The sequence below is a fragment of the Platichthys flesus genome, chromosome 2, assembly GCF_949316205.1.
Source record: "Platichthys flesus chromosome 2, fPlaFle2.1, whole genome shotgun sequence".
NCBI classification, from domain to species: domain Eukaryota; kingdom Metazoa; phylum Chordata; class Actinopteri; order Pleuronectiformes; family Pleuronectidae; genus Platichthys; species Platichthys flesus.
This window is the reverse complement of record NC_084946.1, coordinates 20,561,357-20,688,508: the sequence shown is the minus strand read 5'-3', so window position 1 is coordinate 20,688,508 and position 127,152 is coordinate 20,561,357. Positions and strand designations below refer to the sequence as shown.

The 127,152-nt window shown below is 42.5% G+C and overlaps 5 protein-coding genes across 11 annotated transcripts; 2 read left to right on the top strand and 3 right to left on the bottom strand.

The window, feature by feature from the left end:
- Positions 1–5,560: 5,560 nt before the first annotated feature.
- On the top strand, positions 5,561–33,515 carry LOC133969183 (zinc finger E-box-binding homeobox 2-like). The gene is made up of 8 exons (XM_062405484.1): positions 5,561–5,840; positions 25,260–25,547; positions 27,063–27,272; positions 27,928–28,121; positions 28,597–28,708; positions 28,925–30,459; positions 30,722–30,905; positions 31,210–33,515. The coding sequence occupies exons 1-8, from the start codon at positions 5,783–5,785 to the stop codon at positions 31,824–31,826; spliced, it is 3,198 nt and encodes a 1,065-aa protein (XP_062261468.1). The 5' UTR covers positions 5,561–5,782; the 3' UTR covers positions 31,827–33,515.
- Positions 33,516–37,212: 3,697 nt separating this feature from the next.
- On the bottom strand, positions 37,213–77,120 carry arhgap9 (Rho GTPase activating protein 9). 4 transcript variants are annotated; one of them, XM_062405448.1, is made up of 22 exons: positions 76,911–77,120; positions 68,339–68,411; positions 63,557–63,898; positions 63,023–63,221; positions 62,502–62,890; positions 58,392–58,646; positions 57,000–57,089; positions 53,733–53,798; positions 51,420–51,566; positions 51,217–51,315; positions 50,776–50,837; positions 50,600–50,687; positions 50,044–50,139; positions 49,555–49,653; positions 47,735–47,840; positions 47,194–47,313; positions 46,042–46,140; positions 44,784–44,861; positions 44,412–44,465; positions 43,336–43,470; positions 40,855–40,960; positions 37,213–37,860 (listed from the first exon to the last, which is right to left on the bottom strand). In XM_062405448.1, the coding sequence occupies exons 3-22, from the start codon at positions 63,776–63,778 to the stop codon at positions 37,674–37,676; spliced, it is 2,697 nt and encodes an 898-aa protein (XP_062261432.1). In that variant the 5' UTR covers positions 63,779–63,898; positions 68,339–68,411; positions 76,911–77,120; the 3' UTR covers positions 37,213–37,673. The 4 variants fall into 4 exon arrangements, with proteins under 4 accessions (XP_062261432.1, XP_062261447.1, XP_062261455.1 ...); XM_062405463.1 differs by lacking the exon at positions 44,412–44,465; XM_062405471.1 differs by lacking the exon at positions 51,420–51,566.
- Positions 77,121–77,470: 350 nt separating this feature from the next.
- On the top strand, positions 77,471–91,934 carry mars1 (methionyl-tRNA synthetase 1). 3 transcript variants are annotated; one of them, XM_062405403.1, is made up of 22 exons: positions 77,475–77,690; positions 79,093–79,183; positions 79,544–79,622; positions 79,922–80,053; positions 80,766–80,841; positions 81,120–81,304; positions 81,975–82,084; positions 82,193–82,309; positions 82,534–82,737; positions 84,198–84,399; positions 84,830–84,904; positions 84,997–85,167; positions 85,636–85,731; positions 86,376–86,493; positions 86,709–86,922; positions 88,100–88,231; positions 88,553–88,657; positions 88,935–89,130; positions 89,757–89,828; positions 90,120–90,146; positions 90,422–90,577; positions 91,150–91,934. In XM_062405403.1, the coding sequence occupies exons 1-22, from the start codon at positions 77,588–77,590 to the stop codon at positions 91,297–91,299; spliced, it is 2,811 nt and encodes a 936-aa protein (XP_062261387.1). In that variant the 5' UTR covers positions 77,475–77,587; the 3' UTR covers positions 91,300–91,934. The 3 variants fall into 3 exon arrangements, with proteins under 3 accessions (XP_062261404.1, XP_062261387.1, XP_062261395.1); XM_062405411.1 differs by lacking the exon at positions 90,120–90,146 and having other exon boundaries at positions 77,476–77,690; XM_062405420.1 differs by lacking the exons at positions 89,757–89,828; positions 90,120–90,146; positions 90,422–90,577; positions 91,150–91,934 and adding an exon at positions 89,359–89,539 and having other exon boundaries at positions 77,471–77,690.
- On the bottom strand, positions 91,855–96,149 carry ddit3 (DNA-damage-inducible transcript 3). Of its 2 annotated transcripts, none has more exons than XM_062405430.1 (4): positions 95,989–96,149; positions 94,501–94,562; positions 93,757–94,010; positions 91,855–93,622 (listed from the first exon to the last, which is right to left on the bottom strand). In XM_062405430.1, the coding sequence occupies exons 3-4, from the start codon at positions 93,955–93,957 to the stop codon at positions 92,837–92,839; spliced, it is 987 nt and encodes a 328-aa protein (XP_062261414.1). In that variant the 5' UTR covers positions 93,958–94,010; positions 94,501–94,562; positions 95,989–96,149; the 3' UTR covers positions 91,855–92,836. The 2 variants fall into 2 exon arrangements, with proteins under 2 accessions (XP_062261414.1, XP_062261422.1); XM_062405438.1 differs by having other exon boundaries at positions 93,802–94,010; positions 95,989–96,145.
- Positions 96,150–102,309: 6,160 nt separating this feature from the next.
- dctn2 (dynactin 2 (p50)) lies at positions 102,310–114,623 on the bottom strand. The gene is made up of 14 exons (XM_062405391.1): positions 114,420–114,623; positions 114,062–114,130; positions 110,591–110,687; positions 109,892–109,953; positions 109,665–109,763; positions 109,198–109,358; positions 108,381–108,534; positions 108,117–108,182; positions 107,785–107,823; positions 107,529–107,606; positions 106,905–106,976; positions 106,279–106,381; positions 105,177–105,268; positions 102,310–103,139 (listed from the first exon to the last, which is right to left on the bottom strand). Exons 1-14 carry the CDS (start codon positions 114,453–114,455, stop codon positions 103,053–103,055), a joined length of 1,215 nt encoding a protein of 404 aa, XP_062261375.1. The 5' UTR covers positions 114,456–114,623; the 3' UTR covers positions 102,310–103,052.
- Positions 114,624–127,152: the final 12,529 nt, after the last annotated feature.

Here is a 127,152-nt window from a genome sequence, read left to right as displayed (position 1 = left end):
TGTAAAAAGACGAGAGAGAATAGAAAGAGCAGAGGAGCAGTTAACTGGAACTGCCATATTTAAGCTTATTAATAATAATAATAATATAAATGATTGAGTATTGTCAGATCTGGATCCTGTAGCTCTCAGTCTCAGATGATGTTATTGTAATTTCAGGATGATGTTTATTTTTTAAACAAGTTTCCAGGTGAGTACAAGTGTCTGCTCTTCTCCTCTCTACGTTCTGTAATCATCAAACAGGAGCTGTAAACAAAATGCAAAGTATTATGTCATGTGAGGTTCAATTATTTTGTTATTGTGCTGTAATTTGTGGCTGTTTCCATACGGACATGATGTTTTTTTTTATGAAAATGCATATGGGAGACATTTGTTTCTGTGCCTGTTAGATTAATGCAGTGACTCCTTCCCTCCAATAGAGGGCAGCACTGCCTGAGAACAAGCACATGTTGCTCACTATTACTGCTTCATTCACTTCAAATGGAGGACCATGGCATAAATGCAGACCTTCCCAGATATCAACCCCTAAGCAGTGTATTCCACTATAATTCAAACTATATAACCTAAGAGAGGGTATAAATCCAAAATGATCACACGATTTCCCACGGGACTGATTGGAAAGCCCCTGGTTATGGGCATGATGTAGACCTGCCTGTTATGAATCTGCTGAGCTGCTGCAGAAAGTGAATGGACGAGTGTTAAATATGGCCGCTGATGGTGACGTCAGCGCCTGGACGGGCTCTCTGTGGTCAGCGGGCACTGGCACCGTGGGCTGCCCAATGCTGCAAGAAAAAAAAAAAGAAGACAAATCTCGCTTGTAAAATCATATCAACATCACGTGTACTCTTTTAAAAACACAATCGCAGAAGAGTCCGGTGGGAAAACGGGGAGAAAAAACACGAGTGAAAAAGTTCATACCAATGATTTCTCTTTCATACGATACTTTACACCAGTAGTTCCCAATCGTTCGGGCCTGTGACTCCTTCAAAATGAAGTCATGTCTATTTGTGACACCACATCAGGACATGGTGGTGTGGAAGCGAGTTATGAGTAATGTAACCGAAGAGTGATTTTCCTTCCGTTTGAAGGCGAATAAGAGGAACAGCAGAAGAAACATAAACACAAATGGAATTCTGATCCCTGTCAGCATCGCTCAGATTTATCTTTCGATTAACTGATGAGTGGAAATGATTAGTAAACAAAGAGTAATTAGCACGAACAGCGGGAAACATTGGGTTCAAACGTGTCCGCCGCAAAACACAAAATTCAGGGGTCGTTATGAAGATTAAAACATCTTTTCAAGCTGTAATATTATTCCTGCGATTAAGACAGGCCATTAAAAGATTCCACATGTGAGGGAACAAAATGTTTCCTCCCTCCTTCCGCCATTCAAGTGCAATCAAGTGGGGATTTTCCAAAGTTAGAGTTATTATTAGGACACATTTATCTCTTTTAGAATGAATCTCGGCCTGTTTGACTGCTCATGTGAGAGAAACCGCACAGTAACTTCATATGAACTTTGGAATACACTTATTACATTAAAAGAGCATTAAGAGGAGACTTTGTGATGTTCAGTAACAGTCGGAATTGTTGAATCAGGCAAAGCTTCAGCTTTCACATGTGTTTTTTTTTTTTTTTTTAAAAGACAGACTTGATCATTGTCAGTGACCACACAGTTCACTTTAAACAGACACAACTAAGTTAAAATCCCTACATACAAACTTTAAAACTTTATGATTATTCAAACACACATGATGAGATGAACAACACAACACACAGAATTCTCCACCTTGTCAATTTTCGCTAATTTTGTATGTTTTTTGTAACCGTCATGTAATCTGATGTGTTTGGTGAAAGCGGATTTGCAGTAACTTTTGTAACATGGCACGACCACCATTACTTTTTACAGTGTTGGCTCATAGTTCAGTTCAGGGGCCCCAGTACGCTTAGTCTATATTGGCATTTTGGTGCTGTGGCATGGCACAGTGGACTCACGGCAGCCACTGCAGCCTGGCGCCGATGTTAAAGGTGACTAATCTGCTCCGAGGCATACAGGGACGTTCTCCTGACGGACTATTGATTTGCAATCTGGTGGAAGCAGATTTTTGATTTTTAAAGAACATTTGAATCTCCATGAGAAATGGTCAACGAGAAGAAGGTTTGGAATTTACAGACAGGCCAGCTGATAAAACAAAGACAATCCCTACATGCTGAAAACAAAACTCCAGCAACAGTTGTGGTATAAAGATCAACTTTATTATTTGTTCTATATGCTGCAAATATATCTGGAGTTTTTACCTCTTTATAATTATTTTTACTCTTCTCCATGGATCTTGGCAGAAGATAAAGCTGAGCCACAAACCTCGGATGTTGAATACACACATTTAGGGGAATATAAGTGCAAGAAACAACAAAAGACAAAGCTACTTCAGATTCATAAACTAAGGATACACCAACTTGTTACACAAAGTATAAACAAATATTAAATGTTGTTGTTTCAAACCCGTAAAATGTCACCTTTGCAATGAGGTGCACAAACTAGAAGAAATCAGAGGTTGGACACATTGTAGAAGAATTGATTGTTGAATATAATTGAAGCTCACTGTGCTTGACTCTGACTTATTTGACACAATGATATAAATCTCAGAGTAAAAGCACAGTGACCTTCGCCGGTTGTTTTCCTCAAACCCATTTGGAAACATTGTCTTCTTCTCTTCTGCCTCGGGCCAAACGTGATTGTGATGCAAGGTGACCGTGGTTTCTTTTCACACAGCTAGAGAGTGAGTGTGTATTTTTCTAAACTACGTTCTTGAACGGGTTCAAAGTGAAAAAGTTACACAGCACCGAGGCGATGATATTGTTGTCGACGCTCCACAATGTGATCCCCGCTCCTCTGCAGAGTTACAAATGGAAATGCCAAAATCAGAGCGGAGTTTTTCAAATGCAAAGAAGTGGGCAGCATAATGACTTTTCTCTTTTCTTGTCTTGCCATTCACAGGGAGGCTTTTCTTTTTCCTTTGTCACTAAGGTTGGCATATAATTAACTCCTGCTTAATATGCCGTTTAAGGGCTCTCCCCCCCCCATGCAAGAAGCTTTGAACCCATAGACCACAGACAGGGACAAAACCCCAGTGGGACTGCTTCCTCTGCGCTCCTCCGTGTGTGTGTGTGCGTGTGTGTGTGTGTCTAAGTGTTATTGTGAGAAAGAGACAGAATGAGTTGTTATTTCAACAGGACAGTAGAAAACAATCTACAAAGCTGCAGCATTGCTGTGTCCTTGATTCTCTGCACAACTTTTTGACCAAAACAAGTATCTTCATGAACATTCAGCGTACCGATCTTTTTAAAGGAAGTGCATCATATGGTGATTAAAGGAATACACTGGGAATGGTTGGTTTATTTTATCAGTGTCTCGTTGAGCCCAAAATGCAATATGACAGTTAGACGACAACAAAAGCTACAGGTCTAAACTTCATGTGTAAACAAGCCACAATTTACCCATAACAAAATCTGGCCTCAGTCATATATGAACAATTTGATTAAAATCGATAAAAAATAATGAAAACATCTGCTTCATCATCTAAATTGCTGCCGTCTTACAGTGGCCTATATACCAACATGACTCTTTCTTTAAAAGCCCAGCAGCTCCCAGGACCTTTGCCGAACCCCTGCACCCATGTGACCCTCGTCTGCTGCTAACTTTTATTGCACCCCCCTCATCCTCACCCACCTCCTCCCCTCCCTCTCTCTTTCTCTCCTCCCTCTTCCATCCATCCCACCACAAAGGGCTGTGATGACCCTTCTGTCCCTCTGCTCCCTCCCCACCTTCAGGATGCTTTCTCTTCCACAATCCAATGAAGAGACAAAATACCCCCCCCCCCCCCCCCCCCCCCCCCGCCCAAAAAAAAAAACCACCTAGCAGTCAGGATGGGTTAAGAGATGATTTGGGCGGGGGTGTTGTGTTTATCACCACAAGCCGTTAATGTAGGGGGAATATATCTTAGGCTATATGACATGTAAAGTCATGAAAGTGGATAAGGTGGAGGTGGATGGGGTTGAAAATGATATATCTTCATAATAAGAGAATGAAAATAATGAAATATAATGAAGAATATTTGTATCTTATGTGACAAGTCGTATATCTGTAGCATGTATATAACAGGGACTATGCAATAGTGACTATAGTGACCTTGTTATAGGCCTTTATATCTGTGTTAGTGTTGCATGATCACTGTAATTTACAGTTTTTTTATTTCTCTAATCTTCCCCCCTGGGTCAGATCCCTGCTTGTTTGTCCGTTTGCAGGACACGTGATTATCTCACACAGTTGCTAAAGAGGTGTGGAGTGGGGGGTGTTCCACTGTCGAGCCAAGGTGGGGGTCCTGAGCGCTGCGTTAGAGGTCTATTTCGGATGTTTTTTTCAGTTGCAAAACAGATTAAGGTCCAGGTTGCAACACAAAGGGAGGCTGCCAATGCACCACTTCCTACAGCCATCCAGCGGTGAATGGCGCGCAGGACGGGGTCTCTCCACAGGGGCGGCCGAGCGCAGGTGCGACGCGCATAAAACAGTCGAAAGGCCATAAAACCCACAGGAGGAGGTGGAGGAGGAGGAGGAGGGGGGGGGGGGGGGGTCGCGAATACCTGCTACCGTTAATTAACCTGCAGTTGGCACAATGATCCTCCTCATTTGCACCGAGAGTTTAAAGGTTTCAGACGCTGCTGTTCCTGAGTCAGTGCGAGGAGCCGATCCAGAGACGTTAGAATAGACAGTGTCTGACTTGCTGGCATCACAATTACACGAGCGATGATGAAAAGTGAAAAAGAAGGACATGACTCCAGAGTAAACGAATCACCATGCGTCCAACAAGTCCTCGTTCTTTAAGTGAAGAGTAAACTAAATGATGGAGGCTCAAGTTGTGACACTTCAGAAAAGTTGGACAAAGAGACTTTTCTGGTTTGTTATTGCCTCTAATTACACCTCTAATAAAGGGGATTCAATGAGTCTCAAACAATCCAGAAGTTGTCATATTTTGTATAAATAAGATTCGAGAGTAAATTCAGGGAGCCAACTTTAGCTGGTGTCAGTGTGAAGAGTGACAGAGATGCAGAGATATGGAAATGCAAGTCTCTTATCTGATTGTATCAAAACTACACAAATAATAAGAGGAAGTACAGACAGGGCAGGATTCCAAAGTGGACTTATCACTAAGCGTCAAAAATAAAGTTTTAAGAGAAAACGAATGAGTCAGGAACTCCTCGTCTCCGTGCATGTCATCACTCGACAAATGGAGAAAAAGTCGAAAGGAGCGTTTAGAAGTCCAACAAGAACACGCAGTCTCTCCCCGGTCCCGAGAAGAGGAGGCGCAGTGCAGCGAACAATAATAAGTGTGTGCAACATGTCGAGGCTGTGCGTGTGTGTGTGTGTGCGTGCGTGTGTGTGTGTGTGTGTGTGTGTGTGTGTGTGTGTGTGTGTGTGTGTGTGTGTGCGAGCGCGCGCAGGTCTCACCAGCACTTCTCAGCAGTAAATGAGGAAGGTGCGGGTCTGCGATGCCAAGGCTGACCTCAGGGCCAACCTCTGCTGCTGACATCACTCCTCCTCAGCGCGGCTCGTCGCCTCTCGCCTCGGAGGAGTCCCACCACAGGGCTGACTCGAGTCTCTCCCGCTGCGAGCGACGGCGATGCCTCCTCGACACCATTCATTCTCCAGGCAGGCGCGCAGGACGAACGCACAGCCACGCACCGCCGCCGCCCCGGACAACTCCCCGCCGCCGAGCCGAGCCTGACCATGACGGAGGAGAGCAGAGGCAAGCGGAGGAAACAGGCGAACCCCAGGAGGAACCGAGGTGAGAGAACCGAGGCGCTGGGGAAGGGGTGGCGGGGGGGGGGGAGACAGAAGAAAGTTCGAACAAGTCGGGGACTCCACGGTGCAGCAGATGTCGCGCGCAGGAGCCCATCACCGGGGGGACATTTCCTCGGGAGCTCTCTGGGAAACAAATACAACGTGTGTTTCATTGTGCCACTTTTGCAGTCGTGTTTCTGCATTCGTGAGCCTGCAGTACGAATAGCTGAGGATGAGCAGGCAGGGTGGCAGCTGGGACTGTTACAGCCGGAGTAGAGACGTGCGTTAAGAGGCGGAGGCGCAGAAAACATCCCTGAACCCCGTGCACGCGTTCAGTGGAATCTCCAGAACCTTGTTTGTTTTATTATCTTTATCCGAAAAGAAACTTTCACAAACTTTTTTGGAAAGTTTGGAAGCTCCACAGTGTTTAAAACGTCCTGACGCAGAGCATGGCGTGGTTCTATTTTGATTGTTTTATCCAAGAGAGGATTTCGTCAAATTAAAACGTTTCTTGAGAAAAACGTTTCTTTAAAAGTTTCTTAAAAAAAACAAAAACTTTTTCTTTCGTTCTCTCATGTCGGCCTGAGTAAAAAAAAAAAGGTTGAACCTGTTCATGAGGTTTCTTTCTAGGATCATGTTCCCTTGTAGTTTTTATTTTTCTACTGCAGATTCGTTTTTGTTTTACTTTAAGCTACTTGACTCAACACACAGTCAACATTTTCTTACTACAAAGTGTATTGTACCAGAAACAACATTAAGAAAAGGGCTTGTTTTAAATGTATCTTCTAAATAGAAGTTTTTTCTTGAACCAGTGTAAATAACAATTTTTTTTGTTGTCAAATCTCTAAATCACTTGCATTTTAGGTAAAAGTGACAAATCGAATTGCTAAAATAATTTGCTTTACCTTAAACATGTGTAAACACTCGTCATTTTAGTTTTAGAGTTTTCTGCCCAATACAAAGGCTTTAAAATATCCCCCCCGCCCCATGGTCTCCATTAAGCCTGCTCCACTGAGTCATATCGATCTTTGTGTAATTCTGACCATCAGGGGTCTTATCACAGTGTAAAGATGTTATCAGTTATCAGTCTGTGTGAGTGCACTTCCTACAGCAGGGCTGCATGAGAGGAACTTGTTGACAGTGTGCCTAATTTAGGGACTTTGTTGAGACCATGCATGCAACACACACTGTGCGCTGTTTGCAAGTGTGTGTGTGTCTTTGCCTCTGAACTCCCTGACTGTTGTGCAGGATAAACACACTCGCACATGGACACCCACGTAAACATTCGGTCTCCTATTCTTCTGATGAGGACTGGAAATTTATGTTAGAATCAAACGCTGCCTCCCAAAACCCCGAAGCCGCAAAAACTCTAAAATTATCCTCAACATTGAACATTTCTCTGGGCCCTAAATTTAACTGCAGGCAACAACCGTTTAATGAGCTCAAATCTATAAAACTAACCTTAAATCCTTATAAGCTCAGTCTAAAGCCCTCTAACGCTGTTGAAGTGTGTGTGTGTGATGCTGTGTCTTGCTGTTGACTTTGTATTGGATGCAGGGAAAACCATAGGATCACTTTTTTTTAATCACATAACCTAAAGTCAAAGTGCAAACACAACCTTTAACTGAATCACCTTTCGGTCCCTGAGAGGATATTTTGTCCCCGGGAATCGAACGTGAGCTCACAAACACACAACTCGTCTCGATTCTTAACTCTTGAGGTTCACAAACCAGGCCCCGTGCTCCTTTGTCCCCTGAAGTGACAACTAACCGTCGTGTGCTGTCAGGACTCCATTAGAGTTTGCTGAAAGTGTTTCCTCATTTTCATTCGGAGAGGTGTGACGCCCCGGCAGAGTGTGTCACCAGGGTGAGATCCCTCTGTGGCTGCTCGGCGCTAACGGGTGCCGTGCGTACACACATGCACGCTCTCACCTTTGACCGGCCGCACGAATCAACAGCATCGCAGTGCTGTGAAAGCAGAAAAAAAGAAATAACCCCCAAAGCACATTTACTCACTGACAGGGACATGTCGCGTATCAGACTGTAGCAGCAACAAAATGAAGAGCACAGTTCCTTTAATTCCTGCTGTGACCTCGGAGCAAAGTTTAACCATCGCTTCTGGTCAGTTTCAAACGGTGGTGGAGTTTCAAGACCTGAGGGCGTCCGAGGAGGGAAATTGGAGGAGGGAAAAAAAACAACAGAAAAAGACACTGATTACAAATTGAGACGCGGCCGAGAATCTAAAAAGTGTCCTAAAAGTCAGAAATGTTGAGGATCTGTTATATAATATATTCTGTGTCGCTTCTGTTCGGGCTGCTCCCTTTCTCCTGTATTTATTGATTCTTGCTCCGCGAGTGGAAGTCAACCTGGCGTGCATGTCTGTGCAGATTGCACGCTCATCGGTGTCCTGTGTCACACACACGCACCGGCGCCTGTGGAGAATGTGCGCGTGCCCTCCTCGCTGCACGTATGCCAGGCGCAGATACGCGTGTGTGTTAAAGCCGTGTTTAGGATCTGGAATGCGAGCAGGGAGTTAAAGGTCCTTGATAAACCCAAATGAATCTGGCAGGGCCTGACTCATAAGACAGCGATTTTGCGGATCTTGTCCAAACCAGAAGAAAGAGGTGGAAAAAAAAACACCATACGCTGACTTTTCTTCTCTCCCCAAGGCGCCTATTGATTATGTCTCTGTCTCCCCCAATAAAAGTGTCAATGTTCACCAATATCAAGCAACGTGAGGAAATTACTACTCTTCATTCCTGGCAGAGTGGAACCAGTCCTGGGACCGAGGAAGGAAACACATCCATTTGAGATGATGACCTTTGTTCTGGCTGTGAGAGAGAGATTTTGGTTTCAGAAGAGTGTGAATTAATTAGCAGAGCAAGCCCCCCCCCCCCCCCCCCGCCCATTTCAGGCCTCCATACAAACTCACATTTGACTCCATAACGCGTATTTGATAGTTTGATGCTCCATTTGTCATATTGATGGAGCAAATGGTCAAATTTCTCGCAAAGTTTTTTAATTATCAGGGTTTTATGAGACTTACACTTTCACTTTCTTTGCTTTTGAGGCAAACGTCAATAACATTACTGCATCATTTTGGAATAACGGTGGAGACATCATCTATTTTCCTCGTTGAAACTTCTTTATTTCAGTTTCGGGACAACTTTAATGAGGCCGCCATTTAGTCTCTAGAGCGGATTCAAAGAAGCCAGCTAATTGGTGCAGTAACTGGTCTCTGCCCGCTGTTTAGATTCCAGTGTTTTCATTTATTTAAAGGCCGCTGACTGGATTATACCCGGGCTTTCCCCTCTAACGTAGCGGGCGCCTCCACCAGAGAGACGTCCACCCATCCGATCACGCTCATCCGGGCCCCGACTCTCGAATCAGACGCAGGGCTGCATTTCACGAGCGTCCTCAGAAACATCTTTAGCCCTGTTGCCTTGTGCTTCAGGTTTTGTCAGTCCATGAAAAACCTCGCTCTGTTGTTGAGTTGATGTGCCTATTTAAGAAAGAGGGAGAGAGAGAGAGAGAGAGAGCTTTCTCTCCCTGTTTCCCTCACTCCCTCGTTCTCGTTTTTCTCCTTTTTTCAAGTGCCAATTTATTTCAACTCCTTTCCCCTTTTCTTCTTTCTCCTTCATTGATTTCCAAACCCCAGTCTTTGTATGCAGCTGGGGCCCAGCTGTGTGTCTGTGACTGTGTATGTGTGTGCATACATGTACGGGTGTGTGTGTGTGTGTGTGAATGCGTGTGTGTTTGTGTGGGTTTTTCTGGCACAGTGCTGCCACAGTGAGCATAGCACACTGTACACAAAGGACTCAAGCAGCAGAAAAGAGGGGGAAAAGGAGAAAAGAGAGAGAATAGAGGGGGAAACACAGCAATGAAAGACTGTCGCGCTTGTACTGTACAAAGCACATGGGCTGGGCCTGTTGGACCGGGCCTGCTGTAAGATGTATCGGCGCTCAGGGATGAGGGGAGGGGGTGGGGGGGAGAGAGAGAGCGAGACAGCAGTGAAGAGCTCAGGCACCACAGTCTATTACCGGGACTCTTCAAGGGGCTCAGCTCAGGCGTCAGAACCAGCGGGTGGGTGGGACAGAGGAGGAAGAAAGAAGAAGAGGAGGATGACAGAGGTGGGGAACCGATGGGACGGAGGGGGCTCCGAGGGGCACGATGGGTAGATGCAGAAGAGACGGGACGGGGCGACAGAAAGTGGGATGATCTTAAGTGTTTCCTTATTTGCTCCCCGACATTCCCATAGCTCCAAGTGGCACATATTTTTCCCATCCCAGCTCTGCTGCGTTTGATGCCAGATCAACGCAGCGGTGATGGGGAATCCCTTGATTGAGTCCCTCTGGTATTTTTCACATGTTCATTCGATTATTGCTTGGATGCGGCCCAAACAGTCCCATGTCGTACTGTACATTCCTGCTGTGCGGCTGCCACGCTGATGATCCACTCCCGGAGGAATTATTATCTGGAAAGTTCTGTGGTGCCATTGTAGGATGAATACTCGCGCGGGGGCTTTCCGCCGTATCGGCTCCCGCTCGTGATCGTTTGGGAGATGTAGACGTCTTTTGTTGAGAGATTTCAACGACTTTCAATCATCGGAAATATTGCAACAAAATGTAGAATCAATCTTTTTTGAATCCAACTGATCTGCGCCGAGAAACGTAACGTCTGCTCAGACGGTGGCTTCGTCGCTGAAAGTCAAATCCAGGAAGAGCAGATAAGAGCTAATTAGAAACTTAAGAGTTGACTGTTTGAGAATCACACCATTTCAAACTGTAAGACAACATGAATAGCCACAGAGGCCGCGAGGTGTGTGTCTCTCTGTGTGTGTGTGTGAGTCTCAAGGTGCCTCACGCTGCACTTTTCACAAGTTTAACACCAACAATGCTTCTTGCGGCCTCTCACTCAAATGCGTGCGATTCTATTTTCACATCAAGGCGTTTTATCTGACAGAAAAAGGGTTAACGTACTTTAACGTTATGATGTTGCAAACTCTCTTTTCATTCTTGACAGATTCCATTTCCCCGTTTTATTATTACATCCGTCGTCATTGCTTTGGCAACATGCCTCACCTTTGAGTCTACTTGCAGATCTTCCCCTTTGTGCGCAGACAGGCCGGGGTATTGTGCGTTTGATATGTGCTGCACGTGTTTGACAGGGGAGAGGGGTTAAAGCGCTCCAGATATAGGCAGGATCTCTGCGCACAATTTATAGATATGTGCCGTTTTATCACACCTCAAATTAAATTTGGAACCGCGCTTCAGCTGTCATGTATTACAAGGCCCAGATGGGTGGCAGAGCGAGAGAGGGATGGCGGGGGGAAAGAAAAGAGACAGGGAGAGAGGGGAGAGCGGCCTGGCAGACAGACACAGAGTGTGTCAGGGTTCTGGAAGCAGCTTTAACAGGGCAGCACGTTGATACGTGGTAAACGACAGGAGAGCGGTGGCGTTTGTGGAGAATCTGCTCTGATCACCTCAGAGGACTGATTCGAGAAACGGAGTGGTTGACAGTTTGACACCTTTCTTTTTAATCACTTCCCATTTCTGTTCTGCCTTGCTCTCTTATTTCCTTCTTTTAAACAAAATGTTTCTCTCGTTTTTACTTTTCTTCTCGTGTGGATCTTTTTTGTCTACTTGGCACCACACGGGCAACCATGGCAGCACTTTGACAAAAAAAGGTATCGCAGGACTGTGTTAGTTTGTGTAAAAAAAGATTTTTCTGTTCCTTCCTTCTTTTTCTAACATAAAGTTGCTGTCTTGGTCAGTGCTCAGTTATGAAATCCTAAGCCGCACCCCGGTGGGTGTCTCCCCTGCCGGGCTGCTGACTGCGCTGTCAGCTGATGGTAAATCAGCACAACATCAGTAGTTTCCTCTTTAGCTGACCACGTTCCCCGTGATGGACATGCAGTTCATGGCAGGTAACAGAACTCAGTACAAACCTGACCAGCACTTGAGAGTATCAGAGCGACTTTGATTAACCAGCCCGACCAATCATGAGTTAATTCTCAGCTGTCAGTCAATGAATTGAAGTTGAACTTATATTTGAAAATACACAAGCGTAATATAATTACCTAAAATGACAGAAACCTTCTTAGAGGAATGAATTTGAGGTGTTTTTAGTTTGGTCCATGTCCCATCTGCTAACATGGAGAGGGTGGAGTTAATGACCTGGACTGCAGCCAATCACCAGAGGACCAAAGTAAAGTTTTGTCTTCACTTTTTGAGATGTGGGATCTTTATTATTGTTCGCATCCGCTGGGATTTGGAGAATTAATCAATAATCAAACATTTTGATGTATTATCTGTCAACAAATTAATCAGCTTATAATTTCAGTTTGAATCAAGATGTGACAGTTTGTTTTGACTAATCTAGAAAATGAAACAAGTGATTAAGCAGCTACGTGATCACATAAAGGCCTGAACGAGGTTTCACCACAGACGATGCAGCCATAAATAATTGAGATAAGATAACATTTACTGATCCCAGGCTGAGGAAATACCCTTGTTACAGCAGCCTCGTCAAAATAAGGTCAAAAAAGGATGTGAAAGTATAACAAAATAAAATAGGCAATAAATGAAAATGAAAAATAGAAATACAGAGAACATATATATATATTCTCACAGTACATATGCTAACATCCTATTGGCAGTACGACTTTCTAACAGTCATGATCTCTGTAGTGCACCAACATAAACTCTATCTGCAGCTTGTCCTGGATCAGCTGAGGTGTGAGAACTTGGACCAGCAACTGAAAAGGCATGGGTCAGTCAGTCAGCCAACTCCTCCTCCTCCTCCTCCTCCTCCTCCTCCTCCTCCTCCTCCTCCTCCTCCTCCTCCTCCCTCGCTCCATCTCCCTGTACCTGTGATCACCTGGTACCACCTCCGTCTGACCTGCACATCCCACTCCCTCCCTCTCTCGCTCACACATTCAGATAATGTACGTACTCAGTTACCTGGAAGGGAGTAAACACATTCCTCTGGGGAGAGAACACTCTCCGCTGACTTCTGGGCCCACCAGCGAATGCATCATCTCGGTAGAAATTTCCATCAGCAGGGTTTGGAAAAAAAATGCATTCATTCCTCCAGGGAGACATGCAATGCAAACATATTAGTTGTGTTACACGAGAGTATCTGTGAAAACGTGGCCGGCAGCATCACAAAGCAACAATGGAGAGGTTTCGGACTATTTTTGTAATAAATCATGCCTCTATATTTAGTCCCTTTTAAGCCCCATCAATAACAAACTCACAAAAAGAAAATGATGTTGATGTTTCTAACCAGCATGACATATTTTAAAGGTTGAAAATGAGTCTTTAGCTCAGGTAAGAAGAGGATCCAGCACAGGCAGCATCACATATGGTCACTCTTCACTGCTCTAATCTCACTGCTACGTATCATGTTCCTGTTGCAAATTTGACAAACTGGCGCATCGGTTTGAAACGAAACAGGTCAGCCGCTAATAAAAAGAAAATGAATAGGCACGGAGAACAAAAACAAAAACTTTCTGAAGTCGTACATTTCTTTTTTCCCTCTCTGCCGATGCGGTCGAGCCGGGGCACCTCGGGGAAGCAGTGCAGCTATGATTATATGGTGCGTGTGTCCAGCTTTGCAGGAGGGATGGAAAGGGAAGTTAAGTTATAAGGCAGCCTGGCTTCATTTCAGAGCGAGGTAACGTCATCTGAATGATACGAGTCATAGGAAGGTGTGAATGCGTCCGGGCCTCGTATTGGGACGCGCCCCTGAAGGTCTGACACAAATCGGATTTTCTTTCTTCCCTCTCTCTCTCTCTCTCTCTCTCTTTCTCTCTCTCTCTTTCTCTCTCTCAAACTTGCACTTTATTCCAGCAGTCATCTGTTGCTTTTCCTTCTTCGCTCGCTCTTCTTCTGTGATCTTTTTGTTTCTTGCCACTCCGTCTCCTTTCTTCCCTTTGATTCCTCTTTATCTCTCTCTTTCCTGTATCGACCCCCCCCCCCCACCTCCTCTATCCCTTTCACTCAATTCCATTTTTATCCACTCCCTCTCCTGCTTTCTTCCCCTCTCCTTCCATCTATCCATCCTCTGCCCCCCCCCCCTTCCCTTCTCCCAGATCCCTGAACGGTTGCCATCATGCTCCCCCCCCCCACCCACACCACCTACCCCCCCTCCCCCTGAGTGCCTCCCCTGTCCCACTGACACCACACGCTGCTCCCATCCCCCGAAAAACCACTTCAAACAGCCAACGCCATCAAAGCTTGCAGTCAGTCAGCCAGGCAGTCAGCCAGGCAGCCAGCAAGGCAGCCAGTCAGCCAGCCGGCCTTCTGCTTCGACTTAAAATTACTGTCGTCCCAGTCGCGAGGCTGCTTTCCTCTTCTGATACACATCAAAGATCCTCTTAAACTCCCCAAGTTTGCGTTCTAAACCTTTCTTCTTGTTCAGTCTTTTTTTATATACATTATTCTCGACGGTTGAGGTTTTACTCTCCCTCCCTTTCTCTCTCTCTCTCTCTCTTTCTCCCTCTCTCTTCTTGCCATCACTTCTTTTTTTTCTCCAACATGGGCCAGGTCAGTAATGACATGCACACACTCTCTCGTGCAGTTCTGCTGCCTTTGCATTTTTCTCTATGACTTTAATTAGTTTCTTTTACAAAGCGCGGGCTCTGGCATCACATTCACACACACACACACACATCAAGTTGAAACAAAAGCACGTACGAGTGTGTGTAAATTAATATGCAATATGACTCATACATCTTCCCAATCAAAACTCCATAACCACAAAAAGAACAGTGTGTGAACAATGTGTGTGTGTGTGTGTGTTCTTTTTTTCCTCCCCTGTATGTCTTTATGTGTGCTTGCAGAAAAAGTGATGAAAGAAGGGAGAGCGCACTCAGAGGCCGAGACAGAGAGAGTGTGTGTGTGTGTGTGTGTGTGTGTGTCTTTGTGTGTGTGTGTGTGTGTGTGTGCAGGCGCGTGGGGAACAACTGAGAGAAAGACAAAGACCACGAGCAGAGCGCCACATTAGAGAGGCGTCTTTTCTATGTTTCAAAGCCTCCAAGGTCACTTGTGGTCACTGGAAACACTCTGGTGTGTTATCATCTCATTTGAGGGATGTAATGTCTGCATGGGCCAGAGGATGGCGCCCCGTCTGTGCGTTACAAACAGGATCTGACTGTTAGGTCTCAATCGACAGGCGGACACACATTTATCATTGTAAAGAAACATACTATTATTATATTGATTCTTCTGCATTTTATAGTTTCTTACTTTACTTATTGATTCCTGAATGCAGCAGCAGAAGATACATGTCTTGTGTTGTCATGTTCTTTAATGACTAGTTGTGGTGTTTGTTTTTTACTTTTAATTGGCCAAAGTGCAGAGAAATAACAAGGCAGTTTTATTTATTTGCAGTAGCTGTAACGAGTTGATTTGGGTTTTTTTAACTACTGGTGTCGTGAATACCTTCACATGTGCGCTCTGATCTTTTATATCTCATTGTGGGTTCCTCCGAGTTCTTGTATCTTGTGTTTTAAATCGTCTTTGAGTGGCTATATTAAAACATTTTAGGGCTTCAATGCAGAAAACACCTCAGAGAGATCGTATATATAAAAGACGTTTGAAGCCGCCAGAAGTCCGTGGGATACCAGGCATATTTGTTTCGCCCTCAAAACAAATCTCCTGTCGTGGGCATAGCTGTAAGTTGCAGCTCGAGTCGAACTAACCAAATCCCACATTGTGTAGCCGTTAAACTCGAAAGAGAAGTTTTATTTAGCGTGCACCCCTATTAAAAAACTTCAGAACCTTTGTGCTCCGTCAGAGAATGTTTTAATATTCAAAAGGAGCCACTATTGTGTGGTTTCTTGCGCCAACGTACAAAATAAAGAGCCACATCAGACAGCTGGAACGGTCCCCGAGCATTTTCATGTGTCAAGAAAAGGAAGAGGGAAAACAAATTTGGCGTGGGGGGGGAAAGAGACGGGGGTATTTATAGAGTGGTGTGAGAGTCTCTGCAATGACAGGAGTCTAATGAAGTGGAGTTTGGCTTTTGATTCACAGTGTGGTGAGTGCGTGGGTCCTTCTGTGACCGTCGCTGCATTCCAGCACCGGCTCCTCGCTACACGGAAACCAGCGAGGGCCACAGGAGGAGGCGGAGGGCCAACTCCAAAATAACGTGCTCCTCAAACCGAGCTAACCTTTTCCCAGTGCACGGTGGCAGTGGCACTCGGCTCAAACATGGCGGGGGTGAAAGCTCGAGTGCACACACACACACACACACACACACACACAATAGCTGAATTGGTTTGTCACTGCTGGTGAGTCACTGACATGGTGAATTACCCAATATACACGATTCAGCAGCAGGATGATGTGAGCGGTGTTTCCTGTGTTAACTTTCAGTGTGGTGGGTCAGTGGAAATTGTTTTCTGTGACAGAGCTTATGACAGATGTGTGATGAGGAAAAGCAAGAAAGAGACAGTGCATTTAAAGCCGAGGCTGTAAGTCATTAGGGTTGTTATAGGTTCTGGATGTTAAATCGCTTGACAGAACAACTCTATAAAATCCCTTTAAATTCTCAAAAGACTTGTAAATTTCTTTGGGTTAGAGAATCCAGTTGGGAAAAACAAAAAAAAAAATCGATTTACTTGCTGTATCATTGCATCTAGTGTGTTACTGCTTTATGCAGCACGCAGGCTTTGGAAACTGTGCTGTCGCTTTGAAGGTGAGAAAACGAGGTGACTCTTCATTTGATAAATGTCGCTGTGGTGGTCTGGAGGACAGGTAAACATGGTGGCAAACACGCAAGCAGCAGCAGCACACAGGAAACCTCCGGAGGAAGAACACACGACCACAAAGCCTCGCTGCGCACCTCTCCACTCACACCTTGAGCCTCTTGAATGCAAAGAGAAAAACTGATTGCTGCATTTTTCCCCCTTGTTTCGCTTTCATCTCAGTTGCACCCGGAGATGAATATTCAAACCTAAGTGATCTCAGTTATTTTAAACTTTCCTTCCTGCTCTTATCAGTTTTCGACAAATGATATAAAAACAGAAAAGGGGATGGACTCATAGATAACGAGACTGTGCTGCTTTAACCCAACTGTGGTTTGTTTGCACTTCGAAACTCTGAACGCAACATCCCCTACATATACAAGGAGGCTGTTACTGTGATGACACACTGAATGACAAGCTCTACCTGTGAAAAATGGGAACCTATTCATTTCGACCTCGCTGTGAAAGTTACCATCATTGTAGGTTTGCAAAAATAAACCGTGGATTTCTATAGATGACTCACCACCTGATCTAAGAATATACATAGCTGGGCCGGGAATCTACAGGACGGGCAAAAAGTACACGCTGTGAGTGTGTTTCTCCTTCACACCACCTCCCCTCACAGCTCTGTCAACACCTTTGTGGTGTGATCACCGTTTAGGCCTGAAGCTATTTGGGACCCTCTTCCTGTCTCACTGCTCTATTGTTTCTCACACAGGCACGGTAGCTCAGAGAATGATGTCTTAAGGAGGCTACAGGTTTAGCATAAGACTGAATCCATCATGGCAACACAGTGGGGGAAAAAAGGGCCCTAATCAGAATCATTTTGATCTCTCGTTATATGAAATAATTTATAATACACGTGGTTGCAATCACCCAATGTCCCAAATACAAAAAATGTAAAGGTTGTCCTGCAATTTCATTAAGTGACCTCACACATGTTGTGCAGTATATATAGTGTAACCTTCTTTTCTTGGTTGATAGCGTGCTCCAGTTTTTCTAAGCTCTGGGCAATAAGCAGTCTACAAGTTATCTTAAAAGCACCGGCAAAACCGAACATAACTCTCTGACTTCCCAACGGGCCTATGCCACTGTTACACCAGTCCCACGTGAAACAACAGCGGGTAGGAACCAATGAGCTCCTTGGGAAGGGGGCATAAAGCAGCAGCTTAAATGTTACACGTGAAATATAAATTTATTTAAAGACCTTTGAGTGATACTGAAACAATGACAATAAAAATAAGAAACACAAAATTGGCACTTAAGTGTTTAAAATAGCCCAAAACATAATATGTACCATATTGGCAGTCACAATAGAACGACTATAACTGCACTTTCTCGGATTGTTAAAGAAAGTTAAAATAAATTCCTGGATTATCCCAAAACCAAAATGTAATAGCTTCTTGCCCGACCCGTACCGCATCCTTCCACAAAGTCGCATAGAAATCCATTTAGTTGTTTTTGGGCAATGCTGCTCACAGACAAACGAACAGGGGTGAAAACATAACTTCCTTTGGGGATGTTACAAAGCCTAGTTAAGTGTGCATCATGGTAAACAGGAAGAGAGTCACTAAGTCTATCAGACGTGAAGAAAGTGTTCCTTTGAAGGTGAAGGGTGATGACAGACATTTTATCTTGATGTAGATTGATCTTGCTCTGCAGCACATGTACACGAGGGTACAGTAACTTACGGCTTTCGTAACTATATTTAACTTTTAGCAACTTGTTTGCCGTTAGTCAAATGTCCCGGTCTGTTTGAAGCCACATAAGAACAGGTTTTCCACTGCGCACATGTGGTTCACTGTCGGGTGCAGCGCAGTGATGTGACGTGTAGATAGAGAATAACAGATCAGTAATACTGTGAAATCAATCGATTTTCAGATGCCAGGGCCCTTTCCAGAGCGGGGGCCATGGCAGCAGTACACAACACCACAGAGCGGCACAGTCTCTGTCTCGGGGCTGTGCTTTGATTCGCCCGAGCATGCAGGCTCCTCTGAAATCGCACTGAGCGCTCATATGTGAATAATGAAACTAACACCAGCGCACACTCACACCGAGTGCACAGCTCGTTGACGAATCAACCCTGTGTGTGGTATCGGCGAATGGCTCGGCGGCTTTGAAGCCAATAAAATGCCCAAAAAGGAGATTCTGTTTTTGTGTCACCAGGGCCCTAATTGAAGAGCATCATTAAAAGCCACAGTGAACAAAGGGCGAAATAGTTTCAATACGGTTTTGGTTGTCAAGCTAAAGTGTGCAGAATCGCACTGCTGTTGTCCACACTTCTGTTTTCTTCGCAGGGCTTCAATCAATACAAGGAAATTAGCTGGGTGTTTATTTCTCGAGCTGATTGCCGCGCTGCATCTTTCAAAGTGCAGATGTTGCCCCTGGGCTGCGGTGCTGCTGTAAATACTCTGACAGGGTGGTGTCTCCTAATGAGGGGCACATCTAACGGCACAGAGCTGTGACCCGGCTGCTGCGGCGCCGCTTGGTCCTCAATTCTGCTATCTGCGACTGAAGTACAGATAATGTTGGAGGACGTGCAGCCACACACACACAAACACACACACACAGTCATGTCTCATATCTAAGTCTAACCTTAAACTAAACCTTACTAACCCTCACACAAATTAAATCATTTAACGTTACGGGGACGTGTTTTGTCCACATAAAGAAGACAAGTCGACATAATGTGACAAAAGATTTAGGTCCCCACAACATGAGTTATAACTGGACCACACACAAACACAGACACACACATACAGATTATTGTTTGTTTGATGAGTCTTGTTCTCCTCCGCATCACATTGGTCTAGTTCTCCATTCTTTCCACCGCATCAGTTTTATTTGTATGTTTTTCTGTATTACTCCATATCCTATTTACTGTAGGTGTGTGTGTGTATGTGTGTGTGCGTTCAGGGAATTTCCCTCTGTTGTGTGTTTTTCACAGTTCATCATCAGTCAGAGGATTTGTGCCCGGGACGGTTTGACGCTGTTGCTTTCAGTCTTTTTGTGGACCTTTCTTCTCTGATCCTCTGTGCCGTTGCTCTTCTCTTATCTCTCTTTCTCCATCACTTCTCGGTGTAGTTTTGTCACTCTCTTTCTCAAACACTCACACACACTAATGTTTGTACTTCTCTCTTAGTGAGCACACTCACTGACATAATACATTGCCCAGCTCACCCTAACCATCCAAACCTAATGCCTAACCCTAAAACCAAGTCTTAACCCTTAAACAGCCCCTTTGAAACAGTGTGGACTGTTCAAAATGTCCTCACCCTGTAGGGTCTATCTATGCTTAAAATGGTCCTCACAAAGATGCCGTTACAGGAACAAACAAACACACACACACACACACACACTTCAGTGCAAGAGCTCACAATCACACTCTGCAACACGCTGCACATTTTAGCATCTCTTCCTCAACACCAATATGACCTTTACAATCTCCATCTCAGTCTCAGCAGCCATTTGCAGACTTTGTAGAAGCGGCGCCCAATCGATTGAGCTCAAACTCGACCATGTGACTTTGGTATCGGTGCGTTTGCGGTTTTATTTTCACCATCATTAGACAAGAATGTTTGCACCTCCTCTTCACTGGCCACAAAAATGCAATAAACACGCTGCAAAACATCCCATTACCACCATTCCTATTGGTTACCGTGTCATTTAGAGCACTTAATCCTCAATTTGCTGTCAGCGTATAATCTGAGAAAAGCATTCGGATGAATCGAAATCAAAAGCTGCATTCCGGACTGAGGAGAGGAAATTACAGTGCAAGGTTTTCCGTGAATTAAAGTCTCTCACTTTGGAAAATTATAAAAATCATACACTCCTGTGAGCTTATGAATTGGAGGGTGATATATAAGATTTTGTCTTTATTCTGCTAAACAAATCATTAATAACCGGTTGTCAGGATTGATCTCTGATAGAGAGTGTGTGGGTGAGTGAGTGCGAGTTGTTGCTGACATGAGGAGGATCGGGGGGGAGGCGTCTGCTGCTGGTTGTGGTCCTCCCCTGACTCATTGTGCGAATGTGACACAGCAGGTATGAACAAGAGAGCAGCCACAGTGACAAATGACCTGTTTGAATCCTGCGATATGCTCTGGAGATGAATGTGGATCCCTGGTGTCTCTGAACTGCTCTCATAGGTATAGTAAAATGACAATAAACACACATCTTCCTGTGCTCGGTTGTTTGTTTGGCACGTGGGCGTCCATGCACCTCCATGTGGTAATTTATCTAGTTCAAAATAGCAAGTGCTTAGTTTCTTTCGACGCGAGTGAAACTGTCGTGGAAGAAGCACTGTCTCACTCCTGAGAAGCAAATAATGATAGAAAGGTGATGAAAATGTCTTGAAGTGAAATCTACAGGAGCTCTGTTGGAAATATGGGGAATCAGTGAGTTTTTATTCATGGCGTGTGATCATTTCAATGGTTTGACAGTTTTACCGCCTACATTATGTACTTCATGAAATCTAGCAGATGTTACAGCTTTGTGATATTTGCACCACATGATTGTCATATTTACACTCATGCATCAGCTGATATGAAGAGCAACGTGGATCTCATCTCTTACAGGTAGCTAGATAATTTTTGATTAATATAAAACTTTTAAAATCTCAAGACGATAAACACTGTTGAAGAGTTGGTGGCCAAAAAAACACATTAACAGCGAAACTCAGATCTTGTAAAATATGTATTTGATTTTTATTTCCAATTAATACGTAATTTAACTAGTAGGCATATCTTGTGTGTGTGTAATCCTTTTTTGTATATAACAAAGACTTTCTATATATTTTATCATTTATTTTTTGTTTGGTGTTTGTCAATTTTATATCTAACCGCGGCCAAAATATCTCAAACTAATTTGTACAAAAGATTTTTTATTTTATTTGGTTGTTATTAGAATGTGTAAGATACAATAATATATTCATTTGCATTGATAATATTGTATTACTGTTATTTTGGCTTAGTTTTAACATTGAGTGTAAAGTGCGTAAAAATCCACAAAGAATGGTAATAAATTCATTGTGTGGTAAATTGGGCCTGCCCCTGTTTGTTGCCATTTAAAACCAAGAGAAACAAACAAGGTAATTTTTAGGTAATTACTGCGTGCTTACCATTTAGCCACATAATTACTAAGTCAATACCAGATCACATATGTGAATTGTAAAATAAACTGCAGCTGAGTGTCTGTACAGTCGATGCCCTCAGGGATATAAACAGAGGAGGGTTCGCGTGGACGGGATTGAAACTATCTCTGTGCTGAGCCAGTGCAAGACAAACGCAGACTTTTTAACTGTGGTTTTGGAAAAATTCTGTCTCACAAAAATATGTCCTTATGAATTTATAATTATTATTCATGTGTGTCCGACCCAATGATGTAAATACGCAAATTAATATTGTAGTTCAGAGTTTCCCAAATATTTTAGTTTGTGACCCACAAAATAAGGCTCTTACTTTGGGACCCACATTACCCATGAGGATATTGATTTGAACTAATGTTGTAATGTTTCATTTGGTGCGAATAATTAATCTGCTGCAGCTGATGCTGTGACTATTCTTTGATAAACACCTCAGGGATCATGTGGGGACAAAGAAAATTATAAGGTTGATGAAATATTTATCAATATTAAACATTTGATATAATTATTTATCTTAAATTTAGCAATTTTATTTTTGTGTCTTTTCTTGTATTGCATTAATGGTTAAATTATGGTTTATTTAATTGGTTTGAATTTAATTCGATCAATGACGACATCTTGTCTGTGCCTCGTAACCTCCCAAGGGGTCCCGACAACTACTTTTGGAACCACGAATGTAGGTGATTATTTTTTAGGCTGCAGAGGAAACTCAATATGGATTAATAAACACAATCGAAAAGAGCAGAAATTTGTTTTCTCTGAGTGCAATTCTGCGTTTCTAGCGATACGTGTCCAAGCTGGAGAACGTGACCATCTTTCTGACAGGCAGAGACCGCCAATCTTTCACTTCAGCCTCCGTCAGCGAGGGAGAGGCAGCAACAGACAGATTAAAATAGCTTTGCAGTGTGTGATCCGAACACAAGTGTTGTTGTCAAGCCATCAGAAACAGTCCCCAGACGACCGAGTGATCAACATTGTCAGGCATGATGCAGCACAGTTCGGTTAGCACTCTCTGGATATGAGTCACATTCTTCCCACGCACGATAATGTGCATGCACAACAGCAGTGTACTGGTGGGTGCTAGTTTGTGTAACTCTTAAATTCATTTTGTACCTTGACACATAATCCGTTCATGGAGGCGATCCCATGCCTCCTGCAGTGTTCAAATATTGTGTTGCTCCAACAAACACACACACACACGCAAAACAAATCTATTTGACGCAGTCTCTATCCAAGTAAATAAATCAACGGGCCTGATAATGAAAGCCATCCCTGTGCGGTGCCGCTTTAATGACAGGACATATAGACTCAGTGTCACTCACTGTCATGGGAGAGAAAATTAGAGCCAATTTGATGCTAATCAGGACCAGACTCTCTCCCCCCACCCTTTTTTGGGCCCTGGCGGTGTATGTCCTATCATCCCAAGGAAACTCCTGCATCACCGATAGAGCAACCTCATCAACTTCACAACTACCCGCTGTAGTGGAGCATGTTTGATGAAGAACTTCACCCTCCTAAAGATCAACTCCACCTCCCCATGTTAGTTGATCAGCTCTGTAGGAGGCACGTAATCTGAGTTTCTGACTGAGCACAGGTTTGAACTGGGGTGCAGTGAAGCCGGGGAAGGAAGTACAACATGCTGATACAAACAGATACACGTGTAGGAGTTACATCTTAATACACTCATCTGAAGAATGTGTGTAAATTGTGCGAGTGACTTAGATGTGATTGTGGGTCGCCCCCTTCGTCTCTTTCAGTAGCAGAGTGACTGTGCATGTGTGTTATCAGTGCAAGCTCATGTCTCTTTCGGTTGTGAAGGTGTCATGGCTACCAGGTTATAAAGTTCCTCCGAGCGTAAGGTCACAGCCGTGGGATCGTTTGACATGATCAAGGGAGCCGAAGGCAAACTGTACGGCGGGCACTGTCCACAGGCGGGTGAGCGAGGTTGCAGTCACAGTGATTCAATAAAGAAAAATGAAAATCTTTCAGAGGGAGAGAGTGCGAGTGTGTTTTGACAGCGTAATGAATAATCCTTGTTTGTGTTTTGTGACATTTAACGAGCTGTGAAACTCTACGTTTCTCTCTGATCTCTCTTGGAGCCAAAAAGGAAAATTCCTTTGAGGCTATAGGATGCATGACAACATTGCGGCCGTCATCGACTACTGATCAGAAACATTATTTTTCACAACACAGTGGGGGGGGGGGGCGCTCTCCCCTCGACAACGGCTTGGCTTTCTCTGATGCTGCATTTCAAACGCACTGGCAAGGAGTCCACTTTGTGTTCTTAAATGGTCATTACTTGGTTGTGATTAGATATTGCCAATCAGCGAGAGGAAAACAGAGAGTCCTCAAAGAAAGCCTTGGAAATAAGAGCCTACAGCTGAAATCCCAGGCATGTGTTTGTAATTGTCATTTATTGTCTTCGCCATGGGAAAAACTAACGCGCCCTTCCACTCCTCTCTGCAGCCTGGGCACCGAGGGTACACTTTTAAAATGACAATATGTTATTTGTCTTCTCTTCTTACTTCTCCACTGCCTCACGGTCATGTACTGTGCACATCACGGATCACGATGAAAATAAAGAGTGAAACATATAATGTGTACGCTATTCTACAGTCACGAATTGTTCTTTAAAAACAGTTACACATGAACTCAAAGTAACAGAGAAGTACATGTTGTCAGTAACTGGAATTTAAAGTGACATTAAAATAAGCTGCATGTTCTTGGCGTGAAGTTTAAACAACAACATGACACATTAACAGCAGACTCAGTTAAATACATACATACTCTTTAGTTATATATATCTATTGTCTTTTTTTGGTTAAATTTGTATCCAACTTAAAGCCTCGTACTGATCTTCCCTTTAAAATGGATCAGAAATTAGTAATATAATATATTATTATATTTTATGTTTCTGTCTGAAGTGTTGAGAATTGTACATCTTTCCTCAGTTATGCATGTTGCATGCTGAGCTTGTCCGTTTGCATTGATCATTATCCACACATCCACAACGCCGTGTGAAATATCTCTTGATCAAAACCACATTGAACAACATGAAAGAAACCTCATCCTCTTGCTTGCAGAGGAATATTGAAAAATATAGAAAAATTTGATTTGCATTTAGAAAATATATTTTTGAATTCCTGATTATGTTTTTCCTCAGTTTGGTTCCTTACATATTTGTTTGAACCCATGCGTTATTGTGTCTGGTTTCCAGTGGTCACAACCTACAGCTCAAATAACTAAACACCATCTGATATAACAAGAGACATGTCCATTTCATTATGAACCATGTTTTTAAAAAGTAATTTTAGGTTTGGACACCACAACAAAATAATTGGTGTGTTATTTAGCCCAGATTAAAGACATGTGTTTGTGTTATTTGACTTTTAACGTACTGAAAACACAATATAGCATTGCAAAAATCAAACATCCTCTAATGAGCTCACTGAACATTTGATCCATGGCATTTAAATATAACTCAGAGCCCCCCACTAAAACTTCCCTTCGTTACTTTCCCTCTCACAGTGGATGCTGAGCAAGCGACTTCACTGGGATCCGAGGGGGAGGATGAGGTGGGCCTGTGGAGCCTGGAGCCGCAGGACTGCCAGGAGAGCCTGGACAAGACGAGCCTGACGCCCAGCGAGGGGACGGAGGAGCCCGGCAGCCCCGCTCGCTCCACGCGCCCGCAAAGCCTCAGCCCCGGCGCCAGGAACTACTGGGCGCAGGTGGAGCCGGATGCCGAAGCGGCTGAGGACGGCATCACTGCATCCACCACTGACCAGGATGGAGACCATGAAACATTGAGGATGTACTGTAAGTGATAAACTGAAGTGTGGTGTTCTCGTGTAGGAAAAGTCTGAATTAATCCCCTATTAACTCCGCCAAGGAGGTTGGGTTGCATCTGTGTTAGAATCAGGCATATTTAGCGGACTGATATTTATGAGTGTGTGCAATTTGGTGCTGATTCAGATTAAGATCCAGATCTAGCGATTAGTTAACTGGCTCTGTGAAGAAAGTACGATTGTAAAAACTGTAAGGTATACTGTATGAGACTAGTGTGGACTCTACAGTAAGTGTAAACAAGTTTTCCAGTAGGGTTTCTTTTTCTGATGCAAGACACTGCCAGCCTCACGCTGCTGCTCAAAGCCCCGTAGATACACCTTGGTATCAGCTCCTTGTGTAACCATGCCTTCCCTGAAAGCTGTTTCTTCTTTTCACTGTTCTCTTTGAAAAGGCAGCCTTCTGAAAGCATGACAAAAGAACTCATCCCACACAATGTCACAATATTTCCATGCATCAAAGAGGTGACGTTACGGTACTGAAATCAGCACTGTGCGACGTGAGGCTTTCCCTTTTACTTAGCGGAGATCAAAGGCTTGCGCGGCTCGCCTACTAACAATCACTTAGCTGCCTCGCCTCGTGTGATTCGGCCTCGCCTGATGAAGGCAGAGCTGAGTTTTTACAACACGCCACCGCACAGGCTCTTCCCTTCACCACATAAAAAAACAGCTCAAAATATGCCAACATCTGCAAACATTTGAAAAATCTTCCTCAAAGTCGCTGTGAGCAGAGTTGACTGGCCTGAGATAGGAGACACCCTCTCCACTTCACATTGAGTACATCTGTGGCTGTCACTGCACTCGAAGACACAAATGAGAAAGAATTCTTAAAATCGCATGTGTCGCTTCTGGCCGATCCCGGGATTTTTATTGTTTTATCTTTCAGACTTTTTGAGTAAACAGTTTAATCCTATTAGATTCAGTTGCACGGTGTCACAAAGACTGAGAAAACATCTTTGAAAAGGTTTTTCAATATAACAGAGTGCCTGCGATAATAATTATGACTGTAAAGTACGTGTGGATGAAATTACCTTAAAAGGATTTGACAAAGAAATGTGATTTCTTGGAAAAGAGATGATTATGTAATATCTTTAATCATTGATTATATCTTTTGTCTGACCTGTTCTCACTCAAACAAAATAAATTGGGTAAAAAACAAAAGAGATTCCAATAACCCAGGTCTAGTATAAGTCTCTAATTACTACAAAAATATTAGAATCTTGCTTTGCTCAAAAAAGCAAAAAAAAAATATGATAGTCTCTTTTGTATAATAAGGATAACTGTAAAATGTAAGTAAGGAAAACTTTTCTTTAACCTTAAACAGGTTTGTTTAAAAAGGTTTCTCCTTGAAACTTATAGTAGAATCTGTAGTAACACTAATAAACCTAGGTGTCTGCACGTCTCATAGTTATGTTTCCCTTAACTGCTGCTTCAAATTGAGCATATTTCTAGTTGTACATATTTCAGTGTCTTTTTATCTGTTCCCCAGGTAAGAGCTCAGACTCCCAGAACGCCTTTGAGGACCTGGCTCACTATGAGTTCTTGGCCCAGTTGAAGAGGGCCTCTACCTCCGCCAGTCTCTTGGACCATCTGGGCCACAATGGCACGGCTGCCGCGTACCACCAGGGCAGCAGGCACGACGACCTGCCGCCCGCTATCTGGTCACCAGGAGCTCAGCACAGTTCACCTGAGGGAGCAGGTACGTGAATGACAGAACGGCTGCAATGATAAATAAATAGAAAATGTACACATGTGAAATGACTGTTATTAGTTTTAATAACCATCTCAACTGCAGGATGTCGTTAAAGAATGAGAAGCGTGTATAATGATGTACGTACTATATTCATTCTGGGAAAATAGGAAGATAAGGCAGAATTGTAATTTTTTTATGTCACCATGCAAATATGTTAAGTAATTTCACTTGACAAAATAAAAACATTAGGGAGACATGTTGGTATGTGATTAAGATATTCTAGTATCTATCCATAAATATTAGTGAACAATATAAAATCATCATGTTCAGATCTGTGAGAACACATTTCATTCTGTAGCTTATACCACAGACACACAAGAAAAGGTGTCGTAAGATTCCATCTTCCTATTTCTACATTAAACCTGTGTGACGACACACACAACGTAAAAAAACTCTCAAATTGACATATATTTTATTTCAAACTAAGTTCAAAATAGAACTATTTGAATAATTTCCTTTACTTTGGCTAAATGTATGTATAAGACAGGTTGGTGACCTATACCAGGACAGGCTTCAGCCCCCAAACCTGAAAACAGTATATGTGATAAATGCATGACAGTTTTCACGCTCTGTTAAATCGTCTCTTCTCTCTCGGCTTCAGATGCAGCGCGGAACCAGCAGGTTTGTCCGTTCTGCCACAGGATGTATCAGCGAGGAGCCACTTTGAGGGAACATATCAAGTACTGTCAGGAGAGGGAGGGGGGGCACATGGTCTGTCCACTCTGTGGATACACTGCCCCCCATAGGGCACAGATGGAGCAGCACCTGGCACTTCACAATCAAATGCAGGACAAGGTGAGACTCAGAGTAGCCTAAACCTTCCTGCAATTAGAGCAAATGCCACAGCATGGTTCTTTATAGTTTTAATTATTTAGTAGTGATGTATTTTTAACTTTGTGTTATACACAAATAACCTTTGGGTGGCTGTGGCTAAGGAGGTGGAGCGGGTTGTCCGCTAACCACAAGGTTTGATCTCCAGCTCTTCCAGTCTGCATGGAAAGACACTGAACCCAAATTGCCCCTGACTGTGTCTGAATGATGTGCGATGGGGAAAGTGCTGCACAAAGATTATAGCACATACCAATGTGTGAATGTGTGTGTGAATGTGTGAATGGCAAAACTGTAGTGTCAAGTGCTTCGAGTGGTCATCAAGTGTGTATCTATGCATATAAATACAGACCATTTACCATAATCATACTTCTACCAACCCTGAAATTGCTCCCTTCACGTCTTCCAGTGTAAAACTAATAACAGCATTCCGTCTTCCTAGAGTCCCATCATGCTTGATCAAGGCATGGAGACCAGGAAGTTCAAATGTATGCAGTGTGGCAAAGCGTTCAAGTACAAACACCACCTCAAAGAGCATCTCCGCATCCACAGTGGTGAGACCAAATAACATCAAAACACTTGTACTCACCCGTTAATTTGCTATTGTTTCCTCTGTTACACTAACCCTTACTTATGTCACTTGTGAAATTACACACCAAGTTCATGCGTTGACAGAAAAAGACGATTACGAAAAAACCCTGGTAAAAAGGTATTTTCAGCCCACTCAACATCTTTTGACAATTGCGTTCTTTCTGTGTTGTGTCCCTTAGGTGAGAAACCTTACGAGTGCTCCAACTGCAAGAAACGTTTCTCTCATTCGGGCTCATACAGCTCCCACTTAAGCAGCAAAAAGTGCCACAGCGGTGGAGGGAATGGAGGGGGACATACAGGAGGAGCCAGCGGGGCTTTTAATGGACACAACCAAAGCCCTTACCACCCCTCATATCTCCAGTCTCCCTCTGCAGGCAGGGGGAGAAACAGCAGCGACAACGGCTCTCCTTTGTCTTCACCGAGCCAAGACAATTCCAGGCCCCTTGGCCGAGTACCAGAAGATCTTCATCAGCTTTTGCTGCAAGACCTTAACCAGAACCCTGCAGCCTTCGCCAAAGCTTTGGATCTGGCTCGGTCCTGGGACCCCTCGGCAGAGCTGTCCCTGAGGGCCAGCATCCTAAAAGGGACCACTCTATTGCCTTATCCTTACTCTGGGACCAAATTTGAGGAGATGCTGCAGGAGGTGCTTCACAGAGAGGTGAAGAAAAATGAGAAGACAGAAAGAGAAGGAGGCGCTGCAGCAGAGGAAAGGAGGGTGACTCACAATGGAGGAGGGATTGAAAGTCAGATGTCCCCTGACAGAAGGAGGGAGTCAGGTGAAGGGGATAGATGCGTGCTTGGGGTGACGTGTCGCTGGTGCTCCCAGCTTTTCCCCAATGTGGCAGTGCTCCTGCAGCACGAGCGCTACCTCTGCAAGATGAATCCTGAGGCAATGGAGGTGCCCGAGGGGCTTCGCAGCAAAGAGCACTCCTCGCCACCTTTGTTTTTCCCCAGATCTGCTCTCCAACTGGAGAACAGCAAACCAGGAGAGGTCCCCAATGGTCTCTGTGGAAACAAGTCACCATTGCACAAGCCCAGCTGGCACTCTGTACCGCAGCAGCTTTTGGTCGCAATGCACTCTCCCACATCATCCCACCATGATACCCTGTCCGCACGGGCGTTTTGGTCCAGCCAGGAAAAGGGAAGCCCGAGCCAACAAATCAACCACTCCCCAGATCTGTCTTCACCAAGAGCAAGAAGAAGAGTTTCCTCATCAGGATTCAGTTCTCCTGTCTGCCTCGACCTCAACAACTTCCCTCCTGAAAACTCCTCACCTCAGAACCAGTCTGGAAGCCCCTGGTCCGCACAGAATGAACCTCTGGACCTCTCCCTGCCCAAGCAGCTCTCAGGCCAAGAGGGGAGAAACAAAACCGTTAACGGCAGCTCAGCCAGAGGCGAGAAGAGAGAGCTTGGGGCCCAGCAGCAGCTGAAGAGACTTATGTCCAACTTAAGTCCGACTTCACATCTACCCTTACACTACCACCACCCGGTTTACAGTGGGGCCAGAACTCCTGTGTTTCCAGGGTCCTTATACAATGGTTTTCCTCTCATCAACCAGTCTGGTTTGGGACTCTCAGGACATGATGCCATTACACAGATTCCATTCAGTCAGCCAGCTAATAGCGCTGGGTTCCTCTCTCCTATGGCCTACATGATGGAGGCTGATGCGGAGGCAACGCTGAAAAAGATCCACCAGGAGAGGCAAGCTCTGATGGTGAGTAAGGCTTCTCTTTAAGTTTAGATGAAGTGCATTGTGGGGCACCAAACTCACCTGGATGAGTAGGAGCCTCATGTGAGTCTTCCTACAATGATCGCAGGTTCAGTTTGGACCCGATGTCTTCCCCACTTTCTCTGGCTCTACTAAATGTGTAAATCTTTAACGCACAAATTAGGTAATTACCTTAAAAAGTGCATAGAATTAAAGTAATACCCATGCAAACTACTGCATAGTCATAACTTTCATAATTTCTGTACAGGGTGAGGTGTTAAGCCGCGGAGCACTGGACTATCTCTCTCTTATGGATGAAAGTATGGAGGGAGAAGGTGGACCCGGGAGGAAGAGGCTAAAGAAGACAGAGGAGGGGATGTATGCTTGTGACATTTGTGATAAAACCTTCCAGAAGAGCAGCTCGCTGCTTCGACACAAATATGAGCACACAGGTCAGTAGCTTGTGCACAGTCTGCAAGAACATTTGATATATAATTTTGTTTATTGGCTGCCATCGTTCAAAATTGTTAATTATGAACATTAGAGATGCTGGTCGGCATATTTTTTTAACTACGTATAGGTTTTTACCTCTTTGTTACCTTTTAGTAAGTTAAGGTAACCATCTGCTTTAGTTACAATGCACCATGTCAAAATATCTTTAAAAAATCTTGACAAAATTAACATAAAAAACAATTTAAAGCGATTTCAGTACATTTTCTAAATATTTGTTTAATAATGTATCTGTCGTCATAACAGGCAAACGTCCTCATGAGTGCAAGATCTGCAACAAGGCCTTCAAGCACAAGCACCATCTGATCGAGCACAGCCGGCTGCACTCTGGAGAGAAACCATACCAATGTGACAAATGCGGCAAGCGCTTCTCTCACTCCGGCTCTTACTCCCAGCACATGAACCACCGCTACGCTTACTGCAGCAAAGACCAGGATCCAGACCAAGACCCCGAGGAGATGCCTTTCGGCCCGGGGGCAGGCGGCATGCTCTCGGGTCGGCTGGCTGACGGCAACCCTATGTCCCTGGGGGACACTCAAACCCCGCACTCTTTCCTCAGCGATTCCAGTCTGGACGGGGCTCCAGAGGGACTCAAAGAGGAGGAGGAAGAGAGAGAGGCAGGGGTTAGTGATGGTCGTGTGGAAGAGGCACATGAGAGTGTGTCAGGAGAGCATTTGGAAGGTCGACCCGTCCAGGATTCACCACCGAGGGAGCACGGAGAGCAACATGAGAGAAGCGGCTGCGACGTGGGAGACATTACAGACAGTCACGCGTGGGAACGGGGCACTGAAGACCAGAGTGGAGAATTGGACAAATATGAACTAAACCTGGATATAACAGATTTACCCAGGATAAAGACTTAAGGTGACTTCAACAAGCCAAAACAATGCATATACTGTATATATAAAATACTTTTGATAATTTTTTTATCTATCATATAAATATATATAACAGCTCCTCTGATTTTCTTTAATTTCACATAATGATAAAATGCACAAACCTGCCAATGCGTACGTGGCCTTAAGGGGGATCAAGCCATACAAACAAAATACATGTGCCAATATTTTAACATGTAAAACAGACTTGAGGTACCTTGTTGTATTTTATACTTTTATTTTATTGTATTTTTCCAGGACAGCAACATTTTTTATTTAGCGGCGGTTGTGTCACATATCCAGATGTGGCTTTGCAGATTTCTAACTTTTTCATTTGCTTGCTGCTGCTGCTGCTGAATGCTGCACAACCCCTAAACCAGAAGCTTTTGTTTTTAACTTTGTTCGAAATATTCCAACTGTTCACATTGTAGATGCATACCAGTGAGTGGGGCCCTGAAGGAATTGTCTGTGTGATTGATTGCACGATGGAGGGACATCTATTATCATGTTAAAATGCCATGGAGGCAAGAGGTCAAAGGTTACAGATGCAGTCAAATCAACACAATCACCTTATGCCTAGTTAGTATATTTATTCCTCCTCATAAGTCCAAAAAGAAGATCACCTTTGATTATCCTTTGATGCATTTCATTATAAATCTTAACCTGTATTTTAAGAAATAGCAATAACAGTAATGCTTTTATTTTTGTCCTAAAACCAGTGAGCGCTTTACAGTTTACAATTTACCATTATTGTTGCAAGGACTTATGACATTAATGCTGTGAAATCAAAAAAAGGTAAAACCAACTCATCTCTTCAGGGTAACTATGGATTCTCAGTGGCTTTAATTAACCAGCAATATATTAAGTGTTTAGAGTGAGCAGTAAAAACAGGAACAACTGGAAGGCAGCATGTTTTTAAATTTGTATTTTAAGAAGAAACGTGGACTGCACCTCTTTAATGGCGGGCCTTTGTAAGAAAAGTAATTTCAGTCTGAGGTTATAGCGGGGGGGAGGTCTTCTGGATTTTTATTGTAAGGGAGTAAATTAAACTTTGTACTTTTCTCAGTGTTTGTGTAATAACCACACAGAGCTGCTTTATTTTATCTAAAGATACAAAGTCTTCATCTTATTCGCAATGATCTACACGTGCCGCAGCCTGTCAGGAACTCGAAGGTGTCACACGTTCAGGGTGTCCGTTGAGATGTGGCAAGAGGGTCAAGACTCAGGACTCATGCACACGTCGGGTTTTTTTACTTGCCACTTCCTCTTTCTGACTGCAGTGTAGTCAACGTGAAAAGTGCCTCGGATGCACTCAGTCTCAGTGAGTGATCCTACAGAGCCTTGGTATGACAAGATAAGACGGTGGTGCATGAGGTGTGACTAAGCTTGTGGCATTCATGCATCAGAGCATCAGTGTGTGTGTGTGTGTTTTTGTGTTTCTCACCACAGATATGCATAAGTGCCACGTCAACTGTCACCTTGTATTGCCTTACCTGTTACTTCTGTGTCTTAAATAGGCATATATATAAAAAAAAAGTGTTGCCTGGTTTCACTCAGTATCTGCAGACTTTTAATGTTGAGCAGTATTTTTTAATTTTTTACTTGCACAGATGCAACTTTTGTATTAACTTTTTATACTTATTTGTTTTTGCATGTTTGTGGATATCTGTAATAAAATTGTACATGTTTTACACCCGAATCTTTGATTTCATTGATATTAAATTGAGGTTTCTAATGTGGTATAGGTTTTAAAAATCAATATAAAAGTAATCCAACTTAAATTTCTTTCAGTGGCTATGAAATATATTGGGTTACATAAAATCAGACGGGGCCTTAAATTATATACTGATCAAATGCCATAATCTCTGTATGCTTGCTGCTCAGTTTCCCATCGCAGAAGCGGTTCCCATCAGCGCTCATGATCGATTTGCATGATGATTCATCGGAGGTGGCAGCTCGGTGTGTGCGGGGGGGAAACTGTGGGGTTGAGCAGCTCCGCGGATACCTGATACACTGAACTTTAAACATTAGGTTGAGTAAACAATCAGCTAACCATAACATTAACAAACACCATGCTGTGACGTAGGTCAGATCATTTAGCAACATTAAGGGGATGTTATGACATTTGTCTTGGACTCATGAGTAAGAGGACGTCTAACGGAGAGCTGCCTCGACTTACTCAGACAGAAGAGACAGGCCGACCCCCTGAGCAACTGGATGTCACCTTTGCTTCTGAACTTTTTTTAAGTCTCAATCCGCAGGAACAACAGTCGAAAAGCAAACAGACCTCAGAATGAACACAGCTACAGATTAATTAAGTAGAGATACTGTTCATCCATCAGAGCAACCTGGCACCTGTGTGTCTTCACAGGACGTCTCTTCATTCATTCCACCTTTATTTATACGGGGTGGGTCCAATTCACTCTCGTTTGCTTGTAAAAAGACGTTTGTAAGCGTAAGCCTGATGAGTTTGGAAGAACCAAACAAGCTGAAGCCTGACTCGACAAAAAATCAGCACAAAACTTCAGGTCTGTAGCCTCTGCATCCAAAATGGAGCCTCATTTTACATTACATTACATTACTCATTGTGAGGGTGGCTACTTTCATGGCATTTGCATTTCTCAGCGAGATGTTTTAGGTCAAACAGGTGAAGCAGTAAAAGACTTTAGTCAAACCACATCCAGTTAGTCACCTCTGTTTCTCAGAAGTAGAGCAGGAAGAGGGGGTGAGCTGCTCGTCACCTGATACTGTAAATCAAGCTCCTTTACCATCTTTTTGTCTTGTTGAGGTGTTTTTGTAAACAACTCACCAGATGTACCGCAGCTCCCCCTGACGCCGGTCAGCTCGCACCGGAAGTAAGTCATTGACGTCGGACGTACCTGACACGGCGTCGACCAATCACAAGGGGTTAAAAAAATTAAATAAATCAATACCTGTTGGCTGTGAATAAAAGTGGGAGTGTCCTAGTTGCACAGCGCTGCGCTCCGCGGGAAATCAGGGAACAACCAATTAAAGAGCAGCCTCAGGTCATGTGGTTGCCAAAACATTCAGGACCCACATTCACCTCCATTTGGCCGGCACTCCACACCCGGAAGTATTATGTATTGAGACAGAAATTGACCAAATACAATTTGAAAAGTACGAATATTAGATGCTCACAGGGGCTTATGTCAACCAGCAGCATTGTACCAGTGAAATATTATTATATACTTTTACATTACATTACATTTAGCTGACGCTTTTATCCAAAGCAACTTACAATAAGTGCATTCTTCCCCGAGGGTACAAACCCAGAACAACAAGAATCAAGAAAGTACAACTTCTTCAAAAATAGAGCAAAACTACAAAGGGCTATACGTAAGTGCCATTTAAATGCCACTAAATTGTTAGTTTCAAAATGTTATTCAAGGTATAGTCCGAGGTATGTTTTTAGTTTGCGGCGGAAGATATGTAAACTTTTTGATGTCCTGATATCGATGGGGAGCTCATTCCACCATTTAAGAGTCACTTATATTATGTTCAACAATTTTTGTACAGTCTTTTTTGCCTCAGGATGTTGGAGCACATTAACTGTATATTCCTGCCTATAGGACATTGTTACGGCAGCACAGCTTAAACTGCAGAATATCTGCTCTTTGTTAGAGAGTAGAGTTAAAGTCACCCGTCGTGGGCCCCAGGCAGCATTGCTCCAGCACAGTATTGTAGATGACACTTAGAAAAAGTGATTGATTTTAAATCTGAATGAAAAAACAAACATGTGACGGATAAAAACATTACACATATTTATTTTTCTTTTATTTACAGGTAATCATTTTTGTTTCAGTTGTGCAGATATCAAAATGAAAAGCTAATGTTGGCCCACATATTGTCATCAGTCCACGGCTCAGTAACCTGTAGCTGGGAGAACATTTATTTAAAAAAGTGAAGTAGAAGAGCAGCAGAGTCTGACTTTCACGGCTGCTGATCAGAAGGGCGGGTGTTTGATTGTGTCTCTTTACGGACTGACTCTAATTTGAGGGAGTGATTAGCGGCATCACACAAAGTGAAAGAAAACGCACATCACAGAGCGCGACGGCAGTTCTTTGTTCCACTGGGTTTTTATTGAAGGAATATCCCTTCAGTTTGGAGAACAAAACATACAATAAACTACTTTAAGAAACGTTGAATCAATTAATGCTTTCACGATGCTGTACTCTCTTTGCATAGTTTAATATGAAGCTCTGGGACACAAAGAAGGAATCACAGACAGTGCAGTAATGACTGCAGGAGATACGGTTAATGTGACGACTCTCTAAACAAAAATAAACAAGTGCAATTGTCTGATTGAGTAGAAATTAAGAAGAAAACGTTTCGAACCTTGCACACAATGATCACTTTCATTTAGCCCCTCCTCGCAAACTCACATGACTTGAAATAAAACAAGCATTAAAATGAATAAATACATCTAATAAAACTCTGCAGAGTCTAGGAGACCCCCGCCCTCCACCCCTGTGCCTCTTCTCTGCTCCTTTTCGTCTTTTGCCAAACCCACAGTCAATATAAAATTACCAAAGCCACAGAGCCAGAGAGAGAGTGAGAGGGTTTTTTGGGGGGAGAATCCACATTTTTTAAACATATGCATTTCCAGTTCCTCTTTTGTTCTGTTATTAAAAGCAGCATTTGCACCAATCACAGGGGAGGCCTCCAACCGCCAAGTCGTGAGACGCCCACATACCTCCACACACTTTATCTCTCATGCAACCCATCCCTCGGCACAAACAACCTTATAGACGCATACAGGCCAAGTACAACAAAAACAGATCCAATCACTTTATTCATATTGTTTTTGTGTTTATTGCAGGAGAGTTAACAATCAGGTCCAAGTAACATTTGTTCAACAGCACATCGCTCCTTTCAAAGGAAACGTATCAGTCTGAAAGTGGCCAATATATAATTTTTTAGGCTACATACTGTATCCAAAGTGCTACAAGTTGACAAACACACTATGTCACATATTTACAACTTAATATCTTTGACCTAATCTGAGGAGTTTGCGCTAATAGGAGACAGGTCTGAAATTGTACTATAAAAGAAACTCTGAGGATCCAAACACAACAAAGTTGGTACAAAGGAACATTTGCTGCCCTGTTGGCACAATCTCCCCATCACTGAACTTATGCTCATATCTGTGAAGAGTTCCTTCAAATGAAAATTCTGAACACTGTTTAACTTCAGTGGAGATGCCGACACATCTGCACGCCCAGCTTGCCTTCTGCTTCTCTGCATAATTTACAGTTTACCTACTCTTACGCTGCAGGTCGGCTCTGTCGAACCTTCCTGCAAGAGGTGCTGCTGTTTCACAGTGAGATGGTTTTTGCTTTTTGTCAAACCCCCCCCCCCCCCCCCCCCCCCCCACCACCACCTTTCATCTCATACTTTGAAAAATAACTGGTTAAAACAAAGCTGGCTGAGGAGGCTGGAGGAGATTCATCACTTTGTATGGCTTTTTTTTTGTCATGATCAAGTCTGAAACATGAAGGAAAAGTGACAAGGAGGCGTCTGTTCACGCAGTAAAGAACTGCGGGGCTGGGCTCCACATTTGCAGGCAAAGGCACAAGTATTGCAGCTAAAAAGTTGGCTTGTTTTACTATTATTGTTTTCACATGGCTTTATATGGAGGCCAGATGTCATGATTAGCAGCTTTCTGTCCTGGTTCTTTTTACCCCATAATTATCTTTTGATGTGAAATCCATTTTACACCATATGAGTCAACAGGCGAAGAGGACAAACGCTGCACTACTTGTGCTTTCGTCTGATCTGCAGGAGCCTCCCCCCCAAAGCGCTGTCCGAAAAAGATCAAGGGGGGCCTCTCCTTCCAAAGATGTGGTCGAATTCGCTGAGGATGAGCTCCACCGCCTGGTTCTGGTAAACCATATTCACCGCCATGTTGCCGTTGTCCCTCTCCGGGCGCATCAGCGTCGGCCCAAACACAATGCCGATGTTCTGTGTGGTCATTCTGTTGGAATCTGACGTTTCCAGCACTCTGCAATGAATGAAAGAGAGAAAAATACTTTTCTTAATTTAACCTAAAACACCAAAAAACTACTGGATGGATTGTCATGACATTTCAAACAGAAACGAATAGATGATGAATGCTGGTGATTCAGTAAAACTTCTTCAGGAGACACCAGGCGGGTTACTTTTGTGGTTCAGAATGAAATATCACAGCAGAAAGTAAATGGACCAGTATACATTTTGGTTAAAACATTAATTCCCCATCATTCACTTGCAAACACAGTGTGGTTTGCAAATACAAACACCATTAACAAACTAATGCATTCCATTTTGCAAACACAAAACACATCTGACAAACTAATGCGCGACTTGTTTCTGATAAATTATACTTAAGAAACAAAAGCCCTTCAACATTTCATACATGAACAAAAAGTATATATTCTGCAAGTTCAAAAAATATATACCATTAGGACAAAACAAAATATCCTGTGACTTTTGTTACAAAGACCACACTGTTGGTCATGCAGAGGATTTTCTCACAAATATCCTCCCTTCACCACAACTGCAGGTGGCGCTGTGAGCCAAGTTGCAGGCACCATGAAGTCAAGAATCAAGAGATTGAATCCAACAGCGACTAACACACAGCATCACAATCAGACTGATAATCTGGGCAAGAGAATGACTAAAAACACAATCTCCTTCAATACTAACACACCTGAAAACACACATCATACACACTGGTCATGCACGTGACCTTTTATCTGCAGTTGGTTGCTTAGATGCAGTCGTCACATGCCGAGCTGGAGGTGCAGCTCAGTCCTCGCTCTCGTCTTGGTTGCCCCAGAGCTCAGGACACCACCTCCTTGGGTCTAATCATCTCAATGCATGGCTTCTCATATCACTGCTCCAGATGATACCAAACTATAGCTGTCGTCCCTGCCAGAAGACCCCCGCTAGATCTCGGCTTGTATGTCAGACAATTATTTTTACATGGATAGAAAAATGTATTTATGTCTAACCTAGCCAAAGTTGTGTGAAACGTGTGTGTATGATGACCAGTTATGCTTATCTGACCTTTTTGCATCTGCATCCTGGTTGGGCCGCCTTTGCAAACCATGGTTCTTTGCCCTCGACCAATGCAAAGGCCTTCTGGCAGGACTCCTATACATATACAGGAAAACTCAGATAGTCCAGAATGTGACGCCGCAACTTTGATCAGCCCATAAAGGCACATGTCACTCTGGTGCAAATTGATGTCCACTGGCCACCCATGGCCACCTAGATCATAATCCAATGGCTTTGGGCTCTGCACCCCACTACTTAAAACTCAATTATACAACCTTGTGCTTAGCCACTGCATTCCTCCAAGGAACGTGGTCTGGCATTGCCATCGTTGAACACAAGGACATCTCAGTATCGTTTATGGTTTTCCGACGGTGCTCCGAGCTTCCAAATGCTATCAAAGCTAATCCTCTCTTGTCCTCTTGAAGATCTCCGACTCCTCTCCTTCAGGTTTCCTGCTGTACTGAAGCTCTCAGCCACTTTGGATTAAAGTACCAAAGCTGGTCAAAATCTAAAATGGTCCAATAACAGCTTTATGCAAGAAACCTATGAAGCTGATGATATTTCAATTAGTCTCAACTGTACTTTGTTTTAAGTGCTAAAAATGTTAGCATGCTAACAGATGATAGGCTACTAAGGTCTTGACCATGATATACATTGTTAAGATATTAGCATTTAGGTACTAACTGTTACTGCTGTAGACATTAGTCTTGTTAAAGTTGATCTTTGGCATTACACGTGTATATACATGGTCAACGTGTGACATAAATCTTGCAAACTCAGGACTGAACCTTTTCAGTTTTTGCATGCATGTTCATGCGTTTGTGCATTTTTATAAAGTGGATACATGCATGTAAGTGTCCCGAGCCTGTATCGACCTATCCTGGTGTCTTTGAGTGTGTGTGTGTGATCTGGGGAGACTCAGGAATGGGTTAAAGCCACAGCATGAGGCATTCTTCTAAAAATGCCATTCCCACCAAGCCACAAAAGCAGCCAGCAATTGCTCAAAACTTCCACATTAAAAAGAGAGGAGGAAAAAAGAGAGAGAGAGAGGAGAGGAGAGAAAAGGGAAGAGAAAAAAAAACGTAGCGAACGAGGGAGAGGGCGAAGAGAGAGAAAAGAGAGAGGTTCCAGTGGTGGCGGCGGTGGTGTCGGTATGCCTTCCAGCAGACGAACCACAAGGCTCCCATGGGACCTTCGAGGCAAGGAGGAGAGCGGAGGGAAGGCACAGGGGGGGAGGGGGGGGAGGATGGAAGAGAAAGGGGAGGAAGAAGGGAGGAAGAGGAAGAGGAGAGTGAAAAGAGAGGGAAGAGGATAAAGAGGACTTGAGGAAACAATGGTGGAAAGCCAGCAAGAGAGGAGGCGACAGAGGTTGATTGAACAGGAAGATGATAAATGACAAACAGAAGGGGGGGGGGGGTGACAGCGGAGAGAAAATTAGAGAAAGACACAGAGTTGACAAATCCATGGGGCCCACCACACCCTGGCACAAACATCGGCCTCAGAACACGAACACTCACCCCTGGAGTGGAAGGAAAAACCCTAAGCGGTATAAAAACACACATTTTATGTACTGTAAAAGGAACTGGCTCACAAAACATTGTGCACCATTCATCTTCCTCCAGCCTTTTCATCTTCAGACGACCCAAACTTAACAACAGTGTGATCCTGGAGCGGAGCTGGCATGCTCCGAACAATCCCCGACAGAAAATCCCTGACATCCACAAGGGAACTACACCATCTTGTGGTCAGTATTAAAGGAAAGTTAGAAGCAGGAGATTTGATTTCCCCTTCGAGGGCATGTGGTTCATTCTTTCACCACCGAAATATGCCAGGGGGATATTCGGCCTCATGAAATAACCCTGGAACCATCAGGGCTGCGTGGAAAACAGAGCGGAGATGAGGACAGACACAACAGCAGATATATTTACTGCACATGGTTCCAATCCCGCCCTCTCACCGTCTGAGATGGCGGCACATGAACAGCAGTGTGTCGTGGTTCGGGGGGGGCAGGTTGAGCAGCAGACACTTCAGACGATCCACTTTGTCCATGTGGTCCGACATCTCTGCGACACAGAGCAACACACAGGTCAGATCGCAACGCATTACTATCCTTTGCATGATATCACATTCCTGTAATAGCATCCAAAAAGTGGATTTACATCCGTTAACTGGCATCACATCTTCTTTACGAGCCTTCAACATCTAATTCGATACAGCAGCTCGCAATTATCCACTATCACCACCGTGGTTTGATGAAGAGTGCAGACACATGAATACATTTACATTTTTACACTACTTTTTTTTTTCTTGATATGCAAAATGTCTTACTGAATGTAATCTATATTAAAATGCAGATTATTTCCTGTTATAGGGTTAGTCAAAAGATATCATGATTCACCATAGTATCAAAGAGGTCACGGCCAATTTGCTACTATTTGCTATCTAATTGAAGCACATAGATAAAGAGTTTGGAGATATTTTGCAATTTTCTTCATGTCAACGAATCCCATGAAAAGATCAGAACCTTGATAAGTGAGTGTTGTGTGTGAGCGTGATTTGGTTTATCCACTAATTCAACAGATTTAAATGGAGGCGCACTTAATAAAATCTCTTGTGGAGGAAAATCTTGTTTTCAAGTTTTCTTGAGACTTCAAGAGTCTTTAAGTGAAGCATGTATTGACTGCAGGAGAAAAGAGATGAGCACAAAATCAGGGCTGGTGTTGGTTACAGAGTTCACTTCGCCGTACTTTGGTGCGGCTCCTCCATTCCACGTTCCGAAGTGCCCCCGGGCGAGATACTGAACCACAAATTGGCCCTAACGGCTGTGCCAGAAGTGCGTGAATGATGTATGATAGAGAAAGTGCTGCACAAACTGGAGAAACACTGCATGAAAATGTGTGTGAATAGGAAATCTGTACTGTTACATGCTTTGAGTGGTCATTTAGAAAAACAGTATATAAATACATACCATTAACTATTTAACAATTAACTAGACAACAAATCCCCAGCGTTTACAGGTCAAACATAAGAATGTGAAAAAATCCAATTGGGTAAAACTCCTCACATCCAATCCTTTATATACATATTTATTAATATTCTACTGGAGATTCAATTTAATCCTAAAGAGTAACTCATGCTGTTTATTCCAACGACCCTGAGACTCGCAGTCACTGGGTGTTTGGGTGTTTCCCTTCCCAGTCTCTGTCTGTCTTATGTATGAGAGCCTCCTCTCTAACTTTGGTTGCTATGGTCACTGCAGATGGGAATGGACCAGATGTGTCTTGGGAGATAAACTCTGAGCTATGGTCTTCAGTAAATGAAATGTGAATGACCTCTTACGACCTCACTCACTGAAAACAGACAATAAAAGGGAAGTTATCCCACAGACACATTGCTGCCGCACACAATATGAATTGATAAATGAAACTAACTTAAATCTGAGGAGGATTTGTTATACAGAGCCTAAACTATATTTTTTAAGGCGAATACAGAATCTTTGTTAAGACATTTGTGGCACATATTTAAGATTTATGTCGTCAGTACGAGTGAATGGGTTGAGCCTTAGTGCCACAGGCAGGGTGGAGAAGCCTTAAAGTAATGAAAACCAACAAAAACAACACATTGCCACTTTTCTTCATTCATGGAATCCGCTGACAATAAAAAAAAAATATAAATAGAACAACACCAGCCTCATCCTTTAAATAAAGGTGTCAAAGTGTATTTACAATATGAATATGTGAAGATCTGTAATTTAAGTTTTCCTTTTTTTGCAGAGAAACCATCGCTTCATTTTAATTTGATGCAGCTCAATAAATTCCCGCTGTGTCAGGATGTAATTACTCTTTCCTCGCCTCAGAATTCATTTACGTTTCATCTCAGGAAAGCTTCATTTTCTTTTACACATCTTTGTCTTTATACTATAAAGCGGCTATAAAAATGTCTTTTTGTATCTTTAAAAATATATACTTATGTGTACGGCTTTGGAAAACATTTCAACCAGCAGTGTTGTGACTATTCCAAATAATACAGCGTCAGGGGAAATATAATGAGGTGAGATTAAAGTCCCCTGTGTGTGGTTTTTTGTGTGTTTGTATGTGTGTGTGTGTCGGTGGCCTCGATGTTTGAGATGCTGATCATGTCATTGCAGGAAATTGTTTTCATCTATAATCGTCCTCTCAGTCAAATTGAAGACGAGAAATATTTGGAATTGGAAAGAAGAACCATCTCACCTCATGTATAAATGATGTATACATAACTATTGCTGGTATTTAGTTCTAATTTCATACAAGCTTTGTACACCGTGATGAGATCAACCGACAAAGTTCTTTAATCTCTTTCTCAGACGGATCAAAGACGAGCGTCTCTGACTGATGCTCAGTTCAGGGGGAGGGAGTAAAAGAGAAGTGGAGCCTGATTGGGGCTGACGGTGGTCACTCACTGACTGTCTCCACGATGTCTGTGAAGAAGCCGTAGGGCACCAGAGGCTCGGGAAGCTCGCGGAAGAAAAGTTTCAAAGCCCCTGTGATGACATGGATGTCCTCCCACTCACTCGCGTCCAAATTCAGCTTCTCCTCTGAGAGACGGGGAGGGAGGGAGGGAGGGAGGGGGAGAGAGGATGAGGGGAACGGCGAGAAATTCAGACAGACAGGGTCAGAGGAAGTGAAGGAAAAGTGGGGCAACACGTGAAGGAAAGACAAAAGAGTTGAATTCAGAGAGAGAGAGAGAGAGAGAGAGACAAATAAGTGGAGTTACAGTCACGGCGTCGTGTAAACGGAGGAACGTAAACAGAGCGAGAATTCACGTCGGGGGCTGAGGCGGAACATGAAGGCTTGTAGCTGCAGGAGGGAGATAGAGATGCTCTGTGAGAGGAAGAGGAGACACGTGCACAAATCACACAAACACACACACAAGCACGCACACACACACACACACACACACACACACACACTATAAAAATCCAGGCCTGACTAGTGCTTCTCCAAATGGATCCAAAGAAAACAAGAGCTTTAATTTGACCTCGGTGTCAATTAGATAAATGGTTCAAATATATATAAAATATATATAAAAAACATGTGCATCACGTTTATGAAGAGAAGCGTTAGTCAGTGAGATGTTATGTGGGACTGGAGCGCCGCCGAGCACACACTGCACTCTCCGTTTCCTCCACTTGGTGGCAGCCATGCACCGTGCGGCGGCTCTCTGTACAACCTGCTCCCTGTTATTACATCAGAAAACTTAAAGCAGAAGAGCCTGAGGGACACACACACACACACACACACACACACACACACATTAAGCAAATGGTAGCACAAGCACCAAACTTTCAACGTTCAGTGCACATCGGCCCTACACAGCTCAGCTCGGCATGTTAGTCTGTATGTGTGTGTGTGTGTGTGTGTGTGTGTGTTTGACGGAGATCTGTTCGCATTATGCAACAAAATAATGCACAAGAAACAAGCAGGGGCCAGCACTTATACATGAAAGCCACTGTTCTCCTCGTCCGTCTGAATCTACCTTGTACCAACTCCACTGGGAACATGTATCGGCCGTCAGTAGTCACCGCTCGCTCTGCGGAAAACAGTTACTCAGTCAGCTTTTCCTCACTTCATCAAAAGGATGTGGTGCACTGGCAGTGAGAGAGGTATGGATTCCACACAGAGATAAAGAGGTGTGTGTGTGTGGAATGACTCATATTTAATCGTTGTGTACAATCAGAATAAAAACAGAGAGCATCAGGGAGGATTGTCTTGAATTGAAGTTTAAAAGAAAGAAGATGAATGGGATAACAATGTAATGATTTTTTCCACCTGCCAGAAAATATCAGCATTAATCATCACAAAGTGTTCAGTGTGACCCCCCCCCCCTCCTCCTCCCTGTCCTCCTCACCGTGGTTCACCAGGAAGCGGAGCTTCTGAATCACTGCCAGGTTTCCTGAGACTCTGTAGATACCATCGGTGTCCAGTCCTGCAATATGAGACACAAGGATGTAGGTACACAGACACGCAAACACACACAAACACACACCTACTAAATTTGTTCACTACTTTTGAATAACGTAAAGGCCCATTTTGGTCAAAACTAAACTTCCTCTAACACGACACGTGTGATGAGTTTCTGCTTTTCCCACGATAACGTATAATGACATAAAGGGAAGAACAAGTGAGCCTTTGTGAAACACTGATTGTTTCACTCTTGCAGTGAGCTTAGACTACACAGCTTCACAGTCACAAGGAGCCACTGAGTGACAGTTCATGCATCATGATAGGGTTATAAAGTACACAGCCTCACTCCAGCTTATTAGAAGATGTGTTAATATGCACCAGAACCGTGAATATAGTTTGTTATTTCCATGTTGTTGTGATTCTAACACATTTTCATTGGTCCAGGTTGTACGGTCCGTTTTCAATTTGACAGAAAGGAAAATATTTTGATATGATGGATTAGCTGTTTAAAACTCTTTGCTGTTTTTCTACTGTGATAATTTTTGAACATCTAGGGTTTTTCCTGTTAGCCAGACACAATTCCACCATTTTATGGCATGTTACATACTTTAAATTATGAATTGATCAATGAGATAAATACCAGATTGATTGATGATGAAAATAATTTTGAGCTGCCCCTCGATATTAGAAACCCTTTAAACTTTGACTCTAAGTAAAGATTCACTTTAATTGGGAGTGGGAGAAACATCTCTCCTCTATAGAGAGATACTTGTTAGTATTGAGCTGAAGAGAAATACTTCCTTTTCTACCACAGTCATTTGATACTATAGCTATGAGAACCATCAGGTCATCAGGTCGGTCACACCTTGACCGCAAATGTCTCAATCTGCAACTGCTCCCTAGAAATATTCAAATCATCAAAACTAAGTTTATAAAGCTCTTGTGATCAAAACCCCATTGAACAGATGTGAAGTAAATATTTACTTGCAGAACTGTTTCTAAACAAGACTCAATTTTCTCCAATATCACTTCTGTCTGGCAACTGTCATGATCTGTGCAGATTGAGTCGACTTTCTTTCTTGAAATGAAAAGAAGTTTTCCTGTGAATTTCAGTTTGATGATTTGCTCTGAACAGCAGGTGCAGAGACTGATGCTCCTTCAGATCCCATCAGCCGGAGCCCTCCCTCTGCAGTGACTCTTACCTCTCCTCTCCACGGCCTCGGTGCAAAGTCTGACGAAGCGAGGGACGTTGCTCTTCTCCCGCTCGCAGAGCATCTCCAGACGACAGCCGAACACCTGATCTGGAGAGTGGACACACGCACAGTTTTTGTGTTACTGTGAACTTTTCTTTTCTCACATAACAGACGTGATGTAAGCGCTAAAAGCTCACACGTTAATCTTAAGACAAGATGGTTCGCTGAGGCAGGAAAACCTATACGTTGGACTTTGCTCCCAGAGATGAAGGCTCACACTTGATGATGCAACTCAACCCCTGCACTGTATATATTCTATAGGGTGAAACAAATCATATGCAAGCCTTGAGTCCAGACTGGCTCTCTGATGAGGGCTCTAATGAACCTGGTTAGTCAATGAGCTCACTGTGCCCACCCATTCGATTATATCAGACTTTCCAAAATAGCAGCTGGAAAAGTCAGATATTTAGAAATCACCTGCAAATGAAAATACCCCCAAACAGCAGCTTTTTGCATTTAAGCTCAATTTAAGCTTAGAATATGGATAAAAACCTATAATTCAACATATTTAAGCTTTTCAAAAAGCTGCTTAAAAGGCCTATAAAAGGTTTCATCTACAGAGATGAAAAACCCAAACAACCTTCTATTTAGAGGCCAGAGAATATGATTCACATCCTTTTCACACTAACATTCCCCAGGCTTGTCCTGACCTGCACTCAAGGGGCTTTCCGGTCCACTTATATATTATTTGTTACTTTCAGATGACAGCCTGGACATAAAAATGGACTTCACTTCTTCTGACTCATTAAAAAAAACATGGAAAGCCCAGGGATTGCTCCAGCTTTTGAGAAAGACACATAACAGATGTCCTGACAGTGTTATCGACAGACAAGCTGTGTGAAAAACTTTTTACTGGACGAGAAGGAGAGCGCTTCACATCCTCGATTGATGAGGCATCACCACAGGATAAACACAGAACTGTGACGACAGCCGGCTTAAAGGAAGAATATCTACAACTTCACAACAAAAGTCCACTGGATAGATTTAGCTGTGAAATTCATGAGCGAGAAAAAGAGAACTTGTAAGTCCATTATTCACCGCCACTAAATAAAGGATACGAACGCTTTCAAATAGACTGAAGGCTTCAAAAAGAAATCTCACCTTTAATGAGGCCTTTCTCCTGCAGAGTCTGCAGTGGAGGTCTCTTCAGGATCAGCTTCTTCAGTCGCGACTTCACTCGCTTCCTCTCCGTGTTTTCCAGGTTGGACGACGAGCGAGGGACTGCGGAGGGAGGAAGGGAGAGGGTGGAGCAGAAGGAAGAGAAGGAGGAAGAAGAGGAGGAAGGGGTCAGTGTGGGGCGTTCGGCCGCGAGGCAGGAGAGCAGGTGAGAGGGGATGGTGGTGAGGATGAAGAGCGGCAGGGCAGGGCGCCGGCGGAGGTGAGACAGGACTGACGGGGGGATTATCTGCCAGGGGGGCCGTGTGAAAATATAAGTGGGCTGAATGGAGGAGAGGATGGAGGAGAGGATGGAGGGATGTAAAAAGCCTGTGTGGAAGTTTGAAGAAAACAAAAAGTGGCGATGATGATGGAGTGAGAGGTTGATGTGTGGAGTTGAGGACAGGGACAGGGTTCCGTGTGATGCTCGTGTGAAGGAGGGACGTCTGATTGGACCGATGAGCGGCGGCACGTGGTGAGAACTTACGTGCCGTTCTCCTGTCGTCCTCATCTCCGCTGTGGTCCAGCATCTCCACGCTGCCGGCTCGCCTCAGAGAGTACAGGAGGACATTGTCCAGCGGGTTTTCACGGTCCTGGGAGGACAAGAGCAGAACATATAAACATTATGCTACTCGGTGTCTATCTTGGATTAAAACTGGTCTACCGCTTCTCCTCTGCACACAGTAGCAGAGACGTATTTACATATTGCAGAAGTGGTGGTTTGACCAGAAAACCAAATGTTACTCTTAATTAGGGCTGTGAAATGATTAACATTTTTAATCAAATTAATCACAGGTTTCTATGGATTAATCATGATTAATCCCATTACCGATTTTCTCGGCATATTTTTGTGAAAATAAAAATGTTATGACGAAAGACAGATATATACATTTAACATGTTTTCTTTTTATATTCATAAATAAACAAAACAATGGTGCTGCAACTCAGCAGTTCTTTAGCAGTTGTCTTTGCTATTCCATATGGAACATTAATACAATCTTCATCCTAAACAGAAATCGGGCTTCTTAGCCATTGTATGGTTGAATAAAACTTTTTTATTTTCTTTTTAAATGTAACATAAATGACTTGAGCTTCTTAGCCATTCTTTTTATAGGATGGTTGATTAGGATGGATATTTTTTGTTAAACATCCATTAACCACACCATGACACAATCTAATGCCTCTCAAGGTCCTCTTAGCTAGTCATTATTTAGCCAGTTGGTGAGGCAAACTAACTTGTTCACATTCTATGACAGTAAAGCTGACCGCTTCTTTTGCCCAATGTGTCCTGCGAGTGAAGCTGGTTTGGCGCATTGCACTTGAACGCCCCTAGCCGACCAACGAATGCTTTGCGTTGCGGTGGTACTTTAGGCTGGTATTACTACTGTGAAACGATAACGTCTTCCCACAGAGTGTTCATATCACCTTGGTTTAGTTGAATGTTCGATCTTTGTTATTTTGGAACACGATCTTCTTGTCCAGAATGTCGTCAGGTTCATCAGAATTATCCATGTTGTTTGTTTGTTTGAATGACAGCTGCCGTCTGACTGGATTAGAGCGGCGACTAGTGCAGAGTGGGCGGAATTGTGGGTAGATTGGAAGGTCCTTGTGCGCATGCATTAATGCATTAAAAAAAAAAAAAAATCCTGTAATTTAATCATACGCGTTATGATTAATGTGTTAACGCTTTATTTTTCACAGCCCTACTTTTAATATAGAGCTACTAAGATATTTTGACCTATATTAGGTTTTTCTTTAAACAGAATTTAGTCTTTTGGTTAAATGGGGATAATCCAACAACCTGTAAACATTATTTTGTTAAGTGGAACAAAAACAGCAAAAAATCTTTAAACTCCGTTTTTGGCCTCCACCTACCTCGCTGAGTGGTAAACTGTGGTTTAACATGAGCCTTTTTCTTTTTAATTGGAAACAGGAACCAGGAGAACAACACTGATGAGTGCAGCAGTGACAAAGTGAAACTACTTTGTTTGTTCAACATTTATGACCAACATATGTGTGATTGGGACATTTTACAGTTTTCAGATGTTCAAAGGTTTTTTCGTCATCCTTTCACAATAAAATGAATTTACACGTCCCCTAAAGTGAGGCCGTTTATTTATATTGCATTGACATAAAAGACGATGAATAGAACATAAGACATTCAAATTGGAAAGAAAAGACGACGGAAAGGTGCGTAACAGTTTGCGTGTTTAAAATTCAGTAAAAGAGAGAAGGTTTGTGAGTCGACCAAACGGTAAAATACTTCTTTACCAAGTAGAACTCAGTGTGTGTGTGTTTGTGTCTCACCAGTCTGTCGATGACGCTCTGGATGGTTTTGTACCACTCTCTGATCAGAGAGTCCGTCTCCGACTGTAGGAGGAACTCATTTCCTGTCACTGTCCTCAGCTGAAACATCAACATTTCTAAATTTAGATATTAAACAATGAATTACTGTCCCCAAAGTTCCTCATTCAGGATTTTAATGTGTATTTTCCCGCTTCTATGGAATTTTCTATGATTCTGACGAAATTTTAACTCTGCCACATTTAACTGGAAGACTTTTTTCAGTGCTTCCTCTATGTCATCGTTGACAAGTGACCGGATGAAAGTACGCTTCCCACGTCCACTTCTCTCCTACATAAGGAATCTTCACTGACAGATATAATCAGACTGTGTTTTTCTACTCACTCCAACCATGTTCCCTCATATGTCGGTTCACATAAATGTTTTAAATAAAAAAAAAAGAAAGTTTGTCTCTAACCTGATTTTCTGTTCGTTATCCTACTTGTCTCTTACCTTGAAGACGTTCTTCTTGCTGGACAGCTCGTTGGCCCACTGCAGTTGTGCACCTCTTAAATCGACACTGCTCTCAGGGCGACTGTTTCCTGGTTTCTGTTTTTCAATAAACATGTAAAAGGTCCATATTTGTAACATTTTCTCAACATTCAGTTTAGAGGATTGATTTAAAAAATTTGATGTTATTTTTTTCGTATTTCCCCCTTTTTGATCAAATCATTCTTTCATAGACCAACGACAGGTTTGCATGATCACAAAAGCTGATGTCTTATAATTTGTCCTGCATTGACCCGTGAGGAGAAAGAAACTCCGACAAGAATTAGCTGATTGGATAAGTTGCCATTTATATTTTCAAAAGGGAACCTCATTTAGCAACATCGGCAATTCTGACATGACTCACACTTAGGGAGGGGATTTTGTAATCAACACATCATTGGCCTTATGCAATTATTTCCTAGTTGTCGAAAAAAAACATACTACAGCAAAAGTCAACTCTGTGACCGTAACCCTAACAATGACTTAAACCATCAAACAGGAGGTTTCTCTGAGCTCTTACCCAGCTGGACGGTGTCTGTGATTTAGGATCTTTGAAGAAAACCAGACTGTTCCCAACCAACACAACCCAGGACGGACTCCAGTTTTTCCTGCAACCCAACAGACAGGTGTGTGTTGCTCGGTCAGTATTTAGCCCCAAAAAAACATACTCCTTGTTTTTGATCCCTGTCTCCTCACCTCAGTTTCCGGCCTCCTTCTGCAATCTTTGTCTTGTTCAAGAGGCCGGCTTTCTCCAACTCCTGAGAGGAAGAGAAGCCCGACTATTCATTATCTCTCAATAATAATAAGAGTATGTGAGGACATGTTCAAATGTTAACAGTAAAGTGCAGTAGAGGGCTTTTCCTCTGTGAAATGCACTGCATCCTGAGCGAGCCCATTTAACTTGACTGTTGCATCATTCAAAGAATAGCGGGAGGGGAGCTGCTGTACAGTCTCCCACTGCGGAATGGCCCCGTTTAATGTGCAGGAGAATAGAATTAATACAACCAATGAAGTTGGATGCGTTGAGTATAATATATAAATACAGACAAACTCTCAGTCCATTATATCAAATTAATCAAGATATTGCACATGTACAGGTATATTCATTTGTGAAGTGAAGAGGCAGTGTGGTCTCACCGGTGTGCAGCCGTCGCTGTCTGGAGAGCTCTCAGGGGACGGAGGCTCCACCACGATGTTGGTCACGTTACAGGTGTAATCTCTGCACTGCTGGGCCAGCTGAAAAACAGTATATGGTCATTGCACCGGACCAGTGTTTCCATCCGCTCTCCACTTGTCTCACGGCTTACGAGCTTGTGTGTATGTGCTCCGGAGGCGAGTACCTTGCCATTCTCAGGCAGGATCATAGATTGGGAGTGGTTGAGCTGCTGCTTGGCATCATGCATGGAGGCAGAATTACAGCACTTGGCACCCGCATTGCTGAATGCCGTCATGCTGAGGGTTTCGGAGGAGGCTGCACGCTGCATGCTCTTTACAGGGGTTAAAAGGTCAGGGTCACAGGTTTGGGCCAGAGGTGGAACGGACAGACAAGGGAGAAGCATTGATTTATTATACTGTATGCCAACAGAGAGAAAAATTCAACCTACTCCCATTTGACTAGTTTTCCACATAATAACTTTAAGCAGATGTTCAAAGATATATATATATATATATATATATATATATATAGTATATTTATATTATATTAACCAAACATTTTCGTATTTAATTGAGTTTCTTGCCTTAAGTAAACAGAATACAACAGAACAATGAGCCTAATTTCCTAAACAATTGAAATTAGAAGTAAACAACAGCAAGGAGCAGCACAAAGGTCAAACTCATCATGCAGTTTCTCCCCCGATTTCTTCTGAGAGCTTCTGAGATCAGTGAGCTTTGCAGTCTTAATACAAACAATGCATGAAAAGCCTGGAACATAAGACGGGAATAAAGGATATTCAATCTTCAGTCTGCACGGAACTTTCCGTTTCTAATCCGCACTATGAAAAAGTACCATACATTGTGGTTGCCTTAACAGTATATAATTCAATAGAATACTGTAAGTACTGACTCCACATAAAAGTATTTTGTGTCCGTTGCTATATTGTTCCGATCCATTCATTGAACTTTTCACTCTATGTTACGACTAAGATAAAGACCTTCTGACTTTAAGTCCTCAAGGTCATGTTTTGCTGTAGTGGATGTGGATGATAAGGAAATGCACTTTGATGCTGTGTCTCTGACAGGCTTAAATGTATCAATTGGGGTCACTAAATGCCGGTTTGAAACTCATTCACCTTTAGATTTTTATGTTTACGTTTTGAAGAATCGGTCACCATTTGCTTCAATTGAATCTAATTTGGCTGCAACGCTGTTCACAAGTGAAACTCCAGGAGTGCTTTGTGGACTCAGACATTTCACCCACCCCTCCTTTATAGTGGTGAGTAGATAATGAGTGAATATACATTTTTCGGTAAACTACACCTTTAAGCTGCAAGTTCACTGAGGGTGAACAATGCAGCAGCCCTTCATTAGAACAAACAGTAATTGATGAGCTGCAAATGAAGCATGAGAAACGTCAATGACCTCAAGCATCGGTGCTCATCATGAGAATTCTGCCCATTAGCAGATGGAGACAAAATAGTTTCCTTAAAAAGTTCCACTAGTTTTGCTTGAGTTCCCGGGAACAGATGAGAGACAGATTGTCACAGAAACAATGATGCATACATGCACACGTTTGACATTACATGCAAAACGTCTACGCTTACAATCCCATGCATATGTAGAATGAATCATCTCACATAAATTCACATATTCACACAAATAACATTTTTGCAGCAACAGCCATAATTTAGTACCTTTGTGATTCCCTGTAACCCAGTTTCAACAATCAGACTAAATATCCCTCCTAATGTTTGCCATCTCTTCATGCAAGGCGGATTAGCACTGAGAGCCAAATCTGCTCCTTTGCTAAGATGAGGCCTTTAAAAGGGCTTTAAACCAAGCGCACCCACACCCCACTGTGATGCAACATGTTGCAGTAAGGGGTGCTTGGATAACAGCCTTTCTTTTTACACCATGAGTTGCTATTTCACCACCTTCATATACATAAACGCTGATCTCTGGGAATCTAAAGAGCATAGCTGGCAGTATTATAACGTATTTTGCAGTAATACAGTGGAAATGCAGTTTTTGCAAATCTAAGGACTCAAGTTCATTGATTTTCATGAGGAAAATACCCTCCATCAAAAGCCCTTTAAGCGCTGACAAAACACTTAGGATTACCTTACCACAGCCGACATGCAAACAATAGCAGGAGTTGCCATTTAAGTATTTTTTTTTAAGCGCAATAAGCAAAGCAACCTAAAGATATCCACGTCCAAGTTCTCGTGTTGTATGAGAGCAGAACATGAAGCAGGATTTTCTCTAATGCTGTGACAGAGGCAGGATGGCACATAAAGCCAGCAGAGATCTCTGGTGTCCTGATTTGTAAAACAAATGCATGATGCTGTGTAGACAGAATATGTATAGCTGGTGCAGGGTTTTCTCTGTTACTTTAATTTTTTGACTATTGTTTTTTTTTTTTACAAGGTTAGAGTCAAGGTGAATGAGACGGCCTCTGGCTATGAAAGAGTGCAGCAGGTGGAGGAGAGTTTCACCTGTTTCATCTGCCAGCCACAGTCATTTTTCCTCTGGTGGCTCCCGAAAAGCACATCGGATGACAGCTGGTGAGAGAGAGACAGACATGAAGAAGAGTGATGCAGGGAGATAAACACAGGAAACACACATGAACAGACACCATTTATATTTAATGCAAATCTAAAACACAAGTCGTCTCAATTTTCGGAGTAATCGACCGGCAGAAAAGATCTGAGAATGTTTTAACTTGGGGGAAACGAGAGTCGTCTCTATTTGTGCAGCAATAAGTCTGAGGCAGAAGGACAGCAATTTGGGTAAATTACACACCCACATGAGCAACAGGATGCTGACAGATTATCTGTTACTTCAGGCAATGAGGCCCCGGCTAACTGTCACACCATCAGTGAAACCTCTCATCACCCCCTCCCCCCCACACCATCCTGCCAGGCCAAAATGCTCTTTCATTCGCCGTGACACACACACTTGCAAGTTTTCAACTGAAGCTAATGAGAGGCAGTTGCTGAGTAAAAGTGAGACATTCAAAATGATTCCCTGGTTCCAGCCTTTCAAATGGCATGGGGACTTTTAGTTGTTGAACCGGGCCACACATCACAAACACCCACATTAGAACTGTCACATCAGCTCCATCTGAGAATGTCAAAGTCGGTACTAACACCTCTGAGAATAAAAAAAAAGCCAGTTTAAGACACGTGCTGCCAAAATAAAAGAAGCCATCAGAATAACATAATAATATTGTTTAGGAATATAAAAATCAACTTACGTTATAGATGCTCATTATCACAAATCACCCAGTTAAACAATCGAGAACAACCTTCGTCTCTTGACTGCTTCCCATGTGTCGAGTTTAAGTCCTCAACTCATGCCGCGTGTGAAAATGTAGAAACCACTCATCTCTCCCTCTCGTCTCGGCCCGTGTCTACTTCCCCATTCTAGAGAGAAGCTGGTTTATCAGCTCGACTGGGTGTCATGCACAGGCGCTCAACCAGGAAGGTGAGCTCAGCTGAATCACCACAGCAGAATGACACGTTAACCGCTGTCCAACACCCTCGGTTTGTAAGCTGTGAAGTAAAGGGCTGCAGAGGGATTTCAATGTTCTACTTCTAATACTTTTAATTAAATGAATTATTAACACTATTTAAGCACATTATTACCAATGTGTTTGTATGAAAGCAGCAAAAACAACTAATCCAAATGTTTGTAATACAGAGGAGAGTTAATGCACACGTGTAGGTGCAAATTGATGAAGTTACTCGCTGATTTTACAATGCAACCTATTTTATAAAGGGGAGATATATTTGTTATAACAAATATATTTCATATGATAACTATTTGCATTATGGATTAATCAATATCAAATATATTCCATTTACAATTAAATGAAATGGAGAAAAGCAGGGAATGCTGTCATATGAAAGGCTGGAACCAGAAAATCCTTCTGTTAAAGATTAACCATTTGATGAAACTTCATCATCAACAAATCAAGATGAACCATTTGTTGACTATCAGCCATTTTTTGGGTGGCCAAGCCAGGAATTGTCAACTTGTTACAGCTCATATAGAAGATATGTTAAAGGGGTAAAAAGTACACAGGTTCTCCCCCCTATGTGTATCAGTGTGTAAAATCAAATTGAAATAAATCAAACTTTTTGGACTAATGCACCCGAGAGTCAGCATGATAAGGATAACAAACATTTGAATCCAGAGTAGAGAACAACTTGTGCTGGCTCTTACACCTGCTTCATTTACATGTGGCACACACATGCATTATATATCATTGGTAAGGTTCCTGTTTTCTAACACATGTTCCGCTGTATGAGAACTGACACATATAGGTCAACAGAATGCACCTCAAACCGACTTGATGGGATATCACTGCTTTGATCATGTGCGTATGATTTTGATGAGCTACATTAAATTTGAAACACTGACGCAACATTGAGGCAACGCAACCTTGAGATGCAAAATGCTTATCCCTGACAATCTGGATCACGCAGCTCGTGTCACTTTATCTCGTGGATGTCGTCACTGAATCGGTGGACGGGTCCATTTCAATGAGAGTTGCTTAAATTCCTTCAACCTTCATGCCTGAAACAATAGATGAACTTCCTCAATCAAAGTGATTTACAAAAGTTTACAACAAACAGGAGAAACCAAAGAAAAAGTGGAAGTTCTACTTTTTTTCTGCACTATATTACAACATCTGCGAGGTCAGGGTTGGGTTTACAGCTGATGAGCAGTTTTAGCGAGTGGTTTTAAATTTAGCAATGTTCTGTAACGTGTTGTGTGTCTCCCTGTGTGCAGCCCTAATGGCTTCTGCTCATCTACATCAGCTCAAGAGGCATTACCTCGTTTTCCCTTCAGGGATTAGCCTGACAAAAACACCATTCCAGAGGAGGAGGCGTGTGTCACAGGACCGTTAATAAATAAATAAGGCAGCAGGTTTGTCAGTAAACGATGTGACGACCGGGATGATGTAACCCCGGTTTCCCTTTGACCTCGCTCAGCCTATCTGGTCCTGACACCATGTCCAGTCTGGGTGACCGAGGCTCACAACAGATTCCTCTGCAGAGAGAGACGGGCAGATGGGCGGATGTTGTTGTTTTGCTGCGGTCAGTTCTGTACGTCTGTGTTTACAGATTCCAACGCTCAGTGGTTACATAAGCACATGTGGCTGAGAGGTAGAGCGGTCGTCCTCCAATCAGAGGGTGGGCAGTTCTGAAGTGTAAAGCGCTTTGAGTGGTCATCAAGACTAGAAAAGCGCTATATAAACACAAACCATTTAACATAAGATTTGATTAATATTTACATGTAAGAGACAGAGCAATAGGTTAAGAGCATAACATACACCCATCAATTTAAAGCTAGGGTAGGTAATCTTGAAAAAGTGACCAAATAAATGCAACTGATAAAATCCGCCCACTCCCATCATGACTGACGACTGTTGGAAGGGACATTTTCCGTGACTTGTTCAATGACATCTGGCCATTGTCTCCACAGCTGAAGACTCATTCATATGCAGTGACAGAATGGACAGGGTGCACACAGGCCGGCCACAGAAATCTTCACCAGCCAATCACTTCATTCCGTCCAAAGGAAATTTGATGTGCTGACTTTTTCTCTTTTTTTGTCAGACAACTTCGTTCATCGATGGCTATCGAGGATTTCAACAAGTATAACACAAAAGTGTTTCAGAAACATTTTGCCAACCCTAAACTTCATGCTCTATTTCATTCATCTCATTTACCATCTTTGTTCAACAGACTTACTCTGCGCATAGTTCCATTGCCAGTTTCAGAAAGTGGCAATGAAAGGTGGCTGGTGTCCCTGGGTAAAGTCTGAGGTTGTGCTGGACTCGTCTGTCATGGAAACAGAAGAAAACAGTGATTGTTACTGAGGAAATCTTTGACTCCTTTTATCTGAAATTACTCTGTCAATACAGAAACATTAAATCAACATACATAATCACCCCATATTGTTAAACATGCACAATTAATCAAATGCCTTTCACAGAGGTTAGATTGTTTTCACTGTTATTGTTGGAGCAATATGCTGTGGGGTATTTGTGTCCAACCTTCATTGCTTTAATTAACTGCTCTCATAATCCCAGATTTAAACCTGTCTGTGTCAGTAATTTAATCCACTTATTGAACAATATTCTGTACAAGGAACGTTTGAATATTTTAGGATAAGAAGATTGACCCAATCCTCCTGTTTGCACAGTCAAATACAGCCAGTCTGGTTAGTTTAGATGAAATTGCTCAATGTGGTTTTTATCCTGTGTCTTTACGCTAAGCTAACTTTCTCTTGATTAGCTTCATAACTGACAAACACATAGAGGGACAGGGAATTATTCCTTGTAAGCTATCTCGCCCTATTGCAGACTGTCAATAAATGCAGATACACGCATTCGACCAATCACAAGTCTCAGTTGTCAATCATAGTGTTTCACCCAATTTTTATAGCACCAAATAACTAGCTTAAACCAAACACTTAAAAATGAAACATCCTTGTTATAAGAACTACCCACAAAGACAGAAACCTAAGAAAACCGTATTTGTCATAGTAGTTTGACCTTTTAGTTAGGTTCATGTCCAATCTGCTTTAAAAGTCAGAATTTATGACCTATACTGCAGTTAGCCACCAGGTGGTGATCAAGACCCTTTGGCTTCACATTCGGGTAGCCGTTATGTCGTCCATCTTTAAAAACAGTCTATGATCCCTATCGTTGACCTCAGTTACAGTGTTACCCTTCAGCAGCTTTCCTGGTGTTAAGTTCAATGTGACTCTTTGACAAAGTGAGAATACAGAGAGTAACTCCCACTCATAGAGGAGTCTCCCCACGTGCATTAGACTTGAGCTTCCAGCTGTGGAAACCTGAGCTGTGATCATCACCTCGTGTCGGAGTCAAATAAGTGAGGCAGGTGGATTTCCTTTAGGTTCTTTGCTTGAAAAAGGTCCTTGTTAGTGCTGATACAGTCAAACTATGTGAGCATATAAATGAGATTTCTGTTTCATTCGACACTCTGACCCTTTTCTTCACTCTCCTCTGAGACGAGGGCTTTCATGCAGCTCTGAAAATGCCCAGCTTTTCAATTATTATGGTAATTTCAGTGAAATTAATAAAATGGATTCAGCAGGAGTGTGGTTGTGCGTTGTACCTTGCTATTGGTGCGTCCGCGAGCCCGCCGAGGGGGTTTCCAGGACCTCTCCTTGGTGATGGTGTTGAAATAGTAGAGTCTACCTGAAGCTGGGTCCGAGTACTGCTCCCAGAGGTCCTTGATCTGAAGAGGCTGTTGACCCGGGGCAGGGCAGGGCGGCTCGGGCTGCGACGGCTGTTTGTCTGGCTGCACGCCTTCAGAGTAAAGAGGAGAGTCTTGCCAGGACAGCTGTGACAGATACGACTCTGTTGGGACCTTGTGGGCAGAAATAGAGAACGAAGACATAAAGTAAATCTTCAAAAACAGGTCGGAAGTACAAAGTTTCCTTTTTTAAAAACGTCTTAATAATTTCTGAGTTTTTGGGGAAAATGTTCAATAATTCAGCAGTGCATTTGTTGCAGATTAATGCACATTTGGTCAACTGGTGAGTATTTTTGGAAGCAGGATGGTGTCTGTGGGATTGACTCAAAATAGACCACCATGACCATGAAAACTTTAATATCATCATTTTATTCACTTCTTGTGTGTCGCATATGAGATTCCAAATATTTCTTGTAGAGAGATTTAGGTAGAGGATGTACAGAAGATGACAGTGGACCTGATCAGATCCACTTCCACATGTAACACTGCAGGAGAATCCTTTATGAAATAAATATTTTTACCCTCTCCCCTATGAATCAAATACTACTCAGATAGACAACAAAAATGACCCTGGTGTTTTTCTATGACGCCTTCCCTCTAGGAAATAACATATCCCAGAAGTTTCTTTAAATTGTTCGAAATTGCGGAATAAGGTACTTCTGGGGGTTGTATTGATCGGAATTGTTGAATCATTGTCGTGGGATAAGAGTCTATTGAATATCACCAAAGATGGAGAGAACGACCCATATTAGTATAGTAGGTGTGCATTGTGTACTTTGTGCGTTAGGGTGGGACCATTAATATGTGTATATAGTATCTAATTGGGTTGTCCAACATTATATTCCTTCTTAAGGATTTCTTTACATCTACACTGTGTAAACAAAGGGGTTAGCGATAGCATGGTTAGCATGTTCATAAGAGCACTATGGATAGCGGTGCCTTGAACAGGAGCACTCATGTCAGTGTGCAAAGAGGAGACAGTTACTCTCACAGAAAACACAAAGAGAAACAAATAGATTCCACCGCCTCTTACTGCAGAATAACCTGTCAGACTTCGGATTAAGACGGAGCTTATAGAAATGCATGTTCTCGCTCAGATAGCGAGGACTAAACAACGGCTATAAGAAATTTACAAATCCAATGAAATTAATTGAGAGGATGTGCATGGAAGATCATCTTTCCACGAATCATAGCTGAGACATAATTCACTAACCGATTGACTGACTGGCTGGTTGATCCCTGTTACGTAACACACACAACACAAAGTCATTTCAGATAATGACAGAGGGGACGTGTGTGTGTGTGTGTGGATGTGTGTGTGTGTGTGGTCTGTGTTATTGATGCAGAGTATGTGTAATCTAATGTAAGTGACGTAAACTGTATGTATGGCAGTTTACTCTAGGGGGCAGCACTGAGTCATCAGCTCGTCTGCACTTCCTAACGTTTCTTTCTGTTCACGTCAGGGCTCAAATCACTGGCATATTTCAAACTTGCATTAACTCACATTGACTTGCTTGACAACACCAACATGTTGTGCGAAGACAAATGTTAATATATAGAAAATAGAGCCCTGCACGACGGAAGGTAAACAGACTCTTTTTATGTGAATGTCTATATTTGTGCAAAATATGTGCAGTAGTATATTAGTGTCAAACAAAACTTATTTCCACTAAAGATAATTTATCATTTATATTCTAGCTGTAGTGTGAATGGCATTCTTAATAAAATAGAATTGGAAGATTTGGAAATGTGTATTATTGAGATATTTGTTGAACACCTCCTGCACACTCACACAGGTTATTCAAGTGTATCTTTCCAAAATATCTGCTGCAACACAAGTCCATATTCTCAAATTGTGTTTCTAAGATTGATTAATGATTTGGTCAATATGCATTAAGCTCAGTAGACAACTAAGAAAGCAAAACATAAGATGTGTGACACATAAATGACATGAAACAATTTAATAGTTACTTCCTAAACTATGATCCATGGAACTTCTATACGAGAGAGAACACACTGCATGTCTAGTTAGGTCATCACAAACATTATTAACTGTATCGGTTTGTTGTTTCCAGAACATCGAACACAATCATTTTGCCGTGTGTGTGAGTGTGTGTGTGTGTGTGTGTGTGTGTGTGTGTGATTTGTACACGGGTAAGATAAGTGTTTACAGTGGCAACAGACTTTTCTTTGGTTCTTTCCCCAAAATACAGTCATCGACTCCTGTAGGTTATTCAATATTATCTCTGCCAAGGATTTTTGATGCAAAAACTACACAACCAATTGGAGGTGGATGCAGGAATTGTTTTGTGAGATCCATTTTTCAACATTTCTGTTGAATTCTCAGAGAATACTTCCGCTATCAGACATATTTAGGGGACTCGTATTCAAGTGGTGCTGATCCAAATAAAAATCTGAATCTGGTGAATTTAAATGTGGTTTCATAAGGAGACTGAAAGGCCCTGGTGAATTATGTCCCCTGCTGAGTGTCATTCTAGTTCTGGTTGCACTTTGGTACTTTTTGTTATACTTTTTATTTTAGAACACAAGATGTAGAATATCCCTTGTATATATGTTATCATCGATTTCCTGTACATATTTCTCAAACCTCCTTTTACAGAGTGTTTTCTTCCACCTCCCATATCCAGCCATATATGCAAGAGTTCATATACTGTATAGTATTTCTACGTTGAAATTAAGCCAATAAATAAATCTGTAAAAAGAGAAAGGCCGAAAAATGCATGGTGAGAGGGAGCCAGTGTGTTTTCTGGATGACAAATGTGAAGTCATGTCCTGAATGTGGCTGCAATACTCCTGCTCACTGGTGTTTAAGGCTTGAACAAAGACGATCGTGAGGAAGAGAGAGAGAGAGACGCAGACAGAGGCCGACAGGGAAGAGGAGAATGAGAGAGATGGGAAAAGACCACTGTCATCTCCACTGACATCACAGCTATACAGAGTCCACTCGTGGCTGCACAGCTCGGCAGAAACAAAGCCCCCATTGGGACGGACAGTGCGCATCCTCGGCGGAGGGAGCTTCCCCCAGATGACGGACAGAGAACTCGGAGAGCTCCTGTCTTGTGTAATCCTCTCTGATGTAAGACAGGGAAGCACTGACGTCATGACAGTGTGAACTTGATTGCTGCTCCGGGAGGATTATTGAGGTCAACTACAGACGTAAATTGAAAGCAACCTGCGCTGACATGTCCAAGTCTGACGTCTGGTGGGATCTTAACAAGCAGCTCTATTTTTACATTTTGATCTGTTTGGTACAAAACAAACAACTATAGTTCGTTGTCTCTAACCCGGAAAGCTTGTCTGATTATAGAAGGTTTAAAAATTTAACTATTTTAAAGAGTTGAAGTTTGAAAGCCAATAATTTAGCACATTTCCAATGTAATTCAATTTTAAGTGGAAAAAAAAACATTACATACGGATCAGTTTTCTATGCGTAGGATTTCATATATCTGGAACCACGCCTACAACCTGCTCTGTGGCAGAGTTAGTAAAAAACACCAACTGGTTTTTGACCGTTTTGAATTTACATGACCTGTACATCCATCAGATTAGAGATTTTGCCAATGAGACATGGGAAAATTAATCTGACCCCATAAATCCTTCAACCCACACCTGCAGACGTGTTTCAACTTTTTATCATTTCATTCAGGAGAGTAACCTCTTGCCTATGACTTGAAAATATCCATTGTACTCAGTGGTCATAGGTTTGACTGATTGATATATTGTCTGATTTCATGTGTTAACATGCTGTACTACTAGTTATTGTCATTTTTCCTAGTGCATAGTGGCGATTTGTTATGTCTTTAAGGAAATCAAAATAGACAAAAACAGGAGGATAATTAGCTGGTTAGCAAATAGCAGGATTTCCCTTTCAGTCACATCATGGCTCTGCAGTGTGACACATTTGATTGAACGCCTGTGTGAGGTTTTGCAGGCCTCCTCTCTTCCTACCTGCAGATGGTTGTTCTTGCCCGACGCCCCCACCATGTCCCACTGGCTGCAGGACTTCTTCGGGGCCCTGTGGCTGACGCGGCTGGGAAAGCCTCCGCCCACCTCATCGTACGGGTTCTCCGTCAGGTTTTCAGGCAGGTTGCTGGAGCTCTGGCTCCGTGTGATCATGGGGACCACCCTGGGGTTGGGTGGTGCTGTCTGAGGCCTGGAGGCCGCAGGCGCCATGAGGTGGCCCGACAGGGAGGTGGGACAGTTGGGGGTGAAGGTGAATCCAGAGAGGGGCAGGGTGGGGAAGTGCCGTCCACCTGTGCTACCGGTGTTTTTGTCCGGCCTCTGGAAGGCACTATTGGAGTTGAGGTTTTCCATGGAGCGGTAGATGGGTCTGTTCACTGGAGGAGCAGAATATAAAATTGTCAATTCTGACCTTATTTTCCTGCTGTACTCAAGAGACACATTGATGATACAGAATTAAACAATCATTTGAACCGAAAGCCCACACCAGATGTTTTCTCAGACTTTACCTTGATGCTGTCCAGGGTAGTTAGTCTCTGAAGGGCTGGGAGAGAGTGACACCCGAGGCAATATCCTGAGGTTGGAGCTCAGCGAGGCCGACGCTACCAGGCGCTGTGGCGACGCCATGGGAGCAATAGGCACCTCCGTCACATATGTAGCAGGAACATACAGTGGCTTTGCTTTACTGGCTGCCCCAATCCTCCGTACCTGCCACAGAGCACACAGATTGTCACAATCAGGGCGGAAAGGTTTAGGGCTACAAGTCCTACGAGTGCACCAGAGGAAATTATCAAACCCACAACTTCTCTTTGGAAACACAAAGTCAGTATTTTGTCCACAGACAACTTTGTGGACTAATGTCACTTCCTCCAGTGTGTTTATTTGAGGTAGTTCGATGATATAAAGCATGTGTTCCACGAGTGAATAAAACAATTAAAATGAAATAATTAAGGCTTTTAAGGAGGGACTTTAAAAATGGCCCTGACACTGCCCCACTAACTTCCTCCGGCTCAACAGAAACAAAAGATGACCTGTTCTCTGACCTGCCACCAATCAGTGTTGGTCTTCTTCAGGAGAACAAACCGTTCTCCTTCCCTTATGCAGACCTGCCGTCCATCGGCACCACGGTAGTTGTAGTCGTACTGGGCCTCGAGGACCACCGTGCCGCTGGGGACCCCACACACCGTCATCCCCCTGGTGGTCACCACAGGCGTGGCAGAAGGCTGCTGATGCCCCACAGAGCGCCGCCATGTCCCTGACAGCATGGCTCACGTGTGCAGTCCCGTTCAGCAGGCTTTACCGGAGGCGTGCTGCTGTGTGACGGTGGAGATGCTGGTCGGGTTAGCATGGGGCAGGTGAGACAGGGGCCAGGCCGGTGCCATATTCTGAAACAAGCACACACAGAACCAGAGAAAGACAGAGAGAGAGAGAGAGAGAGAGAGAGAGAGAGAGAGAGAGAGAGAGAGAGAGAGAGAGATATTACTGGAGCTGACAGAGAACAATGAAACACGTCATGGTTCTGAGCAGGTTCAAAAGACAACCTGGATGATTTTAGTGCTAAAAATGGAAGGGTGGATTAATGTGGGGGAAATCACTGACCTGTATGATAACGATAGACATTACTTCTCTCCATTTTCTAGCAAAATAAACTAAACATAAGCTGATTTCAGCTCCTCAAGTGTGAGGGTTTAATAATTGTTCTGTTTTGTATAATTGAAAACTGAATATCTCTGTGTTTTTGATTGCTGGTCTTTTATTTTTTCATTTTTACTATGCTCTGACTCTATAAATAATACGTTTTTAAAGAATAGTCCTTCATCTTGATACTCGGCGATTTCAGACCCGGCATCTTGGGGTGTATCACAGGCATTTCTGATGCTTGTTGGAGCATCGCTTTCATATCAATCACTTATCAACATACTAAGGTGGAATTAAATTATCTGCAAATCAAATAAGCAATTAATCCTTTCAGCACCAGAGAGAGGTGAGTGACTGCTACTGTAAATGTATGAAATCAACATTTTCACTCGCAGAAATGTCAATGCAGAACTTTGCAAAACCTCACTGCTTTTCAATTGTCCTTTCATCGTGGCAGAACCAGGAGACACGTGAGTAAATGACTCATACGTTCAGAGGCTGTAAGTGCAGCACAACCAAAATAGCCTCCGTCTGCGTCTCTCCACCTGAGCCAGCATCCCCGGCCCTACCCAGCCAAGACCCACTTACATAAGAGAGCATCCGACTTTCTGCCACTCACCCACACACGCATGCTCTGGCAAATACAGAGAAGCTTTCACAGAATGGAGAACATCAAAACCATAGTCAGTTTCGGGCACACTGTTAGACAGAGGAGTGCCAGCAAACGAGAGAGATCCCAGATAATGGACATGAAAATGCATGTCGTTACAGAGACAGAGAGAGATAACATACTGGTCAGGGGAAAGAAGACAAGTGTGAACAACAGGAGCAAACCAAACCGTGCAAAAAGAGCACAGTCGATTAGAAAATAAGTAAAACAGTCAGCATGAGCTACAGGGGAATAGACGAAACTGTGAGCTAATGGCAATGGAAGCTGGAGGGCGGGGTTAGCTGGCTGGACCTTGATAATCCCACTGTTATTAAAGCAAAGGAGTCAATCTGTGACCCCACAGCAACAGAGAATTACAATAAAACCCCTCTGCACCAGCATATGGGCTGAAGGACAGGAAGACTGACACTGTCAGGAGGATCACTGCAAGACACACAGGAGTATCTCCAGTGTTTGATAACATTTACTCTTCAACATAAGCTTGTGGTCACACCAGACGAAGTAAGACCCCTGCAGCGTGAACTGAAATGAGCAAGATTGCATTTGATTTCTCATAAATTCAACTTTCATCACTCGAATGTGTGTTTTCATTGTTTTTCATTACAAAGACAGCATCATCTGGCTTTAAGGCCAGTGGCACATATGCAAGTTGTTTCCCCTTTTACGCGCATGCAAAATGTGTTACGAGCGTTTGCACTTGGAGAGTTCCTGAAAGCCCCTGCATACATGCACAGCGTAAACCTCTGTGCCCCTCTGTAGAGCCTTTAAATAAATAACAAGAAGTTTTAAGGTTCATTTGATGGAAGTCATCAATCCCCGAAAAAACTCTCAGTTCTTCAACATCAAATATTTTAAAGGGGACATAGTATGAAAATTCCACTTTTGTAGTGCTTCTACACGTTCATTTGGGTATCTGGCATGTCTACTGTCCCAAAAAACTCTGGAAAAAAAAACTCCCACGATTTGTTGTGGTTCCTTTATGTCAGAAACGATACGCTAGAGTGCAACGAATGGGTTTACGACCGAAATAAACGTCATAGTCACAACATGCCCATGTAGGGAGTCTCGCTACATGGCCTTGGACGAGCGAGCTAACGCTAGCCGGGGAGGGGGGCGGGGCACTCAAAACAAGTCAATCTGTAAAAAGGTGCTGTTTTAAATGATCCTTGTGGTATTTTGACCAAAATATTTTACAGACATTTCTGTAAAACAAGTGTTTTTTTCCATTCTTGGCTTTAACATGACTTGGATGTAACTCTACCCCATTACCTAATTTAGAATGTGTGTGTTTATAAAAATGCAAACTAGCACCGCCTCTACCTCCACCCACCCCCTCAGCTGCTGTCCTGTAGCTCTGACCTGCTAAAACAAAACAAACCACAAGGTGGCAGCTAGTTAAGAATCAAAAGTCAGCAACTCATCTCCAGCAACATCTTCTAGATCCAGAAGCTTTGTTTGATTGAACTTGGCCCCATCACCAGCTCTGATTTACCTCTGTATGCAGGAATTAAACTGCTGGAGCCATCTGTATCTGCAATATTGTGCTGCTCTTAAATATAGTCATGCTTGTCTTTCCTGAAACACGGAATGATTGTACTCTGGTCTAATATTATCTTATCTAAAATAACTGACCACTGGAATTTATTTAAAGACAAAATTTAAGTTCTAAAAATCGTTCAGAAACACTCCTCTAAGATTTGCAGTTGTTCTCAGGGAGGACAAAGGCAGAAGTTAGAGGCAGAAGGGGAGCAGGTAAACAGGAAACCGCTCATATCGAGGTTCTACCACAGACAGTTTAGGTCATATCCTCTGGATCTTACCATTTGCCTAAATACTGTGAGAAAGCTTTGGTAGTTTAGTTTCAGTCTGTAACAGATAACTGCCAGTTATGATGATGATGACAATAATGATGATGAACTACTTGAGTTGTAGTTTCAACTACTGAACATCGTTACTACATGGCTTTAGTGAGAGTTACAACAGACCCTGGGTTACACAGCAAGGTCTTCTTCACAGACAGGAAGAGCTCTTCTGATGCTGCTGCACCTGTTTCTTTTCCTGTCTCTCCTTTCTGCTCAAGAAAAAACCTAGATGGAAATATAGCATGAATGCAGACTGAACAAGAATGATACTCATTAGAGCTCATGCCTCCTCCAAGGTCAACCAGTCCACCCTGTGAAACCTCAGTTAAATTCACTAGATCCAGATCCGGAGACTCATAAATATCAGTCGCCTAAATACGTCAGATTGTTGTCTTTATGATCCATAAATCATTCTCTGAGAAATGAATGAAACTCTTGCAAAATGTACTATATTGCAATGTTAAAAAAAGTGAGGCAGATTAGCACCAAAATAACAAATCTGTCCTGTATTTCCTATGTCTTTATTGCTTTCATCAAATAAACAAATAAACCCACCAGTAAACAAATGACACGGGTGAATCAATAACTTCTGTGCCAGTAATAGGTATCATCAGTTCACGCATCAGCACAGGCCTTAAATCCTACGGCCAGACACAGGAAGCTGCTTCATGTTATATGCAAATGAGGCTGTAAACGCTGGGTTAAAGTCCCTGGATGTTTTATTTGGTATTGGACACTTTAATGACATTCCTAAAGGGCAGCATCTCAGACTACTTACTAAGAAAAGACAGAAACCAAATGATGGGACAAATTCAGTAAATCTGTAAAAAACAAACAAATTATGCTTTGGTAGAGAGAGGCCAGGCCGTGTCTGTATTTGCCGGTCAGATGGCCGCGGAGAGGAAACTAGCGTCACACACCCAAACACACAGAGAGGGCCATATGGTGTCAGCCACAGCCACAGGCATCCTGCCACGGCTGTTGAGCGATAGATTTGTGCCAGGAGCTGAGGGGACGGGGGCTTATGATGCTGCATCAACAACACAATTGGAAAGACAGAGGCACAGACAGAACTAGAATGGCAACCAGCTGAGTGAATACCTCCACTAACGCCCAACAGTGCCCTTAAATTAAATCCAGTCACACCAAATGACATACTCTTATTGATACCATTCCACTTAATATGCCTGATTTCCTTTCATCCGGACATTCATTCATTTCATCCACCCTCGGATTCCGGATCTGCACCAAAGTGTAAAGGTTTCTCTCCTGACCCTTACTACATCCTTCCACCACGTTTTGTTAAATTCCCGCCCATAGTTTTTGTGTAATCCCGCAAAAAAAAAACTAACAAACGCAGATGAAAACATAACCTCAATGGTGGAGGTATAGTAAACAGATGAGGAAGAATGAAAAGATGGAAAATGAGAGCAAACTTTCAGAAGACAAAAGACTAGAAGGGAGTGCTACACGTGAAATGCCTGTCTGCCTTTGCTTGACTGATTTCACTCAAACTCAGACTGTGTGTGTACGTGTGTGTGTGTGTGTGTGTGTGTGTGTGCGTGTGAGTCAGACCGAGCTGAAGGAACGGAGAGGATGTGATTTGTGCATGCATGCAAGAAAGAGAGCGACAGACCGAGAGCAGTTCGACTCACCATAGTCCTGAAGTGAGAGAGTATATCTACGTCAGCAGGGTCGCCAGCTCACTCTACGTACAGATCCATGCATCTGAAAAGGTAGAAAACCAGAAAAATGGACACAAGCTCCCTTCTGCAGAATATCACACACAATCTCCCTCTGTCTGTTTCCCTCTCTCTCTCTCTCTCTCTCTCTCTCTCGTGGTCACACGGTAAATCCTATGCCCCAAATGATTCTGCCTCCACTCTCTGAACCCCTGCTGACCCTACCTACCAGCATTTTGCCTGAGAGATAAAAAAAAAACGGAATGCGGGCGAGAGACAGAGGGAGCATCAGCTGGCTGCTGTCCGTTCATGCAAATAAACTATATTTGCACTTTAGAGGAGAGGAGCATATGGAGAAGCGGAGCTAGAGAGGTCCTGGGTACTGACGAAAACAAAGGCGACCAGTGGATTGATCGAGCTATCGATCCATGCACAGAGCTGGCTGGTCAACAGTGCACGCTGGACATCAGAGCTCCACCCGGACGGTTAGTTAGAGAAGCCACAACATGGGGGGTGTTAGCCGCAGAGCAGAGTACGCCCGGTTCATCCAAATCATCTTAGGGTTGATATACCATCAGCATTTTACATTTTCAGGATAATCAACCCTCCCCAAAGACCTTTGGATTAAATACGTCAGGGATTACAGGCCCTCCTGGTGGCTCCACATGTTGGTCAAACATTTTCTAAAGCATACATCAAATTGTAGATTAATTTTGTGGATTTTAACAGTGGAAAGAAAGTCCACTTAAAGCCTGTTTGCCATTGATAAATTAAAATACATTTTTTAAATGTTAGTCAGTTAAAGATACACTCGAGTCATATATTTGTATAGATAGATATAGAGCATGTAGACCTCAGGCCAAACCACCTGACTGATTCATCCATACGAGCCTTTGACAGACGTATTGGTATCTGCGTTAATGTTGAAGATATGCACCAACATTTTTATTTCACAGATTAAACTAGGCAAAACGATAAAAGAAGTAAAGTAAGCTAATCAATTCAAGTTAAATATATTTGGTTGTACTTTTTTTTTTAATAGGTATTTATAGTAAAATGAATGGTTAAACTGTAAAAGGTTTTCTATATACATATCCGGCCTTAATTACATTTCTTTGTAATAAAGGTTTGATAACGACATTTTGAGTATCATGAGTATCAATTTGTGGGAAAGTGATTCAAATTCGAGAATCTGCCCCTTTAGGGTGGATCCCCTGCAAACTGGAGAGGATTCTTCCCCGGCCTATGTCCCATCCCTCCAGCCAGTGTGGTGCCAACAACACTTTCTTGTAATTGTGCTGACAAACACACAAACACAGAGACAAACTAAACACAAACTCCCTGGTGGATGTTGTAAAGCCTCATTTCTATGACCAGCCACTGAGGGACCATGCAGCTTAGCTCCCACATAGAGCGTTTCAGACGACTGGTGCCAGTCAAAGTTCACCACACAGGCGGACGAGAGCGCAGTGAAGGGAGATGGTGGCAAAGTTTTCTGTCATATCATATCCATATTCATTCCATATGTTTGAAGTGGAAAGAGGGCGGCTTTAAAAACCATAGCTACATGGTCTTCAAAGAGAGAGGAGACATGGGGAAGAGGAGTATAGAGTGAATGAGGAACTTCAAAGGGTTTGAGTGCACTCCCACATCCGCATACACATAGAAACACACACACACACACACACACTCCCTCACACACATACTCCCTCACACACACGGTCTGTATTTACATATGTATGTCTATTACCAAAGAGTTCACAGGAAGCTGAGAGGAGGCAAGTTTCTCCACGTGATGCACACTGTTCAGAAATTTTAATCTTCACAAAAACAAGTTAGAAAATGATATTCAAAGCCTTGACAGCTGTTTAAATAACTTTTATCAGCCAAACAACTGCTGGTATCTTAGTCCCTCACTGTGACACCAGCCTTGCCATCTGTGCGTGATCTCTACGTGCAAACAAGCATCCTGGTTTGTCTGCTCAACCGGCTGCTTCAGTCCCAACTCATGGTGCAGTCTGTGTGAGATGAGGTGTTGCATCACATCATACAGTCCTGGGTTATGGGGGAAAAAAAAGTTGGAACACAGCAAAGTGTAGTATTCAGACTGGATTGATCTGTCCAAAAATCCAACAGGATTCTCCCTACCCTGTCTAGTGCCCCTGAGCAAGGTACCTTACTCCCCCAACATCTGCTCCCCGGGCGCCGTACATGGTCGCTCACTTCTCTGTGTGTCCTGCACCAGATGGGTCAAAAGCAGAGGACACATTTCCCTACCTGCATGTGTGTGCCTGTGCATGTCTGTGCATGTGTTTGGGACTAATAAATGCATCTTAATCTTAATCTTTTACATTTAACCCTTTTGGCATTTGGGGATCAGATGGCTTGTGGTATCCGTTTCTAGCTTGACCAATCACATTTGAGCATATATTGGCTATTGGCGTTTTAACTCTTCTGCACTCACATGCAGAAAGCTTTAAATAGAGAAGAAGATGTGGTCTGGACCACAAACACCTTCAAAAAGTGTCACTGTTTGTGTTTTGTGAGGAGAAACGCTCGACTCGGACTGTAAACTGTGTTCAGGAAACAAACATGGATGCTTGGCCTGAATCTTCGTTGTCTACCGGACGCCCTAAAATATTAGCCGTTGCCCACAGAGGTTAACTCGTCATTAATCATCAGAAGTTAGTCGATGGACTCTGTGATTAGCGATAACCAACCTCAACATGAATGAAGCTGAAACAAAAGACCTCAATTTTTTCTGCAAAGCCCTCAAAACCATCTTTATCTCTGACCACGTGCTTTCAACACACACAAGATAATAGACCACTCCTTAGATCTTCATTTCTGACAACAACAACCCTCAATACTTGTGACACTAGATGGTGATGTACTGTACATAAAGGCCTAGTATTCTCTTACATGATTTGCAGTGTTCGCTTCTATGGAATGGAATATATCAGAGTTTTATATCATGACAAAGGTAAAATTGCATAACCACAAAATGTATTTTTGTAATATTATATGATCATTATTTGTATTTATTTTCACTTTTGATATTTGTAATGTAACGTATGTTTTAAATGTTTGATATTGATATTTAATGTTTGTTTTAAATGTTTGATATCTGAATGTATGTTTTAAATGTGGACCCTGCACTAAAAGCAGCTCTGGCTTAGGGTAGAGCTAATGGGGATCCTTCTAAATAAACAAATAAACAAATAAATACAGATTCTAATTACTTTCCCTGTCACCAATTAATCTGTCAATTTAGTCCTCGAGCCTGGAATCAGTCCACCCCACGGCCTGATGAGCAGTTGTGCTGAGGACAGCCATGTGAAGGAACACTCACTCTGTCTGTGGATGTACAGTTAGAACTACGAGCGCTGATGTCTCTCTCTCCATATGAGACACATGCCTCAAGCCAAAACAGCCTTTCATCCTCCCAACGCCATGCATTATTGATGATTAGACCAGAGAGAGACACTGAAACACAGTGTGATGGCTGCCTGGCTGCCAGTGTGTGTGTGTGTGTGTGTGTGTGTGTGTGTATGTGTGTGTGTGTGTGTGTGTGTGTGTGTGTGTGTGTGTGTGTGTGTGTGTGTGTGAGACTTAACAGGTGGGTTGGATTCTCTCTCAGTGATTAGCTGTGTAAATTGTCAGCGGGCCAATCAAAAAGCAGATGATGACAGAACAGCAGCCATTGGCTCATTCTTGCTACTATCATTATGACAACAATCTCCGTGACCAACTACCATCTCCAGTGTCTCCAGTATGTGTGTTTCTTGTTGCATATAACAACATTTCGTATGTGTGTGATGCCATCATTTCAAGTATTTGCTGATGCAATACTTGTGTTTACAATGAACCCTGCAGCCTCCATCGACACACCGCAAACTTCCTCAGAGAGAAAGAGAGAGAGAAAGAGAGGGAGCTCACTATTTCAGACCAATGTTTGCCAGTTAGGCAAAGTAGTGCAGGATTGCTCAGGGGCCATTTAAAACACTTGAAAGAATGAATTCAAGCATCACATTTTTTAATTAGCTTGTGCATTTTATATGAAAAAAAGTTGAGGGTGGAAAACATGCAGCCAGCTTACTTTGAGTTAAAGAATAATAAGCTTATTTTAGTAAGAGAAAAAAGCTCAAGAGAGAAGCTTCTTGTTTTAGTAAACTGCTTTTCGTATCTAATCTATCTCACGTTACAATTTTGCAAATAAAATAATAGGAATAAATGAGAAAATGTTAAAAAAGACATTTAAGAAATAGTGGCAATTAGTAATATTATCACAGCAGTTTCCCATCTATATAGGTATAGATTATTAATGAAAGAAAATACATTAAAACAAGATAACTTAATAACTCAAAATGACTTTTTAAATAATCGATGAATCATTTCTAGACAACAGATATAAATTATTCATTTTCTCAAAGAAGTAAAGAAACTATACTTTCACAAGTCAACCTTACTGATTTATTTTCTTGCTAAAGACTGTTTTAAGATTGAGTATAAGAACACGGCTGCCAAGTTATGGATTTTGCAGAGCATTGATTTTTGTCTGGAGCAGCCAGACAGAATACGATGAGTTGCAATTATTTGTTATTCTATGTGATACAAACCGAAATAAAAAATAAAAAAAACATATTCACACGGAAGGTGACGTTTGACCAATGTTGCGCACATCATTGTTAATATATTGCGTATACGTTAATGCAGACAAACAAGATCACTGTATCCCTGCATTAGCCTTCCAATTGAAGAAACTAAAATATCCCACAGAAGTCAGGAATGATCTTCTCCAGGATAAAAAATTAAATAAATCCCCTCACTCTCCGACTGGGCTGGTCGAGTTGTGGCTGAGCCTCTGGGAATGTGCGGTACATTGATGTTTCTAGTGAAGAGCGCTGAGCTCCATTGATCCGTCGGGGATGAGAGTGAGCTGTCAAAAGCTATCAGGCAAAGTCAAAGACCCACTTTCAGGCCTGCACGGCTGAAGTGAGCACGGTTCTGTTGAGGCACAAGAAGAGCAGCTCAACCTCTGGAGGCAACTGTTACAGAGAAGAGACTCACACGTGCAGAAACAAGCGTGATGCCTCCAGAGGCTTAAAGGGGTTTGTTCGCCCAATAAAGGAACATTAGACAAATAACAACACAAGTTTAGGACGAGTCAAACATTGGAGGCCTGTTTACCCATGTGCCTTTAGGTCTCTTTATTTTCCATCAATGTACAACATTTAACTTCTACCCTCTACCACCAGGGGTCTATCAATCAAAACAATAACAAAAGACCTATTTTTATGAAACTGTGATGCAGCGTGGGCTCATGGGAGTAAGAATCTACCTGACGCGACTCGGGCACAAATTATGTTCACAGAAGAGGTTTTATTTACGTTATGCAGCAAACAGCCATAAATAATCATGATCCATTACGAGTGATCAATACAAACAGTGGAAGCTACCTGGCTAACTGGCTAACAGTGTTTTTTACTTCGTCTTGTGCAGTTTGACTCGGATGTTATAGCAGAAACAAACTCGTGAAGGGGATATAATGCCATTAGAAGGCGACCAACGTGAAACCTACCATTACCTTGAATAAAATTGTGGATTTCTCTGGGTTTGAATATTTTTGGAAACATATTGGATAATGTAAACACACAAGTCAACAGAATGTATAACAAAGGTCTTGCAGTTTTTAGACAATTTAATCAAGAGTTTTTATATATTATATCTTAAACTTCACTAAGATGCTTGAGGGCTACAAATAATTAGTGATATTAGTCAAAAATCTGCAGATCAAGCTTTTATAAAACTCCTTGGCATCAAATGTCTTGTTTGACTCAACCTGGTCTGACTTGTCCATGTCCCATCCATTAACATGGGGGAGGAGGGATGTGTGACCTACACTGCAGTCAGCCAGCAGGTGGCGCTTCGGATGCTTTGGCTTCAGGTTTGGGGAGCAGTCACATCATCCATCTTTATATTCTGTCTATGTTTTGCACTAATCCTGCTTGAAAAGTAACATAATCTATGTATTATCAAAAAAGTTTCCCATTGACTTTAGTTTCTGTCTAATAAACCGGTTATTCAAAGTTATTATTAACCGAGCATGTTGGAAGGAATATACCTTGATGCACAGTGCACTGTGTTCTACCTTTGCATAATACAGCCTAGTGAGCGCACAACTCATCACACAGATACTAAATGAATTGCGGGATTAAACTGGATTAAAACAGAGCTCAGATGGGGGCTGGGATAGTCCAGTTCAGATACAGTATAGTGAGTAAATGGGAAAGCTGGTTTTTCCGTTTTGAGGATTGGGCCACAAACACCTCTGATAGTGTCTATTAGCTAGATGGTCTGTGTAATGTAACTGAACTTGAAAGGATTTTGATTGTATTTTTTCAGATAGCTACCAATTAGTGACAACATGTTGAGCCTAGCATCTTCTGTGTAAAGCACGTGGTCATAACTATACTTGTTAGACCTCATTAAACGGGATTAGGCTCAAGAGAGTTTCTTAACCTACGGGCCCCAAGATACACAACCATCTACCTTCATTCAAATGTGGTGGATAAAACAAGAACCTCAAACCATAGCAGCCAAATAGACCCTAAGACATTTCTCTAAAACACCGACAGAGACTTTTATGTTTTTTTTCTTTGGTTTCAGATATCAATGAACAAAATAATTTACATATAATCTGCTGGAGCCACTCTTGGAAAATAAGCCTTGTGAAGTCATGTGACTCAGTCAGGGACTCAGGGTCACAAGGACTTTTTCTTCAGAAAAGTTGAGAAACCCTGATCTTAAGTCGTCACTAAACTGCCTCCAGTCAGCTGCATGGTTCCTTCAGTAGAAAGTTAAAAAAAAGGTGACATGTCATTTTTACAGCACTTGCACCATGATAAGAAAATCTATCTATCCATCATTCAAAATGTCTGCTACTGTATATTTTTGCACAACAGACAGTCAGCCGGGACAAAAGACGAAGCTCTAGACACAGAGCGAGGCAGCAAACTTTCCCAGAGCAGCGTCATAATCTGACCAGTAACAAGCCCTGACGTCAAAAAAAAGCTTCATTCTCTCAATCTCAAACTGCAACCACGACAGCAATCTGCGGAGCGCACGAGTAATCACAGCCAACTCGTAACCCTGCTGCTAATACTGCACATACAGGGCTCTTTTAATCAGCAAACTTGCAACCGGAGAATAATCTTTCGATCCAGTGTCGTCACAGGCCGGTGAAAAAAGGGAGCAAATCTCCTGCTTTGCATGGATTTAAGACAGATTATGAAAAAGCAAAAATGCGAGCATCAGTCAAACTGTTTCCATCACACACTGTGGTTAACCCGTCATTACACTTCCTGCGGAGCAAGTAGGGCCCGGCTCCCATTGCACAAGCATGGAAATAAGTCCGTATGCAAAGAGGTTTGTCATATGGAAAGTGTCGAGATAAGCAATTGTTATCGTTCATATGTTCAAAGAAATGGCCAATAATTCAGGTCATGGGAAAGAAGTGGTGTCAGCCTGAAACCAACTGTATATTTACAAACATATATACACACATTATAGAAAATGGTTTATTAAGTGTTTTTCCACAGGATGTGGTAGATGGTTGAAGCGTTTGAAGAGCATGCTGGGTAGAACAAGCAGCTGCTCGTGGCTTGGAGGTGCCCCAGCTGTTGCGAGTTGTGGTACTTGCGACAGAAAAAGTTGTGGTTTGAAAATATGATGTGGAAAAATACGTTGTTTTGGAGGAGGGGGTCTTGTTATTTTAGTAACTTTGAAACGTGGAACCTCTTGTTGTGGCAGCAGACCGATATATTACTAAATATAATTAGAAAGACATCAGCATTGGCCTACAACATTTCTTTTTACACCAATTTAAAAGTTAAATTACAGTCTATAATGAGCAATTCTATAAAGAGTAGTAGTATTTTAAGTAGTAAGTTAGTAATGTTATCTACTCAAACAACGTTTGAATCAGCTTAAGTGCATTATTCCCCAAATAAAGTGTAAACAACCACCATGAATGCAAACAAATTGATAAATATTATAATCTTTAAAAAATATATTCATTCATTCTTCTTTTTTCAATGAATGTTTTTGGGAAGCAGTTTGGAACCTTGTTTAGATAGGTGCTATGCACATAAATGTATCATTATTATTGTTATTATTATCATTATTAAGCAAACACACCACTTGAGTCGCACAGTAATGAGAGAATCAGAAGACATTATATTCTTATGTATATATTATACTATTGTTATTAATCCTGTAGTCAGATGTTTCAGGTAATAAAATAACACGATCTAATAACTCTAAAAGCATTCATCATAAAGCCAACCTCCCCTGTGTTCAGGCTATTTATCTAATGAGTTTCCATTCAATTGCAGATTAAAACACCGACAGTGAGCAGCACAGCAGCGCTGGATCCTGCGGCTGAAACTGTTTCCTCAGTAACATTTATTCAGGAAACGTGTGTGACAGAGGTTGGGCGGTTAGTGTTTGTGTGTTTGTGTGTTTGTGTGAGAGCAGCACTCACCTGGCAGCGAGGAGATGGTGACAACTCAGTTGTTGAGCTGCAGGGAGCAGGAGTTGCTTCTTGCGTTAGTTTGATGCACTTTTAATTCAGATCAGACCCTGGAGACCTCCCCTCACATCGCTGAGGGAACAGACACGAACTGAGTTTCATAAATACAAACAGTCATAGATTGACATGTAGCATCTGGACACGCTCCATGGTGCAGCTACAACCTCCTGCTCTTTAGGCTGATAGGAAATATTGCTTTGCGCTGAGTTGGTTCGCTGCGTTCTGATTGGCTACAATGTGATTTCACACTGGACCAATCAGAACAGGCGTGGGCTGCGTTGCGCTCAATTTGTTGCACAGCATCTCCCGTTGTTTAGCGATTAGACATCAGCACCTAATCCCGCCCAGCGGCGCTGCGGTGGGATATAAAATGAGGTGCCACCACCGCGCGTTGAATTTCCTCTCCGGGGAAATGCTTCCTGGTAGTTGTAGTCCTTCAACCGGACGGCTTGCGTTTCTGCGAACGACGATGGCACCCGCTGCAAAACTACAAATCCGCCATTTGTAAAAAAGCCGGCGTCGCTTGCATCAGCTCGCGTGGGAAAGTTACCTTCGACAGTCGCTTGCTTGTTCTTTTAAAGTAAAGGATAAATACCGCCAGCGTTAAAGTCAAACAACAACACAGTCTAATGAAGCTGTTTTTAAGCGAAGGCAACCCGCACTGCCTGAAGGTGTTAGCCGCCCTGCAGGTGACCGGGGTCCCGTGTGACGTCCAGTATGTCAGCCACGAGGGTAAGACAGCGGGGTTAGCTTTGTGTTCCTCTGTGAACAGCTGCTGACGTGTAGCTAAAGGCTAAACCCATGTTTATAACGATTTCCACTGTAACTGACAGCTGCTAATGTGTGTTAGCAAGCTAGCTAGGTGTCAACAGCCTGTCAGTGTCACGCTGTCAAGATGAATGGAACGAAACCTGCATCTGCTTTGTGTTGTTGTGTTTTGACAGCGTTCGTATTTACAGCATCACACAGCCTTTGTTTGTGTTCAGCTTCTGCGGTGTATCACTAGTGAAGGTGTCAGCTGTCTTGTTTTCCTTCTACACTAATACCTGTGATTGTTTTGCAAAGGTAGAACAAATCTCCTACGGACAAATCCAGTTCAACAATGATCTGCCACTCGCTTTATATACATCGGAAGCACTGCATTTAAACACTTCCGGTTCGATTACAAATCAATATTGTTAATTTAAAATCTAAAGTTATTGTGTTTAATTGGTCTGTCAATGGTTGTAGGAAAAATTAAACGTTTTATGAACCTGCCGGATTGTTTTGGTTCCACATCTGATCGGACACACCATGTGGACAGTGTCATTTCTGACAGACACCTCAGGTTGCACCTAAGAACAAACCTTGGTAGACAATTAAAGGGCTGAACATGTATATAGAACAAATATAATGCTACATATTTACAGTGCAAGAAGACAGAACGCCTAACGCAATGTTGTCTTTGTGACTGCCCATCGAAACCATGTTGTGGACTGTATCAGCTGAGACTAAAAGTAAAGCCCGGCCGGTATTGATTTAAATTCGATTACTCACCCCTCCATCGAGGGTCATATTCATCCATTATTTTTATTTTATTTTTACACAAAGTCTGATATATTTCACATTTATTAAATCCTTGAGTTACACCAGTGAGTTGAACCGTCAAAGTAAAGACATCTATACCAAATGTAATCAGAATCTCCTCTTAGGCTCATCTGCCATACCTACGGAAAAACTCCGGATTAAAAGATCAAATCCTTGACCTTTAGTCTGACCTTTGTGTTCGTCATTGACCATTCAAATGACTTTGCTGATAAGTATTGCCCCGGAGAATTTGATCGCCGGATTATCCTTGACGCATTTGAGGAGTGTTGTTATTACTTCTCTTAGAAGATGTGTTGTTGAATTTAAATTCAATAGCGGCTCTGAATGTTTTATAATAAGACCGTGTGTACTGCTATAGATGTGGATTATTTTTGTTTCTCTCTCTAAAGACAAAAACATTAGAGAAAGGATTTAGCAGCCGGATAAAGAATAGAGTATAACCAGTCTAACGTGTCAACAAACAAACAGCAGGCAGTGATAATCTTCTCTGCTGTTGTGTATTTTATTCAGAATGATCAAAGCAAACACATTCTTTTTTCTTTTTCAGAGACAGTGGTGCCCTTTCTTAGCCGTCCAGCTCTGCCAGCCCTCCTCCTGCCCAGTGGTTTGCACCTTTTTAGCTCCAATGCCATCTGCCAGTCAGTAAACTCTCACACACAGTCCTTCCATCTTATTACTGAACACCAATTAGTCATGAATGTAGAGCCGGTTAGTCACTGCCCCTGTATAACTTTTCATATGTTTAACACAATATTTCACTTTCAGCAATTTGTACCGAGTGTTATTTGTATGGTTCCCAAATATCTGAAAATGTATTGACATAACTATGATTATTTGATTGTATAAAATTAGGTCAACAACAGTATTGGAATGTAACAATAGCTTATTAATAATGTCTTAAAGCTTCTTGCAGTCGACTCTAGTGGCACACTGAAACTAACCCAGGTAGATGGAGCACTAATATTGCAGATAACTGTATTTGATGTGTGTCACCTCAGATACCTCTATGAAGTAAAAGGACAAGAATCCACTGACCTTTGCAACCAGTGGCTGGAATGGGAGGCCACAGATCTCCAGGTAAACTAAATAAAAATCCGACCTTCCTTTGCTTGAAAGTCCTCCTGCTATTTTTGGTTGATGCTTTGTTCAGTCTTCTTACAGACTCTGCTAACAATGCTTCAGTGTGTTGCCAAATCCAATAAACTGTAATTATTGAAACATTAGCAGAAATATGTTGTAAGAACTCTGCCTGGATGTTCTGTGTAACATTTAAGGATGATTTTTTTGAAACTTCAGTCCCATCTATTTGGTTTACAGCTTGATTCAATGTCTCTTGATCATTTCTAATTAACCTCTGTTGTGTCTTATTCATGCAGCCGGCACTGCTTCAGGCTCTTCACATGGCAGTGCTGCAAGGGAAGGCTTCAGAAGTGTCTCAGGTTCTCCAGGCGCCCCTAAACTACTTGGACCAGGGCTTGACTAAGGGAAACACGCCATATTTAACAGGGGTACGGTATCAACATCTCCTGTTCAGCAGTTTGATTTCTTATTTTCCAGTCTCCATTTAGCTGCCATTTAATTTATTACCACACGTAGAAGCTAAACACAAACATTCTAATTCAAAGCATTTCCCGTCGATATAATATAAACGTCAAAAGTTCACACTCTCTCTTAGGAAGCTCAGCTGGGTTTAACTAAACGCCTTCAGTGCGCCACATCAGGCTCCTCTGGCAACATTTCCTTTTCTCTTCTTCTCCGCAGCTGATGCTGACACAGTAATGCTTTTTTACGTTAGAAATGATTCATCTGGAGAGGGGGTCCCATGTGGTACAGATATGTGTGTCTGTGTGAGGGGGTCAATACTATTGTATTTTCAGCCCTTGGGGCAACAAGTCATCTGCCTCTGTCATATGTTTCATGTGTACAGAAAAATGTTTTAGTAAATCTCTTGGTGATGAGCGTGCCTCAGGGGAACCATGTGTTATGTTAAAGAAAACTTGGAAGAAGGCAGTGAGGCAATTGCAGTAGTTTGTATTTAGACTCGAGCACAAAGCACTTTCAAATGAGAAATGTAGAAAATCACAAGAGGTCGCATGGATCACTCTTCTGCATCGATTGTTCTGTACATTTAACATGCATGCAGATTAATTTCTTGACTGGACACATGGCAAGTTTAGGAACATTGTGTTTTAAATGTTAATTTAACTGTGCTTTGTTTAGGAAGCTGTCTCTGTTGCTGATGTTGTTTTGTGGGCTGCGCTCTACCCTCTTTTATCGGACTCGTCACTCTCACTGGGTAAGTCGTAATAAAATATGAAATTCTTTGTTATTGGTCATAGATAAATGGTTATTCCATTGACTAATTGACTCCCTTTTAGAAATACAATAAACTATTTTAATTGCGTACATTTATTTTCTTCTGTCCTCTTCTTACCCTTTTCATTTATTTAATCTTCAAATGTTGTAGTTTGTCCTTCTCTGTGATCTAAAGATCCTTACTGTAATCCTTTAAAAAAAATCCTCCCCTTCCTTTTCTCTGCCATACCATTTCTCGTTCTCTTTTTCTTCATACAGGTGAACGCAAGTCTTTGAAGGCCTGGTTTGACCGAATGGCTGAGATGCACGGCTGCCAGTCTGCTGCTCAGAAAGTGCTGCAGGGGAAAGGCCTGCAGGGCATGAAGAGCTACATGCAGAGGCAGCCTGCCCGTCAGAGCAACCAGTGCAGAGACGCACAGCCATGCAATAGCAGCCCTGCTGAGGTACCTGCTTGATCATCAGGATAACTGTTTGATCTAAAGCTTTCTCTCAGCACAAAAAGTCTTCATCTGGGCTCATGCCTCAGGAAACCCTGTCAGGGTTCCAAGAAAATGTCCTGTAACTTTTTTTGGTGGGGTTTCTTCAAGGTGTAGCTGCACAAACAAAACATCTTACCAGACGTGTATTGTCACACATCCTTACTGCACTATAGTTATTGAATAAAGATTTAACATAACATAACAATTCACCCTATGGAAGTAAGTAAGGCTCTCTCTAGAGGGATTGTGGCTCTTTAAAAGCTATATTAAAACCTATATTAGGGTTCAGAACTTGCAGTATGTTTAGGTTACATCACTATTTCTTTATCCTCCACTCTGTCTTCTTTGAACATGGGAGGATTTGTACCGGTCTTCATCAAAATGTAGCAGCAGGTGTTATGGCTCCGTGTCAGGTTCTCAGATCCACGGGCGTCAGGAGGGCAAGTGGGAGCTGGGATTGATGGGGCATGTGCAACAAAATTACAAAAATGAATGTACTTTTTTTTTTTTATATACATATATATATATACTTACATTTGGGTATATTAACTGCATGTGGAGATTACCAACCTAACACGTTAACTTCTGTGTTATGTACTTTTAACGTATTCTCTTTCTCTGCATGTGTGTTTAGTGTGAAGAGGGAGAACGTGTTGTTTCTGAAGAGGAGATCGAGGCTGCTGCTCTCACCTGGAGCACTGGTTTGAAAGACAGCCCACACGTTACGGAAAGACAACACCCCATGTAAGTAAAGAACAAGTCTCATTTCCCAACTAAATATTAAGCAGATACCAACACCCTGTTAAGATCCTGGTTCAGGAGCCGATTCAAATAGTTTCTTTGTCCTCTCAGTCTGCCACAGGAGGGCAAACGAAACATCCTGTTGGCCAGTGCCTTGCCTTATGTCAACAATGTCCCCCACCTGGGTAACATCATTGGTTGTGTCCTCAGCGCTGACGTCTTCTCCAGGTAGGATGTTCTGTCTTTTCGTAAACACAAAAACATTCAGGTGTATGGATTGTTGTAATGGATTGCACAGACTTTTAAATTGTACAAGGAAACCGGTCCATCCTTTTTCATCCTTACGCTCCTTCATTTGTTTTTTCCATTTCCTTATTTTTCTTTTCCACACCGGTCCATTTGCGCATTCATCTCTGTGTCTTACCTCTCGTCCCACTGTCCTCTTCCTCAAGGTACGCTCGTCTTCGCGGCTGGAACCCGCTGTACGTGTGTGGCACGGACGAGTACGGCACAGCCACGGAGAACAAGGCCAGAGAGGAGGGCCTGACACCGCAGCAGATCTGCGACAAGTACCATGCTGTTCACGCCGACATTTACAAGTGGTTCCAGATTGACTTTGACTTTTTCGGCAGAACCACCACCGAGAAGCAGACAGAGTAAGTGAGGGCAGGGGAAGGAGGCTGTGTCGGCCTGTTCGGGGTCAACAGCGGGGGGGAAATGGAATCTGCCTATTTGTTATTTGTGAGAAATTAAAGATCATTTTTTAAGAATCTAACAAAGCTAAACACAAAGGTCTCCTGTATTAATAAGGATTTAATTTCATGATCCTGGTCCTAACATGTTTTTTTTGGTATGAAAGCATAAGCATTTTTCCATACAGTTACTATTCAAAATTACATAACATAGGATTACTATAATCTTAGCTGTAGATACCGGTGTGGACGTCTAGCCTTTGCTACCATAAATTCTGCTTCACTTAATCTTAGAGATTATCAAGGATGATTGTGGAATGTAGGTTATTGCTTACTATTCAGAGGTTTACCAAAAAAGGAAAAGAAATCCTATTAAATTGCATTTGTCTTATGCGTCTGCACCGGGGCAGCAGCAGCAGGATGCATGACGTGTTTGGGTCGTCTGTCTTGCTCTTGTATGCTATCTCAGGAACACCTGGAGTTTCTTCAAGGTCACTGTGACCTTAAGATACACTTACACATGATACTCACCACGACTCAATCATTTATATGCTTATTACAACAAAATATGCTTAATACCTTCTATTAATACCTTCTATGGATAAGGTATTAAGTCTAGACAGCAATAAATGTTAACTGCAACGTGACAAATGTTTTGAGGCATAAAACCGCAAGGTGGTAATTCCAGTTATTCTGTTATCAATTATAATGTGTAACACTTGGCACTTATGAATTAGTCAAATATTGGTATAACACATGTGGATCCACCAATGGCTGTGTGCGAAGCCTGCACTTAATTTCATAGTTTTGTAATGTAGCCTATTTGTACAAGAAAGCGCCTTCAAATTCTCATGGGAGAATGGGAAACAAAATACTGTCACTTTTCTTCAGTGAAAATTTTATTTAAAATCCCTGAGTTTGTCTAGTTTTTCTGTGAGTCAAATATAAAAGGCCAAAGCACCATGTTCTTTGAAAATTGAAAACAGCCCAAAGATTAAAGACCTGACTCCATTCAAGTACTTAGGATGTAAGTTTTTACCTTTTAGATTCACCAATCCCCAAGCAAAAGTTACCATAAGCTTTGCTTTTTTTGTACCATTTTAATTCATATTTTTCTTCTTTAATCAATAACAAACTCTTCCATTCGTCTTCTTTTTGTAGAACCTTGCTCTCTTGTCTGTATTACCATATAGACCCAGAAAGTTTACATAATTTTCTTGCTGACGAGAGCAGGAGCAGTGAGTTTGAGTTGGAAGGCGAAACTGGGGTCAGGTTTCAATGACTTATTATTTCCCACATAAGACAAGTGTCACTGTGTTTTTCGGCCCTTTTAACACCAAGCATAAGAGAAAAATTGCATCATAGGCACAGCCCCAGAAGCATTTTTCAACCATCTTGTTTCTCTGTGTTTTTTTTTTATGAAGGATTGCTCAGGATATATTCTGGCGACTCCACAAGAACGGGTTCATGTTGGAAGACACGGTGGAGCAACTGCGTTGTGAGAAGTGTCAGCGTTTTCTGGCCGACCGCTTCGTAGAAGGCATTTGTCCTCACTGCAGCTACCCAGAAGCCCGCGGTGATCAGTGTGACAAGTGCGGGCGGCTCATAAATGCAGTGGAGCTCGGGGTACGTTTTGAGGAATGGATGGAACAAAGTGAATGTAAAGGGCAAAATGAGGATTGTCATTATCAGTCCCTTGCTATTATTGCCACTGATTACTATTAGGAAAATGATTGAGATAGATACTGTAATATAATTACACTGTAAATCTATATATTAAGGGAAATGTTATATCCTATTATTTGGAGAATGGGGTCTAGGATGCTACCTGCACCTTGCATACATGCTATAGATGGAAGTACATAAGTCATTTTGTTCTACAGTTTTTCTCCTCCAGTACAACAGCTTTCAATTTACTGTTTATTGAGCACAATAGCTGCACTGTAACTCCTGAAGTAGTTTGTACTCCCATGAAAGAAATTAGATTTTCCTCTAAATTGTAAATCCATCTGGTGACATTCAGCCTAATCAGTCTTCTGCTTGTCACCCCCTCCAGGAACCCCAATGTAAGGTCTGCAGCCAGACTCCAGTCGTCCGCTCCTCCAAACATCTTTTCCTTGACCTGCCAAAGGTTCGTTTTTCACTCTGCATTGTAATGTTGTTACTTTTCCATTCTCCACTTTAGACATAGTTTGTAAGTTAATTTTTCCTCCTTTCGTGCAGCTGGAGGCTCAGCTGGAGCAGTGGCTGGACAAGTCGATGAGCACCGGAGACTGGACACAGAACGCCAAACAGATCACTCGCTCCTGGCTGAGAGATGGACTCAAACCTCGCTGCATCAGCAGAGACCTGAAGTGGGGAACCCAAGTGCCTCACCCCGACTTTAAAGACAAGGTATGACATGCAGATGAAAAGCAAAACATAATGTTTCACATTACAGATGTTGCTGTAAGATTGTTCTGGTTTTGTTTGGTATCCCTGCAGGCAGTGGAAAAGATGTTCACCCCACTTTAATGAAACATAATAAAGCTGTATAACCTGCTGAGAGGATAATGAATGTACACACTATATATATAAGGTCATGGTTCCTAATTAAATATTGACTGTGCACTGTTTGCTGCAGTGACTGCTGATACTGCTGTGATCTCTAATTGTTCACTGGTTCCTCACTGAGTTTTTCTGGGTGTTGCATGTCTAGATTTGATTGGACACGGATCATTTATTGTAGGTTACACTTCCGACACATTATCTAAGATAGTAATTTAGGTTGTCCTCATTCGTCATAATCTTTTTGTGCTTATACAGTTTCCTTCGTGTCATCCAGAATTATTTATTTGCTTTTTACTTGTTGTGTTTCTGCAGGTCTTCTACGTGTGGTTTGATGCACCAATTGGTTACCTGTCCATTACCGCAAATTACACCAAACAATGGGAGAAGTGGTGGAAGAATCCTAGTCAGGTACCACATCCCAGCCCACACCCACAATACACAGGATTCATGAGCCATCAGGAAGCTCCTGAAAATCCTTTCCTTTTGTTATTGAATACAATGTAATATTCAGTTCCACACACAGTAGAATGGGTTAATAACGATATAGTGTGTGTCGGTGTAACAGTTCTTCTAGATTCCTCCCCTCTGAGATAACACTCAGCAGACTACTGTCGCTTTCCCTGGTTTAACTTGTTCATGATGCTGTTTTCAGCGTCACTTAGAAAAGCTGATCTAATTGACATTTTGTTTGTGCATGTGAATTTCATTTTTAAAGATTTCACACCACTCCCCACACGCACAGTAATACGTGACAAGCTGGAATAGTGATAGTGAGCTACTTATCACTTTGCTTGGCTTCATTTAACTGCAGCTTGATTAAAAAAGACTTAGAATCTAACAAGCTCTAACATATCTTCTACACTCTCACTGACTCATCTCATGTCTCTCCATCTAAAAGCCCAGGATTGAGCTTGTGTGTGTGTGTGGTGGCCTGTGCTTGAGAGAGAGATGGGGGTTGGGGAGAGCTGATAAGTCCTCTTTGAACTAGATGATCTCATGATGATCTAATATGATGTCATCCTCACAGTGCAATGTCCTATCTCTGCCAACAGGTGGAGCTGTATAACTTCATGGCCAAAGACAACGTGCCGTTCCACAGTGTAGTATTCCCCTGCTCCCTACTGGGAGCTCAAGACAACTACACTCTGGTCAACCACCTCGTTGCCACTGGTAATCACGTAATATCACTGACTGATCAGCAGTTTATTAATACCTCTGATTTCATATTTGGATTCACAACTCATTTTAAAATGTTTAAAAAAAATATACAATAGCACATTCAATCCTGTTTTACGCTTATGCAACACAGCCATTATGAATAATCACTTTATAACTGTAGATTAGAGTTCAGCTCTGACAGTGACTTATGCTCTTATTCCCCACAGAGTATCTGAATTACGAGGACACTAAGTTCTCCAAGAGTCGTGGCACCGGCGTGTTTGGAGACATGGCTAAAGACACGGGCATCCCATCCGACGTGTGGCGGTTCTATCTGCTGTTTGTGCGTCCAGAGGGACAGGACTCCGCCTTCTCCTGGGCCGACATGGCTCTGAAGAACAACTCCGAGCTGCTCAACAACTTGGGCAACTTCATCAACAGGTTGGTAACAGATAAATGTCAATTCCATCGCAGTCACCAGTAAACAATTCAAATAAAATGTTGCTCGCATTTTGTACAGTAATGCAGCAAAACTTTGATCCAGTCCAATCAGTAAGTTCTCAGATTGTTGTACTAACTGAGAAAATTAAGTTGGAGCCGTAACTATTACAAGAGGTTCACCCTAGTTTTCTACATTTGTTTGGGATGGCGTAATTTAGCCCCAATTCCATTGCCTCAAATGATTTTTAAAAGATCAGGGTTAAATCCCACATCAAAGATGTTTCTCAGCATCTTTTTTTCAAAGTACCTTGATCTTCAGAATTGGTCTCGGGCAGCAACGTTGATGCTTAATTGGTTCAAAAATATCTTGTAGATTGCATCCACCCTAAGGTGTTGGAGGTAGAAAGTATTCTGCTTCAGAAAAGAAAATCTGTCCTCGCCTGGATCCAGTCGCTAAATCACCGAACTACCTTGTTAGTGACAGTTGTCCATTTTTCAAATTCATAAACGATCCTGGGATTTGTAGTTTCCAGCTAATTGTTGTCAATTCTTAACCTTTTACTCACATTTCACCAATAACAAGCTTGACTAACTTTGACAAAAATTGGTGAAACCTTACTTGATTGATTAGGATAATTCAGTCATTGTATAGAATATTTAAAGGATTACGTTCTTTATTTTCCCGAGGATGAAAAGACAATGCATAAAAAGACAAAAAAAGATCAAACAAGGTTTACGCTCACATCCAAATCGCAGTTTGACAATTTAACAGGCACGTCAAAGCATGTTGGTCTGACGAACCTTCCGTAGAGAAAAACTGCTAGTTGCATCAGACATGACAAAAAGTTTCACGCTACAAATGTGGTTCTGATGTACACACACTCAACTCATTTCAAAGATGGCTCCAGACGCGGCTACAACGTATGCATGATGAAGGAGCTCAACGCAGTACACTGTTGTGGTAGTTTTCATGCAGAGCACTGAATTACATTTGGCATCAAAATGTAGTATTTCTAATCAATTAGGAAGTCAAGTAGCATGCCCTTCTCTCATCTCCCTCCTACTCTGTTTCTCCTGCTGCCTAGTCTCACAGCTCACACGTTTCTCCCAGAAATCCCCCCCCTTTTTTAATCTGTCTCAATCAAACCCCTTCAATCGCTCTCCCTCTCTCCTCCAGAGCCGGCATGTTCGTCACTAAGTTCTTTGAGGGCTGTGTGCCTGCGATGGAGCTGCAGCAGGAAGATAAGAAGCTGCTGGCCCTGGTGAACTGGGAGCTGCAGCAGTACATCCAGCTCATGGACAAAGTCAAGTAAGAGCGGTTGAGTCCCACGCCTGTCAGAAGCAATGACAATGTATTGATTCAGTTTGATATACTAAGAAGTGGAATTCTGCTTGTTTTTAATTTGTTATATTCTGGGTTTTAAAACCATTCAAATGATCAAAGATATATATTACAGCCTAAGTTTTTAAATCTCTAAAATGTATCTCGACACTAAAGGTAAAACAGTAGATAAACCCATATTTGGACTTGTAGTCAGTTACAGGCAGACTCTGTCGGATGTCTTGTGCTTGCAAAACTCCCATAAATCGATGGTGCACGTTGTCATGCTTTGATCAAATGTTCCCCCAGAATCCGTGATGGTCTCAAACACATCATGAACATCTCTCGCCATGGCAACCAGTACATTCAGCTCAACGAACCCTGGAAGAAGATCAAAGGAGGAGACACAGAAAGGTGAGATGGGCCTGAGATGCGAACTCGGCCTCATGTCGATGGATTTCAGTTTGGATATGTGTGTAAATAGATTTTATCGATGAAGCACTTTAAAAAAAAAGTACATGAAAAGTACTCTCATGTAAAATGACAACTTAAATGCAAAGGCTGAATTCATGACTTCAAGTTCGAGTGAAGATAATTATTTGTGTGTGCAACAGATGAGAAAACCAGTAATGATAGCATACGTATGATGGTGCAACTGACCGGCTGACGTTTCTCTGATTATCCTCTCCAGGCAGCGGGCAGGCACGGTCACTGGCGTCTCGGTGAATATCGCCTGCTTGCTGTCAGTGATGCTGCTACCTTACATGCCAACAGTGAGCCAAACCATCAGGGATCAGCTCAACGCCCCTCAGTTTGGCCTCCACACCATGTTCCAAGGCACTGGCAGCTTTGTCTGTTCCCTGAGAGCGGGCCACCGCATCGGCACCGTGAGTACGACCCGAGAAACCGAACAGACGCAGTCCATACATGTCCAAATGTCTAGTGTGTGGACGCTGGGTGATACAATGAGGATGCAACAATCTGTCAATATTTCAGTCCTCTGCAGGACATTGTAGTCGTGTGAACACACACACACACACAGACACACACGCTGAAGAATTAATAGCCTAGACTCTGTGACTGGCCCCAGCCTTCGAACACCAGGTTTCTCTCAGGCCACTTGTCCCTTCAGGCCTAATTGTGGTGGCCGGCGTCTGCAGGTGGCTGCCGACGCTGCATTCAGTCTCCAAGGTGATCATGAGTCGTGACCGCGACAGGACTACACAATGCACACAACCTCCCTGACGAGCCACACCCTGGATCATCAGTGTAAACCTGCGTTAGAAAGTGGCAATCTTGATCAAAAACGACACTTTTCACACAGTCGTCTTCTTACTTGCATAAGCCTATTTGTTCAAAGATGAGCACAGAGCCTCCAATACAGAGTAGACCCGGTTGAGTCTTCCAGTTACGCTGGCCCTGGGCTGGGTCCACAATTGCAATTTTTTTATTTTTTTTTGTGCAAATACATTTTTATTTTATTTTAACTTTTTATTCCCCGTTTTATTCCCAGGTCAGTCCGTTGTTCCAGAAACTGGAGGCGGACCAGATTGAGGCTTTGAAGAAGAAATTTTGTGGACAGCAGGTATTTGATGTTTATGACGCCTAATGGTCTGTGTATGAGTTCAGTCAGGTCCTGTGGTAATATGGGTTGACTATTTATGAATAATGAAATAAGAAAGAATTGGTAAATCACAGCTGTGCTCGAGCCGCCGTCTGACTTATGAGGAACAAGAATTTGTACTTGATTTGCGTGTCTGTATTTTGAAGCACAATACAAAAAAACACAAAAAATTTGCAAATTGTGTAACGAGCATCCGTCATATAGATTAAGAATAATCCCTCTCTAAACCCTCTGCTCAATTGCTGCCTGCAGCCTGAAGATGAACCACCTCAAAAAAAGGTATTGAGCGGTATTTGTTTGTGAGCACACTGGTGCTGTTGTGTAACCCGCACGCCGCCACTAACACCAGCAGCTCATCTAATGTCCTCGTATTTTTTACACGTGTGTCCTGTGTGACTTATCGTCCATTCACACATCATGACTCATAAAACCCTGTCGACATGTTGAGTGATGAGTGTTATTGTCTGGAATGAGGTAAGTCATCTGTAGAAATAATAACCATCAAATCGCCTCCGATTCAAGCATCCTCTCGTGTGTGCTGCCTTCTCCCTCAGACGACAGCTCAGAGCGCTGCCAGCTCGCAGCCGGCCGCCGTGCCAGCTCCAGCTCCTGCTCCAGCTCCTGCTGCTGCTGAGGCGACAGCCGCGACGACGGTGAGCCGAGCGGACCCAGAGAAAGCCAAGCTGCTCACTCAGGCTGTGGCTGAGCAGGTGAGATCGCTGGCTGGTGCCAACACATCAATTATCACTTCAGTCATTTTAGAGTCAGGATCTGTTATTAGCGAAAGATCATGATTTCATTTAAACGATTTTAAATTCCGTGAATTGTTTTTTAAATCCTTATTCGTATTACTGGCTGACAAAGCCGACACGGCCGCCCGTGATAAACGGGAAAGTTCCTCAAAAAAATGAATCCTGCACGCAACAAACTATCGGCCACATAAATAAACGGCTAATTTCCTGAGTTACATTTTATAATTTAGAAATAGGTTCTAATTGGAAATCTATCCTGTAATCCAAGGAATTAGTCATTAATCAAAATTGTTTTATTTACAAATTAGTAATCTTTCAATTTTACAACTTTCTGCAGCGCGTCCAATGTTAAAAACCTTAAAAAAGAAGCGACTAATTCCAAACGGACAAGCGGCTGCATTTGTTCATTCTTGACTTTCTGACAAGGACGCTACCAATCTCTGTTTGTTTCCTTCAAAGCTGAGGTATTTAAATCAAATCATATTGTGGTGTGAGACACTTATTTAACCCGGTCATTGTATCCATCACAGGGAGAAAAGGTGCGAGCGCTCAAAGCCCAGAAGGCGGAGAAGGCTGCGATCACAGCAGAAGTGGGAAAACTGCTGGACCTTAAGAAACAGCTGGCTGTGGCTGAGGGGAAGAACCCTGAGCCTGCACCTCAGAAGAGCAAGAAGAAGTGAGACAGACACAAAGGGAAACAAAATGAAAGAGGTTCGGCAGAGGAAGGGAAGAGTAGAATGGTTTGAGGTATGATGGTGGAGAACGGGAACAAGATGTACAGCAAGAGAATGATGAGGGTATTAGCTTACGGCAAAGCCGTGACAGGATCTGAGACAATGTGGTATTGGCACTAAGGACTAATGCAATGCTGGATAGGCCGACGGGGAAATGAAAACACACAAAGAGGGAGTCAAATGAATACAGCTACAGAATGGAGGGATTTTTCTAAATCCCTCCACCAAAAGAAACTGATTTTATACTCTCCCTGTGATAAAGTCAGCATACGATATTAGCATTGAAAGGTGTGTTGCGCATTTAAAGATGTTTTTTATATCCTCTTGAATTTTTTGCTTTGTTATTTACCACAAATACCCTTTTAGATCCAGAAAATAAAAGAGATGAATCTGAAAATATCTGTACTTCTTCAATTTCTCAATTACGGCTAGTTTGCATCATTTCCCCCAAAGACACAGTTTAATCACAAGACAAATAATTTTACATGATACAAAAATGTCATTGTTTTTTTATTGTAAAATTGGGATACAATGATGGATAAAATAAAAAGGTACAGTATTCAATGCCATCGGTGATAAAAGCATGCATATTATTTTACTACTAACAGGTAATGTGAGTACAACGAGAAAATAACCGTGGACATGTTGGCATATTACAGTACAAGCCATTACAGTACAATTGTGTATATATATTACAGCATTGTATAAAAATAGTAACTCAAGGTAGAAGGATTTAATGATTCTCCCACAAAATTCCCATATTGCTAGAAAAAGGTCGGTTTAGAAAGTATCGCTGGGTCCTACTTGCTTTATCTAAATACACAGTTCCACGTACAAACAAGCCATGGGTTATAAAAGTAAGAAAGGGTGTAAATTCTCTTTTCACAAAAATATTTCTCTCACACTGCTCTGGGCACTTTCAAACTTTTCCTGAGCTCCGAAAACTCTCCACAAATTGGGGCAAATAATCTCTACCAGGCAGATTGCAGCCCTTAAAGTAGGAATTACCATTTATTGCAAAATGGTGGGAACAGATGACAATGAAATGCGCTCTCTGAATTTAAGTTCCTTTTCTGTCCAACGTACAAATCATCAAAAGCTCCCGACCGTTATTTCTACCACCCTGAGTGATGAAATCCTTCAACACGACAAACATTCGTCCGAACCACTGTGTGAATTGAGCTGTCTGTTCTTCCTCTTCCATTAAACGTGCTGTGTCTCTATTTGCCGCAATGCTGCTGCAGCGGTTTCTCTCTGTGCCTTCTCTTGTCTTGACTTTCATCACTTTCCTCCTTCTTGACATCTCTACCCCTCCGTATTTCAAAAACACCCTCTCTTATAAATGATATCTTTGGTTTCCATCCTATTCCTGTCTAAAAGAGGCATTTCATGACCACCGCTTTACACCTTTTCCCACCACTGATTCTAAATCTGTAGGCCCTGTCATCTTTCATTCCTGTCTTCCATCCTGTCTACCTCATCCTCATTTCCTGGTGTTGACCAGTCTCTCTATCAGGGCTCTACGTGTCCTCTGTACCTCCTCGCCCAGCCTGTCAATCTCCGCTTTCAAGCGCTCGTTCTGCTCCGTGAGCTCCGTCACCTTCCTCTCGTTCTCGTGCTCTCTTTCTTTGCGACTCTTTTTGGCAGACGTGTAAGATGAGGATGTGCGCTGTGTGGAGGAGGCGAAAGAGGACAAGGCACCGTTGGCCCTCTCGCTGGTGGTCCTCTTGCGTTTTCCCAGGCGGGAGGACGGGTAGACGGAAGGAGAAGATTCGGGTGAGGAGGGAGAGGAGCCGTTTTGAGATGGCGACTGTGAGGCAGAGGAGGAGCAGGACGGGGAATCGGGGACACAGGGCAGTTCCTCCTCACTGGCTGAGGGAGATGCAGGCTGGACATTATTAGCCTGGTGGTGTTGATGGTGGTGGTAATAATAGCCACTGCTGATCACCACTCCGCTCGTATCCACCATTCCCACTCCTCCTTCACTCAGCAACTCAAAGAACTCTGGAGGCAGCAGGTCACCGCCGCCTCCTCCTCCTCCTGCCGAGCTATCTCCACTCCTCCCGCTCTCGGCCTCGCCCCGCCGCTCCTCTGCAACAGCTGGACTCATGCAGGAGGAGGAAGAGGAGGATGATGAGGTGTTATGCAGAGGCTGGGTGCTGTGGATCTCCTCTGTTGCCCTCTGGACACCTTCGCCCCACGTCTGGCTTCCGTCCGTCAGCCATGTCAGAGAACAACTCTCCAGAACATCCAGGAACTCCGGCTCTTTCTGGAAACACAAAGCGGAAAAGTCATCACCCGATAAAACTTGTCCAATATTGAATTTCAAATCACCTTGTAGGTGAAAATAATTTTTTTGCAAAACGTTTAAAAACTAAAACCCTAATGAAAATACACACTCACACTCATTGAGGGCGTGAAAGCCATTTTCCTCTTCAAGCTACTGACCTCGGTGCATGTGGGGGCACGTGCCAGTTTTGCCCCTCCCGTGTCGGAGCCCAGAATATCCTGCAGGTCCTCATACCACGCCTCCAACTCTGCACCACACAGCGGCCCCACGCCAGGGGGGTACGGCGGGGGCAGGTGAAGCCATTCGGCAGTCATCTCGCCAATCAGTCGCAACGCACAGATACTCGGCCACACGGTTCACACTGGACCTGGAGGGGCGGGGCGGAGGGGGGGGCGGCCGGCACACACAGGATGGTTGGGAAAAACAAAGATGAAGGGAAGAGGGCAGAGCAAACTCCTGTTAGTCGAGTGACACCTCATAACTCCGCCTCCATTCAGTTTAAGTAGTCAGTGCTCGGCGAAAAGTTGAGTTGTGGTTCGTAGGCACGAGTGATGAAGGACGTGTGCGTATCGTTACTGAGATTGATGCAAGAAGCAGTTATCTTTATAATTATTTACTCCATGATAAAACAGAGCTGGACATAGTTTAATCCACTTGACTGATGGAATTACAGTGACACTGAGTGAGTCAATGACTGTACTGCATGTAAACTGTTGACAGGAATTCGAAATTTTCTAAATGTGTATGAAAAAACTCGACTTCCAGGCTGGTTAATGTTGAAATGAATGAACCGATTAAATGTCATGAATAACAAACATGCAGCATTCACAATGTAAAATAATAGAAGACAGGTTTACCTTTGGAAAGTCTCTGTTTATCAAGTATGCCAATATGTTGGAGATAGCTTGTCCCAACTATTCTGAAAGGGGGGGAAAAAAGGGATTTGATAAATTAGCCATAATAATTTAAAAAATAATCTGAAACCTGAATTTTGCTAAACCTGAATTTTGCTAAAAATGATGATTTGCACAAAAACAGAGCAGGCTCGATTTTAAAACAAAGAGGCAACTCAAATTAAACAAATAGCTGCTTCGGGGAGCAACAGAAAATGAAATAATTAAAGACCAATAAAATGTCAATGATTGCTAAAGCGATCCATGCTGGAGATGCTGTCACTCCATCCTTGTAAACAAAGACCGAAATGATCTCCACTGCGCCCCCTGCTTTCCTCGGTCCTCAACACACGTTGGGATCGATAAACAAGTGGTTAAAAAAAAAAAATAAGGGATGAATAAATCCTGACAATGATGAATGAAATGAGGTCTGACAGTCCAACCTGCTCGTTCTGTTCATGGTTTGAATCCATTTCACACACATTACATTCACGAAGAACAATTATATTTTATTATATCCTTATTATTCTGGACAAAGCTTGAGGCGAACATTGTAAATCAAAGTCAGAGTTTCTGCCTCACATGTGTGATGATGGCAGAAAGTCAAACTACATTTTTACACGGATGTATTTAACTGTGTTATAAAGAAGTAAAAAAAAAATCAAATTCTCTTAAACTTGCTGTTAAATGTTAAAATCCCACAAACTAAACGAGCAGACAGAAGCTTAAATTAAAATGCGCAAATTGAAACGTACACATTTTGTATTTCCTCTGGTTATTGTGTGACATTTAGAAGATTTATTTTATAATTTAAAAACGAGGCAACATGTCCAGTCAAAGCCAAGACAGTTACGTCATGGAAATGTGAGTCCAGCTGGAGGAAGACTGGGCGAAACCAAAGGAAACGACACAGTCAAAATAACAACGGCTTTAATAGAGAAGGGAAAACTAAATCATTGTATTTTAGAAATCAACCAATTTAGCGTTGGACGTTTATTCTGAACTGGAGTGAACGGAGGAATTTAAAAAGCCGTCCGGCTTCAGCCCCGACAACAACTGTCAGTGTCATTCACTCGAGAGGAGTCACATCCCTGATGACATTTTAATTCAATGACACCTGGAGATTTAACAATTCAGCGCGAAGCTTTAAAAAACTAAAATATTAACTTGCGGAGTTTAACAAAATAAAATAACTTGGAAGCTCGAGTCCGTACGAGATGAACAACTTCGCAGACAACACGCAACAGAAAAACAACTCTGGTGAGAATATATTTGATTTTTAAAAACAAGCGTGTATCGAAAAAAAATGTCAATGAGATATTTGACTGAATTAAAAACACGCTCGTCCCTTTTCTCTCCGGTTTGTTTGTTCACTTCCCAGATCCGAGCTCGTAGATCCGAGGACCGGGCGGAACCCGCCCCGCAACAAAGTCCACAAACACAGCCACTCACCCTTTTCCGTTTATTCGCTCGCCGTCTCGACTGTCTCGAACTCGAATGTGGGTAGTTTAGTAAAAAATGTCGATAGCTCATGTTAACCATTGTTCAGTCTGTACGGCTGAATGTGATTCTTCGGAAACTCCCGGCGGTGTTTATAAGGAGGGAGCGGCCAACCGAACTATGCCAGGGAAAGGGGGGAGGGGGGCGGAGTCGACACAACCGAACACGCTGCGGGGCGACAAACGACGTCGCGGGCGTCCAATCGGCAGCGCGGAGCTGACTTGTTCTCCTTGGCGACATCCAATAGGCTGCGCGGAACCGGGGGGAGGAGGCGGGTGCAGGCGGCGCGGCGTCGGCCCGCTGCTCGTCTCCTCTCTCGTATAGTTTGTGCGAGCAGCAGCTGTGATGCAGGCATGAGGCGGCCAGGACGAATTTGGGGCGTATGGGAGTCACATGAAAGGAATGATGCAACGCTTGGCAACCGATTTCTAGCCGGGGATAACTCCAGCGGAATCAGAGCATGTTTTATTAAACAGCGTTGGCTCCGGCGAAAATCTAAAAATATACATATATGCACGGACGCATCGCTCATGTCGAAGAATTGTTTGTTTCCGGAGCACAAAGGCTAAAGCGATTTACTCGCCAAAATAAAATGTGTACATATATATTTATATACGTAATTAATTGTTCATTGATTTGTGAATATGATTTTTTATTTTATTTTATTAAATGTGTTGTTTTCTCCTGAGTCTGAAGGCAGCACCTGACTTCACACACCTCCTGTATCCCACATGACCACCAGGGGGGGGACATCATTAACAACAATCATGATGATATCTACAATAAGAGTAACATTCAATATAATAATTATAACAAAGGCCGTATCAAATTGCGACTGATCCACCACCATTTTGTGTTACTGTAGGTCAGATAATCTTGAATGTATTTCCGGTGTTATTTTGTAAAAAATGCCACACACTTACGGCACGCGCATCACAGCGGTGTCGCATTCTCTCAGAGCGCGCGCTCTGTGGCAGCTCCGCGAGACCGGCCCGCGCGTGCGTGTGCGTCTCGGATGGGTGGGATCCAACAACACACTGCTCCCCCTCCCCTCCCCACCTTTACTCTCATCCCTTTCTTCCTCGTGTCCGGTTTTATTGTGAATGATGAAATTCAGCACATTTCTTCATTAGTTCGCCATAAAAACTCGCAGGTGATTTTTTATTGTTTTCATTTCATCAGTTCCGGTTTATTTGTCTCTTCTCTCTGAAACATCAGCTCATAGCACGAGGTGGAGCCTCACAAAAACAACACGGACACATCACAGCAAAACAATCCTTTCTACGGTATTTAAGAATAGATGACAGCTGATAAATATAGCTACAGTGTATATATATATATTATGAGCCTTTATATTTAATTGAAATATGAGTTTAAAATGGCAATATTTTAAATAATTCAACTTTTTATTCCCTAGTCTCACATTGGCTGATTAACAGGAATGACAACATTTATTAACTATTTATAAGGCTCTTATTTAAAAGAAAGCATTGCAACACTTTAAATCAATAAATATATTTTTTCTAATGTTTATTCCTTAGTGCCTTTTGGTCAGCCCTTGCTCGTATGTGTGTGTGTGTGTGTGCGTATACAGTGGGGGGTGATGTGAAGCTCTTTGTGTTACATTTTGTTTATATGAAAAGTGCTGTATAAACAAAGTCTGCCTGATTGAGTGAAAGTCATTATCACCATAAACGAACCAGTGTTTACTGACACATATTAAAGACAGTTCCTTAATGAAATGTAACTCAGAAGCTGAACTTGGATAATATCACATTCACTTATACAAACTGCCTGTTAAAGGTTATATTGCAATAAATTCACTATTTCAGCACATTCTCACTGTTTTAATGTAATGTACTGTTTAATAACACAATATAACCGATACAAGTCAAAGTAAACTCACATTAAAGATCATACACACACAATACAAGTCCTTATCAAACAATATAAAGTGATGTAACATGAGATTTAAAGCACTCGGGTTCAGCAAGGTCAAAGTCTCATAGATGGAAGGAGACATGTTCTCCTGTGATATAAAATTGTTTTGATTGATAGTTACTATTATTGTTGTTAATCTTTTGGATCATGAAGAAGGTAAACAACAGCCTCGATGTTGTTGTTGTTTTTATTTGGGTTGTTGGTAGCGACCGCGACAACAACAACAACTAAAACAAAACAAAACAAAAGCACGTTTCGTTGATTTTTCTGCGACTCCAGACACTTTTCGTGTCCTGATCCCAAACACGCGCACGCTGACTGTTTTCCATGCAACGCGCACGGCTCAACATGCGCGTGCAGCCCCATAGCAACAGCGCCAAGCAGCGAATAGAAAGCTCAAGTGCTGTCTCTAGGACCCGGGTTAAAGCGCTGCAGGAAGCACCGCCAACACGTCACCACATGAGTGGCTGTTGCTGAGTAGTTCAGCGCACTTTCTCTCTCTCTCTCCATCACACACACACACACCCTCCATCCCTCCCTCCCCACCCCTGCCGTCTGTTTATTTTGTCGGTGCCATAGACTGTGTTGTATTCATTATAAAACAGTGTTTACAACCACAAACCCAGGCTGCCTCTTGTTCTGGATTTTGTCATGATGATGATGATGATGATGATGATGATTGGCCATGTTTTATAACTGTTGTTACCTTAATAATAAAACATATATTAAGAAACAATATGTTACACATCACACACCTATGTATAGTTTGTTCTATCAACTTTTGTCTGATTGATTTTTTACTTGTGGACTGAGCTGAGGTCAGAGTGTAAACAAACATCATGTGGATGAAGGGTAGCACTTACAGATATAAGTTGAAGTGGTGTGTCTGTAAGGTTTTTGTTGCTCTGAGCCACATCACACTAAATGCCCTTTAGTAACTACACAACTGTGTCACATGTTACATCATGTTTTTATACCACACCAGCCACACAAAGCAGGAAACAGCACTAAGCGTACTGGACTACAGATAGAAGCATATAATGCAAAACAGTTAAAACAACAATATTTTACAATGATAAGGAGAAAATTTATTTAATTCTAAAAAAGTGAGTTGAGGAATTTGTTTTTCTTTGTCGCGCCGCCATGCTGATTTTACACAAATGCTGTCGTGTGCAATATAACTAATAACCAGCAAGGAAAGAAAGAAGAACTCAGCAGTGGAGCTTGTTGTTTGACTTCAGTTACTGTTACACCCTAATATCAAATCCCCTCTTTTGTTTTCTTCTGTTTCACAGACATAAAGAGTCTGGGAAATTTCCAGCCAGCCCACCACCACACTCCTGCCTCTCTGTCCTGTGCCCTTGGTCAAGGCTCCACACCCAGTTCCACACACACACACACACACACACACACACTCACACAAATTCACACGCACACACACAAACTCACACACACACAGACCCCAGCTGTCGGAAATCTTCCCCTTTCTGAGAGGGGACCAACTGATACAGCTGTTAACATGGTGATACAGTAAATCCTGTTTCTCTCTCTCTCTCTCTCTCTCTCTCTCTCTCTCTCTCTCTCTCTCTCTCCTTTCTCACTGTGTGTTCCAGCTCTTTTTCCTCCGTCTCTAACAAAGACCTCTTCACCTTATCAGACATTACATGAAAATTACATAATTATGACATATTCCTTGTTATGTTTGTGAGATCTGTAGATAATAATTCCAGAACACTCTTAAATTGTGTTTTAGGTGGAACATAACTTCAAAATTCAAAGTGCTGAGAAATTTTAAGGCATTTAAATATTTATTTTTTCCACTAATTAAAAACAACAGTATTTCTCGTAATCTTTATGTCCATGCTGTTAGTACATTCCTCTCTTCTGCCTTCACCCCTCTAAGCTGAGGCCGCTATCGCTGTTCTCTATTGTCTGCTGATGCACATCAATCAACTGGTTTCACCCATCCATCAATTACTTTACAGCAAAATATCCCTCAATTTACACAAGGCAAGTTCATTTATTTCAGATTTTTTTGAGTTATCAAGCTGATCATCCTCAACTCAATACAATCCTGGTTGGGCGTCTGAGCGTCACATCCACTTGTTGAGATTTCTGCGATCCGGAGCTGACGGACGACTTTGCAGACAAATCTCGTTACGTATGTTAAAGCCATGCAGAGCGTCACCTCTCTTCACCCTATACCATCTCCCTCTTCCCATCCTGTCATTCGCTGCCAGCCTCATTCTGCCCCACAACGGTATCCACCCAGTTTTCCTCCGCTCACCTCCGCCCACTTCTTCTGTCCCCCTCTCTCTCTCGCTCTCTCCTTCTCTCTCTCTCTCTCTCTCTTTCTCTGCTTCACCACAGGCTCCTCACATGTCCACACTTGTTCAGGAAGATCTGACAAACTGATACAGGGGCCAGTGTGCGGCTTTTCTTTCCCTTCTCTGTAGCTTGTTGCTGATTTACGATGTCATGTGTTTATTCTCTGAGTCTAGGTTTCCTTGTCTCTTGCAGCATTTGTTTTGTCGGAAATGTTACTACTGTTTTTTTTACAATTTGAAACTGTTTTCTTCAAGTTTTTTTTCTGATTCGGGTTATATATTCTCAAAAACCTAACTCACAACAGTATGGATGTGAATAAGCACATGCTACTATCATCATCTACTCCCAGTGCCTTCATTTGTCTCAAATGTAATTGTAAACAACAGTTTTTTGTCTTTATCTTCATGTCCATGCTGTTACTAAGTCTCTTCTGTCTTTGCCACTTCTAAGCTGAGGCCAATATTCCTCTTCTCTAGTGTCTGCTGATGCACGTTAATCAACTCGTTTCCGTTTTATTTCCTCGAGAAGTTTCCCCCGTCCATCATTTACTTTACAGCAACATATCCAGCATTTTACACAAATCTGTCTCAGATGTAAAACTTAAGAAAAAAAGGCATCGGCGAAAATGCAAGATCCATTGAGGGAGTGGTAGAGGCCATCAAAGTTTAAAAGCCTGTCTGAACAGGTGAGTTTAATGGCAGCGAGGCACCCACCCACACCCACACCCACATCCACATACACACACACACTCTCCAGCTTCGTTTCCATCCTTCTCTTCTTCTCCTCTTTGTTTTCCCCACATCAGAACCAGAAGCAGGGATTTGGGAGCAGTTGGTTTCTCCCGCCTCCTCCCTGCTGCTCGGTGCTGCCTGAGGACTTGGACGTTTACTCTGCCCAGTGGACCAAAGGTTGGTGGAAGCTGCTCGGATATATAAATATACATATATGCATGTAAACACACACACACACACACACGAGGAGCTGAGTTTTCTAGTATTTATGTTGCTGAAGGCCCTCTCAGAACAACCCACTTTTAAAAAGGTCTGTTTTCCAATAGAGAGTCTCTCTTTATCATTCATTCATTGGCCTTGTTATCCTTGTTTGTATTCTGCGCTGTGAGGAGAGCAACAGTCTGGAATGAATTTTTTATTCTTTAACGGTGTTGTTAACATTTTTTGGAGCCGAACCCCTGGTCGGTCAGCGCTCAGATGGGAAACACGCCCTCACTGATCTGAGGCCGACCTCACGGAGCAGTTCACTGAGGGCATTGTGTTAATTCACACCAAGGGTCAGATTTGAGATGATACATTTAAAATCACTGATTTTACCGTATTGACCTTATTTCTGACTTTTTCATTCTGACTGAATTCAACTATGCATTCAGTATTATGTACAACTGTGGGTGTGTTTATGGTAGGAACAGAAGTCTTAGATTTCAGTGTTGAGGTCCTATCAAGTTTTTAAATACTAAAAAAAGAGACATATTTCTGGGACATTTAAACATGATGGGAAGGTCCCTAGAGGGGGTTTTGGAACGTCAAGTTTCTAATGATAGTTTTTATTCTCTTAAAATAATGTTATTCTGGATTTTTTAATTAGTTTTTTTTGTAATTATAAACTGGAAAATTTGGAATTTGATGTTAGGGGTGTGATCAGTATTTCTACTGGGAGTTTTAATGGGATAGATCAAGTATAAAAGTTTAAAGAATAGTTTGTGACACTTATACCACAGACGGCTAACGTTCAGTGTGTCTGGCTTGTTTTATTAAATGCTATGCTGACACCTACTGTTCATAAACAGGCATAACAATTATATCCAATAAAGAAAATATAACAGTTTGACGACCTGCCTGTTAGAATTAAGAATATTTCACATCATTATCCACAATTATTATACCTTTTATTATGAAAAGCTTATATGTAACGTCATTTATAACTGCACAAAGTCATTTCATTAGATAAAAAGATTTTTCCATCCAATCAAGAACGAGGTCAGAAGCCATGTCAACGTTATCGCACTTTGTTTATTTATTGTTTTCATGACCACAGATGAGCAGTACAGTCGACTTGTAGGCGATGACGAAGCAGATTCAAAGTTTGTCTGTGGCATCTGGTCTCAGTCATAATATTATAGTTACAAGCGACTGAGCGTGAAGAGAAAAAATAAAGTACACAAGCATATTTACAAGCGTTCCTTCCGTGGCCCCGACGCTCGCTCGAACGTGCTCCTGCTACAACCCTATAGGACAACAGAGCTTTTTTTATTTGACATAGTTGACAACATGTTAAATGTGTCATCCATCAACCCTAAGATACCGTGAGTCATTTAATCTGACCAAGGTATACAGTACAAATCTAATAATAGTGTGACGGTCCAAAGGAATGGAGGAATCTCTTACGTTTAACACTAATAATTATAAAAACAATCCAGTCTAAAAGTCAATAAGCGAGGGGCCGCAATCAGTGGCAAGAGGGGAAAAGTGTTTTCGGTTGATATGAATTTGAAGCAAGAGGAAAGGAGTGTGAACAAGAGCATTTGGTCTTTTTTTTGTTGTTGTTATTCCGTCTTTTTTTCGACGGTCTAACATTCCACATAGTGAAAAAAAGGCATGAGTAGAGATCAAGAGAGGGTCGGCCAGGAAGGACAGAGTTAAAAACCCAGTCCCCTGTCGGTGCTCCCTCACCCGCTCCTATTTGTCCATGTTCTGCACACTCTCTCCTGGACCGGCCCCTAACTCAGCCATCGCTTATTGAGAGAGCTTCTTCATCCGCTCATCTAGAGAAGAAAAGTTCTCTTCTATAGCCCCCAGGTTTTCCTTCATTGTCTGCTGGACCTTATGGGAAGAGAAGAAAAAAAGCAGTTAGCTAAGAAGTGATAGAGATGGAAGAGAGAGATAATTAAGGCTGGAGGGGAAAGTTGGGTGTTAACGTGTAGAGGAGAGAGAGAGAGATATTGATGAGGCAGAGGAAAGAGCAGTTGCAGGAAAAGGCTGAGCAGGGAGTTGGGTTATCGGAGATAAGAAATGGGCAGAAGTGGAGGGAGGAGTCAGAGACACGTTGGAAAGCACAGGTGCTTCAGGGAGGGATGACTTAGTTTCACTTAGTTTTAAATAACAATAACCTGTAAACCAATTAACTTCAGTGATTACCTCTGACAAGGAGACTAGGTTTTCACCCCTGTCAGTTTGTTATTTTGCAAGAAGAATTACACAAACTTTACTGAATGGATTAACATGAATCTTGTTAGAAGGATTGGACAAGGGTCAAGAAAGAATTACATTAGGTGAGGATTTGGACAAACGGGTGGATCCAGAAATGAAACACCATTTTCCACTAGGAATAATGGGAGGAGGTTGATGTACGAAACCAGGCAACTGATATGTACGAGTCGGAAAACACTGTGGTGCATCTGTATTGAATTTATTGAGACTGTCTGGCCTTGGCAGAGTTAGGCTCTCTACTTAGTGACATTCTTTCTTTTATCAAATATGCCAAACAATCACTGGTTCTAGATTTTCTCTTTCATTCATTTTAAATACTAACTTTTGGATATTACGCTGGACAAAATATCCGAGGGACTCATCAAAAGTATTTGTCAGTTTAACTAATTATAGAAATGATCATTAAATGCAGCCCTATTTAACACATTTTACAAAACTGTCTATAAGCAGGTTATATTTTTAGGAGGTGAAATCTGAAAATGCTATTGACAGCAATCATTATTAGGAAATGATGTCCCAGGTGGCTGCAAAATAACTGAACTTGCTGAATAAGAAATTTAAGAAAGGTTTTCTGTGACAGCATGTCGATGTTGGATTCAATAACCCTCCAAAGCCCTCGGCCATTTCTGAACACAATGCACTCTGTGGTAAGTTCAGAAGTTTGTTAAATTTCCAGTTTCAACAAACCTCATAAAAAACTAGGGTTTATATAGTTCAGGTCTGACGAGGCTTTGCTTTGTCCGTGCAGGCACAAGCCTTGAACTGTGAAAGCACAGGTTGATTATCGACTCTGGAGGAGACGGTGCAGAGCCACTGAAATAATAAGAAGCTGCTCTTTCTTACATCTTCACTTTGGCAAATGAAAACGCTGCCTCTGCTGAAAACTTTGAAGTCCTCAGAAGACACTTCCTACATTCATTTATTCCACATAACAGAAAGACTTTTGCCAGGTGGCTGAGTTTGTTGCATATTTTCATATGAATTCTCAAACATTTTACTCTTATGAAAAACCTAAAAGATGCAGATCGGTCAGTGGCAGTTCAGGAGAAGCAAGGCAGAAAGTGCTTGACCAGTTAAAAATAAAAATTACACAACAAACCAAGTGGAATTGATATCTCTCCTTACATCCCGGAGGATAGGATGATTTCATTGGGCTTTGTTTGTTCATTAGTTAGCATGATAACATACATAAAACGCAAGATTTAGGGCATGTGTGGGGAATGACCCAAAGAAGAACTCATTACATTTTGGATCGGATCCGGATAAATGAATAGATACACAATTCTTAATCATATTCTCTACCATGCGAAAATAGGGGTTAGCCCTGGGTGAGGTACGTACTCTGTGAGAGACCTTCTAGTTAAGTTGCCGGCTCTTTCTGACCATTGTAGGGGAAACTAGGTAGACCATCAGCTGTTGCCTTGATTTTTGATGGACAAATTCTGAGGCTTTTCAAGCTGAGTTTGTGCACGATAATAGAGGGATCTCAACTAGGTAACTGTCTATAGCCTGCTACAGACGATTGTACTTGTCAAAGACATTTCATGGTCCACTATTCTCGTTGACATGGTGGTGTATTGACGTTTCACCTTCTACAAGTGTTACATAATGACCTTGTGTCCAATGTCCAAAAGGGCTTGAGGTTCCTACCTGTGTTAGCAGAGTGTTATTGTCCTTCAGAGAGTTGTTGATCATCTGCTGGGTGGTGTCCAGGTGGGTCAGCAGCTGGCCAAACTGCATGGCTGCGAGACAGGAGGTCGGATCAAATCAAACCAAATGGACAGGAGAGAAGAAGTAAGAAGAAGGAACAAGTAAGACACAGTGTCTAACACATTCAAACATTTTTGGTAAAACAAAGTGTGTGTTGAGGACAAACAAGTGCAAATTGAATCTGAAACATACCAAGTGACTGCTTGAAAGAACTATTTTCTTTTCCTTGTTTGCCTTCATTGGTAAAGACAGATGAAATCAGAGCCGCTAAACCTTATTGAGCAGAGAAGACAGGAGCCGCAGACTGTGACAGATCGATGTATCGAGAGGCTGGATGATAAATCACCTCTCAGCTTCTCAGAACGGAATTATCAATATAATCTATTAATGCCAAGGTTCTGCTTTCATGTGCTAAATAATAAAAATATGATAATGTGATATCATGCATCTCTTTCTCCCCAAGGGGGTATTTAGCAGTTCTGCCAGATTTAGTCTAATTCTATTAACATTTCGAGTCTCCCTCTCAGGGAGTTTTTTGCCCCCTGCTATAATAGAATGGCATGGTTTAGACTAATTCCATTATCCATTTGAATCCTATTTTCACTTAGTTTTCACCTTCTGTCACACATACAGACGTTCACGTACAAACGCTGCTTTGAACGTGGTCGGGGTTCACACCCTGTTATGTTCAGTTTCTATATCCAACATACTTTAAATCTTTAATGCTGCTCCCCACCCCCACTAACCTACATACATCCTCTCCTTGAACTCTCAGGGGTGTCATATCAAGGTTTTTCTCCCCTCACATCAAAGAGCACAACATAAATTATCCAAGTTTTCCTTGTTATTATCCTGGCTGGGGTTAAATCGACCCCTGGAGTATACTGAATATATACACCAGTAATTCCACACCAGTACATTTGTGTTACGATTTAGAGTTAAAGTTATGTGAGCTCCTCCAAATCCAAACACACCCGAACATCAATCTAAGGACACAAACAAAGACTTGAGCTAGAGCCCAGTCTCAGTTCCTGTGTGTTACCTTGCTCGTGCAACTCCTTGACAGCGACGAGCCTCTGCACCACCTGAGGCACAGAAGTGGACATGGCATCCCACTTCTGCACCACGTCATAAAGCTGCGACACCTGGCCGGCAAACACAAACAAGCACATTTAATGCCAAGATAACATAACGAACATTATTGTTTTACAAAGAGGGCAAAGAACAATGATGTAATAATCATGTTATAAATGAATAAATTCATGCAGCTCAGTTTATAATCAATACTGTGGTAATTGTGCCCTGTAGTCTGGGTCTCAGCATTGTGATACTGCTTATCTGTACATATTCATGTGATTAACATTTTCATTTCAATTACTTTACAAGAATTGTCTTAAAACAGAAACAAAAACATGACCCTGGATATGTACGACTCACATACTGGATTATAGATACTGTCTAAAATTATACAACTTCGGACCAAAACATCTCAGCTTTATTATTACAGCAATCAGCCTGGAGAGTCTTCCATCTGAAAGTGCTTCTCAATGGAGGAACCACAGGCCGACTGTGTGGAAGCTGTGAATATTCATAGACTTTACCGAGAAAATAAATGCAACTAAGATTAATATAGCATTTCACTTGAATGGGTGTAAAGGGCTCGCTGACCTTGTTTTGTGTATCAGCATCCTCAATTGCTGCCTTGTGTTTTGCAATCTCATTCATCTTCCCAAGGACACTCTAGAAAAGGAGAAAGAAAATCCAATTTTACAAGAGGTATCGTTTGAGGGCATCGGGATAGAAAACTGATTATCTGTAAATACTGTGGTAAATTGGTCACATGCAACACAAGCAAGTAGTGCATTTTAAAAGTAAGGAAATGTATCATCTGTCCACCAGACACTGCTTGCAACAGTAGATCCAAACACATGGAATAGGAACAGCTGAGATATTGAATAAAAGGAAAGAGCCATGCCGTTTTTTTGGCGATTTCAATTCTTGGATACAAAAGATCCAACATGTATTAAAGTTGGCTTAGTATTTGCTGCAGGAGCTGGACCAGCTGTTTTCCCCCCCGGGAAGCACATCCCACATTTATCTCTGTACTAAATAAAAATGGATAAAATACTGAGATTGTCATTGAAATCTCCATGAGACAGTATTCCTTCAAAACAAAAGACTTCTATGGTAAGCGTGCTGGCTGTACAAATCAGAATATATTTAAATTACAACTGAAATTGTCTGTTCATGACCTCCAAACCCTGCACTGCATGCTGAGCAGGAATTAGTTACCTGCAGTCTTGCTTCCACTTGATCCAGAGTAGAAGAGTCGAGTGCGCTGACCCTCGCCTGCAGGAGCTCTATGGTGTCCTGATGCAACACACACACACACACACACACACACACACACGTTATATTTATGCAGGAATGAAGAAACGCGGTCCTGTTGAAAGTGTGACCCATTTCTCTGGCTGAATGTCAGATACACAAAAAGGTACAAATTCAAACTCCCTCCCTTGTGTTCTAAAGAAAGAAGTCGACTTCTTACCATCAAACTGGCTCCTTGAACACCAGCGCTCAGAGGTCCCTGCAAGACAAACACAAAGAGAGACAAAAAACACATTATATCAGGAGGCAATGAAGCCCCCCCCCCCCCCCCCCCCCCCCAATTTACATAATTCAAGTGGAAGATGTGATTTCAATTTGACTTTTTGGAAGACTACACGGCAACAGAAGTGTGAAAATTGTGCTGGTGTGTTAGTGAAAGAGAAAAGGAGACAAACAGAATTAGTGTGAATGAGACAAAAGAATTAAAGAGGATGTGTATGCATATCTGTGTGTGCGTGTGTGTGTTGAGACTAAATGCGATTGGCTTCCTACCTGCTTGTCTGATCCTGAGCCAACAGCGTTCTCCAGCTCAGCTAGACGCTTCTCCAGTTCCGCTACCTACAGGGAGGGAACAACGCAACACAAGGCTGACACACATACAGCTACTTGTGTTGACAGTTCTCTGCTTTTTGTCCTTTTTGCTGCCATATAATATTCAAAGGGTTCCCTCATTCAATGTTTACAAAAACCACGTTGAAGAGACTCACACACACTCGTTTTATGAGTGCACACGCTCCAACTCCCTCTCTACGATACCTTTGCAGACTCGTTGAATTTCTCCTGCTCCGGTCGGCTGTGCAGCTCATAGAGCACCACTCCATCTGGGCCCTTAGCTGCAGCCGTTTGCTTGCTGTCTCCTGCGGCGCTGCCCCGGCTGCCCTTAGCCACTTCCAGCTGGGTGAGCAGACGCCTGAGGGAATGAAGGAATAAGAGGGCCAAAAAAAAAGAAAAAAGGATGAGGATTATAGGTTCAATATTGTTATCACCCCTCCTGTGCTGCCATGTCTGTGCTCCCCCTTGCTCCGCTGCATCCGGTCTTTTCAGGCTCGGTTGTAAACTACACGCTCAAGGTGAGCTTGGATCTTTCTTACAACTCTTTTTATCCCCTTCTCTCACTTTTGCTACTGCATCTCTACCTCTCTATCCTCAGCTCTGCTCCCCCGTGCTCGGTCGGGTTCTGACATGTTTCATCTCTCTATGTCTTCTCTCTCTTAATCTTTCAACTTCTCCAGTTTTTATCTCCCTCCCTCCCTCAAGCACACGTCCATCAGGTCTTGTGCTCCTCAGGTAGCGCTACACTGAGATTGACAGGGTTTATGTGGGCAATTGATACCAGGTGTACTACTTCTTCCTTATCTCCACCCCCTCCCTCCTTTTATCAGGGTTATAGTCCACTGCTCAGTGAAATGAATTCCCCTGCTCTTCTCTCTTTCCATCTGTTTCATAAAACTACTCTTCCCACCACCCCCAGTCTACCAGCTCATCACATTTTTGGGGTCTGACAGGTTGTGGCCTCAGGTTTCAGATTTGGTTTAAAATGCTGTATCGTTGTGTCACCCTCCTTTCAACCCACCTTGCCAGTGCTCCATCTGGATCAGCCAGGTTGATGTGTGCCTGTGGTCCCAGCAGTGAGTCGAGATGGGCAGAGACCAGCTGCTGTTTGAGCTGGGCTGCGTGCTGGGCAAGCACCACCGGGGTCAGGCGCTCCTCTGCACTGCTGTCCTTTGTGGCAGCCTGCAACATCAGGGACACCAAGTTAACAAGACACTAGGGATTTCTTTTGTCTTAAGTAGTGATGCAGGAGTCTAGGAATAAACATTTTCATATTGTTTGATATGTCACCATATGTTTGGTTCTATCGGTATTGAGATTTACAGAATTTCAACTGTACTGGTTCTGACAATCACATTTCTGTTGCTGTGACAAGACTCAGATAACAAGATAAAGACTGGACAATCAGTGTCCACCATCCTCTGCCAAGTCTTTTGGACGAGGGAGACATGTCCCTGAGTACATGCATGTGTCCTGCTGTCAGTTCACCTGGATGACGTCCACCTCCTGAGAGAGTTCCTGGATCTCATTCACCAGACGCTGGTACTTCTGCTGGGGCGTCTCTTTCACGCCACAGCCCTCGCCAAGCTAAACAGGAAGAGAGAGAAACACATTTAGTGAAATGAAAATCATAATAATGTTGTTACCCTAAAAATAGAGCACCTTCTAAAAGAATAAGTAGAATAGTACATTTCTGGCGAACAAAATGTACTCACAATTTCAAATTCTCCTGATTCATACCCCACTCTTCTGCTTTTAGTGATTCTGTCAGAGAAATCTGTGAAAAGGAGACAAATGAATACTGTGAGAAAACACAAAACACAAAACAGCAAACTGGAGGCAGTATCAAGCTCAGACTGAACTACAGCAATACCATAACATATAGCATCAATACAGCCATGATGGAAGCAACAGGAGCTGGTAACTTTGCTTGCAATGTTTATATTTTGTAAAGAGCAATATGTTTAATGTTGAAGGTTATATCTTTACTTGCAGTCACCTTGAATGTGCTAAAATTGAATCTCCAGTAAGATTAAATACATTATTTTGTAAACACTACTCTGAAAATATGATGGTAACATTGTTTTGTGTTACTTGAGATTCTCTTTGTGTTTTAAGTAAAACGAGACAAAAACACAAAAAAGCCCCACAATTATCATACAACTAAAAGGTTAGACAGCTGAGGATAAAGAACGGTTGTTCAAAGTTGTTCAAAGAGTGTTATTGTAAAAGGATGGCGATCATTTTAATTTTGTCACCAATTCTCATCTCCAACTTTAACCCAATGAGGAGTACAACATTAATCCTCTATTATGCTTTACACAGACAACACTTGTCTTCCACGTGACCCTTAACTTAATAAGTTAACATGCATAAATAAGTTAACTGGGATTTCTCATCCACTGCAAACTGACCAAGTCCCTTTGTGGTGACGTGCTTATCTTTGAACTTGTCATAGGCTGCGTTGGGGTTGACCACAATCCTCTCCACGCTGTCACTGCAGAGCTCCTCCTGTCATGGGAAACACCAGGAAAGAAAGTCAGATCAAAGTCACAAAGGGCTGTGGAGGCAGCAAACACTTAACAATCAGCCGTAACTTACTGCCGGTGTCTCAAAGCTAAAGCCGGACTTGAATTAAGTTGGCAGATAGGTAAGATCTCTCTTGATCATTGCCCGGGAGATGTGCTTTCACAGACACTAAATTATGTGTTTGAGTCTATGGCTTTATTGTCGTACACCAAGGGCAAATACGCTCAGAAATTAAAAGTCATTGAAGCCATAAATCATGGAAATCGGCAGGAGCTTCACGGACATTATTTTCAGCTGTCTTGGAGAGCACCGGAGGATTTCAACATAATTTAGAGGCGAAATAAGATATCACAGCCATTCCAAGGCCTGATTGTGTCCCCTGAAGAGCATTATCATAACTGTTTAAAGTCATTATAAAACATACATGAATCATTGTAAAAAATATATATGTGATGTGGCATGAATCTATCATGGTCAAAAAAAGAATTTATGTGAATGAAAAGGGGCTAAACTAAATCTAGAAGCTTCTATATTCACATTTCTATATGATGATTCTTTGATTAGTGAATTTGAGGGGAACACAAGTCTGTCATTTGATCAACATCTCCTCATGATCAATAATGATCGGTTTCTAGAGACTATGTGTAGGATTAAAACACCACAAACAGATAGATGACATGAGTTCACGCCGAGAAAAAAAGACAGACCAACACAAACACAAAATAACACAGATGCCGTGGAGGGGGGAGGAGGATGAGGGGGAAGAGGAGGGGAGTTAGTCAGGCTCTTACCAGCTCCTTGGGTTTCCAAAGAGAGTTAGAGAAAGTAACGGAAGAGCAGAGGGAGAGAAAAAAGTAGAGGGGGAGAGAGAGAGAGAGAGAGAGACAACACAGATTAATGTGGTTATCACATGCCATGCACACAACAGGAACAGTCGGCCAGGGTCAGGGAAAGATAAGAAAGACGGCAGTGTTCTGAGAGCTGCTGCTAAAAAACCCTGGAGACAGTGTGTTCAGACAGCTTGTGATGCCTACAGTTCTTTCTCTCTTCCCCAGTTCAATGTAGTAGAACGCCCCATTAACACACCAGGCTACTTTCTCCGTTGATGCACTTTAAAATGCAGCTTTACCATATGCTCTCATGTAGAGCACTGTCTGTCTCACAACCAAGGAAAGTCGAAGGGCCTGAGAACCCTTTAGTAATGTCAGGTATACCAAAGTCTGACGTAAATAATTCTTGACAACATGAAGTTCATCCTAAATGAATCTGCTGGACTGAACTTGTTTTCTGTAGAGTCACATTAGGGCCAGGAATAGCTACGGCACTAAAAAGGCTCTAGTTCACTGAGACCGAATGAATGCAAGTGATAGATAGAACACAAAATTGGAAATGACAAAGAGTCATCTCAACATGGATTAGTCCCATCTGATCCTCTTAATAAGATCAGTACTGGTGCAAATTCCCCTCAGTAGCATCCCTACATAGAATAATGCAGTTTATACTGGGTAATGTAACGTAAATGTTAAGTAGCAGGCCTGGGGGACATGTGAATTCCAACACCATGGCCAAAACAATTTTTCATCTTATTCAATTTTCATGAGAGCATTATTTTCTTTTTTTAAACAAAAGCTCAATATATAGCGATAAAGAGTGTAAAGCACAGTGGGGAAGTTTTTGTCATCATTCTATCAGGTGCAGAAGTCATAAACATGTCATGACACCCATCATTCTATTGACTGATATAGACCGACATGACCTTTTTTCATAGTGATATAATTTTGACCTTGCCACACAGCCCTTTATATATAAATATATACAATAGCATTTAAAGAATAGTTAGTAGGAATAGTGAGGTTAGTCAGGAGGCAACTGTTAGAAAACGGGTTAACAAGGGAACCCTCTAAAACTAACATTTGTCTGTCTGTCAGGAGCCTCAATCTCACACAGACACACTGTGCTACACTTTGCTTTGTCAAAGTGTAGCAAAATGACAGAGGGAATTAAAGTGATGCTGCTGAGAACCCATCAACATCATTACGCCTCTCAAGAGTTTGAATGAGGAACACAAATAGAGGGAAAGGAATCAATCTCCTGCACTTCAAAACAGTCAACAATCATTGAAAAAAAAAACACTCACTCAATTAATCTACTTCTCATTTCATCCCAATCAAGGAAGAAGGACGTAGGAAAAGTGGATATGAGATTTTTTTTTTTTAAACATGCATAAATGCATGGCAGTAAGCTCACTGGGAGTAGAATTGAGCCAGTCTTACTTGTACACACTAGGGTTCCGGGAAGGGAGGGGGAGAGTCAAAACACAAGGGTGGGGGTAAGGGAAGAACGAAGGTGGACACATAGAAGGGAAAAGGCCATTAGGATTCAATCAGCTGCTCAGTCAAAAGCCGAGACATGAATAAAGCAAAGTCCGACCTGCATCACTCGAGTGTTTACAAACTGCTCATTAGCACTGCTTAAAGAACAACACTACCACTAAAACCAGGTGGCTGCTTGGAGACAGTGAGACTAGACAGGAGTCACATAACCATCATTATTACAGAGATGGTGGTACCTGACTCTTATTTACTCACTTCTGCCCGTTTGTGTAAATGAGCAGATATACTAACATGCTCAAGTGTGGAAGAAGAGTGGAACAGTATTTTAAAATAACTTTTCTCTTCAACAAAACATAACCCTGACATAATTGTACAGAAACTAAAACTTGTCATAACTTGAAAATATTAATTACACGGCTAATGTAGTCTACACAGTCCTGGTAAAAAAAATCATCCTCTGTCAAGATGGTAATGTTCATTGTTTTGTTAAAACTGTGAGAGAAGCGCTAAAGGAACTGGGTGATTTTTCCCACTCCAATTCTTACATTTTTACCAGTTGAATTAACACATAGTTGACGTGTTTTCTGCAAAACTGGTCAATATCTCCATAACGAAGGGGATTGATCGAATTGAATTAGCTGGATATATCTAATAAAACTACTGTATATGATAACTTCCCTATGTCTCGACTTCCTCATGCATTGATGCTCAGTGAATAACTTTTATATAAATTGTCCTGCAGAGCTTGTTAGGTCAACACACACACTGTTAATATCACTCACAGCAGCTCAGTGTCGACATGGGATTACTCGCATGAATTCATTGATCGTGTTGACCTGTGTGCATGATTACGTGTACTCTATCATGACAGATCTAATGCACGTTGACAAAAAGACAGAAGCCCGTATATTGTCCAGAATATTACGTGTTAACATTTGTTAGCTAGCTGTGTTAGCTCAGTCTGCAGCGAGTTAGCTCAGTCTGCTCGCCCTCACACCCAGAGGGAATACACAGTCCACGTACCGACTCGAACTGGGCCTGGTCATCCTCTGGAAGGTCTCCGGTCTCGTACACGTCCGGTTCGTTAAAGGCCTGGAGACACAATGAGGTAAACAACACAGCAAAGCGTCAGATATGTCTGGTTCATCGTCGTTAGCCGGGCCAACGCCCCGGCCCGTCCAGCAACACGTATCCAACAAGCTAACCTTCCTCTTCAGGTGGCTTCTATCACAACACACAACAGAACCGGAAAGCTATCAACACTATACAGTTATTAGTTAGCATATGGAAATCCAGACAACACGAACAGAGGCGGTGTTAGCGAAGCTAGCCCTGCCGAGTAGCAACACGGCTAACCTCCCTGCTAGCGTTAGCTACTTACAATTCCTGGCAAGTTCGCGTATTTAGGATCAGCCATTGTCAGCGGGAGGCTCCGAAATATCCACCAGAGGAAATATGGACAGGTTTTTAAAAGGTGTGAGGGATCAATGGACCGTATGGAAGAGCCGGCGGAGCACAGGAGGAGCTGAGGGGGTGATGAGGCAGCAGAGCACAGCCCGATGTGGTCACCAGCTCGATTTGACAGCGTGGACGCTGGGTTTGACTTAGAGGCGGGCGGGCGGGCGGCGCTGTGCCCGTTTAAGTCATGGGGAGGGAGCTGGGCGGACCACCAGCGTGAGCAAAACAAGCACCCCCGTGAATGTGGAGCGTTCATGTGACCAGGACCATAACTGCACATTTATGTGGTTGAAGCATCGTTTTCTTTGAATTTTCATGCAATATATTATTTTACTCCGGTCTAATGGTGTGTTTAAGAGATTTGCTCCATTAATCACATTAACGTGTGATTAACCTGGTTGGATTGTATCAGAGTGGTCACACGGTGGCGCTAAAGGCACGAGCAAGCAACTCAACCAATGGGCCAAAGATGGTCGGTTAAAATAATGATTCACTAAGTTTGGAAATAATACCCTCCTCATTTAAAGTATTACCAAGCAATCTTGTTTATTTCAAGTCTCAATTAATATATATATATATTTTTCAGGGTTTTATAAAAGCTTACTTTTAGTTAAATACTGCACAGGGGAGAAAAGGAATATATATAATTATTTTAGTCATTGAAAAAGTACTCTCAAATAATAATATAATAATAATGTTCTGCCATACTATACCATTGTAACACAGTGAACATATGTTTTATTGTAATATGAGTTACATTTCCTGTATGGATACAAGCAAAAAGTGTAAGGAAATATCTAACATTCTGCAAAATGTGTATTAGTTAGTCTCAGAGACATGAGTGAGAGAGGCAGAATTGCAGTAACTGGTAAACTGCTATCAGTCTGGACATGGGCCATCTGCTTTCACTGAACCTTTAAAGAAATCTGCTCTACTTCCTTCCATTGATTTGGCGTGACTCATTCTGCTGCCAAATCACATGATTAGACAACTCATGTATTATTGTTTATTATCTCAAGGCTACTTCAAGAACAATGGAACTATTTATCAACGCCACAAGTTATTAAGGGAGGGGGGGGGGGGTTTCACAACATTGAGAACACTGGGTTTATTTCTTGGGTCATGGTTTGTTACATTCAGTTGGATCATTTGTCTTTACGATTTTCACTGCAAATGTATTCATTTTCAGCGTAAGCCTTTTATTCTTCATTATTCAAGCCATGTTACCTTGTACAAGCTGGTGGATTTATTTTTGCAAGCACGCTCCACCATATTTGCACACTTGCTGTTTACTCATCATAATGAATAATACGCCTGTGAACACTTGACATTTACCACACAGGCAAGTCTTATGAAAAACAACTTTCATCCCAGTCAGGTCAGGACAACTTTGAGTTTGAAGGGTTTATCTGTTCTTGCAGGTTTCATAACTTCAGTGCAAGGCTGCATTAATGGAGAGCCCTTTAAATCTCTAGGCAAAAAATAAATGAAGCCCTTGGTTCCCACATGACTACTCAACCATGCAAAACGGCATTGCCATGGCGACCAGTCTGGTGCAGACCTGGAGGAGGAGAAATAATTAAAGAAGCTCTTCTCAACTCTCACAACTACCTGGCCTCAGGAACCTCTCACCAGATGTTGACAACACTTGCAGCTTTTGGGCAAGTTGCATTATTTGAACCTGGAAGTCTCAGAACTTGCAGGTCGGCGATGGCAGGAATATAAAAAGCAAGATTCCTTCTCCCTGCTCCTCCTCTGTGCCTCCTCTGCTCTGTGGTGCTGATGAGAGAGGATCTGAGTTGACCACGCCCCCAGTGAGGGAGCAGGGATGACGGGGAGGAGAGGGCGTGGTCTTGAAGACGCCTGCAGCCTATCCACTCACTCTGGACTCTACTCCACATTCACAACTCTGCATCTGCTGTCAGCTGCACCCGAGTTTGCTCCTTTTTAAAACGGGAAACCCTCTCGGCCGTGCGTTCTTTTGTTTTAGTTTCCTCAATGATTTCCGGCTACCAGAACTCGTAGTAGTCCACCCTTTCTTCCAAATGCCTCGCCTGCCAGTGTCGCTCTGCATGTGGGTATAGCCGACGCTTCCTGCCTGCGTCCTGGAGAAAACCACACGGGATTTTTTTTTGGAATAATCTTTTATAAATTCCTCTTTATATTTTGGAAGCGCATCAGCATTTCTTCTTCTTCCAATAATGGCTGATGCGAATGCAGAATGCAATATCAAGGTGCTGTGTCGATTTCGTCCGATGAACCAGTCCGAAATTACCCGAGGAGATAAGTTCATTCCAATATTTCCAGGAGAAGACACTGTCATCCTCGGGGTAAGTTATTTCCATCGATCTTGGTTTTCTCTCCCCCATGCAGTCCATAAACGGTAACGCTAGGGGTGTTACACTTTATCATCTGCCACACACGTTAAAAAAAAAAATGAAATACTGGCCAGACAGGACCAGGTGGCTTTAAATGCATCTGGATCAAACTAAGTATAGCATCTATCAATATTCTGATCAGCATCAGTCAGGTGTGTTCTGCTGCTGCTGCTGCTTCTTCTTCCCCCAAAACCTGTCACTGAGCCATGCAGAGGAAAAGGAGCCTGGACCCAAATGAACAGACACAGGTCGTGTCATGCTTTTAGAGGATTTATTAGCATCATTATTTATTTTTCATAAATAAATCCCACAATCTTGAGTTTTGTCACTGCATTTCCATGAAAATATATGAAGTCAAAAACTCATTAGGTGCATCCTGACCCCACTACTGTGCTTTACTAGGATTGTTCTTCTTCTGTGGTATTGATTTGCAGGATGTTCTTGGTGTCCCAGACAATTATGCAGAACTGATTGATGTTGCTGCTGGTTCTAACCGAGCCTGAAACGCAACCAGTTCATTTTCAGGTGCTGCAGATATTAACCAGAGTCTTAATTATGCTCCGTGGGTCGCTTCTCTCCTGCGAAATGGATCTGGAAAGCAGCTGAAGATTGCTGTGACTTGCTTTGGAGCAGCAATGAAAATGCAAATGAACCAAAGTATATAATATTTACAGGCTCGATGAATACACAAACACCAGTGGCTGAGGTTAACAGGTTGATCGCGATCCCTCCATCCTTGACATTTTAACAAAAGGACTGGCCTGCAGGAGGAAGATGAGAAATGCAGTGATGCAAATGTAATTGTTGCTTAAATGTAAAGCACATCTGGCCTGAGGCTAACACACACACACACACACACACACACACAGACACAAACACACACATACATGAACGGACACATATGCATTTGAAACATGCACACATAGAGAGAGAGAGAGAGAGAGAGAGAGAGAGAGAGAGAGAGAGTACGAGATAGAGAGAGAGAGAGAGATCCACACCCATTCGGCCTGGGGCTTGATAAAGATGGCAGGAAAATCCCAATGGGCTCACACACCTTCCATTCACACACTAATGCACACACATTGAAATGCAGGACCTTGCTCGGGTAGATATCCCCATGTGCCTGTCTTGTATATGCCGGCTGCATGTAACAGCAGGATGTCTTCCACAAACAGATTGAATTCTCATTATCACATTATTGTGACGCTCTTTGAGGATGGCAGATTGACATTACAGCAGCTTGAAATCATTCTTTCCCACATCAATCCTGGCAACTGTGTTTACTGTTAATGCAATCTGTTGGTTGTTGTTGAAGACAGCGATATTAAAATGGTAACTAGACTATTGAATTATTGAAACTAGTGTATCTCAGATGAAAATATTGCAGAATATCTCCTTCTCTTCCTCAAACAGTGTATTTGATGCCACTTTTGTTTTGTTCTGGTTATACTGGACGTGCACGCTTCATATCTACCTACAGATGAAGAGATTTCAACGGCAATGAAATCGTATTAGCCAACTGGGGGGATCTGTGATCTGCCACTATAAAAAAAAAAAACACAATCACTGCTCGGCTGCTGTTCCCTACCAACACTTGTATGGCAGCAGGAGCCTTCAAAACTGATAATGTCTGGAAACAAAAGCGTGCAGCTCTGTGCTTATACACCCAGTCATGCACTAATTGGCCCCCCCGTTTCCTTCTTCTATTCAGATGAATGCCATCACAAAAAGCCTGCACGCTTTGTCATCTTTGTGAATGTAATTACTTCAGAGGCCTGTAGGATGTGATTGGCTTTTAGGTGTGCAAATGTATTCCAAGTGCGTGTTTTCCTTCTGTTGCAGCTCTGGCATTCTCTCAGACAAAAAAGTCTCCCGAGAGTTAAGATTCTGGCGAGCAGGCATGTAGAAACAAGCAAGTGCTCACAGTCTGACCATTGATAAAAACTCTTTGGACCTGGACAGCGCTGATGGCCCCCACATTTGTCTGCCCGAGGAAGACTCCTTCTCCTTCACATCTTGTTGACAGAGGCAGTGATTTGTGCTGTTGAGTGATGGCTTGACTGCACCTGGGCGGCAGGCGGGAGGAGACCAGGGGAGATTAAAGATGGAGGAAAATGGTGTGTTGATGTGTTCTGAATTGATGAAGGAAAGTTTTTGGGTGATGGCTGACTAGAGACACGTGTAGTGTGTTAATACCAGAGTGAAAAAATGGAAGGCTTGGATGTGAATTTTAACGACTGGAACTTGAAGCTGCACTTGAGGTTGTCACAGCAGCTCATCTATCGATATTGACATGAGCATCTGCCAATATTAAATCCATTCATAATCTAAACCGCTTATCCTTTGAATGTTGCGGTGGAACCATTTACTCTCACATTCACACATATGGTAGATTTAAAGTCTCCAATTAACCTAAACTCAATCTGCATGTCTTTGGACTGTGGGAATGAGCCGGAGTACGTGGAGAAAACCCTCAATGAACAAGGAGAACATATATAAACTCCAAACAAAAAAGACCCTGGCAGAATCTGCATTCAAACCCTGAACCTTCTTGCAGTGAGAAGACACTGCTCCACTGTGCCGCCATTAAAATAAAATAAATAAAAAATAAAACCTGAACACCCAAAATGTGTGAATTAGACATTAGCACCTGTAGGGCCATAATCAGCACCAGCAGCGACCAGCTAATGTGATTTAAATACAAATGTTATGTGTCTTTATAAGAATCATTTACACTTAATTGGGAGTATGCCATTGTCAATGGACGTTTATGTGACCATTGTCAATATAAACGTCACGTAACAACATCAACAACAGGATGATGGTACATTGATTTCCCTCGATTTGCCCGGTCTGATAGTCAGTCACTTAACAGACATTCTCAATGGTTCATGTTTGTCATGCTTAAACACACTATATATACATTGGATTGGTGGATGGATGGTTTTGTGAGAGACATATTCCATTTTTTCGCCGGTTACATCCAGTAAACACAGAGGAACATTCACATTCTTCGGGGGTGTCACACCGCGTTTATGTTTTCCGGTTTCCACACTCCTGGGGAAAACATTTGGCTCTTCAGCTGCCAAATCCTCCACTCGTGTGTTGAGCAGCTGGAATTACAAGCCCAAGTCTGTCCTTCTGTTGTGGGCAGGTAGCAAACAGTGGGATTGTCGGAGCGTTTTGTTCTCTGCCTGCTGCAGCGGGAAATGAGGCTGATGAGAGCAATGAGACCTGAATCCAAACAATAAAGTTGTGGACTATAAAAACAACAGCAATGAGATAAAGGATTATAAAAAACCTCCATTGTAACTGAGCAGAACTACGGAGAAGGGTGATGATCATTTCAATCAGTAGAGACTTAATGATAAAATAGTCTTTGGCATTTTGTCTCCGGTAGAAAACAGTCTTCCTCCTGTAGCCTATACACTGTTGGTGATGATGAGGGATGGAGCTCGCAGCCAGGACGTCTCATGAAAGGCCTCTGATTGGATGGTTGAACGGAGATGACCTGGGGGGGTGGTGGGTGGCTCAGTCATCGCAGTGCTGAGCTGACAGCTGAATCACAGGAGAGAGAGGTTTTAAATGATGACAGCTCAAGGGTGATTGGCTCAAGGCGAGCGTGTCAGGTTATGAACGGGTGACCAGGGTGATTGAGCTGGTGGAGCCCGGAGGTAGCAGGAACCAAAATCAGCAGATATAAGATATAAGCAGGTTTTTGAAACTTGGGTAAACGAGCTCAAAAAGGCGATTGACGCCTTTCCAAATCTTGGGTAAACCTGGTAAAAAAGCCCAACTGGATGCTGATTTTCTCCTTTCCTATTGCAGATAAAGGGAAGATGTTGGTGGGAATTAATGGGTTTTAATATAAAAATGAATATGAAAATTATCGATTCGTTTTAAACTGAAGGGGGATCGCTCAGGCATGAACGTCTTAACAAAGATATGACTCTTACTTACCATGCATTTCATAGCGAGGACTTGGGAATCGACTGGAGCTTAAAGATCTCCTACATGCTCCATCCACTTGACACCAGCAGTGAGGCATAAGCATCCGTTCTGGAGCAGCAGAGGAGCAGTAGTGCAACACGCAGCAGCACAATCACCAGAGTACCGAGCAGAATTACACCCCTGAACCCAGGGCTGCAAATGTTTCATCATAAAAGAAACGCATTTGTATTGGAGTGAAACACAAAACCCCGGAAAAAGCTTTTGCCACACATACACAAGCCACTTTTCCCTGCATCTTTTTGTGTTTGACCTGTATGACAAAAAAAAATGAATGCGTTTTTTTGTTATTATCATCACATTCTCATCTCTTCTCTCCTTTCGTCTTTTCATCTGATGTGCTTGACCACCTGTGGAGCCCCGCAGCACTCCGTAGCTATGTGACAGTAATAACCGTACTCAGCCTGCACTGCACCCGGGCATGGTCTTTCTGTTTGTGCCACGGCAGACTGACACAGCTGTCTCTAGTCTTTCACTGTCTGCAATAATGCAGCGTCACAGGGGCCAGATTGTCCCCCCCTAATCTTCTGGCAGGCAAAAAAGGACTGCCACGATGAATCACGCTTTGAATTCAGTGAATAAATAAATGATCGCGGTCGCCTCGGAGAGCAGCAAGATATGGAATTTTTTTTCTTCTAGCAGACGATGACATATAGATGCCCCATGCATGTGCCATAAGAGCTGTACACAGGCTATAGGCTTATTAAAAATAGATGGGATGCATTATGCATCATAACAGTGGCAGTGTGTGATGATAAAAAATGAGTTAGGAGTCTGTTTGAAATGACTGTCAGTCAAACCTGTGCTTGTTTGTTGTCTTGTATTACTCCTAAACTGCAAGAGCTTTAAGAGCCTTGCTAGTGCACAATATTCGTTGCCTTTTCTTCAAAATGAAATGATTTTAAGCTTCATTTGCTGCCGTTGTTGTAAACCCTTGTGATTATTTTCAGATCCCTGCTTAGGCTGTGTGTAACTTGAAGGAGTAACCGACAATGACACAATTTGGTAACACAGATTATTAAATCCTTCTTCATTCCTTTGCAAAAATGTCTTAGGTCTTGACTACACAACTAGTTTTTTTGATATTTTCTCCTCCATTAGGAAAGTCCACATGACCTTCATTTTACAAAGTATCTCAGTCTAGACGGCAACACAAATACAAGCATGCCAGACTAGTAGGTGGTAATAAAGTCTAAAACAAACACAATGTCAAATTACCACCATTTATGTTGTTGTTTTCTGGTGCATGCTTATAGTGCGTTCATGTGGTGTCAGTTGGAACAATCCGGAAAGTCAGCAAAAATGTTGGCACACAAGTTGCTGACACCATTGCTTATAGATCAATTACTATAAATTCACAATCAATCTACTTTAAATGGTATTCGACTCTCAGCACAATACTGTTTACTCATGACTGACTTTTTGGTGACTTGTGCACGTTGTTGTGCAAATCTTGGAAGGTATTGTCTAAATGCTTAAAACACATTAACACAACACATTTTGTATTCTTCATTAATGTTTTTCCCACATTCCGACTTCAAAGCACATGACCACACCGAAGGCAGAACAACGACTTCACGACTCCGGAAATGGGACCTCCCGAGGAGCATGTGTGTAATTAATGTGTCGTTACAAAAAGCAATAGAAGGCAATGCACAAAATAAGCTGTGTCTTCATTTCCCAATGCAAGCGCTCTTTATTTTTTCATGGGCATTCGAATTAGAAAACGGAAATTCTTAAAAATCTGCACTTTGGAAGGCTTTCTGTTCAAATCTTCATTTTAACGGACCAGTGGCCCAAACAGAGATGAACAAGTTTGTTGCTAAATATCTGCACTAGTGTGGACAGGGCCTGAGAGAAAAGCCTTTATAGTCTCTACCGTGGAATTACTCCACAGTGACTCTTAAACTGTAGGGTCATTGTGAGTCTTTTGGTCCCTTTCATCATTAGCCATTAGCCTCCAAGATGAGAGGTAGATTTAATCAACCTTCGTCCCAGAGCAACGTCAGGCTGATTTAGTTCTAGACCAAAACATAAAAAAAAAAGCATCTTCTTGTTACCCAAGCAGTCAGTTATACTCCACCTCAGGGTATATGTGAGTGGCTGTGATAACTCTAGATTATAAACCTCATTACATCAAGTCCCTAACCAATACATTGACCTCCTTGTCAAAGTCATGAATGTCTTTAGCTTGAGTCCTAAAGTGAAGACCTTCAACTTGTTTGCGATGAAACTGGTTCCTTCACCCAATGGTACTGACCCTACTTTTTATGGGCCCATTAAAGAACTATTGATTCTCTATTCTCTGCCCGCCCTTTACAATCCTATGGATTACCTCTCTCTGGCTGCTGCTCCCTTGTGTGCTTACAAGTCCTCTATAGAATCCTGTGTCGTTGAAGGTGGCTGTATATTCAGAGCTGTGAAATACACCCTGTTTACATATTTAAGAAGAATGAAGGATAAGAGCAGCGTTTTCAAAAGGCTTTAAATTCTCCTTCTGAGATTTATGAGTATGAGATTGTATGCCGGTCTATTGTTGTGGAAAACGGGCATGCAAAATAGTTTAAAACATTAACCAATTAGTCATCAACGGCCACTTAGTTTCTCAGATGTCTTCCTGATTTATAATGAGGCTGTGGCAAATTCTCCTATTGGCAAGGCTGAGGGATCATCCTATATTCTTCTTCTATTCTTCTTCCATCCCTTTCTTGATTAGACACTACAGGAAAATAGGAACGGAAAGCAGCTGCTGTAAAAACGAATTGTTGACAGTGCAGCATAAAGTCATCTGTACCCGTCTCGTACGTGTTGTTATTTATAGTTCTGCTGGAGCTGTTTGTCCTCAAGAATATTCCTTTACAATGACCATAACTGTCTGCGAAACAAACAGAAACAGAGGTACAAAGGGCTCACCTGCTCCTCCCTGCACCCCTGCGCACCCTTAAGTCCTCTAATTCTATCACTGCTGTGCACATTCCCTATCCAATTAGCTGGTGTAATGGGATTGCTGTGTAGGGTCAAGATCTGCACTCATCACGTCTGAAGCCCCCATCTGAGCTCTTCCTCAATATGGGCTTCACTTTATTTTTCTCTGTCTGGCTGTATTTCACGGCGTTATGATCCCGCCGCTCCTGTCCTCATGACTCAGCAGTACTTTTGGGAAGATGTGAGAGAAGAAGCTAAGACATGTCTGCCATCTCATTATGTTGAGGAGAGGCACAGAAGGTTTTAGTGGAGTCAAGTGGGGAAGCTCTCGTCAGTCAGGTGTCTGAATATCAGGGGCTCATTGTGGAAGTTTACGTTGTGTCAAAGATGGATTTCGTGGGGGGCACAGGGGGGTCAAGACCCCCCAACCTAGGATTTATGTAGAGTTGTCCCCCCTTAGCATTTCAAAGAGAACTATATAAGTTAAGATGGTATAATGATATCTATTGACAGCCATTTTGAAAGACCAAACCTCCCTCGCTCATTCGCCTCAGAGCGATGTGATCTCAGTTGTTTCCTTGTCATATCGCAGCTCCTCAATAGTTAAATATAAAGGATGTGTCAAGATTGATAAAAAAATTTCACTTAATGGAATGAAACAGAATCTGTCCTCCTCAGTAATTGCACTTGACAAATGTATCTGTTTATTGGATAATCACATCCAATGACAGAAAAATATCTGTCCCTGGTGCCACTGAGATGTAAGTCTACACAAAATAATAGTTTTTGCTTTATTTTAGGAGAACATTTGAGATTGTCTATATGGCTAACTTAGTGCTCTTTCACACCTTTAAACATCACGACCTGTAGATCTCTGAGTTTGGTTCGAACATGTGTGACAAGTGTTAAAACCTGGACCATCCTCTCCTGTGTGGCGCATGCCCCTGCTTCCCACACTTCCTGCTACTGACAACTCATACCCTGCAAACACGCATAGTTAAACATGGCGACCACCATGCTAGGTGACGGCCCTGCTCCTAAATGCTAATGGTACACCAGCCGCCATGCTAAGTGACATCCCTATGCCCTATGCTATTGTGCAGACAGCCACCCTGCTAGATGATGGCCTTGCCTCCTTATGCTAACTGGGGAGGAGGAGCCTGTGGGGGAACCTTTACATCTCTTTCAACCTATACGTATCTGTAGCACTACCATCATGATATTGCAGTGTCAACAGAATTAACAAAGTGGACCATGTCATTCATTTTTCTAATCAAATGGAAAGAATTCTAGCTGCCAAGCTGACAACTCGCTGTCGTCAGCTACACTCCCGTCTTCAAATCAATCATTGTCAAGTATAGGAAGACGCAGCCTACTTAGGTGATAGGACAAGTGTACGTCATACGAGCTTCTGTGGACTAAACTGAAGTCACACCTAACAGGAGTTAATTTAAACAAACCTCGGTCTGGACCTAATTCAGCTGTGAAAACGCCCTTAACCTCTGGAGAACCTCATTTCCCCAGCAATCACCAACAAGTGCTGCCAGCTCTTCCTCTAAATATTTCCCCAGATATTAATATTACACTGACACCAATGTAGTCAGCAGCCACACTCAACAGGACAGGCTGCCAGTTCCGTCGGCTCATCTTTATTTTTACTCAGGCTCATCTTTATTTTTACACAGCATGCATGTGTGCCAGGGTTAGATAAGCTTGTGCCAGTTCGTCAAAACCTTGTGTGTCCATTTCACTCATTTTACGACAGAAGTGGGCTGTGAGTGCGAGGCTTAAAGCTCCGGGGAGCGTTAATGGAGCATCCTCTCCTCATTAGCCACGGCCCTGCCCAGGATGCTGCCTGCTGGCCCCCATGACTGCCGTCGGCATCTGTGGGCAGTGCATCGTAACCAGCCGCACATGCTTACACACGTGTGGGCACATGGCAAGACCCCAAGCAGTTGGCTCTATAATAGACAGCTACGAATACAGGGAGGAAATCCCAAGCAGAGCAAAAGAGCATCCCTGCCCTATACCAGCCCAGTATTCCTGTTTCCTTCAATTAATCACAGTTGACTTTATTGAATTGTCACTTGAGAACATTGACGTCTGCTCTGGGTTGCTGCTTTTTAGCCTGTTTCTCAGCGTGGCCCCCCTTTCATGCACGTTTTGCTTTGCTGCTTTTGATCTAGGTTAATCAAATTTCCCATGATCTGAGTATTTTATTCAAACTATATTACAAAAGAGAGGCTTAGGGATCTTGGCAGACATCAGTTTCAAGCTTTTTGTTTTCATCTTTTCATGGAACCAATCCGGCACCTTTAAAAAACACTTCTCAAGGCAGCAGCACCATTAAGCTGCGTCTGTGGCTCCCAGTAGGAACATTGATAATCACGACACACTAATTTCTTCTCTCTTCTACTCCCTCTCTCTGAGTCTCTAATTAATATATTTTTTCTACTTTGATTTTTCAAATTACCTCACTGCATGGCTCCGTAATCAGTTGAATTACAAAAAGAATCCCCATAACCACGTTGTTGACTTTTACTGTATATTTAAATAATGTCCTGCTAATCCTCAGATTGCTTTATATCCCAGCAGGCTATTCCACTATAGCTCCTCTGGGTTAAATAATTGCTGCCAGTGTGACCAAGTCGATAGAAATATATTTTTACAGCGTCTTCCAGACCCTTTTACAGTTCAATTAATAATTCATTCTTTGCCACATGAGGTCATGAGCATAGCTTATAGTGGTGCGATGCATTTTGTTGGCATAGTTGGTGGATTACTGTCTGTGTCTTCCTCTGGCACTTGTGCTTTTTGAGGATCAGTCAGAGTGTAGAGTCTCTGGATCCAGATTTAATTGTGGACCAGGATCACTGGAAATCTCATTTCAATTTGGCACAAGGTTAGGGATGTATACGGACGCTGCATTTAAAATTTCCTTGCATTAACATTTCATCCGAGGATTACGTCTCGACTAAACTCAGTCGGCACAGTTGGCTCACAGGTTTATGCACTAATAAAATTACTGGTGGAGAGATCGATGGCTTCACCCTCAGAACGAGAGAGCATTTCATAAAATTAACATTTTTAATAAGAAAACCTGCAGAGCACTTATATTTGTGACATGATGTATTGCCTATTCCAAGTGTCGATTGGTTTACTTTACACATTCAGAGCTATATTAGCACCTAGGCATGAGGCAAGGTAAGCTTGCTCCCAGAAAAACAAGATTGCTTCCAACGTGAAATTCTGTGTTTGGCTTTTAACCCTCTTGTACAGGAGCAAGGCAGACAAGGCTGCTGTCAGAGGTAATCTGGCATCCTGTGTGAATTAATTATGACTGGA

Coding starts and splice junctions, on each gene's coding strand:
- dctn2 (XM_062405391.1), bottom strand. CDS start 114,455: ATGGCTGATCCTAAATACGCGAACTTGCCAGGAATT. Junction 109,359..109,664: donor AGGAGGTGGACGTCATCCAG/GTGAACTGACAG, acceptor CTGATGTTGCAG/GCTGCCACAAAGGACAGCAG. Junction 106,977..107,528: donor AAGTGGAAGCAAGACTGCAG/GTAACTAATTCC, acceptor CTCCTTTTCTAG/AGTGTCCTTGGGAAGATGAA.
- LOC133969183 (XM_062405484.1), top strand. CDS start 5,783: ATGACGGAGGAGAGCAGAGGCAAGCGGAGGAAACAGGCGAACCCCAGG. Junction 28,122..28,596: donor ACAATCAAATGCAGGACAAG/GTGAGACTCAGA, acceptor CCGTCTTCCTAG/AGTCCCATCATGCTTGATCA. Junction 30,906..31,209: donor ACACAAATATGAGCACACAG/GTCAGTAGCTTG, acceptor TCGTCATAACAG/GCAAACGTCCTCATGAGTGC.
- ddit3 (XM_062405430.1), bottom strand. CDS start 93,957: ATGACTGCCGAATGGCTTCACCTGCCCCCGCCGTACCCCCCTGGCGTG. Junction 93,623..93,756: donor CTTTCACGCCCTCAATGAGT/GTGAGTGTGTAT, acceptor TTGTGTTTCCAG/AAAGAGCCGGAGTTCCTGGA.
- arhgap9 (XM_062405448.1), bottom strand. CDS start 63,778: ATGCTGTCAGGGACATGGCGGCGCTCTGTGGGGCATCAGCAGCCTTCT. Junction 51,567..53,732: donor GTGGCTGGCAGATGAAACAG/GTGAAACTCTCC, acceptor ACCCCTGTAAAG/AGCATGCAGCGTGCAGCCTC. Junction 43,471..44,411: donor CCCAGTGGAGTTGGTACAAG/GTAGATTCAGAC, acceptor CCCGTCTCTCAG/AGGAGAAGCTGAATTTGGAC.
- mars1 (XM_062405403.1), top strand. CDS start 77,588: ATGAAGCTGTTTTTAAGCGAAGGCAACCCGCACTGCCTGAAGGTGTTA. Junction 82,085..82,192: donor ACGGAAAGACAACACCCCAT/GTAAGTAAAGAA, acceptor TTGTCCTCTCAG/TCTGCCACAGGAGGGCAAAC. Junction 88,658..88,934: donor AAAGGAGGAGACACAGAAAG/GTGAGATGGGCC, acceptor TATCCTCTCCAG/GCAGCGGGCAGGCACGGTCA.